The sequence below is a fragment of the Suncus etruscus genome, chromosome 3 (genome assembly GCF_024139225.1).
Source record: "Suncus etruscus isolate mSunEtr1 chromosome 3, mSunEtr1.pri.cur, whole genome shotgun sequence".
Lineage (NCBI taxonomy): Eukaryota > Metazoa > Chordata > Mammalia > Eulipotyphla > Soricidae > Suncus > Suncus etruscus.
The window spans coordinates 125078346-125222524 of NC_064850.1; the positions used below are offsets into that span (position 1 = coordinate 125078346).

At 38.1% G+C, this 144179-nt stretch overlaps 1 protein-coding gene across 3 annotated transcripts; it reads right to left on the bottom strand.

Moving 5' to 3' along the window:
* Nucleotides 1–24520: 24520 nt before the first annotated feature.
* Nucleotides 24521–86608, bottom strand: PCDH10 (protocadherin 10). Of its 3 annotated transcripts, none has more exons than XM_049769988.1 (5): nt 82798–86608; nt 80980–81038; nt 80286–80392; nt 70728–71033; nt 24521–25086 (listed from the first exon to the last, which is right to left on the bottom strand). In XM_049769988.1, the coding sequence occupies exons 1-5, from the start codon at nt 85549–85551 to the stop codon at nt 24971–24973; spliced, it is 3342 nt and encodes a 1113-aa protein (XP_049625945.1). In that variant the 5' UTR covers nt 85552–86608; the 3' UTR covers nt 24521–24970. The 3 variants fall into 3 exon arrangements, with proteins under 3 accessions (XP_049625945.1, XP_049625947.1, XP_049625946.1); XM_049769990.1 differs by lacking the exon at nt 24521–25086 and adding an exon at nt 38873–39501; XM_049769989.1 differs by lacking the exon at nt 24521–25086 and adding an exon at nt 69284–70630.
* Nucleotides 86609–144179: the final 57571 nt, after the last annotated feature.

Below are 144179 nucleotides of genomic sequence, written 5' to 3' on the forward strand. Positions count from 1 at the left end.
ATTGAGTAACATCATAAAAGAAGAATATTTTCCCTCACAGTGTTACTGAGACAGACTCTAAAAACTTGTTTTCCCAATGAAGTGTTTTCAAAGTAAGTATATATTTCAAAAATTAAATTAATGTAACAAGCATGTTACAGGCATTAGAAGACAGAAAAACCATGAAGAGTAGCTTCCCAAAGTTTTTTTGCCCATTCTGAAACTTAAATCAGTGTCTTGCAAAAATAGACATCAGAGACAGGCTCTTCAAGGTTACTGCCAGATACAATTGCATTCCATGTGGCTGTAATGTGCTAAAAGGCACTCAGTAGTGTCATTAAGTACAAGTTTATTTTTCAAGAGCTTTTAATCTCCTTAGAACCCAGGAATAGGACATAGAAAACTTAATGTTCAGAACTAACCACTAAGTAAAGTTGCCAAACTTAAGGTAAGTGCTAATTACCAGCATAATTGATGCATTAAAATAAAGAAACTATTTGTCCACTTTGTGGTAAAAATCTTAAAAGACAGAGTATTGAAGACTCAGAAACAGCTGTGATCTATGAACTTCCAAGGGGAAATTTGTTATTGATCACTACAGAAGTTAAAAATAATATAATATGTATTTGCTTTTCATTTAAAAAAACACACTTAATGGCTTATTATGGAAGTTATTTAATAAACTTTTCTGTAGAATTGCAGAAATTGAATTAAAACATAAAACCATGTTTTATTATCTTTTTCATATCGTCTCAGTTTTACACCTTCTGGACAAATGAAAGAAATGAAAATTTCTCAAGGGTAATATTTAAGTGGTTTGATTTAATTTATGAAATCTCCATTAGAAGCAAAGTTATAATCTGTATAAATTATGATATATTTGGTGGCAAAAAATGCCTACAAATTTATGTATGATTGAAAAATTCATGGATTCTATAGTTCAAATAAAATAAAGAGTATCACATTTCTTTCTTCTTGAGTTATTTTGTTTTTATATGGTTTTCCTAGCTTCTGAGTCTCACTGCTTTCTTATGCAAATAGCAGCATTTATTTGTTTAGAAAGAGAGAACTTCCTACAATATCTATCCTGACTTCCTTATGAGAAATAATCTAAAACAGAAAAAAATACGGCCTACTCGCAGTTAAAAAAAAATCATGATACGGTTCACTTGTCCTAGCTTTGAACACAAAGTCTACATCTAACTTCAGAGTCCAGGAATAATAATCCTATCAATATCACAGGAAGTGGGGGAAAAGCACTAAAATATATTATTCAAATATTTTTTCAAAGATAATGCCTGGGATGATGAGACAAAGGCCAAAAAGACCAGACCATGTTGGGAAGCTTGTCACAGAGATTGGGAGAGTGCAGTAAGGGTAGATATGAGATGACAACAATAGCTGTAAATGATTACTCTGTATAAGAACTGAATGCTGAATAGAAGTAAAGAGATATGCTTGATACCTCTTCAGTAGCAGTAGTGAAAACTGGTATCACAAAAGAAAAAATAGAGAGAGAAGAACAATGAGAGAAAAAGAGAGAGAGGAGGAAAAGGAAAGTGTCTGCCAAAGAAGCAGGCAGGGAGAGGACAAAAGTGAGGGGCTGGACAGAAATTTGGGATATTTTTGCTGGGAAATGTGCACTGATAAAGGATGTTGAATATAGAATGACTCAAATTGAAACATAAACAGCTTTGTAACTATCTCATGGTAATTCAATAAAATAATATATTTATTAAAACTATGTAATGTGGGCCTGAGTGATAGCACAGCACTAGGGCATTTGCCTTGCATGTGGCCAACCTACTGACCCAGGATTGGTTCCCCACATCCCATATGGTCCCCTGAGCCTGCCTGTAAAGATTTCTGAGCACAGAGCCAGGAGTAACCCCTGAATCTCACCACATGTTGCCCAAATCCAAAACCAAAAAATGTAATGAGTTAAGAAGGTACTTGCGAGGGAGTATGAGCAAATGCAGGATGAAGAGAATTGGGTAGTAGTGAAGCTTAAGACTGACACTAAGGACGCCTGCCCAGTGGGGCCTGACTGTGAAAAATTGTGAGTGCTGCCTGTGTGTGTCTGTCTACTATCCTGTTGCATGAACCACTTGGGAGTGGGCCGAAAAGAGGCTCCAGAAAACTCGCTCTCCCAGAGGCCAATTCTGGGCAGAACACCAAGGAACTGCTCCATAATGTGAAAACCGGCTATGCTTTGCAGAAGCCAGGTCCCCTGTTTGTGACGTCAGGCTGGGAAAATCCATGAAACTATGCCTGCCCAGTGGGGCCCGACTGTGAAAAATTGTGAGTGCTGCCTGTGTGGGTCTGTCTACTATCCTGTTGCGTGAACCTCTTGGGAGTGGGCCGAAAAGAGGCTCCAGCAGAGCACGGCCATGTAGTGAAGCGGAGCAGCTGTGTGTTCTTTCTAAGAAAAGAACACAATCACAATAAGAAGAAAAAATCACACTAAGAACTGTGCTGGATCACAGAAGCAAGCATTTCTCTCTGGACTGTCTTCTCTGCTGCGTGCTTGGGCCTAAGATTTGATCCTGTGTGAGGCTTCATCCACAAAGGACTCCCCTCCCTTGGAGGCAAGTCAACCCATTCAGAAAGGGCGGAGCCAGAGGAGCGTGGCTCCTGCATCATTTAGCCAATGAATACCACCACAACACGTAAAAAAAACCCACAATACAAAATGGCAATACTTCCCAAGGCATTATACAGATTTAATGTGATCCCTCTAAAGATACACATGACATTCTTCAAAGAAGTAGATCAGGCACTTTTGAAATTTGTTTGGAACAATAAACACCCTAGAATAGCTAAAGAAATCATTGGGAAAAAGAATATGGGAGGAATTACTTTCCCCATCTTTAAACTTTACTATAAAGCAATAGTTATCAAAAGAGCATGGTATTGGAATAAGGACAGGCCCTTAGATCAGTGGAATAGGCTTGAATACTCAGAAAATGCTCCCCACACATACAATCACCTAATTTTTGATAAAGGGCAGGAAATCCTAAATGGAGCAGGGAAAGCCTCTTCAACAAGTGGTGTTGGCACAACTGGATAGCCACTTGCAAAAAATTGAACTTAGACCCCAGCTAACATCATGTAAGAAGGTAAAATCCAAATGGATTAAAGACCTCGATATCAGACCCAAAACCATAAGATATATAGAACAACACATAGGCAAAACACTCCAGGACATTGAGACTACAGGCATCTTCAAAGAGGAAACTGCACTCTCCAAGCAAGTGAAAGCAGAGATTAACAGATTGGAATATATTAAGCTCAGAAGCTTCTGCACCTCAAAGATAATAGAGCCCAGGATACAAAACACTGAGTGGGAAAAACTATTCACCCAATACCCATCAGATAAGGGGCTAATCTCCAAAATATACAAGGCACTGACAGAACTTTACAAGAAAAAAACATCTAATTCCATCAAAAAATGGGGAGAAGAAATGAACAGACACTTTGACAAAGAAGAAATACAAATGGCCAAAAGACACATGAAAAAATGTTCCACATCACTAATCATCAGGGAGTTGCAAATCAAAACAACGATGAGATACCACCTCACACCACAGAGAATGGCACACATCACAAAGAATGAGAATAAACAGTGTTGGCGGGGATGTGGAGAGAAAGGAACACTTATCCACTGCTAGTGGGAATGCCGTCTAGTTCAACCTTTATGGAAAGCGATATGGAGATTCCTCCAAAAACTGGAAATCAAGCTCCCATAAGATCCAGCTATACCACTCCTAGGAATATACCCTAGGAACACAAAAATACAATACAAAATCCCTTCCTTACACCTATATTCATTGCAGCACTATTTACAATAGCAAGACTCTGGAAACAGCCATTCAACAGATGAATGGCTAAAGAAACTGTGGTATATAACACAATGAAATATTATGCAGCTGTCAGGAGAGATGAAGTCATGAAATTTTCCTATACATGGATGTACACAGTATCTATTATGCTGAGTGAAATAAGTGAGAGAGAGAGAGAGAGAGAGAGAGAGAGAGAGAGAGAGAGAGAGAGAGAGAGAGAAACACAGAATGGTCTCACTCATCTATGGGTTTTAAGAAAAATGGAAGATATTCTTGCAATAATAATTTTCAGACACAAAAGAGAAAAGAGCTGGAAGTTCCAGCTCACCTCAGGAAGCTCACCACAAAGAGTGATGAGTTTAGTGAGAGAAATAACTACATTTTAAACTGTCCTAATAATGAGAATGTATGAGGGAAATGAAAAGCCTGTCTAGAGTACAGGCGGGGTTAGGATGGGGAGGAGGGAGATTTGGGACATTGGTAATGAGAATTTTGCACTGGTGATGGGTGGTGTTTTTTACATGACTGAAACCCAAACACAATCATGTATGTAATCAAGGAGTTTAAATAAAATATATATAAAAAAAAGACTGACACTAAGGAGTAACTAATGCAGTTGTTAATATAGAGGCTAAATAATAACAAAGCCATAAAAATATAGCTTTGGGAGGTAATTTGTTTTCTGCACAACATTAGAAAAAAGAATCAGGAGATTCAAGTCATAAATATCTCTAGCAACCACAGTGGGAACTAAAGCTTGGTTATTTGACCCCTCTGAGACATTTCAGAAAATTTCTTTTTCCATGAGATACAGCTTAGATGCTCAACATGTTGAATATTTATCCTTAGAAGGCAAGTCTCATTTGAACGAAAGGAGAAAATGTAGGTCAGCAGGAATTCTAACAGCACCTACCTGTCCCACCTAAAAGTAATTCTGATTCTCTGGTCTGACTCCATGACATAAATAGGATAAAATACAAGACTAGGTCTTTGCTCAGAGACACTTTGCAGAGGCATAAATTAATATTCCTTACTTCTCTGTAGGCACCCTCTTTCATTGTAAATGATGTTCTATCCATTTCACAAACCTGCACAATTTAACTCATGTCTTGAAATGAGAACAAGAGAGACAGTACAGGGGTTAAAGTGGTTTTCTTGCTGTCTTTATCCCTAGTACCACCTGGTGGCCTTTCTCTACTATGGGAACTATTATTGCCCACTGTGTTGTTCCCAAGACATTTCTTTTCTTTTCTTTTCTTTTCTTTTCTTTTCTTTTCTTTTTTTTTTTTTTTTTTTTTTTTTGATTTTTGGGTCACACCCAGCAATGCTCAGGGGTTACTCCTGGCTCTATGCTCAGGAATCACTCTGGCAGGCTCGGGGGACCTTATGGGATGCTGGGATTCGAACCAATGACCTTTTGCATGAAAGGCAGAAGCCTTACCTCCATGCTATCTCTCCAGTTCCCCAAAGACATTTCTAAGCCCTAATGTTTATGTTTATCTTCTTCTTGACACACCTGACTTCCATAGGCTATCCTTCTGCTATGTCCCTGGCCCTGCCACCTTGCACATATCTCAGTTTATCTTGCCCAATATGAACATTATTAGAATGGAATGGTGTTTTTGTTCGTCAGCCTCAGACCTGTTCTCTTCTGATCATCAGCTGGGGGGAAAGTCTTTGGTCCAAACACACTGGGACGACAAAAGTTGACAGTCTCTGGCCCACTGAGCCAACACACCAACCAGGAGAAAAAATGTGAGGGAGGTCAATGATAATTTCCCTGACATGATTATTGTCTGAGACTTTATTACAAAAAGCAACTGGTCATGCCCAGATTAATAGAAAAAGCTAAAAGAACAGCTAGAGTAGAAGCTGTGAACAGGACAAGCTGGACTGTTCCAAGTTCAGTGTGGCTGGTATCCAGGGGTTCAAGTTCATTGTGGCTGGTATACAGGAGATAAAGAGAATGTCAAAAAATACAGTTGACTGAACACAGGATGATTTTACTGCTTAAAAGATATATTTGATTTTAATTTGAATGAACATCAGGATAGATACAAGGTTGTTTTAAGTGGGGCTTAGAAAAAGCTTTTGAAATCAGTCGTGTGGCCCAAATTAAATTTCTCAAAGACTTCTGGGGCTTTGTGTGATGGATAGAATGTGAAGAAAAACAGGAAAAGTATGAGAAAATTTAGACAACTGCAACAGTCTTGAAGTGAAATGGGGTGACAAAGAAATCATCCAAGAGGAGATATTTTGAAAGTAAAAATGACAGATTGATGGTGATTGGATTTGGATTATGAAGAAAAATTAATAAAGAATGACTTGAAGGTATTTAACCTGAGAAAACATGTAGATGATGGTTTCATTATCTGAAATGAAAAAGACTAAAGCAAATAAAAAATTGTCAAGACCTTCACATTGGACATATTAAATATGAGTTGTGTGTTAGACATCTGAGATAAATGTTGAGTAGGATATTTTATAGGCAAGTACGTATGCTGAAAGGAAGCTTCATCTCATCTCTCTGTATCTGCCATTTAGCCGAGGCTTGATGATAAAATACTCTTAGGATATTTTCTAAGAAATGAATGACCACTCTGCTTCTCTTGGTCTTAAATCTTACCTTACATGTAGTATTCTCTTTGAATCCTTGTTTATGAAATTTTCCTTAAGCTAATTTCATATGAGGGAGATTGGACACTCTTTGGGGATGAGAATGTGATACCTTCTCAGCACAAACATGCAATTCTTACACTCCAGTGCTGTTGGAGAATTAAGCTAAATTTTTACACTATCAATCTCTGGTTAGCATCAGACTTCATAAATGAAGAGTTCAAGCTTCAAAGACTGCCACCACTTCAGATGCCAGTCCTAGATTTTTACCATTGCCTAATTTCTATCTAACTAGCTATGAATGCAGTGGTCCTCAAACTATGGCCCCCAGACCACATATTGTATTTGTATCTGTTTTGTTTCTTCATTGCAAAATGAGATATATGCAGTGAGCATAAGAGTTCGTTCATAAGTTTTGTTTTTACTATAGTCAGACCCTCCAATTGTCTGAGGGACATTGAACTGGCCCCCTGTTTGAAAAGTTTGAGGATCCCTGAATTAGAGGTTTCCAAAACTCCTTTTAAGATTACGTAATTTGCTAACATGGTTCACTGAGGTCAAGTAACCAATTTATTCTCTAGATCATCAATTTATTATGAAAGGTTTAATGTTGGGTTACAACTTATTTTACCCAAAACAAAGATTATCCCTGATTTCTTTGTATGTTTATTTACAACTTGGAGTTACCGCAAACAGAGATTGTCTTACTTGTAAACCTGTGTGAGTTTACTGCCCCACCCAGGGGTCCCTGTACTCAATAAAAACGGTAGTTCTGACAGACAGGAGGAGCTTCCTACTAGGTAGAAGACTGCCAGACTACACGTGTTTCACCATCAGCCTGGTCTGGAATATTTCTTATGGGACTCTGATTCAGACTCGTTCACCTGGACTTGGAGATACAGTGCGTGGGGGTGATTTTACAGTTTAACTCAAAAGGGTTAGATGAAAGATTAAGAGGAGAGGCAGAAGCATGCTTCAATATGCTCCAAGAATGATTTTTTTCCCCCCATGATCTCTACATATTCACCAACCTGAAAGCTATCTTGAAATCACCTCTTCTTGGGTATTTATGGAAGTCTCATTTCATAGCAATGACTGATAGACTCACTGACCGCTGCTAATTAATATTACCCATTAGCACTTCCTCATCCCTTGAAAATATAGGGTCAGACATGGAAGTCTCAGTTGGTTTTTCTCTCAGCTAGTCCCCATCCTTAGATGATTTATAAAATTTGGCTTCAATAACCATCAATATGCTCCCAGTGATATAACCTTGAAGGTCTGGTTCTACTGCTATTTAAGGGACCATTCACAAACCACAATGGATCAGAATAAAGCTTTATTGGGAAAAGTCAAAAAGTTGGACGACAGGGGCCAGAGAGATAGCATGGAGGTAAGGAGTTTGTCTTGCATGCAGAAGGACGGTGGTTCGAATCCCAGCATCCCATATGGTCCCTAGAGCCTGCCAGGAGTGATTTCTGAGTGCTGCCGGTGTGACCCAAAAAATAAAAATAAAAAATAAATAAAAAATAAAGTTGGAAAACAGCAGACTCTTGTCTTAGACAACCATCTCATCTACATTGAGTTGTTATTTATTTGTTTCTGGGTCATACCCAGAGATGATCAAGGATCCCTCCTGATAGACACAAGGGACCAATGGCATGCTGGAGATAGAACAAAGTCTGGCCTTATGCAAGACAAATGCCCTACCTGCTATACTATTGTTCTGGCTTCAAAATTTGGCTTTTATAGTAAGAAAGAACAAGGGAGCTCATATTTTAAGTGTAATTCAAGGTATGCACTTCGGAGAAGCTTTGAAAGGGTGAAAATGCTTGACGAGTCAGTATTACTAAAGAAGATTATAAGAATGTGGTATCTGAGCTATAGAAAGAATGATTTAATATGGCTAATCAAGGAGTTCTCTCTAACATGAAGCACCCTTCACAGAGATTCTTTGGAATACACCTTTGGGAGTGAAGTAGTTCAGGCCAGAGAGCATCGCACAGGATGATGCCATCTTCTAATTTCAAAAACCATAACAGTTTGAGGAAGAATGACATGGAATAGGTTTTTAATTTGTTGGATTTGAAAGAGGCAAGGAGCAGTTATAAAATAGTGATAATAGATCCTCACTGAACACCAGCCACTAGTCAAGGAAAATTATGTCTGTGAAGTATTTTTAGAGGTTTATTTTCCAAGTAATGAACATACAGGATTATTTCATTAGAAAACTACCTGTGTGTACCATTATGAAAAGACTAAATAGATTTTTTTCTAGTTACTATGAGCCAGCATTCCTCTTTTAGAATTCTTTTAAATTTCAACAGTTGATTCACATTCCTTGGCCTAGAATGAATATGGCAACAAGTATAGTGAAATCTTTTTACCTTTGATTGGATCTATACCTCGGAGTACCATAAGTATTAGTCACAATTTTATATGGTATTAGGTCTTATAACTCACATATTTAGTACACCGTGTAACTCACATAGCCTAGGAGCATGTAAAGACAAAAAAATCTACTTTAGTAAAATAATTAGTTTTATTAACCTTCTGAGTTACTTTTGTGGACCAAGGGGGGGGGGGTTGTTAATATAAGCAAGCTGAAAAGTTCAATTTTTATTATACAAATTTTTATTACATTCTTAGTTTAGGAAATGGCACATAAAAATAGTCTGCTTGATGTATATGAAAGTTATCTAGACCTGACCTTATGAAATAGTGTATTTTAGGAACAGATCATTGACCTTTCATGACTAAGAGCTGATGATTTATTATTTTTCCCCTTTTCCATCAAAATAGACTGGGGGAGAATGACAGTTACTTAAAAGAAATTGAGGGACTTCTTCCTGGCCACATTTATGAAAGACTCTGATGTTTCCAACAAGGAAAGGTTATCTTCCAAGATGGGTGCTCTGGACAAGAAGTTAGCCATTATTGATTAGAGTGCCTCTAGTTGAAGTAATTATTCTTTCAACTGATGGAAAATAGAATGAAAAAGGGTCTGATTATTTCACTTTGAATTTTAAAAGGCACACAGTCAAGTTTAAACTTAGCTGGCTAAAAATAAAATAATGGAAAAAGGTGTTGTCAGCTAACTCAACAAAAATAGAAATGTTTTCATTACTTCAAAAGTAAAGAAAATATATTTTTGTGAAAAAATAAATCAACACTCCAATTTCCAGCATTATTTTGGAAACAGATCATGGAAATATAAAGCAATAAGACCAGATGGAAATCACAAGTAATAAAAATTAGACCCAGAATAATTTAGTATCAGGTGCAAAGATGTATGAGAACCAGCAAAACTACTCCATGCTTTAAAATATTTAAATTAATTATACACCAAAAAATAGACGAGGCATTTTTCACTATGGTGTACATGTAAAAATCACATGTATATATGATATATAAGTGATTAATTATATTTGGGTCTTAATGAAATGAAACAGAAGATGGAAACCGTTCAGTAGTTTTGTAGATATTTTAAAAATAAATCTCAAAACCTTCTGGATGTTATAACACATAGTATGGTTCTGAATTTAATCAACTTGCATATTATAAACTTTTCAAAAATAGCTTTCTATTATGATGATTAGGGAAATCACTGCTAATATTTTCCTCATTGGAACTTGGCTTTTGTAGTTAAAAATAATTCCAAAGAAAAATACATACTAGTTGATGTGAAGTGTAATACGAGCTACAATTTAGCATTTTGCTTTTTGAAAATAATAGGGTCAATCACTTCAGTTCTTATGATAAAAATTGCATGCCACCTAAATTAAGGCCAAGGCTTCACATGTTAAATAGGTCATTTACCCAAATGTCAATGCCCAACTTCAATCAAATACCATTGAAAAAATATTTATGAGTTTTCATAGCTGTGAAGTTTTAAATATTTAACCTCATAGTTAAAAACAGAAAATTTATGAAATTATTTTGAAAACTGAGATCAATGTTCCAATATCCTTTGTATATGATTTTATTTTTATGAAGAGAAATGAAACAAAGCATCATATGTCAGGAGGAACTATGGACATTGAGGTAGTTCACAATTAAATGTAGGCCTTCGTGATCTCAGATAACAGAAAGAACTCTGTAAAATCCATGCTATAATAGAGTTCTAGTTTAAAGATTTTAATCTATTAAGATTTGTTTTTTTGTGAGTACTTGCCAGGGCATACCTAAACTTTTAGCGGGGCTCAGCCCACCAGATGTATCCTCAGATTTTTCTGGTGGGGAGAACTAAATTAACCCCCATGGGGTTCCTCAAAAGGTCCGATGTGGATACCTTTTCCCCTGCATAGATGGTTGAGGAATTTCCAAAAAGATGCTTGGCGTTACATTTTCAGTCAGTATTTGACTATCTCTCCTTTGTAAACATCAGGCAAAATTATGGCCTCTATCAAATAATTTGACTCAGAAATTCCAGCAACAAAGATTATTTGAGAAGCCCTTTTCTGGTTAATAACCAGCCCTAAAAGCAAAAACAATACTTTCTCTCTCTTTTTCAAATATGTCCTTGCAGCTGCATTTTCTGGTAATCAAGGGCGTAACCAGAACGCAGATCCTGGCTATTGACTATTGACCCTCCTTTAGAAATAGGGAAACTCATTTTTGGGGATTTGGCTCCTCCCTTTACTTAACCTCTAAAACAATAGAGTCCATCCAGTAAAGATCAAGTTCCTAGATATTTTCTACTCCTCCTAACCCTAATTTTGCATTTAAAGTAAGCTTGCAAAGAGTTGCCTTGAGTTGTAACCTTCTCCTTTGTAACCTAGAATTTTTACAATCACACCCACAGTTTAGGTATTGTTACTGTTGTACTCTGCTTTGTGATTATAATTATTCTTCACCTATGGCTAATTTTACCCCTATAAATTCCCCTGCTCAAAAATTTAAACTTGTCTCACTCCTGCCAGAAGATGTGTTGACCCCACATACTCTCTGTGTGGTTTCATTATTTTATATTTCATATTCGACCACTTATGTTACCCGTTTTTCTCTCATTGAAGGATTTGCTCCCTACTAGAGATGCTGAGATGCAAGATGCCTGCAGCAAGTACCATTTGAGTTTTTTATTAAAGGAAAATTATATATTTCTTTATATACTTATATAAAGTGCTGCACAATCATTCCTTTATTTATTTCCCCAAAACACTTTTCTTGTTCAAAGAACTAGAATTGTACATGGTTCTTAGAATAAAGATTTGCAGACTCAACTCAAGGGGCTGAGAATTCTATATAAAGATGCTCAGGCTAGAAGTTAGTGATTGTTCTAGAAGTCATTGTGTGTGGCACACAATTTCTCTCACTCCAAGCTGCCTTAATTGACTATTATTATTCCTCTGAGAGACCAAAGTCATCATATCTCTTCATGGGTGTTTGGAACAAAGTTACCCTGGATTAGATTACTAAACATGCCAACTGAATCTCATCTTAAGTTCACTGGCATCTCTGCTGGTAGTTCGTAGGGGTGCCTCTCTCTTGTCTTTTGATTTAAGATGGCATGTTGCGAAGCCGGAGCAGTGGCACAGGTAGTAGGGCATCTGCCTTGCATGCGCTAACCTAGAACAGACCGCGGTTCAATCCCCCTAGTGTCCCATATGGTCCCCCAAGCCAGGAGCAATTTCTGAGTTCATAGTGAGGAGTAACCCCTGCACATCACCAGGTGTGGCCCAAAAACAAAAAAAATGGCATGTTGCAGAAGTGATGTCTGTAACATGCCATTGACCACACAATGGTTGATGTTACAATGCCTTTAAAGTTCTTAACTACCAGGACACACAGATTTTCCAATTGTGAGAACAATCAAGGCAATGCAGATTGAAATCTGAGTCTTCTGGGAAAAAGGATCCTTCATTGCAAACAGATATTTAAATAAAATATGTATTTTAACTTATTTATTTTCTACTGAGATCAAGGCACATGCATACATTTCTGTTCTTGTCCAAACAACAGCAATGAGAGATCAGAAAACAGCATGCGATTGGGCATATTTCAACACAAGTTCATGTAAAAGTAAATATAAATGTAAATGCCCCATACTTTAGAAGAAATGCCCATGTGTTGCTCTGGGAAAGATGAATCTGGAAACTGTGAAAACCACAACATATGAGTGAACTCAATAGCACAGTTGAATGAGACAAGCCAGTACAGAATCAGCAGAATCTGGCTTGCCAAAAGCCATGTCATGGTCAAGAGCAACCTGTCAAAGCTTAACACACCAATCCCAGTTAGCTAGAAAGTCTACCCTGAAAACTAGAAGTTGAGAATTTCTGATTTCTCTCATCCTTCAACTGGAGGAGAGGATATTCCCCTGCCTGATGAGGAATATTTGTAGAACAGAGCTTCATGGAACAGCTATCCCTAGACCACTCTATTCTAAGGTATTTCATGAATAAATGTTGGTTTTACAATTCTGCTTCCCCTGAACTCTCTTAGTCCTCTTCTGTTTGTGAGTACCATGAAATTCACCCAAGGAAATTGGTCAGTTCTTCTGCTCATTCCAGGTTATTTTGTGCAAAATTTCTTGTCTCTGTAATTGAGTTTTTTTTTTATCATTTTATGCTTTATAAAATTTTCTTGGCACGTTTTTGACCATGTATCTAACTTGCATGATGGCAATTTTGTGGTAAAAAAATAAATAACTCAATAAAAGGTCAAGAGCTAAACACCTCAAAGTGGAAAGAAGATGTCTTTGTTCTTGCTAAGCTTCTTCCATAAATATGAAGATGTGTGTTCACCATGAATTTCTGGGTTATGTTCTAAATTTCTCTGCTAACAGTAAATTGCTAACTGTTGCAATTTCTGATCAACATGGTGATGAATCCAACTGCCCTAACACTTCTCTGGGTCCCTCTCGTCCACCAAATCATTAAAGCCAGATTCTGTTCCGAATTCCAAATTCTTTCCACATCTTAATCTGCATTCTCAAAATGCACATTTTTGTTTTTCACCATTGTCTAGAAAATGATACTAGCAGGTCTCATGCATTTATTGCTATTTGGAGAAGTAAGAGGAATTAGATCATTCTTTTAATATTTAATTTTATTAAGGAATAAGTTGCTAAGAGGGCCTTAAGGAATAGGATGCTGGAGCTGAATTTGTTCAATATAATGATGACTCTCAAAGAAAGTCATGAATGACTAGCTGCCTCTTTGATACTTGCGGTAAAATTTTGGTTTTGCCTGTAGAAGGTGAGACTCTCAGTGGTGGATGTACAAACTGATAAGCTCTATTTCCTCCTATAGGACATACTCTGACTTTACATTTCCAATTTCACACTTCCAGTAAGTTTTTTCACCTTATTTTTTATGATATAAAACTTGAATATTGTGACCGCTAAAACCAAACTGTCACACCACACTGCCAACCACTACTTTTCTCTTTTGTGGTAAAATTGCCTTATGACCAATTATGTATGCGGTGCAAATGATTGCAGCGAAAATGCTCACATCAAAGGGTGTATGAAGAAGTGAGTATACATGCTTATTTTTGTATGCCTATTGAATAACTGTTCTTTGAAGTTCTTAACATTTTTCTTCAATTTAATCTTTCTTTAAAGACAGTTTAAAAATTTGCTCATGCATTTTTGAAAAATGCATTCCAGGGGCCAGAGAGATAGCACAGCAGTAGGGCATTTGATTTGCACATTGCTGACCCTGATTCCATCCCAACTTCCCACATGCTTGCTTGAGCCAGCCAGGAGCAATTTTTGAGCACAGAGCCAGCAGTAACCTCTGAGTGAAGCAAGGTGTGTCCCCCCACCCCCCAAAAATTTACAAAGTTTTTCAGAAACTCTGATGAATAATCAGCACAGGAATTAAGCTACAAAATTATACCAATAATTTGCAAGACCTCTCTGTCTTTTTTGAGATATTACTAAGCAAAGGATAATCATTATCCAGAATTCTAATACCAATAACACCATTTATTCTTCTGTATCTGTGCTTTATGTAAAGCCAGAAATGTTCTTCACATGGTCTTTGTATCTCATTATGTTAACTCAGCATTATGCTTGTGAAAGTCACTGTGAGAATCTTTGTGCAGAACTCAAGACAACTCACTTCACTGACATATAATATTCCATGTGCATTTATTACAAAAATGTGTTTATGCATCATTTGCTAGCCATTTTTGTAATTTTTTGTTTGTCTCTGTATTATGAGGATGAGGAATTTGGTTAGTTGAGGTTTTTCTTTTAAGTTTTTTGGATTTTAGGCCAAACCCAGTGATGCTCAGGGGTTACTCCTGTTCTCTGCTCAGAAATCATTCCTGGCAGGCTCATAGTGTTATATGAGATGCTGGGGATTGAACCTGGGTCAGATGTGTGCAAGGCAAATGCCCCACCTTTTGTGCTATCTCTCTGGCTCCTGGTTTGAGTTTTGATTTTGGTTGTTTTGTTTTGTCTTTCAGCCACACCTGTTTGTGCTCAGGATTGAGTCTTGGCTTCATGCTCAGGACTACTTTTATAGGACTAAGAGGTCTATATGAAGTGCCAGGGATTACATTTGTGTCAGCCAGGTGAAAGCAAATGCCCTTTCCACTGTACTGTGTGGCCCCTGTTTGAGATTTTTAGCCATTTGACTTATACGTGTAAAGATATGTTTACTATAAATGTTTTTAACTTATTCTCAAACATATCTTGGTGAATTTGTGTAAATAATTATTTGGAATATTTTTCCTTCTTTCCTCTGCTTTTTCAATTCTGGTTATAGTTTTATAAAGTGGTAGTCCTTTGAACATATTCCAAATGGTTATTTCTACTTATCATTAATCCTATATAAAGAATCTTAGGTATTCTAAAATCACAAAGGCAATGCATCATATTTTCATCCAGAACAGGCCAGCAATCTTTAATTGATTTTTGTGTATTATATGGGACAGAAAGATATATTTATATAAGAGAAATAATTATCTTCGTCTACATGTATATCTTTATATTGCATTTAGTAATTTCAGTTTTTATTTGTATAGCACATGGGGAAAACTTTGCATTTATACAACTCATTAGTTTTAAATGTCAACCTTAAACTTTTAAAGTTTCACTATTTTACAACCTTAGCAAGAAAGTGATGCTGGAGTTAAAGAAATGCCATCTTGAAAGCATCCACACAGCATCTGTTACAATGGGATAAACTACATCAATGTCTATGGGTTAAATATTGGGGATAATGATAGACAATTACAGAGCACAGCATCCCAAAAGGAAGCAGTGAACAGACACAGAGCTGGAAGGCAGAGGAGAAATACCTTTAAAGGCATGCAAAGTGGGGTCTTGGAGAGAAATATTCAGGGAATGGAATGAGATGCACATTCTACTAATTCTTTTGAAAATGTGTTTGTGAAGTTGCTAAGGCTGCCTTTTGAAGAGAGACCATTAAGTTCAAAAGGGCATCAGTTTTCCCTCTTTGTATGGAACCTCTCTTCTATATATATAGATAAGCCATGATCAGAGGTGTGACCCATGGTATCCTGTCCCATACCTGTTTGTTAAGGACATGAAGCAGAGATAATATTGGGACACTTAAAGGAATTGTAGAATGGGAAAGGAATAACAATACATGGAATAGATGTGGAACTTATCAGATCCATAATCCAACACAGAATTTGGTTTCAATTCATAGATGGTCCAGGATGTTACCATAGCAAATAATAATAATAATAATAATAATAATAATAATAAAGTCAAGGTCATGTTGATTAATAAGTGAGTCAAATGGCAATGATGGTTTGAGTTATCTGAGAAATTCATTTTCAAACACATAAATATATCTCTAAGCATCATAGTGTACTATGAAAGGAATCAGAGAGTATATCTTTGTCAGAGGTCCCCTTAATTACCTAATATTTGTGCTAATTGTCTCTAATTGCTTAGCTAACTTTGATGAGAAAATAAAGTCAGCAATGTTGAATATCTAACTTAATAAAACTTCATGAGGCAACTTGTATTTTTCTCTATTTTATGGTTTCTCACTTAAAAATCAACAATTGTTTTAGGCCAGAGAGATTGGGGGTGGGTTGAGGGGTCACACTTGGCAGCTCTCAGGGGTTACTCCTGGCTCTGCATTCAGAAATCATTCCTGGCAGGCACGAGGGACCATATGGGATGCCAGGATTCAAATCATCTGTTCGAAACGGCTATGTGCAAGGCAAATGCCCGATTGCTGTTCTCTCCGGCCCCAGGCCAGAGAGATTATAAGGAGTTAAAACACTTGGTTTTCATGAGGCTGACCCTAATTCAAATCCTTGGAACCTCATAAGGTCCCCAGAGCACTGCCAGGAGTCATTGCTGAGCACAGAGCTAGGAATAACACTGAGAACCATTGATTATGAACCAAAACAGTATCCCCTTCATTGCAAACAAAAAAAACGATAATATTTGGGACATATTGTGTTAAATGAAAAGTATTGACATAAAGTGTTATTAAAGTGTTATTGGACCACATTTTGATGGGATTTAGGCTAATGGCATTGTTTGATTTTTTTCCAATTGTGACTTCTATCTGCTGGACACAATGGGACTTACTGATCTTTCAACTTCTTAGTCTGTTTCAATTCCTTTTCTAAAAACAAAAGACACAAAAACCATCCATAGAAATTTCCTAGTTGAAGCCAATTTTCTCTATGCTATTAAGTTAAAATAAATGTATTTAACAAAGTCTATTCTAATAAGAAGCAGTAAAAACCTAAGAGAATTAATTACTTTTAAATTGTTAAAGCTGTATCAGTGGAGAGAGAGGGAAAGAGAGAAAGCAAGTAGTTCATGTTTTATGTACTTTGTGCTTTTTAAATATCAAAGTATAACACAAAGTAAAATATTATAGACAGGGCCCTAAAAGTTATTAAGGGATAGAATTCATACATTACTGGTCCAAGGCACTAGGCTTGTTCTGGTCCCATGTGCCAACCTATATTCCTAAATGTGGCTCCTAAAACAACCAGAATTATAAAAAATTAGGGGGAAAGTAGCTCATTTATGAGATATGTAATCTAGGCTAGAGTACAGTGGATAAAGTGCTTGTTTAACCACAGCTGTTGTGAGATAGATTCCTGGCACCCCATATGGTCACATATTGACCTATAAGGTGTGATCCCTGAGCAGAGAACAGGAGTAATCCCTGAACATAGATGGCTTGCCCATTCCCCAAAAAACCAACAAACCATAAAAGGTATGCAATTTTTCCTATCAGATACTTGTCAGAGAGTCAAAGAACTTACACCATTGAATTGAGAGCAGTAAAATCATACAATGAAGATAAAATCACAAAGAGATGGAGAGGTCACATGATAGCACCGTGCTCAGGAGTCTTGGACATCCCATTTTGATCTTATTTCAAGTGAGGAAATCATATCACTTCTCAAATGAATGTAGGTCAGCAACCGGAATTGATCCTCTTCATTCATGAATCCTTTCAAGTAATCAGCTAGAGGCTTATCCAAGAATATTAGGAGAGCCACAGATCAGTGGCCAGAACTAAGATGACAAATAGTAGAAATAAGTAGGTGTGCTAAGAAAAATCTTGGAAAAAAATGGAATGTAATAAATATAATAAAATATATTAAAATATAATAAACTATACTTCATTCAATTAACAACATAAGAATATGATGCCTGGATTCATCTCAGAAAAAAAATAGTGCAGCAACCATGCATAATGTTCCCATGTCTGTGATAATGAAAAAATAAAAGTATCATTTTATCTTGAGCATTCATGCTTATGTTTTATTAGCTGACACCCAGAGGTATCAAGCTTCCTTGAGTAGTCAAAAATGGGTCCTGGGAAGATTTCCGATGAGAAGAGAAAGATGTTTTAGAAGAGCTTATGCTAGGTTAGTCTTGCTTGACAGGGAAGCAAAGTTCCATGTGATTTAACCCTAAGAGAAAAGGGATGCTCAGAAATTAGAAAAAAAAAATTGCAAAGTGTATGCACTGTGATGTGATTTTTTTTTAAATGTAACCAACTATAAAAGACAATGTCAGTAGATTATTCAATTTACAGGACACAATTTCCCAGAACAAAGTGTCTTTGAAATTTAATTTCATATTATTTTCCACATGTCTGGTCCCAGATCTGAAATGTAGATATACTTATCCTGTTTGAACTTCTCAAATTTGAAATGCAGTTTCAGGATCTACTATTACTGATAATTGTCCATTATCACATATTAATCAGGTTAATCATGCCAGAAGAGCTTCCTGTTAGAAAGGAAAATAATCATCATTTTCTCCAACGCCCACATTAATTCCCTTCTCTCTCTTTTTAATTAAGAATAAGTAATGAGTACAATCTATCAGTGTCTTTATTGGTCTTGATTTCATGTGAATCAATTACTAATAATCTGTTTAAATAAGAACATTTTTAATGAAATTTCAGGAGGTGGCAGATAATAACATTTAGATTATTAAGTGAAATGTCTATTAAATACATCTATACTTCAAATATTAATACACATACATTGTCACTATATATAAAAATATAACATTTTGTTTTACATACATAAATAGAAGCATTTGTATTATGTGGATATGTAAGTCCTAAACACTGCTGTTCGAAATGTGTTTATTTTTCATTTCACTTACCAATATTATAAATGAAGAAACTAAGAACATTCCAAAATAGAAATATAAATGAATTCCACACTGTGTTCACTGGACTTCCATGTAAAAAAAAAAATTACTCCATAAAACACTAAGTTTAGGATGACCAAATCAATAAAAAAAAAGTGTTTCTTCCACTTAAAAGGTAATTATTAAGCTTTTTTTTTTGTTTCTTACAATAAAAGACATTATTGAAGACATTATTGTTCAACAATCCTCCACTTGCAAATTCTTTCCTAAAGATTAATTTGTTAGAGGAATTTTTAGAGCGCGGCATTTAGTTTTTAGACACAGAATGTTAAGTCCGCATTTCAGAGTCCCTGACAACCACATGCAAATCATTTATTCTTAAAGTGGTGGAAATGATTCTTGTTGATACTAGAAAGTAATTTTCCCCATCTCAGTATTGTTGCATCTAGTTAAAATACTTAGCTAACTTCCCTTTGATTTAGTATTCACAGCATAGTGAGGAAGCATTAAATGTGCTACTTATTCGTAGCATGGATTCATAATTAATATAAAATCTGTACTGTACTTCCTTTCCTTTGATATAAGGAACAGAGAGAATGAGTTATGACAGGCTGTGTTTTCCTTAAAAAATAAGGGATATGTGTAAAACTTCAGATTTTAAATTTTCATACAATTATGCTCAAATTATTTTCACTTCTGTCAGCATTTTTTAACAGATGAAACACTTGTGTGGGTTCCACTTTGTTTGGATTCAAAAGTCTATCTCCTCATCTTCAATATCTTTCTCTAAAACTGTCTTCAAATAGCAATTATAAAAAAAAAGCACATCTTGTCTTATAGTCTGATCAATTTTTATTTCTGGAAGGAAAGTCATCGGGAAGAGTGTGGTGACAGGGACCAGGATATATGTTTCTTAGTATCTTTTAAAGATTCTAATTTGCAGATGGACAAAATATTCTTTCAACCAACAGCTTTCACTCCATTGATAACCAAGGGCACAGCCAGGGCTGGCCCACAAATCCATATGGATTTCAAAACTCATGTCATTATCTTAATTATTTATTAAGAAATGGCAATTTTATACAGTGCCTAAAGGTTTGGTTTCCTGTAGGCAAAATCTCAATGGGGTTGAGTTATTTCCCAGGGGTATATGAATGAGATCGTAAAGTTCCATGTACAAATTTTGAGGGATGGAGGTAGATTGAATCTTAGCACAAGGTGTTTTGTAAAGTTTGTGTTCACTTTCTTTCTAAAAACCATTCAAGTGGGCTGGTGAGATAGTGTGCCTTGCAAGCAGCTGATCCAGGACCTAAGTTGGTTGGTTCGAATCCAGGAGTCCCATGTGTTCCCCCCCCCCCCCCGTGCCTGCCAGGAGCTATTTCTGAGCAGATAGACAAGAGTAACCCCTGAGTACTGCCGGGTGTGCCCCCCCCCCGAAAAAAAAAAGGAAATCATTAAAGCACAGATTATGACTGGAAATAGAAAATTTCCTATCTGACACTCATTGTATTGTGAATTTGAGACAATATCTTTTCTGTGAGTTACAGCTTGGACAGTACCAGCAGTGCAAAGGGGGTGGGGTGGGGTGATCTCTCCTCCATCATAAATTACTCTGGACACAATGCTTGGTTGAGGGTTTTTCTCAAAGTAACCATTTACATGTTAACTTATTATTTTTTTTGTTTGTTTGTTTGAGCACATTCCCAAATCCTGATTTACTGCAAGATTCCAAGTCCTGCTCTTTGGGGTCTAAGTTTCCTTTTCTGCAAAATATGTGAAAAGGTGAATCAACCTTCTGCAAATCAGGTGCCTCAAAACTCTCATTTTTCAAGTACTAATTTTGTAGGCAAAAGGATATTTATGGTCAGTTGTATAAACACTATGTGAAAAAGCCTTCAATTGAATTTTTTCCCGTTTTGGGGGTCACACCTGGATGTGCTCAGGGATTACTCTTGGTTCTGTGCTCAGAAATCCATCCTGGCAGGAGTGAGGGAACACATGGGATGCCAGGATTCTAACCACCATCTGTCCTGGATCAGCTGTGTGCAAGGCAAATGCCCTACCACTGTGCTATCTCTCCAGTCTGGGATTTGTTTGTTTGTTTGTTTTTGGATTTTTTTTTAATTCAATAACTCCACAGAGACTCATGTTAAGGTGAATAGCAAATCTTTCAGAAATGAAAGTAGCAGGAAACACTAATTTGGAAATAAAAATTCCTGGATTCAAGCAATAGCTCAATGGCTTAAAGTGGTTACCTGGCTAAAGAAAGGGCCTGAATTCAAATTCTGGTGAAAATAAAAAGGAGCACCACTGGCTCATACCCAGAGCATGCAACAGTTCTTTGTGTGGGTCCCTGCAGACAAAGGTCCAGAAGATAGCTCTGTTGTGTAGAAGGCATATGGGGCATATGCCTAGTCTTGAGATTAATTAGACCACCATGTCAGATCTTCACAGATGAGATTCTGGACATCCTAATATATGGAGGAAGAGAGAGGAGAGAGAATGGGAAATGAGAAGCAAAAGAAGGGGAGGGAGGAGAGGAGAAGGAAGAAAGAAACAAGGGAAGAAAAAAGGGAGTTTGGAAAAGGGAGAATGGAGGGGAAGAAAGGAGAGAGAAGAGAAAAGAGAAGTCTTAAACTTCTCTCATGTCGGAAAACTATACTTTTATTGAAAAAGTTTGGGGAAAGTTTACACAAAAATAATGGTAAATATTGTTTTGCAGCAATGCCATCGCTTGCCATCTATTCTGTTCTATTTTGTAATCTCTAATAATTTGACTAGCAACTATCTGTCTCCTCTTACACACATGCACGTGCATACACACACACAAACACACACACTCAGGTCTACTGTTGCAACTTATTGTTGAAGACATGAAACCTATAATTAAGATCTTAAAACTTACTTCTCACACTTGGGCAGGAAAATATGTTTCCTACACATGCCTTGGGGATTTCAATGTGAGAGGAATTTATGCACCTAAATGTGCTTTGCTTTGACAATGTAGGATGCACCATATCTGCGGTGTAGCTTTCCTCCACTTACCTGTGTCTGCACATTCCATTCTTCCATAGTTGTTTGGTGCAGTAGCCACAGGATCACCCCCTGAGTCAGAATTTACCTGTTCTGGCTAGTAGATAGTTGCTTTGAAATGAAGAAATATTTATAGGTGATTTCTCTCCACTGCTTTGTCAACTGTAAATGCCTGAAAAACAGTCACCTTTTTTATGCCAGGGCTGTGACAACTAGCACTCCTTGTCCATGAAGTATTCTGCTATCACTCTGGCCCCTCCTTATCATGTAGCAGTTACTTTTGTTTGGATTGTGAAGTGAGCCCTACTCTAGAGCTTGTTCTGGTCCGAGCCATAGTGGGAGATCTAAAAAATCCTCCCCGTAGAGATGTTCAATTTGTAAATTCACCAACATGATCTGAAATAATGTTCTACCACTGCTAGTTAGAATTATGCCAGTAGAACATTAAAGGAGAAAATTTAGGACATGAGTGATTTTAACCTCCACTAGACATGCAGTTCCAATGGATGTAAGGGGTAATCATGCCTTTTCTCCAACAGAATAAAGGGATCAAAATTGTTTCTTTAGCCAGGTAGGAAGCTCAGAGAATATCATAGTACCTTGTTTGTGTAATGCTCTTAATTCTATCCCTGGAGAAGAAAAATTAAAAAAAAAATTGTTGGAAATAAATTTTGGCCTCACTTTATTCCCAACTGAAATGCAACCCAGGCCCAGGATTTCAATATTAGAACAGACCTTAGTTTCAAAATCAGTCACAGATATTTTGCAAGGTCAAATCAAGTTAAATAGTAAAGAAAATAGTCTAGTTAGGAACAATTTCAGAGTTTCTCATGTGGCTCATTAAACAACATCTGGGTATTTCCTGTAATATAAACAGTAACACAAAGCACTATTAAAGAAATGCTTACCGTCTTTGACTGTTTTCAAATTCTTGTCAACTGTTTCAGAACAAAGGACTTTTTGCAAGAGTGTATATTGTACCTTAAAATGAGGGCTTAATTAACATTATGTTTCTCTAAAGTGCTCCTTGAGTTGTAATTTCCTTCCATATATACTTTGCAGATTAATAAGTGATAAAGGTTGTGAAACACTAAGCAGGGTTCAATTTCCTAGCTCGGGTTGGTGCATAAACACCACATGCATCCCCTCTTCAACTGTGAGTGAAAGAGCACTAGTTGAGAACCATATATTTTATTTTAAAAGCAGGTTTCCACTTTATGCTGAATTCAATTGTATTTACTACCTGTTCTTTTGTGAACCACCACCATTCAAGGTATTGTGGGCTTTTATTTTAAGACATACATCTTTTTACTAGAAAATCAGCATGGGATGGACTTTCCATTCTTTTGTGTGTTGGGTGATTTTGGAAGAACATGGCCTTTAAGTTAAAAAAAAAAAAAAACAACTTTATCATGGTCAATACAAAAGCACAATTCTATGCTATACTTTGAGCTAAAGATTTTGGGATGGTGAACATTAAAAACGCATACACTCTCCAAATCAAGTTTGGTATTTAATAATTTTTTAAAATAAATGCCTTCATGATTTCAGCATATGGGTATTTGAAAACCACTCTGCTTATTATCTTCCTGCTAGTGGCAGGAATGTGGGGACTGGAGATACTCAGATAAGTCTGTCACTTGGAACCAGAAGCTTCAGGCCTCTGAAAGGCCCTTGTCTGCCTCTGGGTTTCTTCAGCACTGGCTTCCATATTTGTGTCTTGGATTCCCTACAACAGGGGTGAGGAAACATTTCTCTGCCAAGGGCCATTTTTATGTTTCTAATAACATCCATCATATGAAACAGGCAGAGGGGGTCTGGGTAGCTGACATAAAACATCTGTGTTAAGTCCTGTCAGCACCAGGCCCAGACTAAAGTCATTATGGACCTTCTGGGTCTTCAAACCAGTCATTTCCCAGCCCTGTCCTATGTAGAGGGTCACTTCAGCCCTGGGTACCCATCTTGGCCTGACTGCCATGGGGAGAAAATTCCCATTTCTCTCACTCTGGGTATCATCATTGGACATATGTCATCATTGAGCAAGGCTGTGAAAGCTCCTGTCACAGTGGAATTCATGTTTCACTTAACATCTACTCACCTTTTGGTATTAAAAGAAGAAAAAATACAACCTGCTCAGATTCTCCCCAGGCAGTTTTCCTGCTACCTAGGATAGCTAGAAAGATCCTTCAATAATCAGTCACAAAGTGACATCAGTGGTGGAAAGAGCTGCTGGTTTCTCTATCTTGTTTCAGATTGATGTGTGTGAGATTCCATACCCTTCAAATCCATGTCACATTTGGCCTTTCATGTTCTCTGCTGAAGCTATGAGGATTTCAAAGCTATTTCAAAGCATAATTATAGCAATCTGCATATAAAAGCCTCTATGTCCTACAGAGGGTTCTGGGCAAATGAAAACTCTTTCAAAAAAGAAAATTGGAAGTAATTCCCACAACTGAAATTCAAGAAAGATCATACATTTTTTTATCCACCCGATGAGAAGAGTTTTATTATTATTAATTTTTTTTAAGTCAATAGATGATTAAATCAGAAAAGTGGGGAAGGCATTTTTGTGAAGTTTGGAGGAGATGAGGAGCAAAACAGAAGTGGAGGCTGAAGAGGGAGGCAAAGGAAGGATATCAGCGGACGAGTCATGAGTCATGAGGAGTCATGGATGTGGCCAGAGCTAACTGGGGGACACCAGGATTTCCCATGGCCACCATGGACGGGGTGCCTCACTTACACATGGTCTTTGTTTCCATGGCTGCAGGACCACAGGCCCAAGGGTCAAGAACATCCATCCACACACTCTGATGTCCATCTTGACACCCATGTAGTCCAAGCTCTTCTTTGGGAAGCCTTTTGGAGGCATCTCTGTGCCTTTAGTCTTGAAGCAGTCATTGAGGGGCCAAGGGCAGGAGTTGTCTTCTCATTTGAAAACACAGCTGAGCTGGAGTCTGCTGCCCAACTCACGCCTAGGGGTTGCAGGTTCACTTCCTTCTCTGGCCACGACAGTGTCTCCACAAAGGTGTCGCCAGGACATCTCTGAAAAGGATTCAAAAGGCAATAAGAGAGTTGAGAAGGATGCTCTCACTGCTGTCACTTTTGTGGACCTCGAAGGCACAGGGGTTGGTAACCTCCTTCCTCTACAACAATCCAGCTTTCAAGAAAATGCATCTGGGAAAGCATCTTGGACACATGCCAAGTTGCGTTGAGCATGTTTTGGGGTGGAGTGTTGAATGGTGGGGTTGTGCATTCACAATCCCCGGAGAGGGAGGGGGTTCCCATGCCCCCTGTCCTGATTGGACAAGAGACACAGGTCTGGAAACAACTCCGACACGAGAAATAATCCACACAGAATTGGGAATATATAGCAGGCCAGAAAACTAACTGCAAGCTGTTCACCCACAAGCAACTCGCTCCGCTAGGTAGAACCACTAGCCAAGATGTCAGCAGTTCCTCCAGAGCGCCTGAGTAGCCTTTATTTGGGAAAAACATAGCCCAAGGGGAGGGGAAAAAGCCAGATGAGGAGGCAATGAGGATGCATCTTTTTTGTTTGTTTTTTGGTCACACCCGGCAGTGCTCAGGGGTTACTCCTGGCTCCATTTTCAGAAATTGCTCCTGGCAGGGACAGGGCAGGGGACCATGTGGGATGCCGGGATTTGAACCAATAACCTTCTGTATGAAAGGCAAACGCCTTACCTCCATGCTATCTCTTCGGCCCCTGAGGAAGCATCTTTTAACAGAAAAACCAAATTGAGAGACATCTAATTAGAAGGCAGTATGAGGACCAATCCAAAGGCCTCTACCAACAGCTCCTTGTTTGGTTTTTGTTTGCTTGGGTTTTGTTTGGAGCCATGCCTAGTGATATTCAGAGCTGACTCCAGGCTCTGGGTTCCAGAATCACTCCTGATAATTCAGTGGATCATATGGAATGCCGTAGATTGAATTTGGGTCAGTTGTCTGCAATACAAACTCCCTACTGCTGGACTAATTTTCTGCTCCTTGGACACTTTTTTAATTTTACATATGACAAAAGGCTTTTCAAAATATAAGTCCTATACATGTACTTTTAAGCAAAAAGAATCTGCTACCGCACGGATTTTGCCTTCTTTCTCCCGAATATATTACTCTCCAAATATAATCTTGCTAGATTTAGAATGGTGTCCTAGGTTGAATAAATTAAGTATTTTAAATATTCAAATCAACAATTTTTAACCCAGGGAAAAATCAAGATTAAAAAAATTTTTTTTACAAAAATGATTGTGTGAATCCTGGAGCTAACAAAATACTTATCACTAAAGTGATGCAGCATATGTTTATCCTAGTCCCAAACAGTAACACGTGTGTGTATGTGCCAGCTCTTAATTACCAGCTCATTAAGACTCAGGTGTCAGTTCTGGTGGTAGAGGCAATACCCAAATGGCACACTTTCTGTCATGCACTGTGTAATTAACTTGACCCCAGGAACTGAAGCTTGCAAGTTGCCTGATAGTATTTGGACACTAATTTCAGACACTGTGCAAAGGGGAGTGATATGGTGACTAGACCAAATACAGTGCTTGAAATGGTCTATTGAGTTTGAACTCATGTTGCCATATGTAATTATAACTTTATAAGGCAGTTAGTTAAAAAATGCTTCTTCTAATATATATTGCCTATAACAATACACGTCACCTTTTTACTCTAAAACGACTGACCCAGAATAGTTAGAGCTCATGATAAAATTGCTATTTTTACAAAGTGAAAAGTTAGACGGTAATAGTCACATTTAGGGAAAATGGAGATTTATGTTTATACATTCCACATGTGTGAAGCTATTTATTCATATTTAATAAGAGGAATGAATTTAATGAGAGGAATGTGGCTCAATAGCATATCCCATGTAATAATGCTTTCTGTACAGCCCTTTGGGAGACTATCATATCCAAGCTTTCAACCACAACAGGGCACATTCTTCTTGTGATACTCAAGGATTGGTTCTTTCTATCAAAACTCCTTTTTGACTTTCCCGTTGAAGAGAGAGAAGGTCAATTAATGAGTTTTTCTGCAATGTTCACTAAAAAAAGTTCAAAGGAAAATCCTATAAGAACCAATTAGACAAATAAACAAGGAAACAATTGTGACAGCATTTCCAAAGTTTGAAAGTAAATCAACAAAGCGTAGAAGCTGGAGAGATAGTCTAGCAGGAAGAGTACCTGCATTGACATCTGCTGACTAGGGGTATAATTCCTTATAAAGTCCTATAAGGACTCTAAGTCCTGCCAGGAGTGACTCCTGAGAGCAGATCTGATCTGAGCACTGCAGGGTGTAGCCCCCAAACAAATAACAACAGCAGCAGCAACAACAACAAATCTGTTAAGAACTGTAAAGATCCAGTAGTTTAGAAATGTGTAATCCTTATTTGTAAATTAAGAGCATAAAGAAAAAGACATGATCACTCTCATCATACACACACAAATTGCAGAAACAATAAGACAGATTAGTTCTGGGGTAAAGTATAATAGTGTAATAGAATAAAAGAGAATCAGAAGTGCCATTAAGACTCAAATAGACTGGGAGCTGCCTAGATCTACTCAGTTGGTCCTACTGCAGAGAAGACAGTTTATTTATTCTCTAAGGAGACTGAAGCAGGGACCTTTAGATTGTTCCATTGAAGATAGTGTAATGTATAGCTAATATACCAGGAAAATTTTGGATATTGTCTCCTAAATAATATTTACCAAATTATCTTATAGATAAATATAGCCAGTATTGTATCTTCAGAATATATTGGAAAAGTTCCTTGAATAAATAATGACTCCCCCAATTATGCTTAATATGTTGACATTTAGGGTTCCCTATTTTCATGATCCAGCCACGATTATCCTCAAGGTGAATGTACTTAATTACCCCACTCCCCATACAGTTTAACATAATTTTAGTGTATCCATTTTGATTATGAGCAAATAGACAACCCCTTCCCTCTTTTTGCTTTCTAGCCAAGAAATCCCAATGCTAAAGCATTGAAACCATTTTACAGACCTTTAGTCCAGGATGGTCACAAAAGGCCCAGCCTCAGCCCTCTATTCTTAAAAATAAGGTTCCTTGGGACCAGTTCTCCTGCCCTGGCCACTGGCCACATTTTCTTCCTAAGAAGTATCAAATTTTTTATTTGTTTGTTTGTTTTCGGCCACACCTGTTTGATGCTCAGGGGTTACACCTGGCTAATCGCTCAGATATTGCCCCTGGCTTGGCGGGACCATATGGGACGAGGGGGGATCGAACCCCGGTCCTTCCTTGGCTAGTGCTTGCAAGGCAGACGCCTTACCTCTAGCACCACCTCACCAGCCCCAGAAGTACCAAATTTTACTTCCTAAACCCACTGCAAGATCCCCACTTAGAAGCCTGTTTTTCCTTTGTTTGTCAGAGATTGCATTTCACTGGAGGACCATGAAGACTAGAGGATGCCATATGAGATATTTTCATGGAAAAGACATTTAAAGGTGAGTCCTACACTGATCCCACACTAAACTCTTGATCTCTCCCCTCTGGCTGCAGCTGCCCAGTCATTCCCTGTTTACTTCTGCCATCCTGTTCCTTCCCTTGATCCTTCCCATAGCCTCCTTCATAACTGGGATTATATAAAATGCATCTCAAGCCTAATCAAGTTAGTGAGTTACTAAGTTTTATGTGGCCTCCCCCACATATTCAGGAATGATCCACATGATTATTTAACTTCTCTCTTGGCCTTTTCCCTCTTCAATCTGTCTGATGCTGATTTGATTACTTGCTAGCCTAGAAGCTCCCGGAGGCCAGTGATATGTTTTCTATGTGTGCAAACCCCAACAGTGCCATTGATTTTTGACTAGTCAATCCCCAACCTCCAGGGAAACCCTTCATCTTAGTATAAGAAAATCAGGAGTCTCATTGTTCCTGGTTGTCACTGTCTCCTCCCCAAGTGTGAACCCAGTAGAGGCCTCAAACAGACTTGAAGCATATGTGACTCATTAAATGTTGTTAGCCTATCTGAACAGAGTCAGATATGGGGGTCCTCATTCCCAACACCCTTAGGATGGAAGAAGAGTTAGTCATTGAAACAATCCTTTGTTTCCATTCGCCCCTTTTCTTTTTCTTTCAACTCACTAAAGGAAGTGAAACTATATTGAGTGAATGTGTTGATGTGAGGCTATGGTTGTGAAAGAGGAGATCCTTCTGCCCCATTCCTTGAAGCAACTATGTGCTATCCTAGATCTCCTGGGGAGAAAGCTTCTACTCGTTTTTGCATATCTACTGTCAATATAACATGTTGTTCAAAGAGTAAAATTGCATATATTAAAATAGATTTTCCTTCCTAATATAAATCATAAAAGGACAGTCTGAACAATCTTTAGCTTCTGAGGCCAAATCACACGTTGCCTTCTACGTGAGAATCATCCTTACACAAGAACATGTGGCTGGGAGGGAGAGCACTGAGATTTAAAAATATATTGGTAAGGTTTTTAAAAAGAGAAACTCCCAAGGTTTCAAGTTAAAATGAGGCAGGGAAGTGGGAGCCCTGACTCTGCCTAGGTGGTAAAACATATTCCCAAGGGCTGGTGTGTTGTCTACTTAGGGCCATGTTCTGGCAAGTATGCATTTAGTATGCTGTCTACTTAGGGTCATGTTCTGGTATCTGTTGGTTTGGTAGATTGTCTGTGTAGGGCCATTTTCAGGCATCTGTTGGTCCAGTTTATCTTAAATTTTCAGGAATCACCAGGACCAAAACATTGTCAAGAGCCTGGACTATACTTCATCAGTGGTGTCCATTTCAAAAAGTCAAAAGCAAATTCAAGGTTTAAGAAAACATGTATGGTAGTAGAGGCCAAGACCTGGCAAAAAAAAAAAAACACAAAAAAAAACCCACAAATGTACTAGGACCATAGGGAGAAAATGATGGAAACTTAAATTGAATTTAGGTGGAAAGGAGAGATGAAGAGGTATATATTTCAATGGTTATGTCTTTATTTTTATTGATCTATTTTCCTCATCCTTACATAATGCCTTGTAGCTGTCACAAAAAGCATGAATGTTTGACTCTAAAACTAGCCATGCCCAGTATTGACATATGGCCTCTGCAAAAAAGTCAAAAAAAGAACACTTATGATATATATGTATGACTATATTGATTACACATTACATATATAATTATTCAAAATAAACATAATAAGAATTAATTTAAGAGATATGGTTTAATATTAATCATTGTAAGCAACTATTATACAGAGAACAAAGCAGAATACAATAGAGCCCAGCACCTGATAGAAAGAGGCAAATTGACAATTTTCTAGCAATAGTTAAACCCTAATGCAATTCAGAGCTCACTGAAGACAGCAGGTAATACCTACCCTGAAAGGGGAAGAGAATGTTGGCAAGACCTTTGTGCCATGATCTCCTGCCCTTTCTTTCATTTTTTGTTTTGAATAGATTTAGCACAGTCCACTCAGGTGAAGGAAAGCTCTCAGTTATCAACATTTCTGCCTCAACACCAACAGAGGTATCTTCCAGAAAGTCTCAAAATTTAGTCCCCCCCCCTTTTTCTATTTTCACTGGTTTTCTCTATAAGCTCCAGGGGCTCATTCATTGCCTAGAGACCAATTTACAGAGCATTGGGCTCTTCTTCCCACCAAGGTCTTTGTTCTTTTTTGTTGTTGCTGTTGCTAATGGTATCAGTTTACTAAATCTAATTGAATTAGTGGTGGGTTATTTGCAACATTTATTTTTATCTTCTAATTATTCTTATGCCTAATATGGTAGCAGACTGCAAAAGGAAATGTCAATAGGGATCTGTGAGAAAATGCAGCACTATTATATAACCTAAAATTATCAGCTACTCCCTGCCCCTGCCATCCAACTGACTCAATCAGAAACTGGCTTCCTCCTTCAGTAACAATTCCTGATCCTGTGAATAGCATTGCCTGTCAAGATGTTCCTGTTCTTTCTCATGTGAGGACAGTGCCTTAGGTCACTGATGCTATCAGGAACTGAGGGAATTATTGCAGGCGGGTCCAGACAATTTTGTAAAAGAAGCAACAATAATGGTATTTGCCTTTGTGAGGAGCCCAGTGGGTAGTTGGCTGTTACTATATCCTCTGAAAATGGAGAATATTATAGATCTATAAAAATAGGACCACAGTTCTTATGTTTTCCTCATTTCTGTGGTATATTATTTCACTTCATTCTTTGACACATTCCACCTCAAATTACCCAACAATCACTTTCTTTTATTTGTTTCACCTAATTTTAATGTGTAAGTACATGGCCTTCACGAATCAGCACTGCTTCTCCATGCGAGGTGGCGCCAGAGGTAAGGTGTCTGCCTTGCAAGTGCTAGCCAAGGAAAGACCGAGGTTCAATCCCCCAGCGTCCCAGATGGACCCCCCAAGCCAGGGACAATTTCTGAGCACTTAGACAGTAATAACCCCTGAGCATCAAATGGGTGTGGCCCGAAAAAAAATGGATGAATGAAGAAGGTATTAATAATTTGGGACCGGGAAGGTGGTGCTAGAGGTAAGGGTCTGCCTTGCAAGCGCTAGCGTCAGACCGTGGTTCGATCCCCCGGGGTCCCATATGTTCCCCATAAGCCAGGGGAGATTTCTGAGCTCATCACAGCCAGAAGTAACCTCTGAGCGTCAAATGGGTGTGGCCCCCCCAAAAAAAATTAGAGGACAATTTTCTCTCCTTCTGTACATTCACCTGAGTTCAGCCTTATCAGTGTCTATTAGTAGATAACTGTTGCTTTGTTTCTTCTAAGTCTGTGGAACCCGCTCATAAATGAGGGTGGTTTTCACACATTGTCAGAAAGAAATGAGTCATTCATTGTGAGGGTATGGAAATAGCCAAGCTACTTTTTGATGATTGAGTTAGATGGCATTTGCATGAGGGGGTCTCACATGCTAAATATGAATGGAAGAACACACAGACCATCAAGAGTTACTTATAAAATTAGTATATTCTTTGAAGTCACCTGCCATGAGTCTCTCTTGTATAGGAAAAAATCTCTCTTGAACCCCCACACATATACAAGCACAGAAGTACTTACACATACATACATACATACACCTGTCCACAAATGCCTGCAACTACCATCCACACCACAAATATGAATTTGGAGAGCAATGTATTGGCATAAGATTTTTTAAATCAGTCATTCACAATTAATAAGGAAACATACCTGAGAATAAGGAAGTGCTCACACATACTAAAATAAAGATTCTGGCTTCTCTAAGTCATTGTCCCAATATATTTTCTTTCCCCTTTTCATATCACAGATCAATGTCCTTATTATGTTAAAGAGAAGGGGATAAAGACTGTCTTCTAGATGAGGTGATTAAAATAGGAACGAAAAGTCCTTTATTCTCAGGCACCTTGTTGAGGCATTTCCCAATGATTACCAAATGTCCTCCAAGAACAGTGCATATGAGTTCAAGGAAGACAAGACAATTTCATTCCTACATTCCTATCAACAGAACTTTTCACATGGATTAATTTCCTTGACAAGAGAAAAACCTCTGAGAAGCACGACCCTAGTCACAGATCAGTGTACACTGTCAATGATACCTGGTAAATTCAAATTCTAACTTTCAATGTAAAGAAACATAACTTTTTACTTCGAAAAGAGAAAGCAGTACATGAAAAATCTCTTGTTTGAACAGCTAGAGGACAGCTCTTGAGAGAACAAGCTGCCAAGCAAAGCAATGACAGTTTCAAGACATTTGCAATTAGAGCCATAAAAAAATTTCAATTTTCTCCAGCAGATATCGAGCAGTAACCATTCCCCATTCATTTCTTTTTTTTTTCTTTTATTTTTTTTTGTTTTTAGGCCACACCCAGCAGTGCTCAGGGGTTACTCCTGGCTGTCTGCTCAGAAATAGCTCCTGGCAGGCATGGGGAACCATATGGGACACCGGGATTCGAACCAACCACCTTAGGTCCTGCTTGCAAGGCTAATACCGCTGTGCTATCTCTCCGGATCCCCATTCATTTCTACGATATAAATCATGTGCAAAAAATTATGATTCTTTCAACTATGCATTAGTTTCAATAAATGTTTATTTTCATGGAAATAGAAAGATATTCAAAAAGCACAGTAGAATCTGGAGGGGGGGTCAGATGATAAGAGGGGCAAGTAAATCTTAGAGCAGGACTGGTACAGGTCCTAGGTTTTCAGTGGTAGGAGAGAAACTGTCAGAGAGCTGCCAAATATTGGGGAACCATGACCTTGAGCTGAACTCCCTGGACTCCATTTCACTAATCAATGGAGGTGCTAAGTAAATCACACTGGCAGGGGTTATCAAAGGCAGGTTGGGTGTTTTCTTTTGAGGTTTTGACATTAGCACTGTGGAAAGAGAAATTAAAAGCACTCGAGAATATTGAGCAAGGAAGTTTTTCCAAATGTAAACCCTACCCCATCCTTTTTTTTGATAAACAGTAAGATTGATGAAGATTTGGAAAAGAACATAATCAGAAAACATGCCACAATGTTCTAACCTCATCTCCACACCTCACACATGATCTCACCTACATCTCATAATTCTATCCCTAAGATGTTCTCTAGAGTTTACAAAGTTGACAGCTAAAATGTAGACGCAAACGAGGTTTTAGAAAAGAACTTCCCTGACTTTTCACAGCACAAGATACATTGAATTCTGAAATAGAAAACATATGGTGCAGTGCTTTTCAAATATTGGGAGCAATGATTCACAATGAGAAATATAGTTCACATCCTGACCTAGTTCACACACGTGTCTGAGAAAATGTTTCACAAGGAGCAATTTGCTGTTACCATGGATGAAGTATCTCAATACATTTCTACTCTACCGTTTCCTATGACATTTACTTATATTTATTGTATAATCATCATAACACAATGAATTGTTTTCCAACGTGACTCTTGTTGAGTTTTTGATAAATAATTTTTATTATTTCATATTTTGATTATGCCATCAGCATCATCCTATTATTTCTTTGGTACCTAAAGCACCCTAGAATTTTGTTGAAGGCAGATATTCTAAACCCCCTTCTTGTCAGAGCTAAATCTAAGTTTGGAGTGTATCAGTTGTGATTTTATCTCTAAAATCAGTGACCTTGGTTAACTAGAAGAATCTGTGATATGACTCCCAGGAAAGCTAAAAGTGATAGAGGATAGTTCTGCAGAGAACCAAAACAACATAATCATTGTTCTTAACATTTCATTGTGAACTATCCTTTCTGTACATTTTATTCATACTTTCCCAGACATGGATTGGATTTATTAGATGTTTAGAGATAGAGAAATAATATTTCTCTCTATTGTTGCATCATAAATGGATCCAATGATTAGAAATGTGTAGTTTGAACACAATAAAATTAGTTACATAGCCACATGGATTAAGAATCATATTTTTTCTATTACTTCTTAGATATCTGGAAATGTAAATTTCTGTCAGCCTCATTCATATTAGTTTTAAATTATAAAAAAATCTTTATCTGGAATAATATTTTTCTTAAAAATAATACCATATGATTTTTATCTTTTCTTGGGTTTCCATCAAATTTTGGTAGAAAAAAAATTGTTTTGATTCTTTTAAATAAAATGTTTTTCTTTTATTGCTTGAAGGCACTCAGGTCCTATGTACAACCTCAAAATCAATCCTTACAGATCCTATGTAATACTTACAAAGGAGCAACATTAAAATTAAAATATATTATCAGGTGAAAAGAAAAATATATTTAAAATGTTCATTGCGGGTATCATGAGAACTATAGAAAACAAAATCCTACTTTAAAAACTAAAAATATAGTGAAATCCTTTACACCTAACATATGTTGCTTCCAATGAGACTCAGTTTTGAACAGATATTCTTTTAGATCTGTTATATTAAGAGTAAAATTACTAAATCAGCATTAGTTCTTTTAAAACTTAGGGCCCTATTTTACCACAGATTTTTATTAAAAGCTCCCACACCCGTTAGTGGAAGATTATGTATGGAAAGAGGGCATGATATGTATCCTAGATTTATTGATTTCATATGTATACAGCAGTAGAAAAGAATATATTACATTTACACTCATTTTACTTATGGAGGATTATAGCATTCACAGTAACAACACTATAGTTAAGATTAAAACTCATCTTTTATTATAATACCCTGTTTTCACTCACAGATAACTGTCTTGAAAATACTGAGAGCCAAATGCCCTGCTTTGTTTTCAACTCAGCGACGGATAGACAGAGGTTCTGTCTGAGGAGTCCTACAGTCAGATATTTTTGAGTCTCATGTGAACATGCTTGATTCTCTGAATTATTTGTGTTGCATTGTCACAGAACCCAAAAACATCTGCAGTGTTTCAAATTAAGCATGTGACACTTTTTTTTTAAGAAATAAAAGCTTTTTTTTTCCTGATTTTTACAAATACTTAAAAAATAACAGTGGTTAGAAATACATGCATTCACACTAAAAGTATTAGAATCTAGTCAAATTATTGCCTGCAATACTCTGGTAGAACCTACCCATCTGTATTCTTGGGAATGCTATATGCTAAATCTATGTCCAGGCTTCCCAGAAAAAAATACTCTAGGGAATAATAGTTTCACAAGTTCCTAGAGGAGAGTTTTTGTTGGACACTAGTAAAGGACTATTCTTGAAGGGATAACAATATATAAAATAATTTTGCTACTTCATGACATAAAAAATATGGAATTTTGTTATTTTCTGTTTTTCCTTGTTAAAAAGGAACATAAAAAGAATGTTAAGTGCAAAGACTGTCGCACTACAAAATTAGAAGTTGAAAAAGATAAATAACCCAAGAAATTGCAATATGAAAAATATAAGATTTTTCTGAAAAAATTATCAAGTATTCTAATGTCATAACTATATTTTAGTTCCTCGGGTATTAAAAACATGCCTAGAAAGATGAGGGAGAGAGAGGGAAAAAAAAATAAACAGGAGGCCAAAAAGGGAGAGATTGTCGGTCAGTAAAATGAATGATTTTCCTTTGCCTGCTTGTTTACCACTTTCTGATTGTGTCATTTTTATTAAAGATAAATTTAACTGCATTCATTTTAGGAAAGCAAAGGGTATAGTTAATACATATTTATGGAAGTGCATGTGAGCAACGTGAGATTTTTTTTCTTGTTGAAGAACAAGAAAATATCGGAGAACAAAAATATATATTTTTATTTTTATATAATAAAAAATCTGAGAGCAAATTATAACACTGATAAGTGAAATAGAAATTAAAATATTAAATCTTTCAGTTACTGATTTGCAATGTTTTTGAAAAAGGCATTGCAGTTAGTATCTTCATAAGTTAAAGATACACATTTCTTTCATATTTCTCAACAAACACAATATATTCATTCAGCATATCTGTAAAGTAATTTAGAAATGATATTTAGGTATTAGATTTTAAATGATTTCATAAAATTGTTTGAAATTTAAAATTAGAATTTTCCAGATAGGTGAATTGCTTTTAAAATTTGTCATTTGACATACATTTGAGACATTAGACACAGTGTTTCCACAGGAAAATATTTTGACTTCTTACTATTCTAAAACTAACCATGTTCACTAGGAGCCAATGATCTGACTTTTAATTTATGAAATAATTAAATGGTGTAATATGACATTATATATTTTGGACATTATTTGTCTTTCAATATAAAATCGTGAAAGTTGGATGCTTAGATAAATAGATAAGACAGAAAACCTATTATAAAATGTCTTTGCATCATAGCCTAACAAATATTTATTTTGGGATCTTTATTATTGGTCAGTTGTAATTTTCCATTTTATAGTTTTCCTCACACTTAGAAAACAATTTTAACACTTATTAAAATCATATTCTTACTCTGTTGTGATTTCTGATTTCTTCCGGATGCAATTGTTACTTTACAAATAACCTAGTCAGTAGTATTTTATGTTTAAAAAAAAAAATCTATTTTTTTTTACAAAATAAATTTAAGTTTTGCTCCCTTTTTCTGTAGGTTGATGACAGAATTTAAAAGTAAAACTCAAGTTTTTATAACTGGTTACTTCACTGTATGAACAAACAGTACATAAATATATGATACAAGTTTTCCAAAGGTTTTATGTAATCCTTCATGTACAATGATACTGTAAATAATTCAATAAAATATCTTTAGACCAAATGAATGTATAACTCATCTCAAATATTATATATATATAAAGTAAATTAGTTTTACTTTGAGTGCATGTGATAAGCAGATGGATGAATGATTTTTTTCTCCTAGCTGAAAAATAATGAATGAAAGGTTTTAATTAAATCAGGGTGATTCAACAAGAAAACTGTTTTCTTGTTTAAAAAGCAATGATAGCAGATTCCCCCACCCCCGTTTAATTACATAGAAACATTTCCTTACTAAATTTGTCTAGCATCAAAATATCAATGTAGTAATGCCAAAAGTTGAAAATAAATGTTACTGCTGCACTGAATGAATGTGCTTTTGTGTGTAAAAGATGATGGCTTGATTTGAGCTATGTTCAGAGGGTCCAGAAAGAGAGGAGTACTGAGCACATGATTTTGCTATATAAAATGTTTTGGAATAGGGTATATTAATATGAGGGGTGTAAAAAAAATCCCTTCAATATGTGCACTGAGGAACTGTAAAAATATATGTCTATATCTGAATGCTAAGACTAATTGAAAAATTTCCACTAAATGAGAGAAAATTTGTGGAACATGTTTCCTGCATCACATATTAGTCTCTATTAATTTAGCACTGCAAACTTATGAATGTAAAGGAGATCAGTTTCCAAGGAAGAAAACAATTAAAAATATTTGAGATTGGACAACATCTACATAACAGTGTTCATGGTTGTGAGGGACAAATCACAGCAATTCTGTCTTGGAATATTTTTGTTCAGATGCTTTCACATTCCCTGACTGCTTCCTCTCTGCATTGTTTTTCAACAAATAATAAACAAGAGTAAATAAAGGTAAAAGAAAGAAAAATGCATCCTGCTGTATTTGATAATTAACCTTGTGGACATTAAAATAATTTTCAGACTTCACTTTTGAAGGCTGACTCATGAAGAATTTTCTTGTTAATAGAAAGCTGACTACATTTCATTTAAACTATAAAGTTTCACTTGAAAGATATTACTGGAAATATAATCTACCAAGTTTCTATTTCCAAATTTGTTCCATCTTTTAAATTTTGAGTTCATTTCTATCTTAACACTATTCTTTACCACTACAAATATTTATATACCTCTATAATTTCAGAGTTTGAAAGATTGTATATCCACATGTCATTAATAAGATTCACAAAACTATGAGCACTATGTAAAATAAAATTCTCTGTTGAATTTTATGATCGAGTACTCCTTAAAATAGTCATCTTCAATTACATGTTTTACACCACAGACTATACAGACACCCAATTTGTTGCATTTTTTCCTAGCAACAAATACATATGAATTTATAGATTCTTTATAAAAAGCTTTAAATGATTCTAAATTCAAAGCCATAGAAATCGAATTGAAATAATGTATAGTGTTAGCTATTTTGAGAGGATATATTCAGTGCTTTTCTGATAACATCAACAGCTATATCTTTGGCATTGAAAATTCACTATGAGTTCTTGACAAAATTGGTTAGCTTAGAGCTTCTTTTCTTTTAAACAAGGAAAAACAGGGCTGAATGACATAGGAATGAGGAAACTATAAATGCTTCTTTTTCTTATTTTTCTTTAGTAAGTTTATCTTCGGACCCTGAATTACCATTTACTTTATTGTATGGTGAGGACTGTATGAATCCATTTAAAAACCGACTGAGTTGTACCACATTTTAGGAAAATTATATAATATAAGATATATATTTTATATTTATTTAGAAGCTTTGAAATAGTACAGTAAACACTTTGCAACACGGTGTATAAACTACAGAATGTCTTTGATATCGTGTGGGTCCTTAGAATACAACATACTTTATAGCCCACCGGTGAAAGGAACAGATCACAATCTCTCTTGTCAAGTCGGAATAGTTTGGGGAACACTGGATCACACAAAAAGAATAGAAAACAGTCAAGTTTCAAACAGTGATATTGCATTTAGAATGCACAAATTTCCTTGATCTTTATGACTGGCTTCTCGTGGTGAATATAAACATCTAAAAGGGCTCAGTGACATTTGGAGAGAGAGAAAGATATAATAGAGTGCTGTAAACAGGCACACACTGATCTAAGAGGCAAAATCCGCCGCCTCCCAAGTCTACAGTTCTGCACATTTCAACTCATTTCTCAGGCCTGCTGAGAGCAATTAGGTCCTATCATTGGCCACGATGATCCCGCCGGAAATCTAAGACTCAGTTACACGCAACTAACTGGAGGGCCAAGATAATGAAGTTGAAAAGTTGATGCTTTTGTTGGTCGACTTTGTGCAAATCATGCTGCTGCAGGTAAGTCCTGTAGAATTGACTAGCATATCCTTTTCCGTGCTGCGAAAAAGAAAGAAAAATACTCTAAGCACAAGAGCCTGACTTTGGGAGTTCAGAATTGCACAATATGGTACAAGAAGCAAATGCAATGGGAGACACAAGTCGTTCCCCACGCCAGCCCCAAGAAATGCCTGCACAGATATTTAGGATTTCTATCCATCACAGTCATCCTCTCATGCCATTTGGGACCAATGGTTAGGGCTGGAAAACATGTGTCTGATGGACAGACCAAGGTATAAGATCTACTTTATAGAGTCCCCTACAGAACAATCCCTGTTTCCTTTATTTATGCACGTTTAAAATGTCAGCAAAGAGGTCCAGTTCTTTCTAGAACAAGTCCTTAGGAAGTCTGTATGTCATCCTATGTTTGATTTCATAGACTAAATGATGTCAACCATATCAATATAGGATAGAGAAAACTGGACAAATATGTAAAGAATTAGTCTTGAAAATTTGAAAGGTGATTCAGCTCTTCAATATTTACTTAATTTGATAGCTTAAATGTCATCAAGCCCAAATAATTTTACCAAATCATTTATCACTGAGGTAAATTTGTTCCCAAATAAAGTAGTGTGTTTTTGCAATGAATGAGTAAAAGTGAAGGGGAGAAAAGGTTAAATATTCTAGTTTTTGTTTGTTTGTTTGTTTTTTGTTTTTGTTTTTGGGCCACTCCCAGCGGTGCTCAGGGGTTACTCCTGGCTGTCTGCTCAGAAATAGCTCCTGGCAGGCATGGGGGACCATATGGGACACCGGGATTCGAACCAACCACCTTTGGTCCTGGATCGGCTGCTTGCAAGGCAAACGCCGCTGTGCTATCTCTCCGGGCCCAAATATTCTAGTTTTTTATTGAATCTTTTAAACAGAAATGTAGGGAGTTCAAATTCAATAATTCTCATAATTTTAAATAATTGTGATTTTATTATTAAATTTGAATTGCTTTAAGTTACAATGTTCTTCCCATATCATATTCATATACTATGCACAATGAAAGCAGAAGAAGCTATAATTTTTTGATTCACATAAGGACATAATAAAAAATCATAAAATGTTCTGGAAATCAAGAAAGCTCAAATGAGATTTGACACAAAATTAAAATTAAAATATTCATTACAGAGCATAACTGAAATTTTCCAAGCTAGGCACTGGTTGATTTTATTTATTTTAGTTAAATAAATATAAGACTATTTTGCTCAATTAAATTATTTTCCTGTGATATCACTGCTTATTTCAAGTAGATAATCTAGTTATATACATTTCCTATTTTTTTCAGCTAATTTTCTTATTTAGTTTTCCTCACAAATTCAGTTTCTGTTTACCAGACCACCACATGGTTCCTTACTATTTTAATGTATAGCAGTTACGAATATGTCTCCACTAATAGAAAATAAGGTAAAAGAGTATATGCATATACTATGCAGTAACCATTATTAAAAATAGAAACATATTTTGTTTCCCGATAAAATATTACAGCATGAATTTTAAGTGTGCTAGCAAAACACAGGACTATATAGTAGCTAATATTACTTACCTGGATAAAGATACAGGTAAGGATTTATAAGCAAATAAAGAGATTGCTTTTTAGTAAAAAAAAAAAATAACTCTTTCCTTTTTCTGTTCTTGGATTTAATTTTCCTGTTTTATGACAAACTAGAGTACGAAGACTAAAAAGTGATTAATCCATACTAATCCAAATTTAAGCTTCTTCAGTCAGAATATTAACTACCACAGAAATATCTGTTTATAAAAATGAATGAGAATATATGATTGTACTGATCAAATGTAAGTATAAGTGAAAGTATATGAATGTATCAATAATTATATCATTAAAATGATTACTACTTAGTAACTATAATAATTATCCACGATGGATTTTCTTCCTTTCTTCAAAAACCCAGGAAAGACTGCACAAATAGTATTCATTTTTTTTGAAAACAAAACCAAAAAAAAAATCCATGGGAATTATATGTATGTTATGCTTTCATTTTGTTTTAATAACATGAATAAGCACAGGCTTAGGAAGCATTGTTCACTTAGATCAGACAAAAGAAACTCAAGAGTGATCAATAAATTCATTCAGTGGAAAAAAATAGTCTAGGAAGTCTCATTTGACACGTTTAAATTAGTATAATATTTCTAATTAGGTTACATAGACCTTATAAGAAAAAGTAATTAACATACATTTTATATGTTCATTTAATTTCACCACAATATAAAAGGAAATTGTACTTCTAAAATGGATTACTGTTATACAAGCACAGAAACTCGCACACTTTATACTAAATAGCTTAGTATTTTTAGGCCACATCCAGGTACTCTTGACTTTGTGCTCAGGGATCACTCCTGGCAGTTCACAGGGCACTTTAAGGGAAGGCAGGAATCAAATTCAGGTTAGCCAGGTGCAAGACAAATGAGAGAGAGAGAGAGAGAGAGAGAGAGAGAGAGAGAGAGAGAGAGAGAGAGAAGAGAGAGGGAGAGAGACAGAGAGGGGAGAGAGGAGAGGAGAGAAGAGAGAAAAGAGAGATGATAGAGAAAAGAGAGAGGAGAGAGAAGAGAGAAAAGAGAGGAGAGAGATAAGAGAGAGAAGGGAGAGGGAGAGAGACAGGTAGAGAGAGGGAAAGAGAGGGAGAGAGAGGGAGAGAGAGGGAGAGAGAGGGAGAGAGGGGGAAAGAGAGAGGGAGAGAGAGAAGAGAGAAGGAGAGAAAGGGAGAGAGAAAAGGAATAGAAAGAGGTAGAGAGAGAGGGAGATGAGAGAGGTAGAGAGAGAGGAGAGAAAAAAGAGAGAGGAGAGAGGGAGAGAGACAGGTAGAGAGAGGAAGAGAGAAGGAGAGAGAGGGAGAGAGAGGGAAGAGAGAGAAGGAGATAGAGAGGTGGAGAGAGAGGAAGATAGAGAGAGGGAGAGAGAGAGGGAGAGAGAGAGGGAGAGAGAGAGGGAGAGAGAGGGAGTGAGAGGGAGAGAAAGAGAGGGAGAGAGAGATTGATTCACTAAATGCAGCTCCTGCCATCTGTTTCTGCAGGAATGTGAATCCTGAACAGGCAGCATATCAGAGGTGTTCGGTCTAGCAGATGGGCTTGGTCTGGGTCCTGTCAGCTATTTCAGAAGCTCAAATCTGGCCAAGCATAAAGAATGAAAGATGCAATGTTTCTAAAGGCACAGTCACATGCATTTAATTTCAAGGCTTTGAAAAGGTGAGCTTGAGTTCTGAGTCATGATTCTGTGTGGGCTGCATTGGTTAACATTGTACAGGGAGCAGACAAATAATTTTAAAGACATGTTTCAAAGTGTCCGTGAGTCCTGTCATGACTTTGCCAGAACATCTCAAGGTCCACAGAGGCTTCTGCACCATCCAATCTCTGCCTTTGCGAATGGCATCCATGTTATGTATTAACCAAGTCCAATTGTGCAATATCTGCTGTTTCATTTTTCTTTTATACAAAGGTTTTGCTGTCTTTCCCCTCCATTCACAAATAAACAGTTTGGGAACCTGTGATTTAATATGGTTGAAAATTTTTCTTCTAAAACTCAGAAAAACAAATCAGAAATTAAAAGGAAGAGGCAATATGCATTCTTTTTTAAAACTTCTATTTAGTTAATGCATTTTGTCTTTACAGTGAGCTATGGCAATGCTACATTTAGAACATTTATATTAATGTCTAAACTATAATGTTAAAATGAAAATATTTGAATGAAAAAATTCAAATATTTACTTTTTAATTTAGCAAATATTATGTTTCTATATAACCTATAGATGTTCAGCATATAGGTATATACATTTTTTTCTTTTGGGAGGATATTATGGGTTTTGAGGTTCACCCAGCGGAGTTTAGGGCTTACTTTGACACTGTGCTCAGAGGATTATTCCTGGTGATGACTGGGAAACCATGTAGTGCCAGGTATTGAACTAGAGCTGCCCACAAAAAGGCAAGAACTCTAATCCTAGACTACCTCTCCAGTCCTCTGTAGATGCTAACAAAGTTCCCTGATGAATATTTTTCTGAGATTGTGGAAACCTTAAACTTTTATTATTTCAAAAGTATAATAGTAAAATTTGAGGGCCTTAAAACAGGCTGCTAATGACTTGGAGAAGAATAAATGTTAACATGTATATTACAAAAGTAATTGTGAAATTATCAGTATCATTAATCTGTTCAGACCACATATGACAGATCAGTAGTAGTCTGCTGAAGAACAATTTTGTATATAAAAATAAGAATTTGAGGGGCCAGAGAAATAGCATGGAGGTAAGGTGTTTGCCTTTCATGCAGAAGGTCAATGGTTTGAATCCCGGCATCCCATATGGTCCCCTGAGCCTGCAGGAGCAATTTCTGAGCATAGAGCCAGGAGTAACCCCTGAGCGCTGCCGGGTGTGACCCCCCCCCCAAAATAAGAATTTGAGTGCACACATTTCTATCTTTGTAAAGAAAGATATAAAATCCTTATTAATAATAATGACTGAATAAACTGCAGTATTTTTGAAAAAATAAAATTTCACAATTTTTGTGAAAAGACCTACACAACTATTTCTGGGACAGAGAGAAGAGACAACAAGGTTCTGACAAAGCTGATGGTGGAGACTGTCCAGAACAGCAAGAAGAGGTTGAGGTCAGGCCTGGAGATGGTTTTGCAGTGAGTCACTTCTGCAGCTCACGGCTTGCACACTCGCACAAAACGTGAGCCCTGAGTCAGTGAACAAACCCTTCCTCACCGCGAAAATCAATGGCGCCAGATCTCAGGTCCTGCTCCTTGTGTATCTTAGCAAATGCATCACTTGAAAGCAAAGAAGCCTCCATTAGAAATATGCTCAGTTGGATAATCATTTCTGTGAACTTCTCTGTCTTATTTATTCCTAAATCAATTTTAATGACATTCTTTCAATTTTTAGTGAAGCATCTTCTCTCTCTTTAAACCTAAACTCCAGAAATTAAGTACTAACAACGAATAATTCCTTGCATTGCCTTGTGTCTTTCCATATATTTTTTCCTTGAAAAAATTAAAATACATATAAGGGAAAACTGGTGACATGTGATGATTTATTATGAATTTAAAAATGAAAGTCTTTTGTCAGACTAAAATATAATGCCTTTCTGTCCAGTAATAACAGTGTATCATACATGCTGATTCTTATTTTATTTCAAACATTTACCACAGTAGATTACAGTCATTTTATATTGCTTAGATTATCTTTATGCTAAATCGCCCTTACCCCCACTTCATCAACTAGATTTTTTTAGTTTAGTTTGACAGAAATCTAAAAGAAAAAAAGCCAAAAATCTGTTTGGAGGAGGTGGTATCCTTATATAAACCTGATTAATTTTTATACATTTGAGAAATAATGACTCAAGCAATCCTTCAGCCAATCCATGTCACAAATATGTAAGCAGCATTTTGTTTCATTTATATGTGAATAAACTATTATTATTTGCAAGTAACAAATTTTTACTAAATTAAAGATGAATCCATGGGTATCTTAAAAAACATGAATGTGATGAGTGCAGTTCTTTAAAATGAAAATGCATATGACTTAAACAGCAACATAAAAAATTTTTAAGCGAGATAACAAACATATTAAGTATAATATTTTCTTCACAGGACACTTACATGGTCAATATCATACTTAAGAAATTAATGTTAATGAATTGTGTTTTATTAGTTACAGTGGAGAAAATAAAGCAATTTGAGGATACAGATTTAAGAATAAAACTTTTCTCAGTTAAGATGAAAGAAGGAATTCTGTTATTCTGAAAAGTACCCTCAAGGTCAAGTAGAGTTGATGGTCAAAAAAGCATTCTAAGGGTCGGAGTGATAGCACAGTGGTGCTATATACCCCCATATGGTCTACCATATGGTCCACCGAACCTGCCAGGAGAGATTTCTGAGCAAAGAACCAGGAGTGACCCCTGTGTGCCACCAGGTGTAGCCCACAAAACCAAAAACCAGAAATAAAAAAAAAGAAAAAAAGCATCCTATATTTTCCAATTATAGGGATTTGCAGAATTTAGTTTTGCTTAATATTAATTTTTAAACCACACTTGATTTTAGCTGAAGCCTCAAACAATCTTGAAAATCGGGGCTTCTACATTTCCATAGTTGGCAAGAGGTTACAATAGTGCAACATTATAGAAGTCAGGAAGAGAATCTTCTAGAACAGTGTTTCTCCAACTTTTCGAACAATGTTCCCCTCATTGCCTTGCTTCTTTCTGTGGGTCACTTCTCATTTTTCTTACCACTGAGCTCTCTGGTCTTCTACTGTGGACCCTTAGTAACCTCTTTTTGTGACCTCTGTATAAGGAAACCTAGTCTAGAGATGATGGCAACGTGAGGGCACTAGGTTCAAAAAGCGTTTGGTTGCCTGTACCCACAATTGCCATGAGATGCTTAGGGTGAAGGGGATATAGATAGAGGTCATGGTATAAAATTGCCCCTCATTTGGGAGATAGTTATACTAGCATCCTGAGAACATCTCTCTGAGTCCCTCTAAAGACCACCAAGACTTCTGTAAATCAAAAATATTTCCTAGTTACCAAGCAAATGTGCTGAGGCCCGGTTATTCCAGGCCTTCCTAATCAGTACAGGAATGCCATAGGAAATAAAAATGTAAAATTACTGAAGAATCAGGCCACTTGGTTTTAAAGATAATCTTTTAAAGATAATCAAAACAAAACCCAATTTAGGCATGCAGTGAACAGCCACACAAAAGACACCACCCCCCACCCCCCAAAACAAAGAGGAACTGGGCATTCAAGCCACAAAGCTGATTCAACAGACTTAGGATAGACTTTGGGAAATTAGGGTATTATTAAATCCTAGGCCAAAAATAAGTGATGTCTCTGGTAAATATCAATAAGTATTATAATCATTGTATTAAAGAAGATGTCAATGAATTCTATAGAATGTTTTGATGATTATCTATACCCTATAGAAGCCACATGTTTCCTGCTATGTAAACTATTGATCACCCCCTTCTTCCTTAATAACTCAGAATGACTTGCTAAAGTACCTATATACTTGAGTATAAGCCGAGTTCTTTAGGTTTAGAATTTGTGCTAAAAAGCCTGAACTTGGCTTATACTCAGGTCATACAGGGTATTTTATTTGGTGCTTCTGCACATAGTTTCCTGTAGTCTTCTGCCTTCTGCTAGCGGGAGCAGTGCTTCAGTTCAGTCCATGAGTCATGGCTGAGCTGAAGAGACAGGCGGCTGAACTGAACTGTATGCCACTGAATTATTTAACCTACAATATTCTGCGCTTTGTATGAGATAGACAGCAGTGATGATGATATCTGCGAACTCAGTGATGATGACAATATCTATGCTGATACCCTCACATCAGATACAGCTGAAGCTCTGGTTGGATATACAGATCATGAGGAGGAGGAATCCAGTTTTGAAGGATTTTAATCTTTGTAATTTAGCTTAATTACCTGTTAAGATAAGGTTTTCTGTACTTTATTTAAAGTTTAAAGGTTTTTGTTGCTAGTTTACAGTTTTTTTTTGTTTTTTTTTGTTTTTTTTTGTTTTGTTTTGTTTTTTTTTTGGTTTTTGGGCCACACCCGGCAGTGCTCAGGGGTTACTCCTGGCTGTCTGCTCAGAAATAGCTCCTGGCAGGCACGGGGGACCATATGGGACACCGGGATTCGAACCAACCACCTTTGGTCCTGGATCGGCTGCTTGCAAGGCAAACACCGCTGTGCTATCTCTCCGGGCCCGTTTACAGTTTTTTTTAAGCAACAAATATTGAAAAACATTTAACCTACTGATTCCTCAATTATTGTAATTATTATGGATATATATATTTTTATTTTTGAAATTTCCCAGTGGCTGCTACATTTTCCACCTCAGCTTATACTCGAGTCACTAAGTTTCCCCAGTTTTCCAGTTTTTAGGGTAAAATTTGGGTGGGGGGGATTCCTGCTTATACTCGAGTATATAAGGTAAATGTACAAAACTTTGCTCTTTGAGTGAATAAAAGGACTAGATCCAAACTACTCTCCTGGTGTGTGCTGTAGTCACAGTTTGCCCACTCATGTGTCAACTCTCCTAGAGGACCCCACTGTTGTTCCTTTGTCCAGCTACTCCTGCCCAGCCCCGAGCAGCTCTTGACAACCTGTGACCTAACGACATCAAAGGAGCCCACAGGTGATGCACATTTTACTAGAACAGTCCAGTTCCTTCTAAGTTAGAAAATCCAGGGGCTCTTAGAAATCTCCATATTTGGGCTAGATAGCTAGTATAGCAAGCAGGTAAGGCATGTGCCTCATATTCTTCTATCCCAGATTCAATCGCCAGCAGCACCTTTATTTCCCTCTCAGTACTGTCAAGTGATTACTGAGCTCATCCAGGTAAATGTCACCCCCAAACAAACAAACAAACAAACATAAAATGAACAAATCTGGTTCTTCTATAATATAGGTGTTTGTGAATATGTATAACTTAATGCTACTGTATCTACTCTAGCCATATCTACTCTGAGGGTTACTATAACCATGTCATGTGCCACTAACATAATTTTTTGGTTTTGGGTCACACCCAGTGATGCTCAGGAGTTATTCCTGGCTGTGAGCTCAGAAATCACTCCGGGCTTGGGGGACTATATGGGACCCCGGGGAGGGTTGAGTGGAGCTGCGGTCAGTTCCAGGTCAGCTGCATGCAAGGCAAATGCCCTACCACTGTGCCCCAACACTATTATTTTTAATAGAGTAGATATAAATATAGCAACTTAATTTTGTTCCATTTAAAACAATCTCATTTCTAATTAGTTACATTAATTATGAGTGCTTTGGATCTACAACAAAAACCAGTGCGAGTATGTCAGTGTCTCTAATGAGACAATGCACTTTGAATATGAGCATTATCTAGATTGATTTGAGCAAGATATATAACAATACCTATGAGAGAAGTACAACTTTTACTCCTCTATCTAAAACCTGCTAATTTTCTACATACCTATTTTAAAGATGAAAACAATGAAACATTTAAATTAAAATATTTATTAAAAATTCTAAGTCAGCAAGAATGAATAAACATTTACAAATTGAAGTGAGCAGTCTCAAATTAATCTTAAAATTTCTAAAACAAAGCCTTGGAAGCTTATAACATTTCCCCCAAGGAAAATGATCATCTGACAAAACCCTTCATGATAACCTAACTTCTATTTCTAGGTTTCTTTCATAAGCAAGATCCTACTGCCTCAGTGTCATCTTAAAATCAAGTTTGGATGTTGGCTTGCTTTTCAATGTTCTGACCCTGTAATTCTAGAGTATGCTAAGAAATGGAGTGTTAACACATTTGCTTCTCCAAATTTACAATAACATTAGGTTTTCTAAAATATTTTTTTAAATCCACTAGAATAGGGACACTGTGATTAGTCCCTGAATGATTTGAAAATGACCTCATTTTAATAAAGAATTATTAAAATTCTCTTTGCATCTTCTTTTGCATTTTTTGAAATTTATTTTCTTTAATCAAATCCATTATAATATTATTTAATCATAATACTTTCCATCATGCTATGTGAATACTGTGATTATGTATAGTTAACATTTCAAGAACATATGTATACTTGTTTAGAGCATATATGATTTTTTTTTGGAACTATATGGACATGTTAGTATTTACTGACATTTGGATACTTGTATGTCAAGTAAATCTTAGACACAATCTTTTAAGAAGATTAAATTAATAATATCTCTGTAAAGCTGCAACTGGCAGTAATTTTCATAACTGAAAATGCCTAACAGTGTAGGTCATTCCCATAAATGGAAGCCTATATATAACAAAAACTGCAAAATTATATCACATTAGACCAAATGCTGAGAAAACCAAGCACAAAACCAGCAACAAAATATGAAACCTAAAAATAATTAGAGTGGGCCTGCATTTAAAAAGTATACACCCATGCATCAAATTGATTAACCACTTAATAGTTGACTTAGACAGGCAAGATTTCAAAATAATTGAACTACAACCTTAGATAATTATGCCATGAAAATAAGGGAAAAACCTCAGGGATAGCAAATAAAATACCTGTAACACAATTTAAACTGTCTTGTTCTTCAAACAGACATAAAACTCATGATTTATAAGCACTGGGAAAGCCTGGCTATTTATTTAATGTGCTTGATTATCTGATTTCTCCTAACATAATTCAGTTTTATGTCAAAGCAAATAGTAGATTAAAAAACTGGAATCGCCAATTCAGAGCGAGATTGAAATGCTTACACATTGAAAATTAAATCTTGTGGTAGTTAATCTCAAATTCCACAAAACACAACCACACTCAAGGAGGTTCAGAATTCACCACCCCACAACATCTCAGACTTCATAGTCCTAAGGAAGTAGGGGCTTCCAGGATTAAGAGGATTCATATGAATTTCAGATAAGCAACAGACACCTTGTTATCATACAAACAGTCTTGGCAGCACCAGAGCTCAAATCTTTTCTTTTGCTAAACCAGGAGAAACCCTCCCCTCAAGGCATTTGCTTCCAGATCTCAAGGGTGGGACAAGTAACCTGCTAAGTACTCTGTGTGGGTTTTCTGGAGAAAATGTTGCTTGAAGGTTTTCTAACTTTGTAACATTGCTGTTGATGGAATGAATTTTACCTGTGTGTTTCTCTAATATGGTAGAAACTGTGATGCCAGAATTCAGAATGTGATAGTTAGAACTCAGTTATCCACAGTTTATATTTAATTTAAGAGACGGACAATCACTTACAGCTGGTGGCATGATTGCTTGATAAAGCATGTCTTTTGTTTTACAATTTGATTTTAACTCAGATTTGAGGAAAAATGGTTCTCGATATTTGTGTGTTCATATGTGTATGTGTGTGTATTTTAAAGAAATACTTAGCATTTTAAAGAAAATGTGCTTCTTGGCAGCCAAATATACTTCATTATTGATTCTAAAATGCAAGTCTAGGCATACATTCTAACTTCAGTTTTAACCTTGGAATTTATGTAATCACCTTCCTTCTGCCCTTTTCATATGATCTAGCATAAGGTAATTAGTAATCTGAAAAAATAGTCAAGCAATCCAACTTGCAAAAGTATACATATATAGAAATCCTTGAAAGTTGAAATAAGATTACATCATGCTTGCTCAAAGTTAAAAGTCATTCTAGCCTTGTGTTAATTAAGTACATTATCAGCTTTTGGACCTTTTAAGAATTCTATTGCATTTTTTAAATTGTGTTTATAAGTTTATGCTTGGTGTTTGGGATGCCTTTGATCATACAAATAATTAGCCACAATAAAAAAAAAGTACAGTCAAGACAAGTCACATGCTTACTATCTTACAATAAATCTAAAATAGTTGAAATTTTCAATATTTAACCTTTGTTGGAACTAGCAAAGATTTGTTTAATTAAACGTTTTGTAAGCAGTCTGGTAGAACAAAGTACTTTTATATATGTAAAGTGTTTGTTTCATTAAACACATACAAATCTACCTATGTACCTCTTAGGAAATATAACTTCAAGTTTAAACTGTCATTTGTACAGAAAACACAACATATTCATTCATTATCACATTCAATAATGCATTTTAAAAAAGCCTGAAAATAGCTTATATAACAATGTTCATAAGCCAGAATACCTAGATGTAAGCAAACTGTTATATAAAAACTCCAGAAATAGAAGTCACATAAATTGCCTCTCTCTGTAGTTATCTGACATTATCAACAGAAACTTGCTTAAAATTAATTCTAGATTCAATCCCTCTTTATGTTCCTGTTTCTGATGTACTTATATTTATTTTGTATGTGGGTATAAGTTGACCACTTAGTGGTGATAGGGCAGTGAAACAATGTAGATGAGAGTAATGAGCAATTAGGTAGAGTGAGAATAAGCCCTAGAGATTGCTGGATCATAGGCAAAGAATTAAAAGCCAGTAAACCAAGAACAGGGCAAATAGAAAAATATGCGAATGAAATCCAGGGGGCAGAAAGCTCAGAGTTGGGCTATTTAGGCTTCATGCTTTGTTTCTTTGTTCTGACCTTAAGAAATTGCTATAATCCTAATTTATATGTGTCAAGGTGAATAGTTTGATAATTAAAGAGGAAAAAATGCATTTGTATTCTTGGTTTCAGCTCTTTTAAATATTGATTGATTCTAGAAGCATTCTGGCAAGGTGGGTGGGGCATATTTTGTTTTGTTTCCAGAAACATTCATTTAGGAGCATAAGATTATAGAATTCAGATATGCTGAAAGATGTTAAAGGTCCCAAGCAGGCAAAAGCAACAAAAATAACAACAGCAACAAAAATTCTGCCAAACAAATTATTTAAACAACAATCACATGTAAGAATCTATTTATAAGTCTGTCAGTACCTTGTATATCTTAGATGTTAGCCCCTTAACAGCTAACCCCATCAAAGAACCTGAAGAAGAAATGAACAGACATTTCCTCAAAGAAGAAATACAATGGCCAAAAGACACATGAAAAAATGCTCCAAATCACTAATCATCAGGGAGATGCAAATCAAAACAATGAGATACCATCTCATGCACAGAGACTGGCACACATCACAAAGAATAATAACAATCAGTGCTGACTGGGATGCAGGGAGAAAACTTTCATTCACTGCTGGTGGGAACGTCCTCAAAATGGAAAACAATATGGATATTCCTAAAAAAAAAATTGGAAATTCAGCTCCCATATGATCCAGCAGTACCACTCCTAGGATATACCCTAGGAACACAAAAACACAATACAAAAAAAGTGCTATGCACACCTTCATTGTAGCACTCTTGACAATAACTAGAATCTGAAAATGACCCAGATGTCTTACAACAGATGAGTGGCTAAAGAAACTGTGATATATGTATACACACACACACACAAACACAATATACACACAAACACACACACACAACGGAATACTATACAGCTATCAGAAAAATAATCTCATGAAATTTTCCTATACATGGATGGACATGAGGACTATTATGCTGAGTTAAATGAGTCAGAGGGAGAGAGATAGAAACAGAATAGTTTCACACATCTGTGGGATTTAAGAAAATAAAAGAGAGGGTCCAGAGAGATAGCATGGAGGTAAGGTGTTTGCCTTGCATAGAGAAGGATGAAGGTTCAAATCCCGGCACCTCATACGCTCTCCCGAGCCTGCCATGAGCGATTTCTGAGCATAGAGCCAGGAGTAACCCCGAAGCACTGCCGGGTGTGACCCAAAAACAAAACAAAAAACACCAACAACAAAACAAGAAAATAAAAGACAGTATGGTAATAATATCCAGAAACAAAAGAGATGAAGACTGGAAAGAAAAGTCCATAATATGAGCTTACAACAAAGATTGGTGAGCGCAGTTAGAGAAATAATAACTATACCAACATCTATCATGACAATGGTAGTGAGTGAGAGAACTAGAATGCCTGTCTTGAATACAGGCAGGAGGTGAGGGAGAGGGAGATGGAGGGTATTGGTAGCAGTAAGATTGCTGGTGAAGGGATGGTGGTGGTGTACTTTTTATGGATGAAACCTAACTACAAACATGTTTATAACTATGGTGCTTAAAGATTTAATTGATTTAAAAAAGAATCTAGTTTTTAAAAATATGCAGAAATAATTAATCTATCTTTGTTCAGGGTAAAAAAAAAAACCTTTTATGGTAAAATGAGTTGAATCTTGATTGACAAGTAAGTAATTGTTGCCAGGAAGTTGTGGTGGGATTTTGGACAGAGAATCAAGCCACAAGGTACAATAGTCCAGGGGAAATGGGAAGTCAAGAAACTGACACTGATTTAAATCTCTTTAGAGATGCCAGGAGTGATAATAGCACAGTAGGTAGCCCATTTGCCTTGCTCACCTCGAACCAGGTTTTGATCCCTGGATTCCCATATGGTCCCATGAGCACTTCGAGGAGTGATTTCTTTTTATTTCTTTTTTTTATAATTTCTTTATTTAAACACCGTGATTACAAAAATAATTGTAGTTGGGTTTTAGTAATAACAAGAACATCCCTCTTCACAGTGAAACCTTCCCATCACCAATGTCCCATCTCGTCCCCTGAACACAGCCACATGTGACCTCAAAATCAAAATCAAATATATATATATAAATCAAGCCAGAAATGAAGGCAGGGTATAAAGATAGAAAACTATTACAAATGCACTTGCAAAAGTGGTTGCAATAAAGAGAACTTGAAATTTTTTGTTCTGTTTTGTTATGGGGCCACACCCACTGGTGCTCCAGACTCTGAGTTCAAGGGTCACCATGGCAGGGATCAGGAGGCCAGATGGGGTACCAGAACATGTGTAACCCATTGTCTAATATTCTGAGTCCTCCAACCTTTTAAAGAAGAAGGAAAGGAAGTGAAAGGAAGTAAAATGTCTTAGATCATTATTTGACAGTAACACACCAAAAATAAAAGCAAAAAAAAAAGTCTTCCTTAAATTGGGGGAATGAAGCAGAAAGGTCTGGCCTTAGGGAACCCCTAGGAAAGCAGAAATGGTCTGATTTCTCATAGAATGGAGCGGAGCCCAGGTTTTAACTTTTGATCTGCTCACAATTGTCCCTGAACCTTCCAAATGTAATAAAGCATTTTTCACTCAAAACAAAGCTGACTTGAGTGTTTAATGGGTGATAACTTGATTCTAAGGATGGTTGTTAAAGGGGAAAAAGGTGAAACCTTTGTTCAGAGATAAACTTGGAGGCCACAGTGTCCATATTAAAGGTGAGAATGTGACAATACTTGAGAACTTACTGCAAAAACTAGGCGTTGCCCACACATTTTAACAAAAAAAAATAATACAGATAAATATTTCAAGTGAATGTTAAGTGTACTTTATGACTACAAGATACATTAAAAATATTCCTTGGAGATTTATTCTTTCACAGGGAGATCTTCCCAAGGAACTCTCACTCTAGGAACATTTGGTCTATTACTCAGGGAAATAGAGAAAATACAGGGCAATTTTAATGAGAATATTAAAAAACATACTTTATGTGATTAAGAACCTAATTGATCTAATTTTTCTAATCTATAAATAACCCTTCTCCCTCTGAATTACTGTTTTTAGTGAACATCTTCCTTGCATCTAATTTTCACTTCCAAAATTCACCTTACAAAAGGAAAGTCCACTTGTTTCTTTTCATCCTTTCTTATTATAAATAGGGTATTCTTACTGAGTCTCATAGATAGGTTCTTGGGAACAGAAAGTTAAGCAAGATGATGTATATTGAAACAGGTCCTCAGATAACAGTGCTTTAGATATAAACTACAATTTCTTTTGCATTGACATCCTAAAGTGAAGGTATTGAGCAGAATAACGTTATTTGAGAAGCTGCTAAAAGTAGCTGGATTATCTATTCCTGTATATTATACATTACTTTTCATGTGCTGGGTCTTTTCTATTCCTAAAGAATGCATTTCCCAGGTATTCTAATTGTTTATCATCTTTTCAATCCTAAATCAGTTCTTCCAGGCCCAGGGGTAAGCTTTGGTGATTGGATAGGTGGTGGTTATTAATAGACAATCAGAACCCAACTCTGCAATCTGAGGATTTTAGGACCATCTCTTTACACTTAGGGTTACACTCTGAATTTAAAACTCGACATGCTTTTTCCCCCTCCCAAACATTACTTAAAATAATCCCTTCATTTTCATCCACCCTTTGACCCCAGTGTCACAATATTTGACAACTGCCAAAACACTCGGCCAGTGAACCCAAGCATAAATACTGTAGCACTCAGTAGACCCTTGCTTACTTTTTTCTTAAGTAGCACCCAGTTCTGCAAGCCTGCAGGTCCACTTTAGGATTGGATAGTCTCTCATGAAAAAGCAAGGTTCCCTCTCACTAGCATGACATCATGAGTAAGAAGTGGAAATTACCCCTACATTTTATAATTTAGAAACTGTGCAAGAATGAGACCTATTTCAATTGGTAAGGGGATGGTTTAAATGAAAACCTTTTTTTAAAAAATAAAGGACAAAAGATTCACAATGGACTAATATTAATAGTTAATATTGATGCTGTTATTAAAATCATGCCTTCATTGGTAAAAAATAACTATTGTTTGTTTTGTTTTTTACCACATCTTGCAATGCTTATTAGGACTCACTCCAAGTAGGATGGGATGTTAAGCAACCATATGTGGTTTCTAGATAAAACCTGGACTGGTCACATGTAAGGTGAGCATCCTACCCTCTCCAGCCACGTCAAAACTAATTTTACATTTGAACATTTACTATCATCCCACTCTCAAATTTATTTGAATGATTTGGTAATTTAGATATTCTTTAGAGTGGGTGTGCAGCCCAGAGAAAGTTTTATACGTCCTTCTTTGATTCTACTCTGGATCTTTCCCAAGAATTACAGATCTCTCAAGCTAATAAGCATTTTGTTCATCTCTAAATGAAAAGAGAAATGTAAAGCAACCTAGAACCAGTATATGATAACAAGAAAAGCGGTTTACATAAAGTTATTGGATTTTCACTCATAATGAAGTTAAAGAACTGTCAAATCTGTCTTAATATTTAATTTTTTCCCTCATATTTGTGAAACAGCCTTTTAAAATAAGGAAGTTTCACAAGCTATTAAAACAAAGATTCACGTGTTTGTTTTTCTATGAAACATAAAACTATGTAAGCATCTACAGTGTCTAAATATCACTGGCCAGAAGAAGGGAGACCTTGGGATGCAGGGAATATAGAGACATTTATGCAAAAACAAAATTTACATGATCATAAAATCAGACAGACTTCACAGAGGCTGGAGCATTGACAACAGAGTAAAGTTTTAGCATTTTTCAGACATTTTTCAAATAGACCTGTTACATCGTTTGCTAACTGACTTTGAAAGTCAAAAGTACAAAATGCTTTTGAAGACTAACAGAGAAAATAGGTTTAGCAGATATTCAGGTTTTAGAGAAAAAGACATGAGGCAAGAGCACATTTGGACTTGAGTGTGCCCAAATACTGATTTTTGAGAGATTTCGATATCTTTAGGAAATCTGAAAGAAACCCCAATTTTTCCAAATAACAGGCTGTCTTCTCTTTAGAAGACAATTGTAGGGATTTGTGTTTATCACACAAGGATTATCAGTACACTTTAGAGTAACATTAGACTGTCTAAAGGCATTAATTTATATGCACAAGCTAGTAAAGATAGTCAAAGATAGAATAATTAAAATGTAGATGGGCATCAACATAAGTATATATCACACACACACACACACACACACACACACACACACACACACACATATATATATATATATATATATGGCACTCCATCCCAAGAAAGCTGGATACACTTTCTTCTCCAAAGCACATGGATTATTCTCCGGGACAGATCATATGCTGGCCCATAAAACATATCTCCATAAAGTCAAGAGGATAGAAATTGCACAGACTAACTTCTCAGATTCAAAACACTGAAATTAGAGGTGAACTACAAAGAGTTTCAGAAGAAAAACTTTAATACCTGGAAATTAAACAGCTCACTACTGAACAACTAGTGGGTCAGAGATAAAATCAAAGAGGAAATTAAAATATTCGTGGAAACAAATTACAATGAAGACACAAATTACCAGAATTTATTGGACATAGTAAAAGCAGTATTAAGAGGAAATTTATTGCTTTGCAAGCACACATCACAATGGAAGAAAGGGCCTACATAAAAAGCTTAATGACACAACTTATAAAATTAAAAAAGATCAACAAAAGGAACTAAAAATAGGTAGGCAGAAGGATATAACAAAGCTGAGAGCTGAAATCAACAAAGTGGAAATCAATGAAACAATCTGAAAGATCAATGAAACCAAAAGTTGGTTCTTTGAATAAAATGAACAAGATTGATAAACCACTAGAAACTTAATAAGTGAAAAGGTGGAAATACTACAGATACTGCAGAGATTCGAAAGGTAATCAGACTACTTTGAGAAACTCTATGCCAAGAAACATGAGAATCTGGAAGAAATAGATAAATTCTTGGATTCATAATCTTAATCAAGGTTAAACCAAGATCTAGCATATCTAAAGAGACTCATCGCTGCAGAGGAAATTAAAATGGTAATAAAAAATCTTCACCAAAACAAAAGCCCAGTCCCAGTTGGATTTACTAACAAATTCTTTCAAACCTTTCAAGAGGAACTACTACCAATCCTTTTCAGGCTCTTTTTTAAAATTGTACAATTAGGAACACTGCCAAATAGTTTTTTATGAAGCTAACATCACCTTGATACCAAAACCAGAGATGCTGCAAGAAAACTACAGACCAATATTCCTGATAAAAAACAAATGTCAAGATTATCAACAAGATTATCAACAAAATTCTAGCAATAGGATCCAGAGTCTCATCAAGAGGGTCAGGCACAGGTCCCTTCAGCAGCCTTAGTTGTGGGACCTCAGAATTGATGAGGTGGTCCCCACTGATTTGGGTGGTCTAGAGAGACACAAAAATGAAAAGAATAGTTTGCCTTATGTTCATTAAATAGAATATGTTGCTTCATAGGCTGAGATAAAACAATAGTTGGTTGCAAGAAAAGTATTTTTTAAAATCAGGTTACTTCATTTAAAATCAAGTATCTAATTGAAAAGTGAATGAAAATTATAGAATAAGAAATGTTGCAAGTTATCATCATGTTTTGCATCTAAAATGATCATAATGTGGATAAAACTTGCTCTTTGCTGTGTATGCATTTGGCTCAAATCTCTCCATTTCATTGGTCACAGAGGAATAGAAAAAATGGAAATACTGTACTTTTCAAATGTACACATTTTGCAGATGCAAACAGTCATGTATAAATGAAACAAGTCTTTGGATTTTATTTTTTTTCTGGGAGTAAAAGAGTATAATTAGTTCTATTTAAACCCAGAATTTTAATTTTCTCCATACCCGAGCTGATGTCATTGTTCCAATTTTAACTGAATATATGGTTGCCTTGAGCACTTAATGATACTTCCTCTACGCTAGGCACAAATACTGCTTTAAAGACTTTAAATAATGTAATCTCCCCCAATGAGCTTTGGAGGATCTACATCACAGATGAGGAGAATAAGTTCCAGGAAGGTGGAAGAAATGAGAGAGGTCACCCAGTTTTGTTTGGACTGGATGAAAATGTGAGACCTAGGGACACTGGACCCAGAGATCTGAACACCACATCCCTACTCTGTTGGAAGGAGGGGTTTCTGGCAAGGGGGCAGCAGGCTGAAAGCAGAAATGAAAAAAGGCAGACACCTCTTTGGAGAACACAATCTGTAAGAATTTTCCATCCTGAAGGTAAAGTTTTCATGTTACCTCACAGTCCTGATAGATTCAACGAGGGCTACTCTGAAGCCAGAATGTCCTGAGATGTTCTTGGTACATGGCCCTCCAAATATGCGAATATGTTTAGCTCTATTGCTAAACAAGTTGAGCCTTTGTAATAGAATTAACACATCAAAGATAAGTTCAGTATTGGTTGTTTCTATTTGTTGTAATGCGCTCTGAGCAGGTCAGTGGTTTGCTTGAGATTAAGCACATTAGGATGGAAAACATTGCAATTTATTGCACGAGTCCAGAGTAGGTGATAAAAAATGCCTATGTAGGGGTCGACGAGGTGGTGCTAGAGGTAAGGTGTTTGCCTTACAAGCGCTAGCCAAGGAATAACCACGGTTCGATCCCCCAGCGTCCATATGGTCCCCCCAAGCCAGGGGCAATTTCTGAGTGCTTAGCCAGGAGTAACCCCTGAGCATCAAACGGGTGTGGCCCCCCCAAAAAATGCCTTTGTGGACATTAGAGATAAAACAGAGGTCAAGGTGCTTGCCTTGCACCCCACCTACATTTGTTTTCCCCAAGCACTGTCCGGGGTTACCCCTGAGTTAAGAATACCCCCGAGCTCCACCAGGAATGGTTCACAAACCAACCAATCAACCAAAAGTAATGCTTCTGTGTGTTTCTGGAAAAATTCAGAGCAGGTGCCCTGAGATGATCTCACCCATGACTCCAAAATCATGCCCATATGCCCCAGACTTTTCATCAGAGATCCTGTAGTTTCCTTGTGAAAGTTTCCCTGGAGTATGTCTGTGGATTAAGTGATCATATTTGTACTTCCAATGAAGATATTGATCTGACTTTTCTTTGTGTGCGAGGAGTTCATGAGCCATAATCATTTTTTCTATACCTTTGAGGACATCATAGCACCTCGTTCTGAGACAGTCACATGGCTGAGCAAAGTTCTTGCCTCTGAATTGTCATGGCACCACTCGACAATGACAAACACCACCCATTGACACCATAAGGAATTAGAAAGTACTTTGAGTGTGAAAAACTTCAAAAGACTAAATGAAGGGCATGGATTGAAAATCAACTTCAAAGCAATATATTCGATTTGTCAGCTGGGCAGCTAAATGATTTTAGGTAAAGGGCAGGTAATAGGCTTTCATATTAGCTATAAATTATCACACTTTTTGCCAGACTTTAGAACACAGCATTCCTACGAAGAATTCCTAAAAAGTGAGGTTTAAGTTTTGAGAGTTACATTCTTTGATCTAACTCAAGCTCCATGTCCTGTGAGACACACAGTTTAAGTCTCATAGAAGTTGGCATTTAAAACCTAACATTATCAATAATTTCTTGAAATTATTTTTTTCTTGGGGTGGAGTTAGGGATGCTCAGGGGCTACTTCTGGCTCAGAAATCTCTTCTGGTGAAGCCTTGGAACAATAGAGTGCCTAGGATCAAGCCAAATATATACTACATTATAGCTTTTATCCATCTCAAATATACTTCATCGTGGTGTTTTTTCCACATTCTATCAATCTTATAACTCAGAAAAATATAACCTTTGGTTTAAAGCGAAGGCAGTGATAATGTAGAGAGTGTGCATGGAAATACTTGCAAGAGGATGAGAATTGGAATTTTAATTTTGATTTCTTTCTGCAGTGCCTGGTTTTAGACTGAGGTTTTCACACACCAACAGCATGTGCTCTATCACTGAGCCACATTTTGGATGCAATATGGAACATCTTGCACTTTTTCTTGGGGCAAAGAGCTCATAGGGCAGTGCTTAAGGACCATGCGATGTTAGGGTTCAAATAAAATCAGGATTTATTCATGTGGAGTAAGCTTCAGCCTTTAGAGCCATCTCCCAACCCCCCCAAGCCTATCATATTGTTGATCTTGGAAATGGCTGTCAGGGTTGGGCTCTGGGATTTGGTACCTAGTTAATGTGATGTTAACTAATTTCTTAAGTGCGCTCATTTTAGAGAAAGCATGTCTTAAGCTGCATACTTATGATTTTTGTGAATTTCTATGGGAACATTATGCTTTACTAAAATGATAAAAATATCAAGTAGTAATGAGATGCTTTCTTGAAGCTTATTTAAACCATGAAGTAATAAACGTGTTTACAAGATAATATAGAAATGACTATTCATTAAACAAGTAATGATAAAAGTTTTTCTCAGAAAGTCTTTCCAGTTATGTTATAAATAATAATTTAATGTTTAATAAATACATTTTAAAATATTAATGTATTAAAAAGTAGAATCTCTGAATTTGCTATAAAATCAGAATTAAGTTGTATTAACATTTGTATAAAACAAACTTGTCCAATGAAGGCTCATTTGATATTAGAGAAGATGGTTAGTTCAGACACTATTTTCTAAATTCCTATATATGACTGAAATTCTCTAGACTTTAAAATTGCTTTAAAAATTATTCCATAAAACCCTATGGATTCTTATGTTTCCTATCACTGTTTTTCCATGTAAAAAAAACAGGTTAACATATGGAAATCAACATAATAAATGGGGATATCAAGCATTTATAAGATTCAATAAATCATGGGGTGAATATTTCTCTTTTTTTTTTTGGTTTTTGGGCCACACCTGGTGACATTTAGGGGTTTAGGGGTTTCTCTTGTCTATGCCCTCATACATTTCTCCTAGCTTGGGGGAACCATATGGGACACCGGCGAAACAAACCACGGTCCATCCTAATCTAGCACGGGCAAGGCAGATGCCTTACCGCTTAAGCCACTGCTCCGGCCCCTGGTGAATATTTCTATAAAAAAAGACCCTTTAAGCCATGTTATTATTGATTTATAGGCTTCCTTCCAGATATCCTAGATATTTTTAAAGGGAAAAAAGTGATAGTGATTGTCAAACTGTAATAATAACTCTCCTGTTTCTGCAATTTCCCTCCCTTCTCCACATTTTCTCTCCCTCCCTTTATTTCTTCTTTCCTTCCTCTGAATTCAGGGATCATTCTTGCTAGTGCAAGAATAATTATATGTATTACTACTGATACAAACAGGGTTGGCTGCATGCAAGACAAGTACCTTAATCCATTTGCTATTTTTTGACTCCAGAACTTTCTACTAAGTCTGCATGTTGAGTCACTAACAACCATATATTTAATTGACTATGTGAAAACCTTTTGTGCATTTAACCAAGGTGATTCAAAATGTAATTCTGTAAATATACCTTTGATATAAAATGTATTTAGTACCTGAATAAACATAAGACATTTTAGTTTTTAGAACACATAACACATTTGAAAAAGGAATTTACAAATAGTCTTTTAAAGAAAAATATATTTACTGTTTAAATGTTGGCTGATATATACGAAACATAACTCTTTTTTTTTACTATTTGTAAAATATGCAATTAAATTTCCTAAACAGGAAATATTGAAATCTAGAGAAAAATCTTGCTAAAGCCAACATTAAAGGTGAACATATGCTATTGATTATTTTTGTACAAGTAGCACAAATTCTTTTCTTCATATTACATAAACACCAGGAACCAGATATTTATTTTTCTCTAAAGCTTCGTGGTTGAATTTTTTCTATTTTATATTATGAGCTGTTCCTAAAAAATTACTACTCGTGCCTCAAAAAAAAAAAAAAAAAGAATAGATCAAAATTGATTACCCTGCTTATATATTTCTAAGCAAGGACAACATTGTCATGCCAACAGCACTGATAATGAAGAAGCTAGTAGCTACACACAAGCATTTTGTTAGGCACAATCACTGTCTCTTATTCTCTGGAATTAATGTATTCAATTAAAATAGAATAAAATAAAAAATATAATGCTTCCCAAGCATGTCTAGATGTATAAGGGATTTCATGTAATAATATTATACAAATAGAACATAGAAAATCCTTTTATATTAATTTATTGAATTCAATGCCTTAAAAGCTGTCGTTTGGAAATTTAGATAGCATTATTTTTTTCAAATAGATCTTCTTTATATTCTACTTAGAAAACTCTTGTGTGTCCTTTTCAATCTTTTCCATGTTAAAATTATCCCTGTGAAAGAATAGTGCCAAACATCTTGCTAAACTTAACATGTAGTTTGCATAGTCCATCAATTATGACATTAAAAATAGAGTTCTGATTTTTATCTGTAAACAGGTCCTTTTATATGTAGCTACATTTGAAGAATCTGAGTTTTTCATATCTCCACTTTTCCCACCTACCCTGACATAGGTTATTAGAGATTACCAGCTTAGCAGTTAAAAAATGGAGACAATGTATGAACATCCAAAGATACTTGTAATTCTTTGGTAAATAGTAAATTGACATATTATATTGAGTTCAGTTGTGATTCACTAAAATTATTTAATCATGATTTATGAACCTCACAGTTCAAAATAATTTTCAGTTTTATTATCTTAACAACTCTACCTAATTCCTACTAAAAGGCGCATTCACCCCCCAAAAAAAGTCTGAACATTTTATATTGAATATTATTTAATAAATTTTATAAGCAGTTGAATCTTTATATTCCAGACTTATTTACAATATCTTTATAACTTAATGCATTTCAGTTTTAATCCACAGATCTTTGAAAAGATGAGGCAGAAAATATTCCCAAGTAGATATTCCTTTTTAATGAATAATCTATTTATAATTAACTGATATTCCTCCTTTGATAGGCTCACATGATGGATAAATGCTTATGTGAATTTACTTCCAGTGTACTAAATAAGAAAGAGAATAGCAATAATCTATAATATAAAATTAGGTATATAAATAATATTATCATGCTAAGTGTTAACAAAATACAAAGTATTCATGAAATAAATTGCTACAAAAATAAAGTTCACCTATGAAAAAGTATAAGATGACTAAGTAGGAAATCACTTTTAAATGTACAATCTTGTACTTAGCCATATATTGTGAAATTAAAACTAATTCATATTATTTCAATAAATAAATTTCACTTGGAAATTAAGTAATAAACTGTTCCTAACTCAGAAGCAAGTGGATACCTCTTAGCTTGGTAAAAAATAAAAATGAAAGTTAAGAGTTAGACTATAATCTCTGCTAGCAACTACAATCTGTAAATGAAAGAAGGTCTCTCTGTAAGAAAAGGAGGAATTGGAATTATGATAATTGAGAGACAAAAATATTTAACTCCTCAACATATGAAAAAAATTTCAGAACCAATCAAAAGTTATTAAAAAATCTTTAAAATATGCAAGAATTGAAGAATAATCACATTTTTTAAAACTACCTAAATGGAATGCATTGTAATATTTCGAGTGAGTTCAAAATCAATTTCTTCTAGAGCAGACTACAGAGAAACTAACTTAACTATATCACTTATAGATATCAAAACATGTGTGAATGGACATTTGTGTAAATCAGAGGATGATACAAAACGACAGAAAAATTGGACAGCAGAGGGTTATCCACCCATTCATTTTAATCACATAAATACTCAGCATTTCTAATATGCACGCCTAGGTAATGAATCAGATACCTAGAGAGCATTATATAATAACTAGTTTCAATGGATTCAGAAGCCAACATTACAGGTGATTGTGATAAGTTGCAGATAAACAATGACATCTGAACTAGTAAAACCTGTCTATAGAAACTTCCAGATTTGTAGATGCAAGAGGAATAGCCACTTGTTGGAAGGATTTGCCTTTGTCATGTGTTACCCCACAGCTAAGGAAGAAAGGCAATCATGTTTCAAGATCTCATTTACAGAGAATTATGGGGTATCAGTCAATTATGCCATCAGCTAGGTACAATGATGTCAATTGAATAGATGATGAACTTGGAGGAAAATTGAGTGGAATAAACTTTAATGAACAGATAATAGCAATAATTAACTAAAAAATCTGAACTGCTTGTTTTTTATATCAATTTTATATCAGTATTAGTGATAATACTGTTAAATTTCTTTCCCTTTTATCATTTGCTTGCAGTTTGAGGTGAGTCATATGTTATTATTATTAGGTTTTTTTGGTGTCTGGGGTCATACCCAACAGTTTCCAGGGAAACATGAGGTTTTGGGGACTAAATTTTGGTTTTTGGATTAATGTGTTTGAGGTTTTTGGACTACTGTGCGCAAAGCATGACTTCTAACTCTTATGACCATCTCAACTTGATTAAAATCTTTTGACTATGAGACATTAATCATTAATTTCTAAATAAAGGAACTGATAAAAATTGAGAAAGACTGGAAGGAACTTAAAAGACCAATCTGTTTCAAAGTGTTGGACTAAAAAAATAAGAAAAAGAATTAAAACTAACCTCACTTACCTAGATGTAACTCTTTTAGTGGGGGAGTGGGCACACAAAGCTAGATATTGACTGACTCTGCGTTCATGGTTCACTTCTGGTGAGTCTCAGGTACCATTTACAGTGCCAGGGATCAAACCAGGATGGGCTGTGATGCAAATCTCTTCCCCAACGTGCTCTTCGACTAAACTCCCAGACTTAATTTCATAGTAAGAGAACAAAACACTGCCAAGGAGGGTGTTTTAAAAAGTAACACAATTTTGAGGAAAAGCAAATAAAAGTGAACCTATTTCCTAGATAAAAATATTATGAAAAAAAGTATTTATTCATTCACTTAGCTATGCATGGAAGATTCTAAGAGAGAGAAAGGCAAACTATAACACCATTTATCTAGGGACTTTAAGAACTGATGACATGGTGCTAGATTGGCAATATTAAAAATTAGACAAATCCCAGAGAAAATACTTGGCAGCTTTATCTAAATATAAGGAAATTGCGTACCAAGAAGAAAAGGCATTTCAGTTTACATTCTATATATGCTCTTATCACGTTACTGAATTAAACAAATTGCAACTCCAGAAGGCTGTCTGAGCTCAGCAAGAGGATTAGAAGACATGTGACAAAACATAAGATGTTGAGTTTCAATCAAATAAAGGCTTGTCGTGTTCTGCAGAAATCATAGAGATGCAAAATCTCTCCCCGAAGAAGGTCATGGGAAGAAGGGTCTGTGATCACTGTGTTCTGACTCTCTGAGGGATGGGGCAGTTGGGTTAAAATTGAAAAAGGGTATGGTGTGCTAATCTATTTGAGAGAGGCAGAAAATTGAACTTTTAAACACAGAGAGACAAGCACACCAATGGTATTGCAATCAAAATGAAATCTTCAAAAGTTCTCGAAAGTTGACCAAATAAAGTAAGGTCAGAGTGATTTCTTCTGTGAGTAGAATGAATGTATGAATATTGTAGGTACTGAAGCAGGAGGAAACTATAATACTTTTTTTTTTGGTTTTTGGGTCACACCTGGCAGTGCTCAAGAGTTATTCCTGGCTCTATGTTCAGAAATCGTTCCTGGCAAGCTCAAGGGACCATATGGGATGCCGGGATTCGAACCACCGTCCTTCTACATGCAAGGCAAATGCCTTACCTCCACGCTATCTCTCTGGCCCCAAAACATAATACTTCTAATTCAAGGGTTTACTGTAAACTTATCTATTAGAAAACAGTTTGAATGGATTTAATATATAAAAATCACTGTCAGGGCCCTGTGAGATAGTACAGCAGATAAGCCAATTCCCTTGCATATGGCCAAGCTGGGTTTGTTCTTTGGCTCCCCATATGGTCTTCCAAGCCTCAGCAGAAGTAAACCCTAACGATAAGTGAGTATAGTCCAACTGCCTTCCAGAAAATCACTGACAATAGTCTTACCACACTATTCAATACAACTAATTTTATAGCAAGGCATTTTAAATCAATAAAAGAAATCTTTAAATGAGTACATTTAGGATGAAATTCTATTGCTTACTTATTGATAATTTTCATTTCATTAGGGATAATTACGTTACTAACAAGAAATCAATACATTTTCAAATAATCCTTGCCCTTTAGTACTGCAATGTTTTAGTTGATTTCTACTTGCTATCTAAAGTCTTGAGAAATGGGGCTAGAGAGAACCTACAGGGAAGATGGCACTTTCTTTCCATGTACTTAAACCAGTTTTGACTCCCCAACATTGTAAATGGTCTCCTGAGCACCACCAGGAGTGAGTCCTGAGCACAGAGCAAGGAGTAAGACTATTAGGTATGCCCTGCATACAAATAAATGAAAGTAACTTAAAAGATGATGTGCAAAATTGAAGCCAACATCAAAGGCAAATATATTCTAAAAATGTTTTAACTGTTGGATATTACTAAATTAGGGAACTATCAACTTTGATCAACTGTTCTCAAATTGACATTATTTTTATATTCCTTATTGGCTGGGACTATTCAAATAGTTTTAAATACATACCTCATCATGTAATTTTGCAGCTATATTTAAATTTTGAAACAGGGACAAGAGATAATACAGTAGACAGGGCACTTGCTTTGCACTTGGCTGACCCAGTTTTGATCCTAGACAGATAAGGTTCCCTAAGCACCACCAGGCATGATCCCTGAGGCAGAGACAGGAATAAGCCCTGAGCACTGCTGGGGGTGGCCCCCAACTGAAAATAAAATTAAAAATCAAACATAAGTGAAAAAATAAAATTCAAAAAATTTTCTTGGTACTGTCATGATAAAAAATTCTATGTCATAAAACTGTTTTATCTATGTTAAAATCTCATAGAGCATCTGTTCTTCATTTAAAGAAGTGTTGAACGTAACTACTTTTTTAATCAACTACTTAAGTTACTAGTTACTGCTCGAAGAAAAATTAAAGGTAAAATGCTTAGTTGGCAGTCCTTACCACTTTAGAATGAATCTAAACAATTTTGACATTTTTTTTTAACCTGATAGCAATATTCTCTACATTTTAATTGATCTTTTCAGGGTAGCATCTTTATTTGATACTCTATCCACACTCACAACTATATTAGAACAAGTTAAGAGAGGGTATACTTTGAAATATTCAGCACAGGCTAGTAAGTAATAACAGGGAAGCTCAACATTACTGCTGACACACACAATAAAATTCTTCTCAAAAGTTGTATAACATATACTTTGATTTTTTATATTTATCCTTTAGATATCCTTTTATGCATTACATAAAAAGGGAATATAGATTTTTTTTCTAAAAAATAAAATTTCATTTTTGTGGGCCTATAAATCTACTGTGGGTAAAAGTAGATTTCTTTTTGAAATTTAGCAGTCAGTGGTACAGAAATGGATAAAGATGACAATCTAAGTGTGTCATCATTTCCCTAGCATTATGAATTATAATTGTACCAGACTCCTTAGTATTTTCAAATTTTATTAAGAAAAGTAATGACATAAATATACGGCACAAATATACCCTCTAAGCAAAAAAAAGGACATTTGTAAAAAAACAAAACATGTTTAGAAAAGGAAAAAATGCTACCTGAGTAATTATTTTAAAATTCTGATTAATAGCAAGAAATTTGTGTCAATTTTTAGCTTCTTTAAGTACATAAGGGAAATCTTTTTTTGCTTGTTTGTTTTTTGTTTTTGTTTTTGGGCCATACCTAGTGGCACTCAGGCTTTACTCCCAGCTCTGCACTCAGAAATTGCTCCTGGCAGGCTCAGGGGACTACAGGGATGCTGGGGATCAAACCCAGATTCATGCTCAGTCATCTGCATGCAAGGCAAATGCCCTACCACTGTGCTATCACTCTGGTCCAAGGACATGTTTTTTAATTTAGAGGATTAACTCTTAGAAATTTGGGGAGCAAAATGATCTGGATAGTTTCAGTTTTCAATTTTCACTTTACCAGCGAGATAGTCCATAATATTGACTGTGTCTTTAAATTAAGGCCATGATGTCATTTGAAAGATAATTATATGAGTTTAAGATGTTAACCACTAGATATCTCAATAATTTCAGACATAATTAAAATTGTATGAAGATTTAAAGAGAATAAGAATCAAAAGTTCCTTTTTATAACATTTTTTTCCATTCAGGTCACAGTTTGGTCCAAACCCTTAATTTTTATTTGTAAGTTAACTAACACTGAAGAACACATAGTGATATTAATAAAACAATATATACTAAGTAATATATAGATAATATATAATAAAATAATTTTAGCCCTAATGCTTTTATTAATAAAATTATAATTGTGATTTTTTTCATTAAAAATTACCAGGGAAAAAGACATTTCTCACACATTAATCTGTGGTAGCAGCAAGTGCATGTTTGATTTAGAAATACAAATTTTAGTGGTACTGAATCAAAAGCTCTTAGATGTTATTGAAGTTTTGAAAATATTTCTTCAATATGTATTCACAGTTCAAGTGGAATGACAGTGAAAACATGTGAAAATTTGGAAAAAATTGATACTCAGCAATAAATAAAATGGAAACTCCTGGTTTCATGTTGAGGGCCCCAGAGTCTCTCATAGCTCCATTTATGCAAACTTGATTTTAGGGAATTCAATTTGCTAGTGTGTGTCAAAGTGTGAATTTGATATTAGAACTTCACCATCCAAATTGCTCCTTGGTTAGATTTACACATTCATATACTTTCTCCTTAAGTGTTCAATTTCTCTTTTTATTTGATGCTTTTAATATACAAATATCAGTAATTCCAAGAGATACAATTACGGGGTTCTATAAGGCTAACACTAAACACTAGTAGTGAAATACAAAAATGCTATGCATCATATTAAAATAAGATTATTTTAAAATTATGTTGAAAAACAAATCACAACCTCTTATCCAACATCATTGAAATATTAATCTCTTATCAGAATGCCCATCTCAGATGACGGCTTCACTCCTATAAGCAGATCTGTTCTTAGGATCAAAGCCCAGTGAAAATCTCCAATACATTCAACCCAGGGCCTTTCATAGTTGCATTCATTCATTTTAGGTCAAATACAAGTTCCTCTAGCACTTTTCAAACTCCTATAAATCTAAATTTTCTTTTTCTTTTTGGGCCACACCTGGTGACACTCAGTGGTTACTCCTAGCTATGCGCTCAGAAAACGCTCCTGACTTGGGGGACCATATGGGACACCAGGAGATCAAACCTGGGTCAAGTCGTGGGTCAGTGAGTGCAAGGCAAAGCCCTACCACTTATGCCACTGCTCAGGCCCCAAATCTATATTTTCTAAATCAACGATGACCATTATCTATCTGCAAGCTCTCTTTTATTTCTGGTTTATGATACCAGATTGTTTTGCACCAGAAAACGTAGACCAAGGACAATGATAGACAATGATAGATAATCTTTATCTGATAGACCAGCTAGAACCATCTTTGACTCGATGGTAGGACTACCCTTCTCTCCTGCTAGTTTAACATGGTTGCAGCACCAAAATATTAAATTGTCTGTGCGGTCTGTCCATCAATTCACAGGAAAGGCAATTGATACAGCCTCGAATAACCAGGATAATCCTTTCTACCATCCACAGCACCTTGCTACAAGCATCTACTCAGAGACTATGGTACCAGTACTGCAAGAGCTGAGTGGGACTGTTGGAGTCTCAGAGTTCCAGGAAATTTGGGTAGTCACTGGCAATCAATGAAGAAGAATGAAATGTCCTCTCCCATTCTCCTCCATGATCTGACCACTAGCCCCCAACCACCAAACCACCTTGCAAGGGCAATACCAGAACTGCCAAGATTTATGAGATGAGCCTGATGCCTCAATGCCAAGATGAGGCAAGATCATCAGCTGAGGGCGTAGGCAACAGCCAAGGGAAACACTCTAGTCCAGAGAGCGAGAGAAGTGTGCCCTCCGACAGCCAGTCCCTCAGAGTGCATGAGAGTCTAGAACTGTCAGAGTAGACTGCAAGCCCACCGGCCAGTGTCTCCCACATAGCATCCAACGCTGCATATGGCCCTTCCCACCAGCGTCCTATCCCCCAGGCCTCCGTCTGTCTGTCTCTCTGTCTTCCTCAGGAGAACCACTCATTTTCCCACCGTCGAGTTCTGCCTGCAGCCCACCGTCTCTTTGGTCCTGCTTTCTGAAAACCACCTCAACGCTACCTTCCCTAAAAAACAAAAACAAAACACAACACAAAGAGCCTGTTGTGGGGACCCTCAGCCCCACCCGTGGTCACCCCAGGCAGCCTTGGGAGGGATACTTACTCAAGTAGGGCGGTTTGTAAGGCGCACGGGCGCTGCTAAGCAGCCCGTCCAGCTCCTTCCTCTCCAGCGTGCTGTGCAGCGCCTTCTCTTTGCCGAAGGTGGAGAAGGACCTCTCAGGCCCTGGCTGCGCTTCGGGAGCCTCGAACACCTCGGTGTCTGGCACAGAGTCCATGCCTGGCACGTGCAGGTTGCTGCGGTAGTCGGCAGCTTGGCGGCCGTCGGAGGGCACGAAGGAGGGCATCCAGCAACGGTCCGAGTGGCCCAGCGCCTTGCATTCCTCCGTGCAGTTGGAGAAGAGGTCCATGCCTGAGAAGGGACACGGGGCGAGGACACGGGTTGGCAGACTTGCCCAGGGTGAAGGGCAAGTTGCAGGGGTCCCTGCTACAGGAGTAGGGATCCTCATAGGCAGCCTGATCTAGTCTCTCCGGGAGGCACCCCAAAATCTCAACAGCATTGAATTGGAAAGGGGAAAGAAGGAGATAAGATGCTTCTGTGGGAAGGGGAGGCTGGATCTAAATTAGATAAGAAACTAGGAAGGAAAAATCTTGATTTTAAAAAAATTTAAATATTTGTCATTTTTTTCTTGGAAAAAATTCTCTTGGGCAAAATCCCGAGTGTTTTTAAATCTCTTGTGTTTGTTAAATATCTACTATGGAGGAATGCTGGCTGGCACTGGCACTTTTGTTTTAGACTCAGAGAAGGAAGCATTTTAGTTTTGAGTTACTGGTCCTGCTTGGGTGAGGAGAGCTGAGGTTAGAGGAGAAGGAGGGAATTCACAGACTGCAGGAATGTTGTGGCACAGGAAAGAATCCTGAGCAAGTGTGATCCCATCAGGAACCAAATGTCACACATTTTGGGTTTCTCACAAAATGTTTCCTAAATACTATTTCCGTCCAGTAGCTTCTGTTACTAGCAACTCCTCAGCACTCCACATCTTTTCCACCTTGCAGAAGACCAGGATAAATGGCTGTAACGAGGGTAGACACCACAGAACCAGGTGCCCTGTGAGTGGGCCACAGGCACTATTGGCATATCAATGTTTTACTGCTCACTCTGGCTCCATGGACACTAACCTGCCTGTCCCCAACCCAGCCCAGGTCACCTGCATTCCCAAGGTTGATAGGGTTCCACTGTCTCCCAGACTGCACACGCAGTGAAATAATAATATGACTCTGACTCAAAAAGCACCATTCAGTCTCTCAAACAAAGCATAACAGTTTTGCACACAGGAAAGTACTATTTCCTACTCAATTGGATCATTAGTACATTGAGGTAATGTACATAAATATCAAAATCCAGAATGTAGTTGAATTAAGGGAGGGTGGACCACACCCAGCAGTGCTCCAGGCTTCTGCCTGGCAGGGCTCAGGGAAGCTTAAGTGATATAGGAGATGAAACCAGGGTCAGCAGCAAACAAGTTGAATGCCTTAAAATCTGTGCTGTCGCTTTGGCCCACATTTGAATTCTTTTACAGGGTGGTGTATTTATGGATCCTATTTTAAAAGCAGGATCGTTTTAAAGAACCAAAGCATGATTTTTCTGTATGAAAGACTGGGATGTGAGCTAGTCAGGAGAGACTAGAGATGCTTTCTTAACTGCCTGAGGAATATTTACGTAATGAACATACCTAACTCATCTATAAGTATCAGGAGACATCTAAGCTCTTGGGTGAGTTTCTTTTAAAAATTCCTGATGGCATTTTGTCTGATACCAACCCACCTATTTGTGAAACTATATCAAGTTTGTTTTAGTGCAGATTAATACATTAAAGAAAATACTCTTTCTAAGTTATAAATGCCTAAATTACTCTCTAGTACTCTGGCGTTAGAAGTAGTTATGTGGGTGAGTTTGAACAAAATATCCCCAAGCACCTTATTCTATGTAAATCTCACATTCGAATGACATTTTAAAAAATTTGAAATTAAGTGGTGGAATGGCAAGTCTGACATCTACTATGTTAATATTTCATTGATAATTTTCAAGGAAATAAATTACTGATGAGTGGAAGTGTTGAGAAGAATCAGTGTCTGGGATGAAGGGACCACCTGGAAACAGCATAGGGACTTTTGTCACTGTTTTTTCTCTCCTCCAAGGAAACTGAGCGCTTTAAAGTAAATCCACAGGAAGGAATGTAGGAAGGCATAAAAAAACGCCTGGAGAAGAGCCTTGAAACACAAATATAGCAGGGAGGTCCCGGCTATAGAAGCACGTCTACCATGAGAGAAAAAGGTGTTTGAAAGTGTGAAACTTTCAAAGAAAATGTTAAAAACTGAGTGCTGTTTAAAATAAAACATATTTTAAATAAAACATATTTTAAAATGTTTTAAAATATTTTAAAATAGAACCATTCAATTACATTTGAAGTTGATGCAATTACGTTCAATATTAAATACAATTCTGTTCCTGAAATCTCATCCTTATCCTATGTGAATGGACAGAGATGGGCACATTTGCAATCCCTCACTGGACTGATAAATAAAAGTTTCAACAGATCACAGAGGGCCTCATAATAGCCATCCCCATTTTTTTATTTGACCACTTGCATACAAGTAGTCTGCTAGTTTGTAATAGGATAGTCTCACACAGAAATGTTTTAATGAACTTGTTTCTTAACCTTCAGTAGTAAGATGTTTGATCAGGTGGAGAAGTTACTTTAGCAGAACTTGTTTTGATGGGCAGGTTATACTCAGTTGCATCTGAATTCTTCTCTTAAAGAAATCAGGTTTGTCATATTTGTAATCATAATAAAAGATATTAAAAGAAAGAAATCAGGTCTGTTCAACTTTTGATTATTAGAGCAATTAAAATTCCATCCTAAAATGTAGGAAAGTTCCTATAAGTTGAGAATCTGTAATATATATAATTTTTTTTGTAACCCCGGCAGCTCTCAGGGATTACTCCTGACTCTACACTCAGAAATCACTCCTGGCAGGCTCGGGGAACCATATGGGATGCTAAGATTCTAACCACTGTCCTTCTGCATGCAAGGCAAACATCCTACCTCCATGCTATCTCTCCAGTCCCCAATATCTATATATAATTTTTGAAAAACGTATATCAGATAGGAGCAATTGTGCAGCAGGAGGGCACCGGCTTGCAAGGCACTGATCTGAGGCACCACATATGGTCCCCTGGGTACTCCCAGGAATAAATCCTGAGCATAGAGCCAGGTGTAACCCCTGATGAACTGTTAGGTGTGACCCTCAAAACAAACAAACAATATATGTTACGTAAAAGTGAGATGATGTTTTTATCTTAAGAATATTGATAAATCAGAAACAAGCACTTTAAGTAATATACTTAATATATTTATGAACTGATCATTGTGAGGTGGAAATCCCAGAGCAATAATACAGTTTCTTTGAAATAGACTATAAGATAAACTTTGTTTGCACCTGCTTTTACTGGTAAAACAGGGTTGCCACTTCTCCTGAGGGAAGAGAGCCAAGAGGCAAAACTAAAAAATAAGGTAATAGATTGACACATTGAAAAAAAGCAGTACTTCCGCTGGTTGAAAATGGATTTTCCATTTGTCTTGTAGATAATTGTTTTGAGAACAAAATAGATGTTACTTCCCCATTACAGATCCTTACTTCAGGGTACAATTGGCAGGCTACTACTATTTCATTTATACAATGATTGTATGGTTCCACTAAATATATTATTTTAATAAGCATCATGGCCAGGTAAAGTAAACCTTAAAAGTCATGAGAAATCTATGTTTTTTCATAAGTCTAGGAATTTGACTTTTATTTTATTATTATTATTTTTTTGGTTGTTGTTCTGGGACCACGGACCCTGCAAAGCTAAGGGCTCCTTTCTGGTTCTGTCAACTAGTATCACACTCTCAGCGCGATGTTTGGGCACCCAAAGGTTGGACTGCCTAAAACCCAGATCACCTGAACACTAGCTATCTCTCTGGCCTGCAAAGAATTTTTCAATGACCCCTAACTGAAGTCTTCCAAGAGAGTAAGTTTAACGTGATTTTGATATTTTTTCCATCAAATGTCCTTACTGTAGAAATTTTATGATTTTTTGCATCCACAAAACAGCAGGCCAAATCTTAGCTCTGAAATTTGGGCAATTCGGAGAATTTTTTCAATATATATGTTTAACTTGCAAATTCTTTTTCAAGTTATTTATTTTTTTTTTATTTCTCAGAAATAATCTGTGCTGTAAGGCTTGACAGCTGATGTGATAGACTGCCTATTATGCAAAGATATATTTAGACACATTTTAAAATGTATCCCTTTTTAAAGGCAAGTAGATTGTCCCTTATAGTAAGAAGCAGATCTATAGCCCTCAGCACAAATTGTGGAATCAGAAATAAACTTGCATTCAGTCTAGGCTTTTTTTTTTTCTCTCTGGAAAATGTCAGACTATAGCATCATGTATACATTTCAATTGTACTAACAAAAACTCTTATTTAAAAATAACTATGATTTATAAATTTCAAAGAAAACCAACACTGGGGGCCAGAGCAGTGGTGCAAGTGGTAGGGCATTTTCTTTTCACGCGGCTGACCTAGGACAGACCGCGGTTCGATCTCCCAGCATCCCAAATGGTCCCCCAAGCCCTGAGCGATTTTTGAGCACATAGCCAGGAGTATCCCCTGACTGTCACCGAGTGTGGCCCCAAAACTAAACAACAACAAAAAAGAAAAGAAAACAAAACCAACACTCAATGTTTGAAAAAATTTCCTTTCTTCTTTTAGACACTTAACACTGCACAGCTAAGTGATACCGATTAAAATCCCAGAAAGTGAAATAATTTTTAGTAAAATAAGCTTAGAGTGTTCCTTCATTATAAGTCATTAAAAATCAAAATATTTACATCAAAAATGCTTCTCCCATCATCTTTCAAATTGTTTATAAATTTTCCAATTTATGTTCATATTTTGTCTTATATGACTTTTCTTATTCTAAATCTCTCAAAATTGTAAAAGATTTCTCTTTTAATCAGAAACCCACATCAGTTTTGCAAATATGGTGTACATTAACTTTATTCTTTTATTTCGTTTGTTTGTTTGTTTGTTTTGATTTTTGGGCCACACCCGGCGGCGCTCAGGGGTTACTCCTGGCTATCTGCTCAGAAATAGCTCCTGGCAGGCACGAGGAACCATATGGGACGGAATTAGAACCAACCACTTTAGGTCCTGGATAGACTGCTTGCAAGGCAAACACCGCTGTGCTATCTCTCCGTCCCCTCATTAATTTTATTCTTAAATATCAAAAGCTAATTCACCCCAATTAAAAACATCTTAATGGAGTTAGGAAGGGAAAAGACTTATTTGGAAAAGTCTTATAATGGAGTTAGAAAGGAAAAGTCCTTCATGCTTTGGAATTGTAGTAATGGCCTAGTGACTTGATATAGTCTATGAGTATTTGTTTGAAATTGTGGTAATTCAAAACATTTTAAAATTTACAGCTGCAATTTGACCTTGTTTCATGTATAGATCTCATAACCATTTGTTAAAAAAGATGAAATCCCAAACTAACTCCCTTACAACAGAAAGAAAAATCAATTACAGGAAGAGAAACTAGACTATATTCAGGGAAACCAGTTAACCAGGAATGATCGGATGAGAATTAGTGGTTCTCTGTCAATTCATCTTTGAAGGGGCAAACTTTGAAGCATGTGATAATTCATCTTAGCTCTCTATGCACATAGTATGAATGTAATGAATGGGGGAAAAGCATCTTCTATCTACATAGGTCTCCTTTAATACAACCCTGGCAATATTAATATGTTTAAGAATGGGCACCTAAATGTGCCACAGTATTATTCTGGGCTAGCAAAGGAGTCCATTTGTAATCTGAGGCGATACATAAGCATGGTAATAATATTTCATTTAAGTCCCCTTTGAATGTTTTTGGGCAATTTCCGTGATGATTAATCCATTTTCCTTCTTGTGATGGCTGATGCCTGCACTGACCACATGGTCTTGGCCTTTTGCCATATTTAACCAGTATGTCAATAGAGCCCCAAGAAACATAGAAAGCACCTTGGCAAGGAGAGAGAGAGAGAGTGCCCAGTGCAGTGGGCAAGGCCCAGGCCTTGTGTGTGGGGGTGGGGGGAGACTGAAACACTGAAGCAGCTCATGTGGGGTATCCTGCCCTGTAGCTGCCAGGCTTAAAGCCTTTCTATGAACAATATTGGGCTTCAAAAGGCTCATGAGGCAGTGAGGCAGGGCTGGGCACAGAAAGGAAAAGGAAGAAAACTGTCCATGGGGCAATGGAAGAAAGGGAAGGATCATGAGCAGGCACAGGAGAGGGACAGAGGTAGAGAGGAGGTGAAGCTGAGCAGTCTGGGATGTAGTATAAGGTGGAATAAAGTAAAAGAGAAAAGAAAAGAGAGAAGGGGAAAGAAGAGAAGGAATGAGAGAGGAAAAGAGGAAGAGAGAGAAAGAACAGAGGAGGGAAGAAAGAGAAAGTGGGAGAGAGAGACAGAAAAGAGAGAAGAGAGGGGAAAAGGAGAGAAGTAGGGAATAAGAAAATAAGAGAGATGGAAGAAAGAAAAGAGTGAAAAGAGAGAAAGAGAAGATGGAGAAAAAAGAGGGAGAGAAAGGAAAATGAAAAGAGGAAGAGAGGGGGAGGAGAAACAAAAAAAGGAAGTGAGAGGAAAATAGAGAAGGGTAGAAATAAAAAGGGAGATAAAAAGGAAGAAAGAGACTTTGAGAGGAAGACAAAGATAGATGTTTTTCCTTGATTCTTTGAACTTTCCCTCAATTTTATTTAAGCAGTAGTGTCTTTTCTGTTAGTGAGACACTTTCTTTCCTCCCTCTGAAAAACAATATCCCAGACCAGACAGTATTTCTTACATTTTTTAACACTAGAAGAGCACCAGGACTAGGCTCTTGGTTTGGAGGAAATAAAGCAGGTGCAAAGATCTTAATGATGAGAAAATAGCCCAGAACTTGTGTGAGGTTTATTATTGCTGTAGTGGAAAGTTTATGATGTCTGTAGTGGAAAGAATCATTAGTTAAATAAGTTTTAGAATTCTCTGTTTTCTGCCTGCAGAAAGAAACGCACTCAGGTTGCTCCTGCCAGTAAAATCCAACACAATGGCCCTACTGGTTATGCAGAGAGGGGCGAGGACTCAGGGCAGAGTGTGCGCTTAGCATCCCCAAATAGCCATGATTGTCCCCAGTAGAGAGAGGGGATGCTGCCTGCTAATGAAGCACATGATGAGGCCAGTGATTTTGGTCCACATTCCAGAAGGCTACATGTGAAATCGGTGCCACTTTGATTAAAGCTGCAACTTGCCCTGCTTCTTAGGTGGGGTCCCTCCAGGGCAGCATGGCATTTGAAAGTGCTGGATGCTTTGACACCTCCGTCCAGGGGAGAGAAGAAACATCACTCTAGGGGGCACTATGCCTGTCTGCAAAGGACCCCAACTAAGGACATTCATCTTCTCCACTTGGAACATTTTTTTTTCCAGAGGTTTCTCAGTTTTCCTTTCTTCACTGGTTTGATATGGCTCATTATGTCTGAGGGACTAAACTAATTGAAATGTTCACAGTCACAGAGATGGGGATGCTTCAGGGTGGGGGTGGCAGGAAGAACAGAGAGCGGGCAGAGTGGGAAAAGAACAGAATCCTCCAGAGAAACCTGCCATGAAGTCTTTGCAAATATTCCCCATTTTGTTTGCAAAGTTTTCCAAGGCCGGTGTGTGTCCATTAGAGACGCAGAGCAAAGAACAGAAAGGGACGATTCTCTCGACTCTAGTGTGTTAAAAGATAACAATAAATCATACGCCATATATAGGCCAAAACTGAAAGGGACTTTGTCCTCCAATAGAAACTTCTGGCAAGCTCTGGTTTGTTGTCAGGTTCCCAGACACTAAATAGATGCTCTGTTCACTGAGCGTGATGGCTTGTGAGGGGCAGGGAAGGGGGGTGGTATTCTTGGCAGCCCGGACTCTCATTAGGTTCGCATATTAATGACACACAGAAAGATAAAGAGAGCCTTGAGCTGGCCCTCCACAGCCTCTGCTTCCCAAGGCCTGAGCAGAACCACAGCTCACCCTCTCCCCTGCCTAGGGAGAGGCTGGCTGCACCCCAGGGTGCAAGGCTCTGGGTCCTACCATTCTAGTCCCTTTTACAGTTAGCCTCACCCTTGGTGTAAGCCAGCCAGGGATGTGGGGTGATCACAGAATCAACGCTGCTTCCATCATGGGGACCCTGGTCCCTCACCATAATCACACCGAAATTTCTAGTGATAGGAAACTGTGACCAAGTGGTACAGGGTGAAGGGGCATTCGGGGAAGTGACAGGACGTGGCTTCCTTTGCCACTTTTGCAGGGCCTTCAAATATAAAATGTGGTGGGGAGGTGGAGGGCAGAAAAGGAAACAGTCACCTAGGACCCATCAGAGATGAGAGTACCAAGAAAGGCAGGAAAGCCAAACTTGATAAAAAGATTTGTCTTGGGGCTAGAGAGATAGCATGGAGATAAGGTGTTTGCCTTGCAAGCAGAAGGTCAGTGCTTTGAATCCTGGCATCCTATATGGTCCCCTGAGCCTGCCAGGAGTGATTTCTGAGCATACAGCCAGGAGTAACCCCTGAGCGCTGCCAGGTGTGACCCAAAAACCAAATATATATATATATATATATAATAATAAAAAAGAAGATTTGTCTTATGTTGAACGGTTCATATTTGAGAATGTTAAATACCAAGAGAGTGTTCTCAATCTCTGAGACAACTGAAGGAGTCAGTTTCTAAAGAAAAATGTAAAATGAGTAAAATGAAATTAGAGGTCGCTATGCCTTTAGAAAGGCATCAGTAACTACCCTGGAACCCAGAGAACAAGCACTGTGAGCAGAGCTGAGCTTTCAATAGGCCATGAGCTCTGCTGAGACTCTCAGAAAACTAAGGACTTAGAAGAAACATAGGTGGGGACTCAAGATATCAGTATCTGTCTGATACTGATACCCAGTATCAGTCAGGGCAAGAGGAGGAAACCTTGCTTTCCCTCCTGAGGGCTCTCTTTCCTCTGACTATCATTATCTCTCTTTCTATCACTCTCTATATATTCTCTCTCTATCTTTCTCTCAGACAACTCCTGGTAACCAGCAAAAGTAATTGCTCCACAGAACCAGAAACCAAGATTCTAGAGCCAAAACATAGACCTGCCTGGAGACTTGTGCAGAGTAAAGGTGTCATTCATCTCTGGTGACCACATCCTCAACCAAAGTCTAACAGCACTTTAATGGACCAAAGACTGGGGGCTGAACTAGCTCATTAAAACAACAACAACAACAACAACAACAACAGCAACAGCAACAAACACATCTGCATTACATTCCAAAGGACTCTCTCATAGTTTCACGCAGTCCATGCAGAGTTTCTGACTTGAACCCTCCCAAATCACATCTATGACTACAACCCTCTTCAATGCCGTAAGATCTTCCCCAAGCATGACCCCCATTCTTTCTCCCTAGAAGTGTCAGGCCTCAGAACTTTACTCTTTCTAGGTCTTTCCATTCAAACAAAAAGAAGCAGCACTGAGCCAAATGGAACTTTCAAGGTCAGCCTTCTGAGAGCTCTTGGTACACTTACCAGCCGACTGGCCGCGGTTGGTGGCATCGTGGTCACTATCTCCCTGCTCACTGTCCCCATGACCACTGTCCTTAGAGCTTACTATGTCGGCTTCCTGGAATGCAGAACTAGAAGCAGGGAAAAAAAATGTGGATATTAGAAGAAAATAAAACAAAAAGAGGTGAAGAAACAGGAAACATTCATGTGCCACCACATGGTCACTGACTGTAGCTGCAGATTAGCAGAGAGCTCATGGGGTGAGCACTGAGGAGGGAAACTAGTTGGAGCCATTTGAGGTGCAACTCTCTGGACCTGCACCTCAGCACTCTGAGGGAGGCCTCAGTAGGGGAAGTTTAGGAACCAAGTTAGGGCATGCTAACAATGCATGCTGCTCTTTTCACAGAGCAGATGTAGACCTTCCTCAGGAATTGTGACTTAGACTTTGTCCAATACTCAGCTGTTCCCAGGTGGGAAACCAGAGCCCCATCTAGCTCAGATATTTTATAGGACAAAGGGTTTCCCTGAATTCATGGGTAAAGGCTCTGAATTTATGCACCGTCTGTCTGCAAACTCTAGAGACATTTTCCTTATGCAGGAATAAGTGTGATGCATCACTCCTGCTCTGAATAGCCTACAATGCCTCGCACCTATTCTAGAGCCTGCAAGTTGTGCAGAGACCATGCAGAGAAGTGAGGTGGTGGGCAAGGTTGCATACCTGTTTACTCGGCGGGGTCTGTCAACTAGATAGCTGAGTTCTGCTCGCTGGTGCTTAGTCTAGGAGAAAAATAAATAAATCAAGAGCATTTGAATGCTAAGGACTTCACTCAGTCTGCATTTGAAGTTAGAAACTAAATGGAGCTTAAATAATTGTGTGTGTGCATGTGTGTGTGTGTGTGTGCGCGCGCGCACGCGTATGTGTGCATGTGTGTATATTTTTTGTTTTCTTCTGAATTTCCCAATGGTCCTAAGACCTCAGATCAGGAATTACTGAATCAGAGCCACAGGGACTGCAGCCATCCTACATATCACCATTTTCAGATATGGAGAGAAACATGCAGAGAACCCAGGCTAATTTAATGTGTGTGAGATTCACCCTTCTTTTCCCATAGGTGATGCCCATAATCTCATGCAAGGCCTCTTAACTATCTTCTGTAACAGACTCAGCCAGCTTCTCCTTTACAGTCTTGTTTTCAGTGGCCTCAAAAAGTGTTTAGGTGCAAATGAATTGACAAAAGAGAAAAAGAAGCAAAAAAGGGGGGGGGGCTCTTTTGTGAAATTATTTTGCTGTTTATTTTCCAACTGTGTGAAGATACAAATGCGCTGTACAAATAAATAGGCATGAAAGTGAGTCCATACAATCTACGGATTATAACCTAAATAAATATCCTTCCCAAAGTGGAGTTGATAAGATTTCTTCCATCTGCCCTTACACCCATCCCACCCTGCCTCTAGTGACATCTTCATGCCATGCCTTTGACTGCCCAAATTCTTGTACAGAAATCAAAGTCCCTGCACACCTCCCGCCTTCCAATTGTGCCACGTTTACCCCCAAATGGACAAGGCACATTCTTTGATGAAGAAAAGCAGGGAAGGTTTCAAACACAGCAGCCAGAAGGTGATTCTTAGCCAAAGGATAGATTCAATACAACCATCCTTTAAGCCTTCCTGGGATGAGGTTTAAACAGGGGTGTGTGCCAAAGCAACTTCATTCAAATTCACACTGTGTGGTCGCTGAGCTTCCAGAGAGGCTGTAAAAGGCTGTCCAGAAGCAGAAACTGGACCGAAGGCTTTTGTGCACCCCACCATGAGCTAGGAGCACAGGAATCTCACAAACTCATGCTCTCAAACATGCAGTGGAGTTTCCACAACTGTGTGCAAAGTTCAACACAAGCTAGAGCTTGCTTTTACAAGAGACTAAAAACATGAAGAAAGTAAACAAAGAAAAGCAGAATAAAATAAAACAAACCAGAATGAACTTTATTCACGCCTGGGGACAAACACAAAGAGGAGGTAAATAAATAAATAAATAAATAAATAAGTAAAAGACCTTGCTTTGCCAAGTGTGCCCAAGAGACCCTGTGGCCTCTCCCTCCCCCCTCCCGCCTGCCTAGGGTGCCCTGAGGATTATCCCTCTCCACCTAGGTTGAGGTGCAGGGAAAAGGCCACTGGAGAGGGGCTGGAAAAGTGGTGCAAACGGCAGGGCGGGGCTTAGAGCTGGAGTTTAGGAAAGAAAAAGGGTGTCAGTGGTGGGAGGGAGGAGGAGGCCAAAAACCAGGGAGGAGAGTGTTGCAGGTGAAGGCTGGAGGGTGGGGGGAAGGAAGAAAAAACAATTCAAGAAGCAGAGAAAGTCTCAGGTCCACACCCAGGGTGGGGTAAGGCGTGCGTCCTGCAATCTCCCATCCCTGGCTCTTCCCACTGAGACCCAGACGCCCTCCTCAGCTGCTTAAACCCTGGCCTGGGCCCCGGACCGGCCTTACAGGAGGCTCTCGGAGGGTGGAGACGCCAGGCGGCCGGCCCGGCCAAGCAGCCTTACCTCGGTGGCCAGGATGCTGCCGTTGGCCAGGATGTCCGGCTGCTGGTCGCTGTAGCCGGTGACCAGGGCCCCGCACGGGTTGTGCTCAGCGTCCGTGCTGCGCGCGGGGCTGCAGGGCTTCAGGAACATCAGGTCTGTCTTGGCCGACTCAGGCGTCAGGCAGACCTGGTAGCAGTAATTCTGGCTGTGATGGTGCGAGCCGAAGCCACCCGCCTCCTCAACAGGCACCTGCGCCGGGTTGCTGGGCGCGCTGGAGCTGGGCACCAGCATGATGTCCGACTTGCTGAGCTTCTTCTTGCGGGCGCGGGCCTGGCGCCCGCAGCATCCCGCGCTCCCGGACCCGGGGCCGCCTCCGCCGCCGCCACCCCCCGGGCCACCACCGCAGCAGCAGCAGCACCAACAGCAGTCGCCGGCCAGGCACGTGTAGATGTTGAGCTTCTTCTCCTTCTGGCAGCGCACCGCCAGCACGATCATGGCCAGCAGGAAGACGAAGGACACCGAGCCCAGCGCGATGATGAGAATGAGCGTGAGGTCCAGCGAGGTCTCGGCGCCGCCGCCGCTGCCGCCGCCGCCCAGGCCCCCCAGGCCGCCCAGGCCACCGCTCCCCGCGCCCCCCGCGCGTCCCGGGCGCTGCGCCTCCCCGGGCCCCCCGAGCCCGCCCGCCCCCGCCGGCTCCACGGCGCCGTCCACCAGCGGCACCAGCAGCGTGGCGGTGGACGACAGCGGCGGCTGCCCGTGGTCGCGCACCTCCACCACCAGCTCGTAGGGCCGCTGCGGGTCGCGCCCCGCCGGCACCCGGCGCGCGGTGCGCAGTTCCCCGGAGCGCCAGTCGAGGCGGAACAGGTTGAGCTCATTGCCGCGCACCAGGCTGTAGGTGAGGCGCGCGTTGTCGCCGTCGTCGGCGTCCACGGCGGCCACGCGGGTCACCAGGTAGCCCGGCTCGGCGGCGCGCGGTAGCGGCTCCCGCGCCGGGGTGCCGTTGCGGCCGGGCAGGGGCGCGACGAGCGCGGGCGCGTTGTCGTTCTGGTCCACCACCACGATGTGCACCGTGGCGTTGGCCGCCAGCGCCTGCGGGCTGCCCGCGTCGCGCGCCTCCACCTGGAAGCTGAAGTCCTTGAGCTGCTCGTAGTCGAAGGAGCGCAGCGCGTACAGGTAGCCGTTCTCCGAGTTGATGGACACGTAGGTGTAGACGCTCATGCCCTGGATCTGGCACTCGAGGATGGAGTAGGAGAGCTGCGCGTTGGCCCCCTCGTCGCGGTCCGTGGCGCTCACGGCGTAGATGTAGGCGCCCGGCACGTTGTTCTCGGTCACGTACACGTCGTAGACGGGCTGGCTGAAGCGCGGCGCGTTGTCGTTCACGTCGGCCACCTGCACCCGGATCGACTTGCTGGTGGCCAGCGAGGGCTCGCCGCCGTCGCGGGCCACCACGGTCAGCGTGTAGGCGTCGCCCGCCTCGCGGTCCAGGGGCGCCTCGGTGACGATGGTGTAGTAGTTCTTGAAGGACGACTTGAGTCGGAACGGCACGTCGCCCAGCAGCTCGCACTGCACCTGCCCGTTGTCGTCCGAGTCGCGGTCTGTGACGCTGAACAGGGCCACCACGGTGCCCGGCGCCGCGCCCTCGCTCACGGCCTCCTTGACGGTGCTGAAGCTGATTTCGGGCGCGTTGTCGTTGGCGTCCAACACGCGCACCAGCACCTTGCAGTGCGCGGGCACGGCGTTGGGGCCCAGATCTTTGGCCTGCACGTACACCTGGTGCACGGGGCTCTCTTCGTAGTCCAGCTCCCCGCTCACCTCCAGCCGCCCGCTGCGCGGAGACAGCCCGAAGAGCTCGCGCGCGCGGGGGGACAGGTGGCTGCTGAAGGCGTACACCACCTCGCCGTTGGCGCCCTCGTCGGGGTCGCTGGCGTTGAGCTGGATCACCAGCGTGCCGGGGGGCGAGTTCTCGGGCAGCGACACGGTGTAGACGGGCTGGTCGAAGGCGGGCACGTTGTCGTTGGAGTCGAGCACGCGGATGGTGAGCAGGGCCGTGCCGGTGCGCTGCTGCTGCGGGGGGAGCCCCGCGCTCGCGCCCGCGCCCTCCCCGCCGCCGCCGCCGCCGCCGCCGCCTCCTCCTCCACCTCCTCCTCCTCCGCCACCGCCGTCCACCGCCGTCAGCACGTAGCGGTGCACCGCCTGCTGCTCACGGTCCAGTGGCTTCTCCAGCACCAGCTCGGCGAAGCGGTTGCCATCGCCCTGCGTCTGCACGTCCAGGGAGAAGTAGCTGTTGGGGGTGATCTGGTAGTCGCGCAGCGCATTGGTGCCCACGTCCGGGTCGAAGGCGCTCTCCAAGGGGAAGCGGGTGCCCGGCGTGGCGCTCTCGGAGATCTCCACGGTGAGGTCGGGCTCCGGGAAGGCGGGCGGGTTGTCGTTGATGTCCAGCACCTCGATCTCCACGCGGAACAGCTCCAGCGGGTTCTCCAAAAAGACCTCCAGGTGCAGCACGCACGACGGGCTCTGCTTGCAGATCTGCTCGCGGTCGATCTTCTCGTTCACGTACAGCACCCCTGTCTCTAGGTTGAGGTCCAGGTAAGGGGTCCGAGAGTTGGGCACCGTCTGGAAGCGGCGGGCCGAAAGTTTTGTAATGTCCAAGCCCAGGTCCTCGGCGATATTCCCCACGAACGTGCCATGTTCCTGCTCTTCCTCCACCGTGTAGTGAAGCTGGCAGTCGGCTCCCTCCACCATCCAGAGCAAAGCAAAGGATAATAGCACAATCATTTCCAGATGGGGGGAACGAAGCAGCTCCCCCCCACCAGCAGCCCGTCAGCCACCCGACCACTTACTTCCTCCCCCAACCGGCACAGGAAGGGAAGAAAAAAATAAAATTAAATTAAAATGGCAAAAAATAAAAAAATAAAAATAAAGGCAACACCAAAACACAACAAGCAAATCAAAGTGTGCGCTATGGGGAGGGACGGGGGCTGTCTGTGGTGGCTTTCTGTCCTTTAAGGGGGAAAAATTAAAAAAAATATTCTTATTCTCGCTGCCTCATTTGAGGGTTTCCCCCCGCCCCATCCAGCCTCATTTTTCAATCTTTAGCGCAGGAAGGGTGACAGGCGTCCCCCTGCCCGCATCTGGAATCTTCCCACTGACAAATTCATGCAAGAATAATACAATAGTCAGCGTCCTTTATTCCCACAGTCTTGGCGCAACGCGGCGCTGGCAAATCCCAAGGAGGAGATTTCGGTATTTCAAGACTGTCCTCGGTGTGTCTTCTTGCTGATGGTGGGTGGAGGAAAAGGAGAAGGAGGAGGAGGAAGAGGAGGAGGAAGATGAAGAGGAAGAGGAGAAGGAAGAAGAGATGCGGCCGGCACCGCCGAACATGCCTCTGAATGTCAACGCCAGGCAAAGGCAAAAAGGGGCTTAAGGACTGCCCGAGAATTGGGTGCCAGAAAAGCACACAAGGGCTCTGCAGCAAAAAACTTTCATTCTCTTCATTTCTCCGGATGCATGATCCTCGTGGGCAATTTCTCTCTCTGCCCTCTCTCTTCTTTTTCTCTCTGTCTCTCCCTTCTTTCTATTTATGTTTTGGCTTTCAGGGTCTCATCTCGCTCCGTCTCCATCGCCGCCATCCCTGGAGTGCGATGGATGGGCAGGTTCTCTCTCCCGGTGGATGTTTCCTCACCGAGCCTTTTTCCCCTTCTTCTAGCCCGGCTGCTTCTCTTTCTCTCTCTCTCTCACCGCTTTCCAGCTTTGCCCGCCTCCCTCCCGCCTCGGCCCAGGAAGAAGCTGCCGCAGCTGCCGCCCTCACCGCCGCCACTAGTCCAGTGGATGCTCTCGGCGGCCCGTTTCTGAGCTCCGAGCGCTCCGCGCGTCTGTTTTTGCTCAGCGCCCTCATTGTGTTCCCCAATGGGAGGCGAGCACCGCCCCTTCTGCCCACTCCCATTGGCTGAGGCCACCGTCCCGCAGGCGCGTCACGCAGCTGTGGGGGTGGAGCTTCGGGGGAGAGAGTTGGGGGGAGCCGGGAGGCGCCCGCGGCCGCGGTGAGTGTGAGTGTAAGAAGCGAGGAGCGCCCGCGGCTCCCCGAGCGCTGGCTGGCTGGGGTTGCGCGCGCGCGCCGCGGAAAGTTCCCGGTCCCCAGCCACAGGTAAATGAATGCCCTGGGAATGGCGAGGTTCCCCCAGTTTGCATCAGCCAAGAACCAAAAACAGAATAGCAGCCGCTCTCCTCCCCCAGGAGCGGGGTTTCCAATGACGCCAACGTTTAGGATCCTGATTATTTTCTTGGAGGTATTTCCTTGCAGTTGATGATAGAAATAAATCACCGCGGATGGCTCTGGCTGGTTGGGAGAAAGTTGAAGAATGGCCACCCGTGGGTTTTTTTGGTGGAGACGTGTTGTGAGTGTGTGTGTGTGTGTGTGTGTGTGTGTGTGTGTGTGTGTGTGTGTGTGGTGGGGGGGATCTTCCAAATGGTGCACGGGGGCGCCTATTCAACGCTGAGCTGAGAGGGTCTGAGTGGCCTCCGGGGATGCAAAGGGTCCTGGATAGCCCAAGGGGGACGGCCGCGCTTGCAGATGCGGAGCCCTATGCCTGGCTCCTACCGCACCCCGCAATCGCCACATTTGATGCACGATTCCCCCTCGGTCCTCATTTGCACTGGGAGCTCTTTGGTGAGTCTCTCGAGAGGCGCGGGAGTTTCTGCCTAGACTCCCCTAGCCTCGGGCATGCAGGCGCGCCCCCGGGCTTTGCCAAGGAACCTCACCTCGAGGTCTCTGTGTCTCCTGGCTTCCCAAGGCTGAGCTTGGGGCCATTGTCGTTTTATATCTCCCCCCCACCCCAGATTGTTTGGGATGCACCCAGCACATTACACCCCATGCAAGATTGAGGCCAATTCCTGCCCAGTTTGGAGCCAGCCTGCAGGAACAGCAGAACGGTCTGGCGGCCGCTTACACTGGCTCGCTGCGCCGCTTGTGTGTGTGTGTGTGTGTGTGTGTGTGTGTGTGTGTGTGTGATTTGCGTGCGCGCCCCCGCGTGTGTGCGCGTGTGTGTATGCGTGTGCTTGCATGTGCACGCGCACCAGAGAAGTGCCCACGCGGAATCCGAGTGTGTGTCGTTGCGGGCTTCTGTGGCCCCGCTGGCACGTTCTCTACTCTCACCTCCACCCTCCCGGGCGGGGCTCCACCGCTCGAGCTACCGATAGATCCCCTCCCTAGGACCCCCGCTTTCTCCAGAAGCCCCCCCCCCACAACGAGGTTTTGCGCGCGCCCGAGAATGCCCACTCGCGGGGTCCAGAGCAGCGGCGCTTGCACGCGCCGGGGTCCTGGGCAAGTGCAAACGCGGCGCCAACTCTGCACACAGGCACGATCGATGGAGCGCGTGGGCCCCAGACCTCCCCGCCCTGGAGCCAAGCGCGAATTCTCTCCCTAAGCCCGAGCTGCAGCGGGCAGTTGATCTGTCTGCCCCAGCCCCTTGGCTCCCTCTGTGCGGCCAGTCGGGCTGGGCTGGAGGGTCCCTGGCGGCGTCCTGATCAGGAAGGGCCGGCCGGGGAGTCGCACCTCGCTAACCGCGGGAACACGAGGTACGTGGCGCATCGCTCCCCGCCCGAGGGAATAGAGTGCAACGAGTGTGCTTGAGCTGCGAGTGTAGACAGACAAGCGGCTTGTCCGGGCGAGTCTGATTCCCCCCCCCCCCCCCCATCCCGCGCCTCTTTGCTGGATGGAGGTGGGTCCTTGCTTCCGAGTCGCTGGGAAGCCAAAGGACGCCTGCAGAACAGTTGATCCTCCGCAGCTGCAGTAAAATCGCCGCCGGTGCTACCCGCTTGCAGTTCCAGGCTTTCCGCTGTCGGGAGCGGCGGGCGTGAAAAAGGAACCTGTAGCTGAACCGGGCTGGAGACGGGGCTGCTACCCCGGAGCGGGTGGTGGCGGCGACGCAGCACCACTATCTTCCTCTTGTGCGCTCTTGCCCGGCGCGCTGCGGGTAGGCCTGAATCGGTCCTAAACGTTTCCTTCCCCTGAACCTTCCCACCCCAGCCCAGGTTCCTGGAGCCTTTGGGAATTGGCGAGTGTTCTCGTGTGCACACTCAGAAGAGATCGTGCACACGCTCGCGGGCCCGTGTTCATGGGTGTGCACGCGCGTGTATATCTGGGCACGCGAGTGCGTGTGTATTTGTGTGTGCACAAGCGTGCCCGTGTATATGTGTGTATATTCGTGTGTGTGCGCGGGATCTGACCATGCAGATCTCCAAACTGTTGGAGCAGGGTTTATGCTCCCCCAAATGCGGCTGAACTTTGAGCTCCGTGTGTGTGCGTGTGGTGGGGGGTCTGGGGGAGGTGCTGCCGAGCGCCCAGGAGCTCCTCGGGTGGAGATGGGAAGGTGGCAGAAGGCCAGATTTCCCTGTAAATAATCACTACATCCACTGCACACTTGAGCTGCCTTTTTTTCTTTTTTTCTTTCTTTCTTTTTTTTTTTTTTTTTTGGAGGCGCCGGAGGAGTCTCTCTCTGCAAACGTGGGTCACCAGCGGCTCCTAGCGGCCGAAGCGGCTCAGATCAGGCCAGAATGACACTTTGGCGCGCTAGGCCTGATTTGCCGGCTGGGGGCTCTGCAGAAATTCTTGGGGGCGCCCAGACCGGCGTCAACGCAGTCAGGCTCCATTGGGCTCGCCTTTGATTCCAGGGCTCTACGGCGCCGTAGGAGGATATGTGATGGGGCGAGGATAGGGAGCCAGGCCCAGCCCTTCTGTGCGCCCCGGGCAGGGTCGCTGCCGCCAAGGACACTTGGCCCAGCTTTTCCTTGCAGGCGAGACTGTCTTGGCTTGGAACCTTCTCGGCCTCCCTGGCCTGGAACCAAGAACTGTTCCTGCTTTTCCACCTTTTTCCACAAAACCCTTTCGATGTGTTCCCCAAAATGCCTTTTAAGGGCAATGGATTTGTGGGTCTATTTGCCCCTTAGTTCTGTCGACAAGACAGTATCCACCTGTTTCTTGTTGTTTGTCTTTTTGCATTCTCTCTTGGATGCACTCCTGGATTGAGTGAACCCTTGATTTTATATCTGACAGTCTCCTTGTGGGTCCATGGCTTCTCTGAAGCTCAATAGTACCACATCTGCTTGACTCCATAAACAGGGAGCTGAAGAGAGAAGCTTTCACCCCACCCATGCATCTTTGCTACTGCCAATTCATGTTTAAACATAACAGTGCGTCTGTGTGTGCATGCGTGTGTGTGTGTGTGTGTGTGTTTGGGGGAGATTAATAGTTATAGGAACGTGAGAGATTACAAGGTCAATGTTTTCTAAATCAAAATCCTGGTTGTTGGGTTGGCATAGTGGGCACTGTATAAATAAGGGGGGTGCTAATGAGGTCACCATTGCATTTACTGTTTTACCTAGTTAGAGCCTCTGAAACTAAGGAGGTTCCTTCTATTCTACTCTCCCCCCCAGCCCGGGGAACTTTGGATAAAGGAATGTTTGCAGTGATTAAACGTGACTTGAAAGCAATTTGTTTTTAAAGCCTCTTATTATTGTAGTGTGCCCAATGCTTTGAGGGAAGGATGAATTTTTTTTTAATGGAGGAAAAAAGAATTTTAAAAAGTCAATAAGGAGTCTTTTAAATACCATATGCAGCTAGAATGGAGCTCAATGATTTCTTTCACTTGTCATTCCCCAGTACAAAAAGAGCAAACCAAGAGCCGCCCAGAGTTGCCCTTTCTTGGGAAACCGAGAAATAACGTTTATCTGTAGTCGTGTAGCCCGACTTAGCCAGTAAAGGGCAAAGCTTTAAGGCCAGTGAGTGACACAGACAGAAGCTATCTATGCCACTTTTTGGTTACCCACAGTGAGGATGGATGTTGATGAGAGTTCTGGAAAAGAGTTATAGATTACGTTTAAAATAGATACATAGAGAAATAAATAAATAAATAAGCATCCAAGTGACACTTTAGTTACTATGTTCTAAGATTGGGATCTCCATAGGAACATATTCATCCCTAGAGTTTGCGGGATGCAGATTACCAGGTGCTCTGGTAAGCAGCAGCATCCTGTTATTCAAGGCAGACACATTCTTTCCTGGTTCGTTCTTTTCCTTCGTTGGCTCTGGTTCATACTGGCACTGCTTCTTATGTCACTATCGTTTGCTTTACCAAATGCGGTCAGCGTTTTGTTAAACTCTAAACAGTGAATTAAAAGCACTGATGAGCTGAAGGAGCTCTCGACTACACAATGACAAATTGCACTTAAGCACTGCATGAATGCGAACGTGATTTATGGATTTTTACAATGGTCTTAGTAAACGAAACGGCATGAATTATACATCCTTATGCCCCCAATATCATTTTCTAATAATACTGTTTCAATTCAGATGCATTGCTCTCATCCTTTCTATAAGAGATATTGATCAAGCAGAGGCCTAGGGATATTTTAAAACTAGGCCCTGACTGGGACACTATTCCCACATATATCTGTAGTTGTGTGTGCGTGTATCTATCTATATCTATCTACCTATATCTATATGAGTTCACAAATATATATATTTATATTCCTGGTGCTGGGGTAATTAACTAACCACAGTAACTTCTTTCAGATCAGCTTTAGACATACTATGTTTTTCAATGATCCATAAAATTGTCCTTTGGAAAGTTAAGCGTGTTTCTTTTTTTCAGCTTGCAGGTAAAATGTTCTGATTTAGAATGAGAGTTTTTATTACATCATGTACTCTTTTAATTAATGGCATTATTCTATCATCCTTTAATTCCAATCATTTTGCATATTGAAAAACTGAATTTTCGGGGCCAGTGAGGTGGCGCTAGAGGTAAGGTGTCTGCCTTTCAAGCGCTAGCCAAGGAAGGACCACGGTTCTTTCCCCCTGCGTCCCATATGGTCCCCTCAAGCCAGGGGCGATTTCTGAGCGCTTAGCCAGGAGTAACCCCTGACCATCAAACAGGTGTGGCCCAAAAAAACAACAAAAAAAAAATCTGAATTTTCTAAGAATGATATATTCTCTTGTTTTTTTCTCTTTTTTTTGAGTAGGGTTTAATTGCTAATATATAAAGCATCCATTAGTTAAAAATAAAGAGGAAAATAAAAAAAGTCATTTATTGTAATATTTTGAATATATAGTAAACCAAAAGCTCGTATGACTCATATTATTGTAAAAAGCAAATAAAATGTAAGTAATATTTGATTGGGTGGAGGTCTGAAAAAAGATCTAGTTATTTTGTTTTAGGATAAGTAAATGTTATAAGTAGTTATGTCGCAAATTGTTCTGCCATCCTATGTGTCTTGTGTCTTTACTGTGCTACATTCTCAACCACTGGAAACTCCTCTTTACCCAAAGACCTCTACAGAAACACTCTTGGACTTAATTTAAATTATTAAGTTTTTATTTATTTTTTTTAAGGAATAGGAAGTTAATCTCATGTTTTCCTTTTGACAGCATTAATAACCACTCTACTGAAAGATTCCAGAAATCATTGATGTGATTCGAATTGTAAATAGGAGCACCAAGGCATCACAGGGTAAAACCAATTTCTTTGCTCACAGAGAGATGTGTGGGTACCACTGGTGGAATCAAGGGGTAACAATGAAGTTTTAAACGTTTATGTGGATATAGAAGAGTCTCCAGACTTGATTGTAAGCCCTGCTTAAAAGGGTATGGGTTAGAGAAAAGATGCCTAGGATTTTTTCTCCTTCTCCAACTGATGTTTGTCTGATGCGCACCCCCACATATTTATAATGGGAAACTCCTTAATTTAAAAAGATACAATCAGCCTCCCCAAGTTTTCATGAGGTTTACAGCTCATGGAGTAACTTTCTTAAGAGTTAGGAAATGTTATTGTAGGCGCATCAGAGAAAATATCAAGCAGTTATTTTTTCATTATTAGAATTGTATTAGAATCCTATAGTAAATCAGAATGAACTGTAAAACTTTAATAAAAACTCTTGAAATTAGTATCACTAACTGATTAATATAAATTTGAGTATAAAACATTTGATTTTCATAAGGTCTTATTTAAATGGAGGAGACACTTTAATTATGGAGAATGCTGTATTACTATTTTTCAGGTGAAAATAATGAATGATTTTTAAGCGGCTAGTGCATGTTAAGCACTCTTACATTCCTTATAGAAGCTACAATGTTATTTTCCCATATCTACACTATTATTAGAGACTTTTAGAATGTATGAACCTCAACAAAGTAATGCAAATTAAAAAACCAGGACTTTTGATACTCAGAGGTGAGGCCCATTTTATTAGACCATGAGATTCACCAGTATTTTTGAATTGATCTTAGAAGAGAAAACAAAAAGGAAAATAAGTTAACAGAGGTGGAGTTCATTCGGATTTATCCAGACCCAGCAAGAGTACTGGTTTAATCACGGTCAAAACAGATCTTATATTGTTGAGTTGAGCCATGGAGTTTATAGATATAAAGTCTATATTATTGGGTTTAGTTTTTCAGGAAACATAATCTTAAATATGATTTCTATAGGAGAATGAGATTATTGGCAGTCTTCTCTTCCTGATAAGAAAATATTGGACACAGGGATCATAGATTTAGGTGATGAAAAATGGAACTTGATGACAACAATAAATATTTTGTGATGTTCCCTCCCCCCCCCCAACACGGTATCTTTATCCCCTCCTGAGAGACATCACACAGAAAGAAAATCCAGAAATAAATAAGAAGAAACACACAAGGAGTGAAAAATGTGCCCATTTTAGCACAATATGGACACCAGTGTTTATTTTGGAACTGGCCTTTACAAGAGAAATCATTCTGTGAAGCCACATTTCAACTAGCCTTTTATGTGACTGTCTCAGCCTGCTGCTCAAAAGATTGTTTTCAGTTGGAAATTCTGAAAATAAAATAATCACATGATTGGGTGATCTTTTACTGGCAGTAAAATGGAAGGAAACAATTGAAACATCACTTTAAACATGGAAAATAAAGGAGGATTATAATGTCTTACTTATATAAAATATATGTTATACTTTTGGGAGGAGGTATGGACAAAGAAAAATGGTTTTCTTTCTAGAAATTTATCCAGTAATTTTGAGTATTTGAAAAATGAAATATGATGCAGATTCTATATTTTACTCATTACTGAAACATCCCACTGGTGGATAATGACTTGGTAAATCAGAAAGATTATATACTTGATAACTAAACAAAATTAAACTCAAATTCTTGTTTCAACACATACTTGAACTTGGTCAAAGCACCGACCCCATTGAGTCATTGCCAGATTATCACGAAAATGACTTACTGAATTCTTCTAGACTCGGTAAATGTTTATTATTGTTCTAGTAGGATATTTGGAATGAAGTCATTCATAAAGAAATTACTGATCTATAGTAATTGGCATTTATTTTCCATTTATTTACTTTATGAAACACAAAGAAACATTTTCTACTTGATGCAAAACCTTTCTCACCCCTGCCTCTGTGTTCAGGATCCCTCCTGGTAGTGCTCAGGGAACCGTATATTGTGCCCAGGATTGAATCAGTGTCTTTGGCATGTGAGGCAAGTGACCTAACCCTTAGTTTCTCCTCTCATCTTTATTTCTTCTTTTGTGATGTGGTGTCAGATCAGTCATCGATACCAGGACCTCACATAGTTGAGACAAATGCTTAACTGCTGAGATACCTCACAACTCCATCATCATTGCTGTTTTCCAGGAAACTATAGGTAATATTGAAGAATAAGCCATCTACAGAATGACACTTTTTTGTTTGTTTGTTTGTTTGTTTGTTTTGGGGGCTACACCTGGTGACACTCAAGGGTCACTCTTGCTACACCCTCAGAAATCACTCCTGGCTTGGGGGACCATATGGGATGCTGGGGATCGACCCAGGTCTGTCCTGGGTCAGCAGTGTGCAAAGCAAACACCCTACTGCTGCATCATCGCTCCAGTCCCTCTTTTTTTAATTAAAAAAAAAATTATTTAGGGACCATGATTACAAACATGTTTGTAGTTGGGTTTCAGTCGTAAAAAAAGTACACCAGCCCTTTTACCAGTGCAAACTTCCCGCCATCAATTTCCCCCATCTTCCTCCTCCCCCACTCCCTGCCTGACTTTGAGACAGGCAGAATGGTCCATTCCTGATAGATTTGTGGGCAACAAAACCAATACTTAAGAATATTGTGTTCAGTGAGTGATTTTAGTGTTCTACTCTCATTTATCTTATCCCACTATCTCTGATTATAATAGTTTGCATTAGAGTAAGATCTTTTTAAATAGGTTATTTCAAAGCAGCTATCTGAGAACTGAAATCCTCGATTATTGAAAGTGTGTTGGAAACACTTGGTCTTTCTCTTGCAACTAATAAGATGTATATGCCTATTCTGCCCAAGCATCTGCTGCTCCTCAAAGGTGATCTATCTTATAATTTCTTTCGTTTTTTGATTTTCATCTTAAATTTTAATGCTGTTGGCTGTATAAAATGTGAGAAAAATGGCAAAGTCTAGTGTTTCAAATGTTTATTTTATGGTGGTGAGCTAAGAAATCTGATTACCTTGTTGGGCATTCTGAATCAATAGGACTGGGGCTGGCAGCTATTGGTCGAATCAAACAATCCTCAGTTTGAAGTACCGGTATGTTGGAGGGTTAAGTACTTCATAAGTGTTGAGTGACTTATATCCCAAAGTCCTTCATTTGAGAGCAAAGAGACTCGGTGTTTATTCTGGCTCCTCTTCCCAGCATTTTCCCATAATGCAGGATCATCTCCAAAAAGCACTGCTGGTCATCCACCCAATTTTATTTTCTTGGTTCTTATTCCCCAGCTTTATTGAAAATTATTGAAGGACCCACAATGGTTATTTTTTGGCTTTGTTTTGGTATTGGGATCGCTCCTGGTGGCAATCAGGGGTTACTCTTGGCTTTGTGCTCACAAATTATTCCTGGCAGTCGTAGGGGACCATATGGCACACCAGGGATCAGACCATTGGTATGTGCAAGGCAAAAACCCTACCCTCTGTATTATCTCTCTGGCCTCCCGACCCCCAATGTTTGTCATTTACCTGTAAAGGAATCTGAAGCTACTAAGTTCTGGATTTAGGCTAGGAATTATTTTATACATTATGAGTGGTATCTCTGAGAGTAAAAAAAAAAATAACCCAAGTTACTTAAGGGCAGCCAAAAGAGATTATGTAAGTATAAATGTCAGGTGTGCACGTCCACACACATACATGTCTACATACTCACAATGTGCATCTGTGCACTGAACATGCACATGCACTTATACACATATAACACACATACTCTACGGAAGCACACTTATTCGTATGAACTATGATCACAACACACATGTATACTCAAAGCACACATCACAACCATAATTATACTCACAACAGATAGAACCCTATATACATGTATACAACACATATACATCCATGGATTCACTCATAGCACACATACACCCATGCATATACTCTACTGACAACACAAAAAACTCACACAGCCATATGTGCACACACATATGCACATCTTTGCATACACACACACAACCGCATGCATATATTCAACACAAATTCATAACACACTCATAGCAAGCAGACACAGCCAGGAATGTGCATAAATACACTGGCAGCATACATCTATACAAATGACATACAATGCAGAAGGAAACAAGATATTTTGTTAAAGTCGATGTTTTTGGTCTAAGGACATAAGCAAATGTGGGAGTTATTTCCCATATTTGATGCAGGAGTGGAACTGGAGACAGTCACATAGTCACAGGACAATTTGTGTAAAGGCTACCAAGTGGTCCACAAGGAGAAACATGTTTGATGTCTGCAATTTGAGGAACCATTTGATTTTTCTTTATAGACAAGCCAAAACTTGAATTTCAGGAACGCTAGTTAAAAATTTATTTCTAGTGGAAAGAAAGCAAAGGGAGAAAACAAAAGGTCCATGATAATATCTAGTATTTCATGGCTCCAGAGCAAAATCTTTCCTCAAACAGGCTGATCCATGTGCTGCTCTGATCCCTCCCTAGTCAGCCATTGTGTATGGGAGCCTGAGACCCAGGCACTCAGAAAGAGCCATTTCCAGGTCCTGCAGCTTCTCAAGTGGACAGGAAAACCTTATCCTCAGGGTAGAGCAGAATGGATTTCCCAGGGAGCCTTCACCTGGGGACCTGCTACAGCATCCCCTAATCCCCCTCAGATGATAATGCTGGAAGGCAGGCTGTGGGGGAGCCTCAGGCTCCTGGAATCCATACCCTTCATTTCACAGCTCCCTTTGCTCCCCTCCGGGTGCCTGCACTCTCCTGTGCCTTCTCTCTCTCTGCCCAAAGCCCCTAAAGAGTCTCTGTTCTTCTGCAAGACCTGACAGGACAGTCTGGGAGCTGCTGTCTGCACTCTCAGGGAGAGGCCACCCCATTCTTCCCAAGCTGGTGCTCATAACAGCATCCTTGGCCCTGTTGCAGAGCCTGGAGGTTCAGGGCTGCATTCTCGGGAGGGCTGCACATGCTCATCCTTTCACCCAAAGTTTTACTTTATTTCAACTTATCAAGCATTTCTTAAAATGCTGCTTCAGAGAAAGGGGGAGGACCTGCTTAGCAAAGTGCCCCCCTTTGTCCTGGGCAGATGGCACTTGGATTGTTAGTCTGAATAGTGCCTGCAAACAGACTACTGTTGGGAACTGCAGAGAGGGAGCTTGCCTTGCTCAGGGATGAACTGGGTTCTATCCCCAGCACACCTAATCTCTGAGTACCTCCAGGAGTGACCCCTGAGTGCAGTCAAGTGTAGCCCCAACCTATAAACAAATAAGCACATAAATAAACTAGCATACAAATACATATATACAGATACAACAATTTGTTTTTCAGATTTCAAATGTACTGTTTTTGGGATACTGAGTTGTTTTCCTTTGTTTTGGGGCTACACTCCTGGCAACACGGGTGGACCATATGGGATGCTCAGGATCTAATCAGGGTCTGCCATGTGCAAGGCAAACACCCTCCCCACCATGCTCTGAATACCAAGATTTTTTTTTTTTTTATCTAACAGCACAAATAACTGGAAATCTCTTCTGATTAGAAAACGAAGACACTGACTGTTCTGAAAAGACTTTTTTTTTCTGGCAGTATAGGAAGGATTTTCTGAAATACTTCTTGCTTATTCATCTATTTATGTGTTAGGTAGATTTTTTTTCCCTGATTAGTTCTTTGTCTAGAATTAAAATGTGCAAGATTACACTTATCTCTGTAAAGCAAAGCATCAATGGGCATATATCAATCAAAACTGCGATTTATTCTTTTGAAAGTGCTACTGATTTTTGTCACTGTATATTTTATTTAATTTTCTGAAGTTCTTTAAAATTTGTAATTTACTTCATTTTAATTGTACTTTAGTCACCTTAATTTACAATCCTGTTAATGCACTTTCTCTGTACATTTTAGTACTATATTAGAAGTAAAGTGAGAATACGTATTTGCAATTTAAATAAGTGTTCCCACTCACTACTATTGTCATGATAGTTGTTAGTGTAGTTATCTGTCTCTCTTTTTTTAAAACTGTACTCACCCCTCTCTGTGGTAAGAGTGACCAGTCCTCCTAGCCTTCATCTCTATTGTCTCTGGGTGTTATTACAATATTGTCATTACAATATTGTCCTTTTTTTTAATTCCATAGATGAGTGAGATTATTCTGTGTCTGTTTCTCTCCCTCTGACATATTTCACTCAGCATAATATGAGAGAAGTAAAATGCCAGTTTTGAATACAGGCAGGGGTGGAGAAGGAGGGTAATGGGGGCATTGGTAGTGGGAAGATTGCATTGGTGCAGAGGGTGTTATATTTTTTTATAACTGAAATCAGCTACAAAGATGTTTGTAGTCATAATAAAGATATTATAAAAATAAATAAGTACTCTTTTCAAAATGTTCTCCCCCTACTTAAATTTAGTGGTTTGAGTTTAACTGGCATTTTTATAATTCATATAATGTTCTTTACATTTAGGGGTCCTCAAACTTTTTAAACAGGGGGCCAGTTCACTGTCCTTCAGACTGTTGGAAGGCCAGATTATAGTAAAAACAAAAATTATGAACAAATTTTTATGCACACTGCATATATCTTATTTAGAAGTGAAGAAACAAAATGGGAATAAATACAATATGTGGCCCGTGGGCCGTAGTTTGAAGACCTCTGAAAAAGAAGCACATACATTGGAACATGAGATGTGAATTGAACAGGGAAAGCAAGCCTTCCTTATTTTTTTCCTTTTAATTCTGATTCATAGAGGAAGAAGAATTTTCAATGGGAAGATAGAAACATTTATTTCAGCATTTTTTATTGTGAAGAAATCAAATACATAAAGAAAAGTAATGCACATGGCATTAAAGAATATATTATTATTGTTGTTGTTCTATAATTTTTTGGTCACACTTGGTATTGCTCAGGGTTTACTCCTGGCTCTTCAATCAGGGATAACAATCAGGGATAACTCCTGACAGGATGCAGGGGTCTCAAACTCAATTTACCTGGGGGCCGCAGGAGGCAAAGTCGGGGTGATCCTTGAGTGCAAAGTCAGTAGTAAACCTTGAACATTGGGGGGTGTAACCCAAACAACTAAAACAAAACAAAACAAAAAAAGATTCCTCTAGGGCAGAGCCACAAAATTTTGTACGAAGAGCCTGCCATTTGCGGCCCATGGGCCGGGAGTTTGAGACCCCTGATTAGAGGATGATTCTAATGGAGGATCAAACCTGGGTCAGCTGGGAGTAAGGCAAGTGTCTTCCCCACTCTCCCTAGCCCCCAAGGGACAGGTTTTAAATAAGTAGTTGTCTTCATTGCCAATTGCCATCTCTGGAGAGTTTTTATGTTGAGTTTCTTGCTTTTATCTGAGAAGAAATGTATTGCATTTCAGTGAGTTCTAGGTGGCAGTATACATAGCCAGATTCTGTGTTTTATTGAAAATTTTTTAGTTTCTTAACAATGTTGTATTTTAGCTTATTGTCATTCTGGCTTCTGTTCTCTACCTCTTCCCTTTTGGTTCTGATAGAAAAATAACCAATAAACTCCTGGAGATAGAAGTGAACTGGGAAGTGCTTTAAATCTCAGGCTCATTCTGAAACATCATTAAGAAGTGTTAAAAATATTATTAGGGCATATTTGCATGAACAGAATATTCATTGTTTAGCTGACTTCATATTCAGATCAGAATATTAAAACAAGTTTTCTTAACATTATAGTTCAAACCAGTAACAAAGACTGTTTCATACCATCTCTTTGCAACCTCTGTTTTCCAAGTTACACATAAATATTCTTTTTGGTTGTGAAATGGGGAAAATGGAATACTTTTTTGATGTTTGCTATTCTAAACTGTGTTATGTCATTTCCTTCACTTTCAGGAATTCAATTTAGTGGCATGGCCATAATAAACATAATTCCACTCTAGGCTACATACATTCTACATCTTGATATTTCTTTGGCCACCATGTTGATATTTTCTACTCATACTATGCAGAAGAATGGCAATAAAATTAAACATAGGGCTGGAGATATAATAGACAATAGAAGACTTCCATACTGCTAATCCAAATTCAATCCCAGACACCCTATATGGTTCCCTTAGTACACCAGGAGTAGAGAGTCAGGAGTAAATTCTGAGCAATGTTGGTTGTGACCCCAAAACAACAAAACAATTAAACATAATGTCAAGATGCAGAATATACCCTAATTCTAATTGACAGTTGAGTGCCAGTGGCCTCTCGGGAAGAATTAAATGGTTAAGCATAAGAGAAGCCTATTGAGCCCATTATGTACCTGCAGAAGGTTCATGAAGGTTGGACTAGAATTCCTGGGTCTGGAAATGAGAACCAGAGACAAACGATGAAGGCCTTTGGCACAAGTGTCCTGCTTTATGACCTTTGACTTCTCAAATATTGTGAAATGCCACTTCCTTTTCCGAAATCCTTGAAACAAAACTCCATTTATTAATTCATATTCCTCAAGTGTTGAGGAGAGAAGGGAGAAGGTCTAGATTTATACTGTGTTTCAGGGTCAAATCCAGCATCATCTTTGGTGGATAATTTCTATCCTAAATAAGAGAACAACACTCTTTCTGTTCAGGGATTTTTCACCAATGTGGTCTTCTTTCTTTCTTTTCTTTCTTTCTTTCTTTCTTTCTTTCTTTCTTTCTTTCTTTCTTTCTTTCTTTCTTTCTTTCTTTCTTTCTTTCTTTCTTTCTTTCTTTCTTTCTTTCTTTCTTTCTTTCTTTCTTTCTTTCTTTCTTTCTTTCTTTCTTTCTTTCTCTTTCTTTCTTTCTCTTTCTTTCTTTCTTTCTTTCTTTCTTTCTTTCTTTCTTTCTTTCTTTCTTTCTTTCTTTCTTTCTTTCTTTCTTTCTTTCTTTCTTTCTTTCTTTCTTTCTTTCTTCCTTCCTTCCTTCCTTCCTTCCTTCCTTCCTTCCTTCCTTCCTTCCTTCCTTCCTTCCTTCCTTCCTTCCTTCCTTCCTTCCTTCCTTCCTTCCTTCCTTCCTTCCTTCCTTCCTTTTTTTTTTTTTGTAGTTTTTGGGTCATACCCGACAGTGCTCAGGGGAAACTCCTGGCTCCATGCTCAGAAATTGCTCCTGGCTGGCATGGGGGACCATATGGGATGCCGGGATTCGAACCGATGACCTTCTGCATGAAAGGCAAATGCCTTCCGTCCATGCTATCTCTCTGGCCCCGGTCTTTTTTCTTAATGTTTGTTTGCTTTATTTGTTTTCTTGCCCACCAACATTGTTCATTCATTGTAACACACACAATTCCCTATTATCTCTTGGCCAACAAGTAGCTTATAATTTCCAGCTAGCTCTACTTGCTTATCCATGCTGGTAAATTGTTTTAGAATCATCAGTTCTTCAAGATAAACTCGCATTATTATTTTATTATTGACAGGCTTAACTTCAGATAGAGCCAGTTTCATGAGATGCGATCTGGCTTTTTTTCTTTCTTTTTTTTTTGTTTTGTTTTGTTTTGTTTTTTTCGGACCACACCCATTTGATGCTCAGGGGTTACTCCTGGCTAAGCGCTCAGAAATTGCCCTGGGCTTGCAGGGACCACATGGAACACCGGGGGATTGAACCATGGTCCTTCCTTAGCTAGCGCTTGCAAGGCAGGCACCTTACCTCTGCCACCTCGCCGGCCCCGATCTGGCTTTTTCAAGGTCAGTGACATATGTCTTCTCTCTTCCACTCAATGCTGCTTCACTAGTTTCAAATGCATTTTCTTCTGTTTTAATAAGATGTCATTTTCTGGCATTTGCAAGTCTCAACACCCTTTAGCACTAGGAGTTTAAATAGACATATGCCTCTAGAACCCCAGGGAGGCAGTTGCTAAAGATAGTGAGAGAAATTTATTTTAAAGGTAAAGTCATGAAAATCTGTTAAAGTAAGAGACCAGCCCAATGTTTCCTGCTTGGATTGGAGAAATGCAGTTTTATCTGCGTTATTCTTAATTAATTCACTCCTAGATAGATCCTGAATCCACTAGCATTTTCAGAGTGGTTATTTCAGACAAGGGATAACATGAGGCCAGTGGTACAGATTTTGGGGAACTTTGTTGGTGGTGGTATGAGGTATCTTTGTACATTAGTACCATGAACTTTAGTAGTACTATTGTGGCCACAGCACCTTCACTGTAACAATAAGTATATAAATAATAGCATCAGTGTTCAAAGATAGATATTCTTGTGTTTATAGATTTTACTTTCCCTTTCTCTGAATTATCAATAAAAATGAATATTTTAAATACATTAGTAATCCAAAAGCTAAAAAATAAAAGTACTATGGCAAAAAAGAAAAATAGGATAGGTAAAGAGACACTTGAACTGAGTTAAGTACTTCTTTTCATCAAAGAAGCTTCTAGAATCCATACTCAAAGTAGATGAGCTTTATAGTTACTATGATTACTTGGCTGTGGGAAGAGAAAACTGATAGGAATTTGAGCTGTTCTCTTTGCAAGTTTGCTCCAGAAATACTTTCAAAGTAGATTCCTCATCAACCACTATTAAATTGAATGTTTTCCCACTAGACAGTTTTCCCCAAATGCTAAGTTAGTGGGAGAACCACAAACATACCTTGTCATTCTGAGGGCAAGAAGGCTATTAAGAGATTTTTTTGGTGGTAAAGTAGGTATCCATTCTTTGGTGCTTGCTGCTCCTCTTCTGGTAGATACATCACATAGCTTTAAAAAATGTGTCACTGGAAAGACAAGTTAGGATTAAGATGAAAAGGCCCAGAAGGAGAAGTTGAAGCTATGTCTTGGCTGACCTAGCAACACCATCACCTTCCACAAGGCATCGCTCCACAATAATCAGCAGAAAGAAAACCAAAGCACAGACAAATCTCATTTTACATGAGGAGGTCTTTTAAAAAAGCTAGTCCCACATAGCAGTTACTGTCAAAAATGGTGTTTAGCTTGAGTACTCTGTGAACTATAGAAAATGCTATTCCTAGTTCAGTATAAGGAAAGTCTTGTTGATGTGAAGTATAAATACAGTGCTTCTAGAATGTGCCATCTCAGTTGTAGAAGTCCTTTGCCTCCATATCCTTTATACATGTTTTTTCACCTGCTCCAGTTATTCACTGAGACCTGCAGTTATTTTTAAACAAGGCAGTCCCGGTGCGCATGTAGAGCTGGGATTGTGCAGAGCTCACTCTGGGAGCACTAGGGATTTTCTTCTGCTAAAATGTCACCGAGAAAAAGGTGAACTGTTGTCTCTTTTCCTCCTTGTAAGGAGGAAATGTCTAGCATACAGTTTGCAATCACACAAAGTTTTTTCCCAATTATGTAGATCATAATAATACTTTATATTTACATGTGACAGTAGTTAGTAAGGTTCATGAATAGCTTTATTTTGAAAAGTATGTAAACCAGTGGTCTCAAACTCAATTTATCTGGGAGCCGCAGGAGGCAAAGTTGGGGTGTGGCAGGGCTGCATAAGGGATTTTGCTTACCAAATATACACAATAAAAAATAGCATTAGTAAGAAAAAAAATCGCAAAAAATCACATTAAACATTTGCATACCCCAAACAGAACTGCTTGGGGTATGCGAACTAATGCGATTTTTTTTTGTTTGTTTTTTGTTTTTGGGCCACACCCGCTTGACGCTCAGGGGTTACTCCTGGCTATGTGCTCAGAAATCGCCCCTGGCTTGGGGGGACCATATGGGACGCCGGGGGATCGAACCGCGGTCCTTCCTTGGCTAGCGCTTGCAAGGCAGACACCTTACCTCCAGCGCCACCTACCCGGCCCCACTAATGCGATTTTTATTGTGATTATTTGGTAAGCAAATAATCGCGAATACTGCGATATTTGAAGGCCAGCCGTGGGCCACAAAATGTTGTACGGAGGGCTGCAAATTGCCCTCGGGCCACAAGTTTGAGACCCCTGATGTAAACAAAATATTTCTATTTGAATTATTTACTTTTAGACTTTGATAAATTATTTTATTGCTGATGATCTCCAATCTACTTTTTTAAAATGGCTCTGTATATATTTAGCTTTCAGATTTTATTTGCTTTGCTGCAAATTAATTTTTCTATAAAGAATTTTCCATGCTTTATAGATCTATAGTGGGATTACAACCAATTAATGTATTGGGGATCCTTCTAAATCTTTAAGGGGTCTTATTTATTAATTGATTGGTTGGTTTTTGGACTGTACACAGAAGTATAAGGGATCATTTAGAGCAGGTTCAAGGGACCATTTCAGGTGATACAACTCAAACCCAGATCAGCCAAAACACTCTCCCCACTGTACTTTTCTCTGACCCCATAAAAGGTCATAGTCAAATCAGTTGTTTTTCTACAGTCTCTGAGTTCCACTTTAGCTTTATCACCCAGATAAAATGATCACAGACCTATTTGCCTGTGGGTGTCCTATTTCTTACATTCCTTTATCACATAAAGCTGGAACCATATGCTTCCGTTTCTGTGGGATGGCTGTTAAATTTCATATATTCTCTTTCTGGGCTACAGGAGAATAATTAAGACACATGCACACTGATTTCATTAGCCTACTTGGATCCTCAGCTAAACCTTTAGCTATGCAAAGTCTGAGAAGTTTGTCCTTAGGTGATTGAATCAAAGGAATTCCCACCTATGTGTGATTTTCCCTGCTTCTTTGGGCTCTCTCTCTCTCTCTCTCTCTCTCTCTCTCTCTCTCTCTCTCTCTCTCTCTCTCTCTCTCTCTCTCTCTCTCTCTCTCTCCTCTCTCTTACTCTCTTTCTCCCACTTTCTCTCTTTTTTAAACTAATGGGAAGTAACTGAAACAACTCAGAGATAAATTTACAACCATAAACTCTTATATGGCAAAAGAATAACTACATTACTATTTATGAAATCTTAATTTGTGGGTTGTTCCTAGTTTATACCTTTTCATTAGTTTCCTAGTAACCTTTTTTCTTTTTTAAATATCTTTATTTAAACACCTTGATTACAAATTTGATTATGGTTGGGTTTCATTCATGTGAAGTACACCCCCTTTCACCAGTGTAACATTCCTGTCCCCAATGTCCCAAATCTCCCTCCTCCCCACCCCATCCCACCCTCACCTGTATTCTAGACAGGCTTTCTACTTCCTTCATTCATTCTCATTGTTAGGAGAGTTCTCAATGTAGTTATTTCTCTAACTACACTCATCACTCTTTGTGTTGAGCTTCATTAAGTGAGCTGGAACTTCCAGCCCTCCTCTCTTTTGTCTGAAAATTATTGCAAGAATGTCTTTCATTTTTCTTAAAATGAGGGAGAAAATTCTGCATCTTTCTCTATCCCTCTGACTTATTTCACTCAGCATAATAGATTCCATGTACATCCATGTATAGGAAAATTTCATGACTTCATCTCTCTTGAGGGCTGCATAATATTCCATTGTGTATATGTACCACAGTTTCTTTAGCCATTCATCTGTTGAAGGGCATCTTTGTTGTTTCCAGAGTCTGGCTATGGTAAATAGTGCTGCAATGAGTATAGATGTAAGGAAGGGGTTTTTGTATTGTAATTTTCTGTTCCTAGGATATATCCCTAGGAGTGTTATTGCTGGATCGTATGGAAGCTCAATTTCCAGTTTCTGGAGGAATCTACATATTGCTTTTCATAAAGATTGGACTAAACGGCATTCTCACCAGCAGTGGATAAGAGTTCCTTTCTCTCCACATCCCCGCCAACACTGCTTGTTCTCATTCTTTGTGATGTGTGCCAATCTCTGTGGTGTAAGGTGGTACCTCATAGTTGTTTTGATTTGCATCTCCCTGATGATTAGTGATGTGGAGCATTTTTTCATGTGCCTTTTGGCCATTTGTATTTATTTTTTGTCAAATTGTCCATTTCTTCTCCCCATTTTTTGATGGGATTAGATGTTTTTTTCTTGTAAAGTTCTGTCTGTGCCTTGTATATTTTAGAGATTAGCCCCTTATCTGATGGGTATTGAGTGAATAGTTTCTCTCATTCAGTGAGTGGCTCTTGTATCCTGGGCACTGTTTCCTTTGAGGTGCAGAAGCTTCTCAGCTTAATATATTCCCATCTGTTATTCTCTGTTTTCACTTGTTTGGAGTGCAGTTTCCTCCTTGAACAAGTTTCCTCCTTTAGTCTCAATATCATGGAGTGTTTTACCTGCGTGTTGTTCTATATACCTTATGGTATCAGGTCTGATATCAATATCTTTAAATCCATTTGGATTTACCTTCGTACATGATGTTAGCTGGGGGTCTAAGTTCAATTTTTTGCAAGTGGCTAGCATCATTTGTAAGGAGTCAGAGCCATACTTCAGCAAGTAAGGTCATTATATCACCTTGGACTTTTCCAACCTGGGTTTGATCCCCAATACCCTATATAGTGCTCCCAATCCTACCTGAAGTAATCCCTGAGTGCAAAGCCATGTGCCCTGCCAAGTATGATCCCCAAATCAAAACAAAACTGAGTTACTAAATAGATTGAATCAAATTAAATAAAATGACTCACTAAAGAATTCCTGACTAAAGTTCTTCATTAATCAGAATAAAATGTTGGTAATGTCAGAGAATCTCTTTGAGGTCTAGGGCCAATATCAGTACTGTCTGGTAACCAGAAAAAACACCAACTAGGTTGCTGTGATAAAGTAGTTTTCCCATTTGAAGAAATCTCTCATTGATCTTTGAGAGGAAGGGATTAGATATGCTGACATTCATTGAACATTTCAAAGTGCACTTGGAGAGCTGTTGAATCTTCCTTTTCTGTGGCCATTGCTCACTCTCAGGTATGGAGAGTCTGGCTTATAGAGAAATCTCTCCTTCCCTGCATCATTATAGTATTCACGCAGAGGAATTTCATCTACTTCTGGTTTGTATTTCATTGAAAGGGTATACTGTTTTAGAAACAAATGAATAAAAGGGCTAGTATTGTTAATGAATTTTGTAAAAGTGAACCACATTTTTTTCTGTTTTGACTACACTAAATTAGATTAATTTTTTGTTGTTGTTGACACTATTTTTTTAGGGAGAAACAAAACAGAAGGTAGTTGCCATTGAGAAAGTGGTTTGAATTCAAATGCTTGTTACCTTACTAAGGAAATGAAGAAAAACAGGAGCAGCAATTTGGGCTCAATAACTAAACGAAACTAGTGAAATCATTTGGAGATTGCTGAGGGGGAAAGAATTTAAAGGTCTATTGTAAAAAAGGACAAGCATTTTATTCATTAATTAGACTCATCATGGACTGCTTTCATGTCGAAAAAAAAGAATAACCTTTGATTTCCTGGTTATAGTTAAATTCTTAAGCTAATTTGGCTACTTGAGCCCATTCCATTTTACTGGAAAGGTTCACTTTTATAAATGCTTGGTATCAGGCCAGACCCAGAAATGTTTTCCTTTTTTTCTCCCATGGCAGCACTCCTCAATATTGCATGTGTGAAAAGAGTAACCTAACCTTAACCTTCTCTCTACCTCTATGCAGAGTAATTATGGGGAACTTTTAATGCCTAATAGTTTATTATTATTTTATTGTTCTTGTAAATATTGTAAATGTTGTAATATATTGACATTTTAGATGATAATTTTCAATTTTGCCACTTTGAAAAGTTCAAACTGAATCCAAGGCAGAATTTTTGCTGGCCTTTTTTTGTCTATCATCTATCACATTTGATGAACTTAAAAATTTGAGAAATTGAATTTGGCTTGGAATGTTTTGAACACAGTGGAAAAGAAAACATATCAAGCAGATACGAAATTACATAGGAAACATGCACATACAAAGAGACCACATTATTGTCTCAGGTTTAAATATAGTTAAGACTGTTTGGCACATTATTTTTATTTAGATCTGATAGTTTTAACTCATTAATTATAGTATTATTAACCTGAAAAATACTTGGTAATTTTAGATCATAATCGATTCCAATTTCTTAAAAACAATTTAAGTGGTTTGAACAAATTAGCAAATATTTTACCAAATATAACATTCCACAAACCAGAAAGATTTCTGTTTCCTACCTAATTTTTAGTCCCTTTGAAGGTACCCAGGAGTACTTGCACTTGGTAAGTATTTTCTTGGGAAGTTGAAGCTCTAAATCTGACCAGAATGCTGAAGTTTTTCTTTCTTAAATTCTCAGCAGTAGATATTTCTCTTAAAGGCTTCCTTCTCATCTGAGTGTCTCCTAGTGAGGTATTTTAGCCATCTGTTGAGATGCCTATTCACACATTCCCTTATCTCCATTTCTCCACTGGAGTTCCAGTCTAATTTTTGGTTACCACATTATTCTCTAACTATATGTTATTATCCTAACTATATAACTAGGTTATATCACAACCAAGTACTACATGTTATGAATATAATTGCCATATATGCAAATTGATTTTTGTTTATTTAATTTTTCAAATCATGTATCTCATTTATACATTCTCATTACTTCAGTTTCTTTTAAAGTTCATAAAAGTTCTCTCATTCAGGACTCTATGAGATAACATCTAGGTTCTTCTTTTTCTTCCTTTACTTTTCACTGCAGGTTTCTTAGTCCACTTGGTAGCAGTTGATCTTTGTAATCATACCATCATCTTCAGAGCTTCCTGCCTTTTGTGGGTACCATTGAATATCTGATATGATGGGATGGTAATTTAGAGAATGATATTCTTCCCACTGTTAATCCTATTCCATATTCCCCTGACTCCTAGTTATGCTCTTGAAAAATCTTGTGACTTCCTGATCTTCAATCTATATTTGACATTGAATCCTGTTGTACTTGTTTAGATGGTTTTTGAATATTTTACTTATCCTTGGTGTTCTGAATTCTGAAATTTCCAGATGAAATACTTGTATATCATTTTGTACAAAATTAAAACATATTTATTGGGCTGAGTACTAACTAGACTATTTTGCATTCCAAAAACACATTGTCAATTTTTAGGTGCTGCTGGATAACTAATAACATACTTTGTTCTTGTTTTTCTGTGTTCTATTTTTTCATGGAACTTAATAGAACCAGCATCTTTCAAAATATGTTCATATCTATCTTCCACATATTTATGAATATATTCCTGCTGGCTAAACTTTTTCTTATGTTGGCCTTCCAATGTTTCTACTAAGTCTTTCATTTCTAAAAGCTATTTCTACATTGAATGTTTTATCTAATGCATTTCTGAAAATATATTTTTTAGATATTACCTTCTGTGTCTCTTTAATATTTCTCCTCAGATTCTTATTTCTGTTTGAGTTTGTTCAATATTTTGGGAAGAGAATTTTTTCATCATGTGTGGTGCTCATTTGCTAGTCTGTAAATTTGATGCACAGAGAAATCTAGTTGGAAAATGATATGTATTTCTTCCACTGTGGAGAAGTCTTTAAAAAATCTCTGTATAGAGTTAAACTACTCTGGACTAATTCTATTTTGGGAGGGCAGTTTGGGCCACATTCAGCGATGTTCAGGGGTCACTCTTGGCAAGCTAGTTTGACCATATTGGATTTGAGAGATCAAACCTGGGTTGGCCAAATTCAAGGCAAAGAGTCCACCTACTGTGCTAGAGCTTTGGACACCCTGGACTAATTCTTATGTAAAGCAGATCTCCTCTTTTCTTGTAGTTAAACAGATGAAACGGTTTAGGAAATTTTAGATTTGAATGTGTGGAATTCTCGGTTACTGTCTCTTCTTATTTTGACATCTGACACTGATTGCCAGCTGCATCAAGTGGGCCAAAGTTTTAAGCTTCATGTTTATTGGATCAATAGAGTTAAAGGTAGAGGAGGGGAATTTCCGATTGATCAGAAGGTTCCCAATAATCAAGAAGTTTTATGTCCCTGTTTTCAACAAATAGCCCTTTTTCCCTATGAGGATCTTCTGCTTGCACCTGCAATTTCTGAGCACTTGGGATCCTCTGAAGACATGTGGCTTGCTTTACTCCCTGCAGTGGTTGTTCCTAGAGTGTAGACACTGACTTCTTCACTCTGACACATTTCTTCCATTTAATCTGACATGTTTCTTTGGCATCAACAGGTCCAGATATCTTTCATGAGGAGATGTCTGCTGTGCTTCTCTGGTGTGCTGAAACCAAGTCTATTTACTTCTCTCTTCAATTCGTTTGTTGAAGCAGTAGAGAAAAACATATCCAACAGGAAGTTAAGTAGTTTACTTTCAAAATACAAAAACAATTCTTGCATTTTGATGAGTTGACATTAATAACTGTGCTATCAGAGATCGCACCATGTTCTTAGAAGTCTAGTGTCTCTTTCTAACTCTGGGATTCAAATCTGATCTTTCCTCCAGTGGCATAAATTTATGACTTTTAAATTCATGTATCTATATTAATGGATTGCATTTATGAGTAAATAACTATCACCAAGGAGAATAGAGTGCTTCATTGATTTTCTGTATTGTTCAATTGTAACTATTAAAAATATGTATGGATGGCATGGACTCTTAGTAGCACTGCCATCTCTGTTAGACTTGAATAATTGGTATTGTGAATACTCATGGTTTGCACATCACTAATGCAACAGAATATTAGCGTGATTGTCCAGCGTTCTGTAACATGAAATTTTTGTCATTGATAAAGAGATTATAAAAGAACACAGCACTTAAGTGGGAATTGGAAAGAGATGAAATCTAGTTAGTTACTTAGGGGCGTCATTGTTGCTTTATTGCATGACAAATGAGAGTGGAAGCAGGAGATAGTAGGTTTTTGATGTGTGGGTAGATTCCTTTATATCCAGAAGATAAATGAAACTCAAGAAGAAAGAAATGTGAAGACTTGTTGAATTTGGCTTCAAGTATGTAAACTTTGAGTTCTTTTCTAGACAACACTAAGTTCTTGACGGTAGCTCATTTGAGAAATATCATTCAGAGACATGGATATAATTTGATTTGCTTAGATAATACACAGTTACAAAATATTCCTATACATGGTGCTTATCCAAGATAAGAGTTAACTTCACTGCTGTGGAAGAAAACTAAGGCTGACGTGAGCATCTGAAGTTTGCTACTTCCTCACAGATCTCTGTTCCTCTCCTAATGGATCAAACTCTTCCCAGAAATTTGGAAAACATTTCTGGTGTTAGTGACCTATCAAACTGGAGTTCTCATTAAGAATGAAAGAAGATATTTATTTATTTAGTTAGTTAGTTAGTTAGCTTTTTTGGGTCACACCTGGCAGAGCTCAGGGGTTCCTCCTGACTCTATGCTCAGAAATCGCTTCTGGCAGGCTTGGGGATGCTAGGATTCAAACCACCGTCCTTCCACATGCAAGGCAAATGTCCTTGCCTTTATGCAATGTCTCCAGCAGCCGAAAAAAGATATTTAAATGAACTCACAGCCCAGGTCGTGGTAAGGATTTAATTTTTCTCACTCCCCTAAATAGCTGACTTAGGGGAATGAAATGTTGTTTAATTCTGTCTGGTATTCTAAGCTAAAAAGGCCTTTACCTATCCTAAAGATGAAGGCATAGAGGACAATTTGCATCCTGGGTTTACTTTGGATCCTAGGAGTGGACCACAGCATGCATGTTTAAAGCCTCATTTTAATTTATGATACAAAGTGTGAGGATTAATTGTAAAATGTTTTCAGCATTCAAGAAGGGCACTGTGGATTAAAAAGTGTTTTTGTAAATAAGTGTTTTAATTGTAATTGAGGTAATAGTTTACAATAGTGTTAATGCATGCTCTTGTCTAAAGTTTCTGCATTTCCACCACCAGCCAATGCAAGAAAACTGTCAGATTTCTCAGTCATTTTTGTTCTGCCTCTTCTTACTCACTCATCACCACAGTTTGGGAGCCACAGTTCTGTCATCAAAGTTATCATCAAATACTTTATGTTTCCTTGTTTTGTTTCATTTTATACAGCATAAAATAAGTTAGGCCATCTGATATTTGTTCTTCTCTCTCTAATATATTTCCCTTAACATACCTGAACTAATTCTATACATGTTGTAAGAAAATATAATATTTTATCTTTTTCTATTTGAGTAGTATTGCACAATGTATATACTTATAATTTCTTTATATATGTATCTGGAATTGGATAATTTACATATTTACAGATCTTGAACTCTGCAACTACCATAACAATGAAGATGTGTGTATTTCTTTTTAACATTAGTGATTGTGTGTGGAACCTAAACAATTCTGAAAAAAAAAAAAGAAGATGGTATTTTAATCTATGCTATAAAGGCATAATAATCAAAACCATATGGAACTGGAATCAAGCCTGACTTCCAACACTACAATTTAGAATGAGAGGCCAGGAGGATTTTTCATATACCAGATATAAGGAAAATCCTTGACAAAGGATCTAAGTGCATTTCTTGGAGGAGCAAAAGTCTTTTTAACAAGTAGAGCTAGGAAAACTGGATAATATGTGCAAACAAATATTGGATCTATATCTCATCCTATATGAAAAGATTAAAGTTATCTAAATTTCTTGATAATATTACTGATTCCATAGGCTATAGAGAGAAACTATAACTCAACTTTTCTTGATAACAACATTGTCATATCTTCAGTGATTTGACAGCATTGATAAGGATAAAAAGCAAAATAAGTAAGACTGTAATAAACTAACATGGTTTTGCAAATAAAAATATAGCTAAAATAAAAATATACCATATTACAAGGAAAAAGTGTTCATACACCATCAGATAAATGACTAATAAACAAGATGTAGAAAATACTTATAAAATTTTGTAACAACAAACTAACAACCACATTAAAAAATGGAGTGAGGAGAATAGCTCCTTAAAGAAGGTATACAGGTAGTCCTTACATATATAAGAAAAAGTGTTCATTATCACTATAAAGAAAATGCAAATCAAAATGAAGGGAATTCATCAAAAACTCTTGGAAACAAACAGTGCTGATGAGGAGGCAGTGAGACATAATTCCTTGTTCACTCATAGTGGGAATGTCACCATTTCAAGCCCTGAGAAAAACTATATAGACACTGCTGAATCACCTAAAAAGCAAATTCCCACATTACCCTGGGATTCATCTCTTGAGCATCATCCACTGGACCTTATTTTATGTCACATTTGTGGATTGAGAAAGAGATGTCAGAGCAAAAACTAAAAAGAATGAGAGACAACTCATTCATGAACTTGGATGAAGATGAGACTAAAAGTTTAGCCACAATGTAAACCACAGTTGAAGGAATCAAAAATGGAAGACATGAGATGTTCAACTGATATTGACATTAGTTGATGTCATTGTGATCTTCTTAAAAGGCATTTATATACACTAACCCTTTGCTATCGATTTGATGAGCATCTTATTTTGTAACTGAATTAGCCTTGCTCTAGAAGATTAAATTATGCAGATGGTTCATATTGCAAAGTAGTAGAATTGAGCTTTTACTTTAAAACTGTAGTTCAGCATCTCACCTCTAGGTAGGTGAATAAGTAGTTCAAGTTGGAATGAACAATATATGATATACTTTCAACTGAAAAAGATAGTTTTTAATGATGACAGATTTCATAGCAATTTTATTAGATAATTAGATATGGTATCAAAGGTTTATATTTTAATTATGATTCCTAGACAGCAATTGCTCACACCATTTAGGCATTATTATTGTTATCATAACTCACTTGCTTTGAACTTTTACTGTTCCCTTAAAAATGGGAATTAGTACTATGGTTTTACATTTCATTTCTTCTGTTTTGCCTCTCATTACTAAGAACATTGAAGGGGAGGTGGGGCTGAAAAGATAGTATAGTGGGTAAGAAACCTGTCTTGCATTTGCCTCTCCCAGTCTGATAAATGAGCCCTCTATGATCTGAGGAGAGATCACCAGGAGTGATCTCTGAGCACAGAGCCAGGAATAAGCCCTTAGTGTCTCCAGATATAGCTCAAAAGCTAAAATGATTCTTCAAAAAATAAAGTGGCTGGAGATATAGTACAATGTGTGTGGAACAAATTTCAACCTAATATCAAAGAAATTATTTTTAAAACAAATGATTTCAAGTCCTTGTCTAGAGTCACAGTCTTAAAGGAAACCATAAATTTGAAATGGTGAGGTTGCTAGGGGAAGTGGGAATCTTCACTTTTCATGAAGAAATGAAGACATAGACATTATCTTGTTACTTTTTAAAAAGCTATTCAAAATGTTGCCTGGATGAATACAATAGCCAGATAAAAATGCTGCCCATTAGAAGAATTTTCAAACGCCATCCGATTACTGACTATCACCAATTAATTACTTCTTAGAAATGACAATAAATTTTAAAATTAAGTCAGAAGCTGAAGCTATTAGACTTGTGCTAGTTGGTGTAGTAGCAAGTTGCTACTCTTGGGTCCTTTTATGCCTGCTTGCTTATATGGTGTTGGTATTTATTTTGTTTCAGCAGATCCTAGTTTTGAAACCCTAGTTATTGTCCATGGCTTCAAAGTCATTTCTTCATAACATGGTAATTATGAATGTTTCAGAACAATGGCAATGGGATCTTCCATATACCAAACTTACCGATGTTTTGTGTCTCTTTTATTCCAAAGCCATGCCCTACTTGTTGACATGGGTTACAATATTAGTAAATCTTTGTTATTCTACAGGATTTGGGGTGTCCCATAACATTATGTATTTTCATTTACTCCGAGTCTCATTGGCTTCATCTTCTGCTGTTACTGTCCTTAAAAGTACATGTGTTTTCTTAACATCTAGACAGTGTTATTTCAGAAATGAGCCTTGCAGGTATTTTCATTTGGATTGAGTTGGGGATGTCTGGATTCATCTTTGACTCAGATTGGCTTGTTCCACAGCCTGCGCCCAAAGCCAGTTTCCTTTTTCTCTGAGATACCGGTAGCCAAAATGCTTCACTTGCCAACAAACTTTATTTCTAGATTCTGACTGTTCCATTATAGGACTTGATCAGATGGAGATTTTAATAGTGCAAATAAGGGTCAAGGCTGTGCCGTGTGTGAAATATTAAATCTCTCTTTGGCTTTTTTACATCTCACATTGATTTTCTATTTATTTTACCTTTAAAAGCAGAAGTTCACGAGCTTTTCATCCTGTGCAGTGGTCATCTGTATTCTTGTCCAGAATCATTGAAACCTGCTAACCACATAAAAACCACTGCCAGTATGGGAAAAATCTTCCTTGTGTTAGGCATAAAGAGTTTCACTGTCTGGATGTGCTCTTACAATAAAATTGTGTTTCTCTGTTAAAATAGAACACACAGATTGAATTTCCTCAGGTTGCTTTCTCAAGGAAGAAGGAACAGGATGTATTTGTTGAAGGCACCTTTAAGTTCCTAATTACTAACCATGTGTGTGAGTGTGTGGTGATTACTAACATTTACTTATGTATGTGGATAAGTATGCAAATTTATCACAGAAATACAGACATTTATTTGGATGCTTGAACTAGTTTCAAAATGTCTATTTTCAATTGGAGCAAACTTACTTTAGATTTACATTGTGGCTACACAGAAAAGTCACTATGTGCCTGAAATACAACTGTGAAAGACTTGTAATTCACATTGGTCTCAATAAAAAAAAAATCTGGTTTTATCCCCATTTGAGAATCTCAACTTGAGAAGTACAATTCTTTTGACTTGATGGGTTACCCACAGCAATTTCTACTCTGCAGAAAGCTATACATCTTTCTACTCTTTCCCCTTCACTCTCTACCCTTTTATTCTCTCTCTCTCTCTCTCTCTCTCTCTCTCTCTCTCTCTCTCTCTCTCTCTCTCTAACTCACACACACACACACAGACACATACACGTCTTGAAAAGTTTTTGAAAGGATCTTAGTCTCAGTCCTTGCACTTCTCTTGAGACACCTTTATATTTCTCCTCTTTCTGGGAATTTCTTGGCGATGCTGTTAATGTTCAGCTACTAGAGACCCAGATTTGAGTTAAGTACTGTTTCATCAAAGACCTATATCTTCAGCCTTTGCAAACTTGCCTAAATATTACCCTTTTATTTGGACCATCCCTGCCCCCATCTGAAACTCACAGAAGCTTCTACCTGGCCATTCTTTGTTCCAGTTTTTCTCTCTTCTAGATCAATCCAAATGCCAGCATTTGGCTGTTTTGCTTGTGTACCATTTTTTTGCCTGCTGTTTTAAATTCAGTCTCTGGTTCCTTGAAAGCTTCTCACTTCTCCCAAGAACCACAGACTATGTGTGGCTATTTACATTAAAATACACACTAATTAAAAGTAAATAAAAGAAGTTGAGTTGTACCATGATTGGCTCATTTCAAGTCTTCTGTTGCTGGTGACTCACATTGGACAACACCAATCTGGAATATTCCATCATCACAGGGAACTCTGTTAAACAACTTGGCCTCAGAATAGAGGCAGTTTTTCTGTACTTGAGTTTCTTTTTTCTTTTTCTTTTTGGCCTTCTTAATATCTTTATTTAAACACTTTGATTAAAATATGATTGTAGTTGGGTTTCAGTCATGTAAAGAATACCCCCCTTCACCAGTGCAACATTTCCATCACCAATGTCCAAATCTCCCTCCTCCCCACCTCACCCCCACCTGTACTCTAGACAAGCTTCCTGTTTTCTCATTCATTCACATTTTTTTTTTTTTTTTGGTTTTTGGGCCACACCCGGTAATGCTCAGGGGTTACTCCTGGCTATGTGCTCAGAAGTTGCTCCTGGCTTGGGGGACCATATGGGACACCGGGGGATCGAACCGCGGTCCGTCCAAGACTAGCGCAGGCAAGGCAGGCACCTTACCTTTAGCGCCACCGCCAGGGCCCTCATTCACATTTTAATGATAGTTCTCAGTGTAGTTATTTCTCGAACTGCACTCACCACTGTTTGTGGTGAGCTTCATTTCATGAGCTGAACCTTCCAGGCCTCCTTTCTTTGTCTCTGAGAAATATTACAAGAATGTCTTTTATTTTTCTTAAAATCCATAAATAAGGGAGAGTATTCTGTGTCTATCTCTCTCCCTCTGACTTATTTCCATATATAGGAAAATTTCAAGACTTCATTTCTTCTGACGATTGTATAATATTCCATTGTGTATATGTACCACAGTTTCTTTTGCCATTCATCTGTTGAAGGCCATCTTGGTTGTTTCCAGAATCTGGCTATTGTAAATAGCACTGCAATGAATATAGGTATGAGGAAGGGATTTTTGAATAGTATTTTTTTTGTTTGTTTTTGGGACACACCCATTTGACATTCAGGGGTTGCTCCTGGTTATGCACTCAGAAATTGCCCCTGGCTTGGGGGAACCATATGGGACACCGGGGGATCAAACCGTGGTCCGTCCTACACTAGCGCTTGCAAGGCAGACACCTTACCTCTAGCACCACCTTCCCAGCCCCTGAATAGTATTTTTGAATAGTATTCCTAGGGTATATCCCTAGGAATGGTATAGCTGGATCATATGCGAGCTCAATTTCTAGTTTTTGGAGGAATCTCCATATTGCTTTCCTTAAAGGTTGGACTAGACAGCATTCCTACCAGCAGTGAAAAAGAGTTTCTTTCTCTCCACATCCCCACCAGCACTGCTTATTGCCATTCTTTGTGATGTGCGCCAATCTCTGTGGTATGAGATGGTACCTCATAGTTGTTTTGATTTGCATCTCCCTGATGATTAGTGATGTAGAGCATTTTTTCATGGCCTTTTGGCCATTTATATTTCTTCTTTATCAAAGTGTCTGTTCATCTCCCAATTTTTGATGGAATTAGATGTGTTTTTTTTTTTCGTAAAGTTCTGTCAGTGCCTTGTAAATTTTGAATATTAGCCCCTTATCTGATGGGTATTGGGCAAATAGTTTATCCCACTCAATGGCTCATGTATCCTGGGCAATATTTCCTTTGAGGTGCAGAAGCTTCTCAGCTTAATATATTCCCATCTGTTATTCTCTGCTTTCACTTGTTTGGAGAGTGCTGTTTCCTCCTTAAAGATGCCTTTAGCCTCAATGTCATGGAGTGTTTTACCTGCGTGTTGTTCTTTATACTTTATGTTTTCAAGGTCTTTAATCCATTTGGAATTTACCTTCTTTCATGGTGTTAGCTGGGGCTCTGAGTTTGCTTTTTTGCAAGTGGCTAACCAGTTGTGCCAACACCACTTGTTGAAGAGGCTTTCCTTGCTCCATTTAGGATTTCTTTCTACTTTATCAAAAATTACGTGATTGTATGTCTGGGGAACATTCTCTGAGTACTCATGCCTACTTCACTGATCTGAGGGTCTGTCTTTATTCCAATACCATGCTGTTTTGATAACTATTGCTTTGTAATACAGTTTAATGTTGGGGAAAGTAATGCCTCCCATATTCCTTTTTTCTAGGATTGCTTTAGTTATTCAAGGCTGTTTATTGTTCCAAATGAATTTCTGAAGTGTTTGATTCACTTCTTCAAAGAATGTCATGAGCATCTTTAGAGGGATCGTATTAAATCTGTACAATGCTTTGAGGAGTATTGTCATTTTAATAATGTTAATCTTGCCAATCCATGAGCAGGGTAAGTGTTTCCATTTCCATGTGTCTTCTCTTATTTCTTTGAGCAGGGTTTTATAATTTTCTTTGTATAGATCCTTCACGTCTTTAGTCAAGTTGATTCCAAGATATTTGAGGTTGTGTGGCACTAATGTGAATGGGGTTGTTTTCTTAATGTCTATTTCTTCCATATCATTATTGGTGTATAAAAAGGCCATTGATTTTTGTGTGTTAATTGTGTTAATTTTGTAGCCTGCCACATTGCTATATATACCTATTGTTTCTAGAAGCTTTTTGGTAGAATCTTATGGTTTTCTAAGTAAAGTATCATGTCATCTGCAAACAGCGAGAGCTTGAATTCTTCTTTTTCTATCTGGATTCCCTTGATATCTTTTTCTTGCCTAATTGCTATAGCAAGTACTTCCAGTACTATGTTGAATAGGAGTGGTGAGAGCAGATAGCCTTGTCTTGTACCAGAATTTAGAGGAAAGGCTGCTAGTTTTTCTCCATTGAGGATAATATTTGCCATTGGCTTTTGACCTTAACTATATTCATTCCTGTTTTGCTGAGATTTTTTTTAATCTATATGTGAGGTTCTAACTTTTTTTTTTAACCTTAAATACCCTCCCCCTCCACTTTTATCAACACGCCTCAGTCATCCAGTCATCTAGGCATTTTTTTTTTTTTTTGCCCAAACTCAGCTTTGCACAGGACTTACTCCTGGCTCTTTGCTCTCAGGAATCACCTATATGGGGTGCTGATGAATGAACTGAGGTTCATCACTTGCAAGGCAAATGCCCTACCTGTTTGACTAACTCTTTAGAAGTTGTTGAAAGCATCTATCATTCCATCAATTAACCTGAGCAACATGAGTATGTGAAACCACAATTTAATTCCAACAGTCTCTCAAACAAAACTCCTGGATGCTAAGCTAGTGGCAATATTGCTGAAGTACATCATATTCAAAATGTTCATTTGATTATGGCATGTAATGTGAGGCAGCTACATATAATAATTGACAGAGGAGTTGAAGAATATGTTTTGAAAAAGAGTTTTCAGCAAAAGCCTGTATGAAGTTGTGAAGAAGTAATGTGACTATTGCAGGCATTCAGTCAGCCACCAAGGCTGTTAACTAAAATGTTATAATCTAATTCTAGAATTGCATCATCCCTGATGCTCTTTCTTCTCAAACTATCAAAACTTCAGACTCATAGGCTTGCTAGAGCCAAAAGCAAGCAAATAATTCACCTGATCTACTGGCAGTTAAGACTTCCAGAGGTAAAATGATTTTGGTGACAAAGTGAAACCATGGTCAACTGGCAGTTAGAACCCAGGTTGTCTATTTCTCAGAGATGTGTTTAAATTCAGTTTTCCAAGTAATGCGATCTTAAGGTGGAGGGCTTCTGGAATTTTTGAAGACTTAGAAATAGCTGGATTGTCTTTGAAGAAGACAAAAACAATAGCTGGATTGAAGTCTTTTATTAGGTCTTTCTTAGTAGCTTGTTAATATTGATGTTTCTAATGAGCTCTTTGCCTTTTTCTTGACCCAGAAGTGTCTGATAGTTCAAAGGCATATTTACCATGATTTTCACAGGTGGTAGTCTTTCCTATCTGTTTTTATTTTTTAGTAATGTGGAGCAGAGTTTGATGATGGACCTATATAGTAGGCATGCCTGCAGCTTGTATATTGCTACATCTCTGTCTTCTAGACTACCTTTCTGTTCTGAGTGTATTTTTAAAGAAACATGATCACTCCCTTGTCTGAAGTTCCAATATGAGAAAGTCATCAACTAAAAATAGCTTTATGCTCTCAGTGACGTGATGAGGGATTGCTCCAAAAATTTGGATGGCAGCAGGCCTAATAGTCAATTTCATAGATCATAAACATCTTCACATCTTTTTTGGTACAATGTAAGATGATGTTCTCTGCTGAATGGAAAGTATCCTGTTGGGCTACTTTGATCACAATGATTGAATTGTCAATGTATAGTTAGCTCATTTGGGTGTATGTTTGCTCAGTGATTCTGGAGCTGGAGAGTTAGTGCAGGGGTGAAAGTATGTCCTGAATGTGTTTTGAATGTCACCCATACTGGGTTGGTCCTCAGAAACAGATGTCTAGTAACAGGCTCCTATATTACTGATGTGATTTAAAAATATAAACTCTCTCACTCTGTGTGTGTGTGTGTGTGTATTTGAAATAGTACATCTGTACACTGAAACTCAGCAATTGAGAAGGAAAATCAAATTTTATGTTTTTGTTTATTGTTAGAAAAATAGATTTTTTTTTTGGTGGATGTGAGATTTTGGGCCATAGCTGGTAATATAGAGACTACTCATGGCTATGCCCTCAGGAATTACTCCTGGCAGACTTGGAAGAACATATGGGATGATGGGGATCAAACACCAGTCAGCCACATGCAATGCACATGCCCTTCTCTCTGCACCATTTCTCTAGCCCAAGATGTTACTTTATTAATATTTTAAAAAGTCATTCTTTAAGAAAAATTCTCTCTGTATTCCTATGTTCATAGTAGCACTATTTACAATAACCAGAATCTGGAAGCAACCCAGCTGCCTGAAAACAGATGAGTGGTTAAAGAAACCATGGTATGTCTATACAATGAAATACTATGAAGCCATTAGAAAAAATTAAGTCATAAAATTTGCTTATACAGGTGAACAAGGAGAGTAATATACTGAGAGAAATGAGTCAGATGGAGATGGGATGCATATAGAATAATCTCACTCATCTGTGGGATATAAGGAAAATAAAAAACAGTGTGGGAAAGATATCCAGAGATCTTAGAGATGAGAATCAGGAGAACCATGGTTGGAAACTGCCTTGGTAGGAAACTGCCATAAAGAGTGGAGAGTGCAGTTACAGTAGACAAGGGGCTATTGTGAAAGACATAGTTGGAACTGATTACTTTGGAAAAAAAAACTGGGTGCTTAAAGGGGACAACGTGACATGCATACCTCTTCATTAACAGTAGTGCAAACCATATTGCCAGAGAAAGAGACAGGGAGAGACAGGGAGAGAAAGACAGGGGAGAGAGAGAAAGAGAGAGAGACAGAGACAGAGACAGAGAGACAGACAGAGACCAATTGAGTACCTGCCCCAGAAGCAGGAGGGGAGGTTGGTGGGAGGGCTGGGGGGAAGGTGGGAGGGCAACTATGGACATTGGTTGTGGGAAATGCACACTGGTGAAGGTTGTATTTAATATGACTGTAACTCAATCATGAACAACTTTATCTGTGCAACAAAACAATTATGAAAAATCTCATAACTTGTTAAAAAACAAACAGCAACAACAAAAATATTTATTGTATAGGTATTTTTTGTTTTCTTGTTTGTTTGTTTGTTTGTTTGTTTTTTGGCCAGGGGTTACTCTTGGCTATATGCTCAGAAATTACCCCTGGTTTGGTGGAACTGCTGTCTCCTAGGCTAGCCCATGTAAGGCAGATGCCTTACGCCCTGTGCCATCGCTCCAGCCTTAGGTATCCTTTTCTTAAAAAAGACAACCATTGTTCTTTAATATGCCCATGCTTAAATATCTTAAGGGGTTAGAATATTTTTTAAAATTTATTATTATTATTATTATTATTATTAATACTACTACTACTGCTGCTGTTGCTGCTGCTGCTGCTGCTGCTACTACTACTACTACTACTACTACTACTACTACTACTACTACTATTAGGGACGTTCTTCCAACTGTTCTCAGGATTTAGGGGAAAACATTCCAGCGATTTTCAGCCATACATATAGCATGGTTAACTGCCAGATCCCAGTGATTCTCAGCCAATCATTCTGTGCAGTCCAATACAGATTCTGAGAATGTGGTGACTTTGGGGCTCTGCATCGTAGGTGGTGCCAGAGTCACATCGGCCAGTTGGTGCTCAGGTGTATAATTCACTTGAGAATATGCTGTTTGTCAGCATGTTTTCAATGCAGTGAGTTATCTCAAAATATGTCTTCTCTGGCTTTCTTTGGAAAGTAAATTATGTTGGATTAGTTTTGTCTGTGGCTTAATTTCAGTATAACCTTAATCATATTGAAATTATTCATAGGAATTTATTTATAGGTATTTCTATAATGGAAAATTATATATTATATTATTATAAGTATATATCATATAAAATTAAATAACTTATACATTTATTTATATATAAATCACATTATATAATTATACATTTATATATAAATATGTACATGTATGTAACATGTAATATATCATATGCATCATATATTTATATTATATATCATATACGTATATGTGCATATAAGAATGTATGGCGGCCCGGAGAGATAGAACAGCGGTGTTTGCCTTGCAAGCAGCCGATCCAGGACCAAAGGTGGTTGGTTCGAATCCTGGTGTCCCATATGGTCCCCCGTGCCTGCCAGGAGCAATTTCTGAGCAGACAGCCAGGAGTAACCCCTGAGCACTGCCGGGTGTGGCCCAAAAACCAAACCAAAAAAAAAAAAGAATGTATGGCATCTAAATACATATTTATATTATTATAATTGAAGATACAGTATGATCTCTCTCTCTGCTCAGGATTTACTCCTGGTGGTACTCAGAAGACTGTATGTGATGCCAGAGATTGAACCATACAAAGCAAAATCCTAAACTCCTATACTATATTAAATCTTCAGCTCCAATAAATCACTTATTTATATTTTGTTTTCTTTCCATGCCAGGGTTCAAACCCAGATCCTCACACATACAAGCAATTTTTTCTACCACTGAGATTTTTTTCCTGATTCTTTCAGTATTTTTATTAATTAATTAATTAATTTTAGTTTTTGGGCCATACCTGGTTATGCTCAGGGGTTACCCATAGCTCTGCATTTAAAAATCACTCCTGACTTGGGGGACCATATGGGACACAGGGGATCAAACCGAGGTCCGTCCTGGGTTAACCATGTGCAAGGCAAATGTCCTACTGCTGCACTATCACTAAGGCCCCCTTTTCAGTATTTTTAAAGAAAACATGCACGAGTAAATATATATATATACACACACAATGCCAATTCTTTAGTAAAGAAAGTCTGTGGCATTTGTATCAGGAAAAAATATTCTACACAATTTTGCCTACTGGTGAAATGTGTTTACCTTACTCTAAATTTTGTATCATGCCTCCTTCCTGCCATTCTGAAGCTAATATCACTCTTCATGGCAACTCTCACTACACTTTTAAGCTTCTGAAAGAAAAAAAGTGGCTACAGAGTGTATTAAAATACATGCAATTGAACCAACAGGAAACTGTTCATTTCTGCAGGCATAAAATTACTAACAAAGTATGAAAATGAAAGGTCAGAGGGAATGAGCTCTCCTGAAGCGAAGTTTATGAATAAGCATATATTACATCAGGAGGGGAAAATCAATTGTGTATCAAAGTAGTGCTTTTAAAAACGCTTCATTTGGCTTGCAAAATCTGAAACAGGAGAAATATAGAAACAGTTTGGAGTCTTAAATTCTGGCTTATCAGATATTTTTCCCAAACATCACTGTGATATAAAGAGGAAAGTAAAATTTAAAAACAACAACAAAAAAAGCTTTTTAAAGAAATCTAAATTGGGGATACCTATGGAAATGTCAGATATCAAGGATTCCAAATAGATAACAATTAATAGTTACCTTCAAGGACTTTCTCTTTGGGTCTTTGAGCTTTATTCTTGATGGCTGATAAATTCCTATAGGATATTAAACTCCTTGAAACAAAATCTAAAAGTCAAATTGATTCAAAATTCATGCAGGTATGAATCATCTTATTGTAGGTTAGGATTTTTGGTATATTTGCTTTCCTAAAATATATACAAACCCAAACATATGGGCTAAGTAATTCTCAAAGTATCACATAAAGTTTCAGGCATTTCCTTTCTCAAAAATCAGAAGAAACAAAATATTTTTTCGCTTTAGTGATACATTTTATCATGAAATTTTACAGGAGAGAGAGAGAGAGAGAGGGAGAGAGAGAAAGAGAGAGAGAGAGAGAGAGAGAGAGAGAGAGAGAGAGAGAGAGAGAGAGAGAGAGAGAGAGAGAGAGAGAGAGAGAGAAAGGAGAAGAGAGAGAGAAGAACCCCCCCTGAGAGTTCTGCTTTTTTAGCTCACAAAAATCCAGCTATACTTTGAGTCATTTCTCTATCTGGGCTGTGTTTATTTTGTATCTGATCAGACCTAGAGCCAGGGCAGAGAGAAATCCATTCTGTTTTCTTCAACTAAAAGAACGCTTGGAAGTGCATTTACAAGATGATCACCAGGTTACTTTTTAATTCCTTGTCTTTTTTCTTGTGTGGGGAAGGGTTTTGCTTGCAGATGATAAATCTGAGACCCCAGAAACATGGACTGGACCAATCCCAGCCTCAGCCTGCAGGCCGGGCAGCTGATGCGGTTAGGGACCATGGTAGAACAGGTGTCTAATGAGTCTGGGTCCCACACACCTGCCTCTGTTTCTGTGTGTGCTGCCTTGAAGATTGATGGGTTCGACTTCAGGAGAAGCTGGAGGGAAGCAGCCTAGTGGCAGCAAGGAGAGCATGTGCTCCCTGAGACAAGTCCCAGTTTTCAAGGTAGTGAACTCAGATTTTACAGGCAAAGGAAAAACAGGGACAGCAAATACAGGAGTTGACATAAAAGAAGTTCAAAGGCAGCTGTCTAATCAACTGACACATGCCAACTGGCCACTTCAGAGTATTGATTTTTCCTGCCCATAGAAATATTATATATAAATTGTCAACTGGTCTTACTGTTTATATGTATCAATCAAATTTTTAAAAAGAATTGTACTATTTTTGTATTCATTACTAGGAATTGATTTTATATTCTCATATTAATGACATTAAAATGATAATTTTGACTTTAAATTTTGCCAATACTATAATTTTAGATATTTTATTGAATATCATAATATAATCTATCATATAGTGTTTATGCATCATGTTCCATCTTCTTGATTTAATGCAGTGAAGGCAGATTCAGATACAATGTTTATTAAATTCCATGTTATTCTCTCTATCATGTTCTTTATCCCAAAAGGAAAGTGTTCTCAATTAGTTATGATATATATAATAAAGAGTTTTAGATTGGTTCTAGATTTAAGAAGTTTCCTTCTTAAAATGTGCTTATATTTTTATTATGAATTATTTTATTCCCAAGCATATATATATTATTTTAATAATCTCAAAAAGGTTAAATACAAAATGGTATTATAGAGTTATATAATAACTATAACTATTTAAGATAAGACTTGTTTATTTATTTTGGCTTATTTGTTTATTTAGTACTTTAACCATATTCATCTGCAGTCAGGGCTTACACTTAGTGTTCACTCCTGGGGTTTGGGCATAAAAGGAGATGCAAAGGATGGAGCTTGGTTTAGCTGTGTGTAAGGCAAGTGTTTTTCCTATTATTTTATCTCTCTGGACTAAATTTGTTTTTCTTCTTTTTTTTTTTTTTTGTTTTTTTGTTTTTGGGTCACACCCGGCAGTGCTCAGGGGTTACTCCTGGCTGTCTGCTCAGAAATAGCTCCTGGCAGGCACGGGGGACCATATGGGACACCGGGATTCGAACCAACCACCTTTGGTCCTGGATCCGCTGCGTGCAAGGCAAACACCACTGTGCTCTCTCTCCGGACCCCTAAATTTGTTTTTCACTTAAGAACAAAAATTTACTCAAACCTCTAGCCATGGCTAAGCGTATATATTAGTAGTAAAATGCACATCTTGCATGAGGCAGACCTGGTTTTTCATCAGCACTGAAAAAATAAGGACAATAAATAAGAGAGAAAAAGGAAAAGAAAATGAAACATCTAATTCTATTATACTCTTTCTGGAAATATTAATAGTTATTATTATGCTAATATTAATCAATAAGATAAATAATATTTATATTCGTATATTCTGTCTCCACTAAATAACAATATAGATTAATTATTCACAATCTGAGAAATGTGGCTACAAGGTTTTCATATGTCAGGCTCAAGTAATACTATTCCAGAAAATTGACCATTATTTCTACAGTTTCAAATACATTTGATTGTTTTATGCATAAAACCTATATTTTAATGTCTACAATTTTCTATTTCTAAGGGAAAATATTCTGCAAACACATCTCACTATAGTTGATTAAATTTTATGTATTAGGGGCCAGCGCGATAGCACAGCTTTAGGGAGTTTACCTTGCACAGGGCTGATCCAGGACCAACCTGGGTTCAATCCCTGGCATCCCATATGGTCCCCCAAGCCAGGAGTGATTTCTGAGCGCATAGCCAGGAGTAACCCCTGAACATAACCGGGTGTGGTCCCCCCAAAAAACTAAAAAATTAAATTTTTTGTATTGTTTGTTAAATTACTCTTTCCTAAGCCTAAACAAAACACTATGAAAGGCAACTGAATGCTACAATGAGTCTGAACTAATGGAGACTTTTCCTTCCCCAAGAGTTTCTGATTTAGCCCTGGGATATGATCTTATAAAGAGCTCCACTAGCAGAACAGAATCAATGTTGACTAACAGGACCAGGGCTTCTTAATGTTTTTCACTTCTGACCCTTTTTCACCCTAAAAATGCAAGATGGGTGAACACTGCAGGTATCTAGGATTCATTATTGTGATCCATTTTTTTTTTTTAGTGTGGGCACACCCAGCCATGCTCAGAGGTTACTCCTGCCTCTACACTCAGGAATTACTCCTGGCAGTGTACGAAGGTCAATATGGGATGCTGGAGATCAAACCTGGGTCATCTGCATGAAAGGCAAGCACCCTACCCACTCACTCTATTATCATCTGGCCTTACAGCAATTGATCTTGAATTACATTTTTGTTCATTGCAGTTCCAGAAAACTTTTACTGTTACCAAATATTTACTGATCCCTCTTTGTTACCTGGATCTCTATTAAGCTATAGTCCATATTTTATAAAGCTAGAAACTAGACAACCCGTATTAACTAGGGTAGAAATTTACACTTCTGGAAAGAGAAAGAAAAGAAAAGATAGGAAAGGGTGGGGAAGAGAGTGAGAGTGAGTGAGAAAGAGAGGAGAAAGAGTATGAGAAAATATATGAGAATTTATTTTTTCTTGAACTGATCTGTGTTAGGTTTTCAGTTTAAAAGTAGTAAAAAGTAGTAAAATTCTAACCACTGTGTAAGAGTGGAGACTGTTCATTTCTTTTTTTTTTTTTTTTTTTTTGGTTTTTGGGCCACACCCGTTTGACACTCAGGGGTTACTCCTGGCTATGCGCTCAGAAATCGCCCCTGGCTTGGGGGGACCACATGGGACGCTGGGGGATCGAACCACAGTCCGTCCTACGCTAGCGCTTGCAAGGCAGACACCTTACCTCTAGCGCCACCTTCCCGGCCCCGAGACTGTTCATTTCTGAAGTTTAATTTTTCTTTAACCATATACTATAACTTCAAATCAGATTTTAGAGTCCACGTCTAGTTGAGATATTCTGGAATCGAAGGAGACATTTAAGGGAAGATGTCTGGTCTTCCTTTAGTGATAAAACGTGTGGGACTCAGATGAGCTATTTACTTCTCTATATTTTATATTATGTTCAGAGGGTGGCTCATGGCTATAACAAAGAGGCCAGAACTACAGCTGCTAAGAGACTAATTTATCTCTCCAAGTGTGAGCAGGAAAACTGGTGCTCAGTATCACAGGGAGGTGAAAAATAACCAGGCCAGGGAAATGAAGACATGGCTTTTGTTTGCATCTCATTGAAATAATTCAGTGGTTTGGCTGCATTTAAATGCATGGCAGACTGGTGCCACCTTGTTAGGAAACTGTCCATGCAAAAGGCTGCCTTTAGTGCTAAAAGAATCTCAAATTTGGTAGAGATTTGGTTGATTCTCCTTCCTCCAATCATTGTTTCATGTCAGTTCATATATCAGGAGAAATACAGTACATCTTGAGAAAAAAATTATCTAGCCTTTCTCACAGTTTCTCTGGCACCAAAGGATTAAAAATTTAAGATACAAGGGAGATTTTGGAGTTATATATTTTTAAATCCTTGTAACACTTTTATAACCATAGTAAAACAAAATCACATTATTTTGTATTGCATTCAAGCTTTGATAATTCAAAGTTAATTTGAGATCTGGAATGCTCTCTCAACTTTGATGTCCACAACAGTCATTCCACCAGTGGGGGGCTCTGATTTCTGTGTTGACAGTAGTGCTGCTCTTTAATCCAGAGAAGTTTTGCTATTTATCAACCAAACAATTCTTCGCAAATGCCAAGGCAGTGGAGAGCTAGTGAGGTTGTTTATTTTTTTCTAATATCCTTTTTCAAGGATAGATGATTTTGTTCTGATGGGTTTAGAACTATTTGGAAAAAGTATATAGAAAAAGTGGATCTCAAGAAAAAGGCATGTTAAGATAAAGATCTATCATAAAGAAAAACCTTGGAACTTAATAGGTGCATTTGTGGCCTGTGAATTATAGCTGAAGAAATTATTCTCTGAGAACTCTGTGGATTTTGTTGCATGTGATACTTCCTGCCCAAATAACACTCAGGCTGTTGGGGTTGGAAAAAAACAAATTTAGGTGATGATGCTATTTAGTGTTATCAAACTATCAGACACTGATTTTAATATGTCATTTTTTATGCACACCTATTTATTGCTAAATCAAATCATCTTTGGAGGAATATTAAGCTATGAAGAGATGCATTCAATTTATTTTACATGACATTAATAAATATGGTCCTTAAAAGGCATTTGCTTTAATAAATTGCAATACTATTCCTCTCTACCAATTCCACCCTCTCTTAAATGATTTGATTCTATATGACACTCTGTTTTCATCTCATTTCCTCATGAGTTGGAGAACAAGATTATAACTGGATATTCACTTTATTCTTTATACTTAGTAAATTTTAGAACAGTATAACATAATTTTATCAATAAAACATCAATAAAATATTTATTTTGAATATTGTGTAGGATTACTTACAAATATATCTATATTACAAAAATCAAATTAGCCAAAATAGTAAATTCTATATACTCATCTCTGTTTTTATTTTTTTATTTAGCTCTGTGTTGCTAACTTGCTGAATAAAACATATTTATTCTCAATCAACTTAACTTTCATGTTTTCTGGTGATTCATTACATGACAAAGGTCGCTGAAGGACAGAATCTAGTCAAGGTAGTAAGAGGTGTGCCTTAATGCAGTTGACACTGGTTTGGTTTCTGGAATGGTATACGGCTCCTTGAGCACTGCCAGGAGTGAACCATGAGCACAGGACCATGAGTAAACTGAATACTGCCAGGTGTGTTTCCCAAACAAAGAGTCCCTTAAATTATGGTCAATATAAAGGATAAATTCTGTTAGGAATGAGCTAAAATGATATACTACTAATAATACTTTTTAAATAAGATTGACTATAAGTTAACTTTACATTGGTATATTGTATTCAAACCACATCCTTGTTTTGGCAGGGCTGATACTGTTGTCATGAAGGTGGTTTTTCCAGGGTGAGGCTGATCCATTGCACTTCAGATATGCTGAGCCCTGTGACTTCCCCAAACCTTGTAAACCTAATGGCATATTTGCGGTAGGGGGGGCTGCATTTGAGATTTTTCCTGGTGGGGGGAATTCAAGCATTTCTTGTATCCTCACATAAGATTTTCTAAAATGAAAAGTTGGGACACATTTTTTACATTTGCAATTTATCTTTAAAAATACTTATTTTGGATACAGAAAGGGAATGTTTACTTTCTGTATAACACTCAGCTGCTAACTTATGCATCAATTTCTAAAGGACCTGCAAAAAGAGAACTTGCGTACACCCCGTCGTAATTAGTAAAAATAATGATATCAAGAAAGGATGCAGAATCATAATAATGCTCAGGGCCTCATTTTAATGATGTGTCTGCTTATTCCTTAATTTCTTATATTGTTTTAAAGCAATCTTTAAAATGTTATTTAGGGGCCCTTTAGCCCCATTGTAAACCAATATACCTTTATAAGACCCTCTTACTGTCATGTACCAATTTTTTGGTCATTCTATCTGTTATGGTTAATAACCATACTAAATACTCATGTTTTCCATTATATGTTAAAGTTATCTTTGGGTGAAAAAATATGATGCTTTTAAGTTTAGTCTATTTTAGAGGGTCTTGGCAACTTTGTGTTTTAAATAAATTTCTTTCTATTATTGAATACTATGGAAATCAACCATCCATTTTTTTTACTCATTGAATGGTAATTACCAACATAGAAATACAACTCAATAATCTTAGAATTTAAACAATATTTAATTGCATGCAAAGTTGATGTATCACCTTGGAACATGCTGTTCATTTTAGAACAAAAAAAAGTTGGGAATAACATAACATAAATCTCTTGAATGTCTGACTTAATGGGAAAGAAATCGATTTTCCCATCTGTTTCTGCAATCCGATCTGTTATGATATCATACGTTTTGTAGCTCCTGGAAGCTTCCAGTGCATCTCTCTTGAGAGGAAAAAGTGAAAAAGACAGTCTTATTCACTTTTTTTTTTTTTTTTATTTTGGACCACACCTGGTGATGCTCAGGGATTACACCTGGCTATGTGCTCAGAAATTGCTCCTGGCTTGGGGACCATATGGGATGGAACTGCAGTCTGTCCTGGGTCAGCCACGTGCAAGAGAAATGTCCTACTGCTGCACCATCTCTCTGGCCCCAAGTCTTGTTCACTTTTTTTTTTTTTATTTTTAGAAAAAGGATGTTTTACTCTGGAAGCATGAAATTGTTGGAAATCCTAGGAGTCCTTCTACTTAATCTTGTTGTGAACTGTGTTGCAGAAACATCAACCTTTGCTAATGGTCTTATCCAGTAGTCCTGCACTAATGAGTGATTCATGGTGCCTGGTATGGTCTGGCTATTAAGCAAGCACCAGTCCCTTCTCCTCCCATTGCTTGGACTCTTACCTCTTTCCTTTGGCTCTGATATCACAGTCTCTGTGACTTATGATGTGCCCACTGTCTCAATCTTCATACCTACTTTCTTTATTTTCCAACAAAACTGATACTAGCTCAGTCTGAGATCCCACACATCAATAATCCAATATATATATAATGAAAATCCACCTTGTTATTTCTTATAAAACTCATTTTATTACTGTTACATCCTTTTATGTTACAGGAAATTCCCCCTTGGTGTGTCAGGGTATTTCCTTTGAGTCAGTGACCCTCCAAGTCAGAGATACCTGATGAACAGGCAGGGAGTGGGCAGGAGATTCTAGTGCTAACCAAAATTTACTATGTGCCCTGGTTCCCTGGCAGAACAACTGGTCTTCTACTTACTAGCTCCTGACTTCCCCAAAGAGTGTCTATAATAAAAGAGGAATAATCCCTTTAAATTAATGTTTTATAAAGAATGATTCAAAGCAAATTTCTGATATGCAATAAAACATACATACACTCTTGATTGATTTTTATAGTGATAATGCATCTGAGTAATTTGTTTTATCAAAACAAATATTCAATAAAGTTAAAATTTTAGCATGAATTTTTTTTGTGTTTTTTTGGGTCACACCCGGCAGTGCTCAGGGGTTATTCCTGGCTCTAGGCTCAGAAATTGCTCCTGGCAGGCACGGGGGACCATATGGGACGCCGGGATTCAAACAGATGACCTCCTGCATGAAAGACAAATGCCTTACCTCCATGCTATCTCTCCGGGTCCATGAATGTTTTTCTTAACCTGGTACTTAAGACTATGGAACTTGTTTGTCTTTGGATTTTGAGACCATACCCGGGTGTGCTCAGGGATTACTTCTGGCTCTGAGGTAATAAATTATTTCTGGCCAGCTCAGGAGACCATATAGGATGCTGAGGCTCAAACTCAGGTTGGCCACTTGCAAGACAAATGTGCTACCCACTGTGTTATCACTCTGATACCAAGAATGTGGAGTTTGGAACCAGTGAGATAGTGCAGAGGGTAAGGAACTTATTATACAACCAACCAATTAAAAATCCATTCTCAGCACCTGAAATAAACCCCTGAATTCTTTCAAGTACGATGCCTGATTTGGTAGTCAGAAGTAAGCCCTGAATACAGTTAGGTGCAGCACAAAAGAACAAAACAAACAAACAAAAAACCCTGTGATATTTAACATGAGTTTTGATCTTCACTGTCTTTTGCCTATGTGGGAAAATTACTTACATTTTTTGATTCTTGGTTTTCACAGAAATATATGAAACTAGAAATATACCTCTTAAAGTTGATTGTGATTAAAAACAGAATCATTCATGTAAGAGAAAAAAGGTGCCTCACATATTTTGTATCCATTGAATTTTAAACCTATCAATCAATTAAATCCTCTACCTGCCTTGGAAAGTATTATATAAAACACACATTTTACTTAAGTGTAAAGTAAGTTTGAATCTTCTTGCATTTTGAAAAGTGCTGAGCAATTATCACTCACCTGAGTGGTTCAGATCTCATGGAGCCATTTCTGTATTTTAGGAATTAAAGTTTGAAGTTAGAAAATAAAGTAATTTTCCTAATTTTCAGTGCCATCTTCATAATTATATTTTAATAAAGACATTTATCTGCAGTTCTTATTGACAGATAAACAAAAGTACATCCCACTGTGTTTATATACATAGTCACAATAACTTTGTGGTAAAAATCACTTCTTAACTGAGCATGAATATACTTTTTTTTTCAATTATACAGAAATAAACTCACATTTCTTTTAATTTTTTTCTCTTTCTACTCATTTCCAGGATTTCCCAATGAAATGCATTGCTAGAATTGTACAATTTATCTCACATTCGCACTCACTGTTAGCTTGCCTAACTTAGTTCATCTAAGCTTGTGTTCAGGTCAACTCTGACAAGTAATTTAGAATGTTGTCCTATTTGACCAGAAAAATTTCATAATCATGGTTTTCCACTCCATTAAGACTGTCAACTGAACTGTTTTCTGATATTGAAAAATAAATGTGAGCTGTATTTACTATTATTCAAAAGATGGATCACACAACTCTGAATGAAATATATTCAGTAGGTGCTGAGACTCTTTCAGTACCTTAATGTTTTATTTAAAAAATTATACAGAGAAAAATATTATACAGAGATTCATTATCTTTCTGTCTTAATTCTAATCCAAACATTCAGGTAACTCATTCAACTGTTGGCTCTCTAAAATAATATTCAAAAATATCCATTATTGGATTGTCTGTTATTTATTTTGCATTTTATTATGTATAAATAAAATTATAAACTTAAAGTATTACTCACAAAAGCAAAGATAATTTTGTGAAATTCATTAGCTTAATGTAATTGATAATAATTTGTTATTTGGTAATAGTAACATTATGTTATATAATTTTTTGGATAATAGTTAAATAACAAAATATTAATTAAATATGCAAGGTGAAATTTACACCTCTTCATCGTGACTGGAATTTCTATGCATCTACTTAAATGGACCCCATGATTCTTTAATTAAATGAAAAGGTCTGTGTTTGTTGTCACCTTTAAACTTACAAGTTAACTTGATATGTTATTACTTTAGATGAGAACATGTTACTGTGTGGAGATGGCCTTTCTGTATCCTCTCTAACTAGACCATCTGAAATGTGTTTAGACTGAACGAATTGAAAGCACATTCTTGTTGAAAGAAGAGACTCTATATAAGGCATTCTGGGAGATGAGCCCAGAGTTAAGACAATGAGAATCACACTTGGTTCATTCCATCTGCAAACAGTATCTTGATTCTGATGAAATAGGTTCTTGTTCTTCCTTGAGATTGTCTTCACTATTTAGCATCTTTATGCCATGGATATATTTTAGAAATAGCTTTGAATTTCTTCACACATGTACAAGTGCATAAACAGGCACTATCTTGGATCATAACTGGAACACTACTGAAAGCACAATGAATTTGGCAAAATGTATATTATTTGAATTGTGCCCTTTTCAACTCATGAGTATGCTATTTTCTTTTCTTTTTAAGAAGATTCCCACAAAGAAGTAGTATTGGCATTGTGGTGATTTTAGTCTATATTTTGTGCCTATTGAATTAACTTTGCTTTTAGGTATTTGATTTTTTAAGGTTTTTGAAAATAAACTTATAAATTTCATCTTTCATAATTATATAATTGTTATGTGTTAAGATGTTTTAAGTTTTATAGCCTATTGACACAGGTGTCCAGAAACTAGGCATGTTAGATCCACCTAAAATATTTTTGGATATTTTGTATAGATGTTGTTAGAGTCAGGTTTGGCTGCTGTGTCTGTCCTTACTTGGAAGACTCAATCTAACACTGACATAAGGTGCAGTCTGGTTGGCTCAGAACAGCTCCCACAGTACATTTCTTGATCTTCTTGAAGATGAGAATATTATCTACCCACCTGCCTAATCTCCAAAGTTCATACATGGTGGTATCTGTTCAGTCATATAGACAATCTGGGCATCTCAACAATCCATAAAATATCACATTCTTTCAGGAGTGTATCACTGGAGCATCTTCATGCACATTCTGAAAGGAGGGGTGAGAGTTTGAGGGAGACATTTCCATTCCTTGGGTTAAGTCCTGGATAGCCAGAGGGTCTCATTTTCCATTGATTGAGTATTGACTAACTATACCTTTAATTGCCCAAAGATTACCTACTTTATTGGTTGAACAATTATTTCCTAACCCTTTGATTGAGCATTTAATACCTAGCCCATTGATTGAATATTGATTACCTACACATTGAGCATTTATTATCTAGCCATACATTGAGTATTGATTATCTAGCCCATTAATTAGGCATTGGTTACCTACTCCATTGATCGTGCACTGATTACTTACCCCATTTATTATGCACTGAATATTTACCCCATTGATTTAGCATTGGTTATCTATCACATTGGATATTCCACAGAATGCCTGGGAGGTGTTCTGTGGCATCCATAGCTACCTGTGGGTTTGTGTGCGCTTATATTTCATCCTAACTCTGATAAACTAATTTGTATCAGTATGAAATCAAAGTCAAGGCTTTTTTAAATTTAGATTCTGAATGATAGAAAATGAATATATAAATACTGCCCTGTTCGTGTTTATCTCTTTTGAGAGACCAACACATAATTACATATTTATGTAGTAAACCTTTTAAAATAATTCTGGCATTTTTAGGCTCATTTTTTTTTTTCTACCAAAACCTGCCTATTATTTCTTTTGAAATATGTGGTTCTGTCTCTGGCTCTCATTTAGTAAGATCTTTAGGAGAACTTGGGTATGGGCCATGGCCTTTGTAGATTTTTGTGGAGGGCATTCATCACTTACATTATTTTGATGAAGTCTGTGTCTAGAGAAGAGAAACAAAAGATATTCTTTATTATTTCTAATGCATCCATTCCCCCGGATGTGGTTTACAATGGTATCATTTTTATTTTCTCTTTAAAGAAGAAAAACACATTTGTAATATGATTATTCTAATTCTCTTTGTAAAATATCATGTTTTTAGCTAATTATGCCCAAATGAACACACGCCTCTCTTATTTGTCTTTTCAATTAGTTGCCCACTCAACAATCTCTTTGGTTCTGGCTGTGACTCAGAAGCTATGTCCTGCCTGGCCTGAATTATCATTGCTGATTGGTTAAGGGTGAGCTCTGGCTTTTTGGATGCTACTGTGATCACTTGCTCCCTTTTATGATGGTTTACTCAATGAGAGATAGGAGAGTCATCTCTTGAATTCTCTGAATACAGATATTCAAACCATGACCTTCAGTAGGATAATGCAGATGGAAAATAGTACCACTAAGTTATAACTTAAGTTTTCTGTTTATGGATATAGAAAAATTTTCTTCTGATTTAAGAGAAGAACATCTATTTTGTCCCCTGAAAATATAGTTTATTCTTTATTTTTAAAGATCAGAGTAGAAAATAGCTACTAACTTGTCTTTAAGTGAATTTATAATTTAGAGCCTGGCTTAAGTAAAGAGAAAGAGGCATTATGGTTAATGATCAATCAAAAAAAGGAAAACATTACTTACCATTGCTCTCCCATTGTGCATTGTAAAAATTTTATTATTATTACTATGGATTATTTTGGGGTTTTTTCACATTAAAATACTTAGACTATTTATCATATTAAAACCAATAAACGTTTGGATTAAATCTCAATTTCCATTCTATCCAGCTGTATTAAGTAGTGTTCTGAAAATCTTTATATTTTCTCTCCAAATAAAACTTTAGTTTTATCTACCAAATACCAATTAGTACATAATGCTTTCAGTACTCTAGAAATTTTATAGTCATGTCATTTATTTTATTTTGTGATTAAATAATTGAAGTAAATTGTAGTGCATTGCAATTTATGTAAATTTGTTATTAATTATATTTTCATTAGCCATAAAACATTCGCAGAATTTCATTTTGCTGTGAAACACAAATATCTATACATGGATATTTATATGTTAGAAATGAGTGCATTTTTCTTTTCCAGTTGATACAGTATGGAAGTCATAATGTATTTCTCAGTCAACAAAATATAACATCTTTATATGAAGAGGCAAATTATATTATATTTTCTTGTTATTCCTCTATTACAAATAATTCCAGTTACCTTTATAGTTATATTGATAAAAGTATCTGTTAGATCATGGAATTTAAGATAAGGTAAGCTGTTGCAAGTCAGTCCCTGAAGAGGTTGACTGATGGAGGGATGGAGGATGAGACCTTTCTCCTCCAGCTTGGACCACACGTCTATTACCCTGTTCAGTCGGCGGTTCTGAAGTGAATGCAGTGGGAAGAAAGCCAACAGGCAGTCAGGCTTCCGAAGAAAACAGCTCTTTATTCCTTGAAGAGGCCGAAGCCAAATGGCCTAAGAATAGGTCCAGGACAAAAAGCCTCTTGCCTTCCACAGACCCTTTTTTTTTTATCACCGAGAATCAGGTGGGAGCAGAATCAGGTACCATCCTAGGGTGGGAGCAGAATGCCAGGTCACACCCTAGGATAGGGCACAATCACAGATCAGGGTAGAGTCAGTAACATAATAATCCCATTAAAATGTTTAAATACACAACAGTAAGCAATAGAACTAAACTTGAATTATGATCCAAAGCAGTAGACCAACTTAGAGAAATCAGTACAGTCATGACCTCTGATTCTAGTTTCTGTTGACTCAAATAGATCCTGTTAAAGTATATTAGACTCAATGACTCAAATTGTGTTGCTTTTCATGTTCCTAAAATTGCTTCAACCACAGTTGACACAGATACTTTCTGTCTTGACTCTGGGCCTTTGTATGAATTTTTAAGCCATCCCATTTCCTAGTGAATCCAATAATGTTACTTGCCTAGATCCAGATCCTTGAGATCCAGATCCTTGACACTTTTGGTTTCAGAATTGGCCATTGGATTTCTTGACATTTTTCCTACTGGCAGGTTTGTCCATTTTCCTTCCACATCATCTGACTGTGCTAGTACTAAAGTGGTGGTTTACATCTGAATGGTGCCAAAATGTGGAATCTCTAAACTAGCCTTCTAATCAGGGCCTTGTTCAATTGTAATTCTGACAGGAAGCAATAATTCTGATGGTAACCGCCCCATTGCACTTGAACTGTGCCTATGGATACCTTCTGGTTTCTGGCTCACATAAACCGATCTACTTGGTGTTGAAGTAGTGTTGACCATGTGTGGCTGGGTGCTAGTGCTTCTGATGACCCTAAGTGGATGGTGAATTGTTTAGCTCCTATGGTCCTAAACTGAGTTTCTACTCATCAAGTAAGCCAATGATTGTTCACTCAAGTGATTTGCCACCAGACTAAGAAGAAAGCCCCATGTCCTGAGTGTCTGGTTCCATATCTGGATGCAGTTGGACTCTAACATGAGAACTCATGGATGAACACCTCATCTTAAAAGCAAAACACAACAGAACTACGTGCTGAATCTTTCTACATGATGGTCATAGTTTTCCTCTGATGTTTAAATTATATTGACTAAGTTTTCTTGCATATCAAGTTTTGGACTTTTCTGCAGTGCAATTATTACCAAGTAATGTGGATTAAGTGTGTCCTCAATTCCAATATAGCCTGACAGCAAAGGAAACTATGCTTTACATGTGATATATAACTTAGGTTACCTTAATTATTTCTGAAACTTTTAGTGGGCATACTTGATAGTATGCAGGGATTGCTCCCAGATATAACATGTCACCACTGGTGAGTATTTTAAGACCCTATGAGCTGATGGAGATGGAACCTAGGTTAGATGCATGTAAAGCAAGTGCCCTATCTAGTACTATCATTTTGGAACCTTTATGTTATTTTATTACCATTTAATTTTTTTAATATTAGTTCAGGGATAGAAAAATTTAAAAGCAATCATCATAGTTATTTGTCATTAGTTTTGACTTTGCTAGTTGACATTGGCCAACTATTCCTATATTCTTATCATTCTAGTAATTTTCTCATATTTCTTTTGGTGCTTCCCTGTTAGCTTTTATAATCACTGACAAATGTAAGGTAAGTCCTATTTCTTTACAATCAGTTTTAACTGTTGGTACAAATAATTAGAAAATTCAGAGATCTCAATATGACTTTATATCCATGGAGACATTTCTGAGTAAGACAGTTCTAATTAAAGCACATTTAAAACCTTTGCCTGACTTAATTTGAGCAAGTTTCTTAGATATGCCTTCAATAAAATGGAGGTTTGAGACTATCTGGGTGATTTTAAATATGTGTTGTCCCTTTATTCTATTTCATAAATAAAATTATATACTTTTCATAACTATAGTTCACATACTTTGGTTATTTTTTATGACTCCTATGTTATGTTATAACTGCTCTAGATATATTTCAATGTCATGAACTCTGTAAAAAATGATCACATACAAAAGAACTCTAATCTGAAGAGGATGGACATAAGGGTGATGCCCCATGGGGCTCAATGGACAGATTAGAAGAGAGGGAACATTAGATGAGTGTCATAACCCAGACCAGAATGACTTCCCTTCTCTGTTGGGTAAATTGGGTTTATAATGGAGGCTTGGGAGAAGAGACAGGTCCTGCTGAGATGGAAAAGGTCAAATGCAGAGGAAATTAAGAGTTTGACTCTCTGCAAGTGAAATTAGTGGTTTACCATGTGCAGTTGGTCAAACATAAAGATAAAAATACTTGTTGTTTGACTAACACAAATAGATACTAGTTATTAGTATCAATCTAATGTTTGTTTTCTCTTAAGGACAAAAAAATAGCCATTCAAATTGTGAAGTCAGATTTTAGAGCTAATTAGAGAATACCACTGGGGAATTTTAAACACAAATAAGAGGGAAAGGGATTTTCTGAATGCCCCATGTAAATAAGAATTCTTGTCAGATAGTAAAATTTAATCAAATAAATGAGGAACAAAATGAGGCATGTAGTAAAATATTATTGAGACATGTATATGCCATACTTCAGGGATGGGTAACTTCAAATTTGTGTCAAGTGGCCAAGTCAATTTTTTATTAGTTAGGCAATAACATTAAGTCTGTAATTATGCCAAAAGATAGCTAGCATGCCAACTAGATTCTGAAGCATTTATGCTTCAAAATAACATTATAAAGTACATCATTGTAATGGTTCCAGAGAAACAAAGGGTAATGTGCTTTGTCTAAAACAATAGTTTATGAAAGAAGCTATGGATTTACTTACTCAATATCTGGAATATCTTTTTTTTTAATAAGGAAGTATTACCATTCTAAACTCAAACACATTCAATGCTTAATATAGTACATCAATATCTGGAATACCTTTTAAGGAAAATATTATGTTATTTAAAGGAAGAACTCATGAAAATGCATATTCTTTTTTTTTGAAGTACTTAAAGTGAACAGAAGATAACTCTAAATTTTACATATTTTTTCCATTCCCTGGCAAAGGTAACACACATTTTTTGACAGAAAGAAATGGCGCACAGATTTTCAGAGCTTCATCAGTAGCAACAACAGAACAATCTTCAACACTTACTGAATTTTTAGTAAGGGCTAGTGGTGGTATATAGGCTTGTCTCTACTCACTATCAAACCATGCTATTGAAATAGAGTCAAAGGACAGAGAGTATGGTGAGGATGAGGAGGGTGGAGAGAATGGGGAGAATGGAGAGATGAGTATGGCCATCCACCTGCTATCAGAACAGGGATGAAGAGAAGAATATCTCAAGTCTGCTAATTTTTTATCTCAGTTCAACTTGTCCTTCTGTTTCAGTTTCTGCTTCTGCATAGAAATTATGTCTCAATTTAGTAATTCTAAAGAACAATATATGTATGCCATTTCTCTTAATCACCTGGGTTGATTGGTGCTATAGAATGAGACTTGGGGTTTCACTGAAATGCATGCCTAGATACCCAATGCTCAATGCACTTGCATAGATGGTGGGGTTCCTTGAAGATATTTAATTTTTCCAGAGCAGTATTCTTTTTTTTTTTTTTTTTGGTTTTTGGGTCACACCCGGCAGTGCTCAGGGGTTATTCCTGGCTCCAGGCTCAGAAATTGCTCCTGGCAGGCACGGGGGACCATATGGGATGCCGGGATTCGAACCGATGACCTCCTGCATGAAAGGCAAATGCCTTACCTCCATGCTATCTCTCCGGCCCCAAAGGTATTTAATTTTTAAGGTGCTAAATTTGACTCCATGATGTGGAAAATCTCAAATTTAATTCCTTACACCAAAGCACAACATAACAAACCCCAATTAACAAGTGCGAAAAGAAATAGAATTCTTTTTGTTTGTTTTTTTGTTTTGGGGCCACAACCGGTAATGCTCAGGGGTTACTCCTGGCTCTGCACTCAGAAATCTCTCCTGACTTGAGGGACCATATGGATACTGGGGGTCAAACCGTTGTCTATCCCAATTCAGACGCATGCAAGGCAAAAGCCCTACCCATGCGCCACAGCGCCGGCCCCAGAAATAGAACTTTTATAAGGCTCTTCTTTGGACATGTCAGGACAAGCAAGATATTTACTAACAAACAATGGGGCATGCTTGTCAGAACCCAAGTTGTGTCAATGGTTTAATCTAGGATTTTTTATTTTTTGGTGGAAGTTTGGGTTTTTTGGCCGCACCCAGCAGTGCTAAGATGTGACTCTTGGCTCTGCTCTCAGAAATTGCTGACAAGGTTGGGGGACCATTTGGAATGCCAGAATCAAACTGCAGTCAGTCCCAGGTTGGATACCTCCAAGGAAAATGCCTTACCCACTTTACTATCACTCTGGCCCCTAACTAATCTCTGATTATTTTTTTTAGCCTCCATGGTCACTGGATTCAAGGAAGAAATCTTCTTTGATTATAATCCTATTGTTTATAACACTATGGACAGATTAAGATAGCAGGATTTAACAATCCATTTTCTTTCCATTTGGATAGATGACTGAGACTCTAGTTATCTAGTTATCTGGTGGCTGGTCTGCCCTGGGGCATCTATGATATCTTTCTACATCTGATTGTGTGGAAGAACTTCAACTCTCTCTCCATTCAGACTTCTAAGTTAGTGTCACTTCTGTTGTGTTCTAGTGGGCAAGAGAGGAGGTGTGAGCACAGCCCAGAACCAGCAGGAGATGGACTCCATCTCTCATTAGAGAAAACATGCAGCCACTGCAATCTATCTTGCTGCTAAGCATTTTTTCTTTGACACATGTAAAATTCAAAAAGAAAAAAAAGAAAACAAACAACCCCCTCAAAACAAAAACTACAATGACAAAAATCCAAAAAAACACCACTGCAATACAGGCAACAACCAACAATAATCATGAGCCTCCCCAAACCCCCCCCCAAATAAACAATTTGTGCTTCCTTTCCCCACCCTCTTTTGCAAAGGCACAATAATTAATTATTGGGGAGAGTAGAAAGGGAATTCTCTTGGCCTAATTCCCTTGTTTGTTTGTTCTTTTTTTTTCTTAACTTTTTTTTGTCCCTTTGTGATGTTTTCCTTCCTTATCCCCTCTCTTCTCTTAAATTGATATTTATAATCCTCCAGATAGACCCCTGCTAGATTTTTTTGTTTGTTTTTTGTTTATTGGTGTTTTTCTTGTTTGTTTGGTAGTTTTTTTTTCTTTTTCTTTTTTGTTCCCTTCAAACAGAACCACATAACTTGAATCATCTTGTTCTGCCTCATAAATTGAGGGAAAAAATGGATGGTACCGAGACCAAACAGTTATATGAACATTGAGTAGAAAGAAAAAAAATCAGTCTTAAACACCAAACCCAAAACCAATAACAATAGAATTATACCCATTCTTTTATATATATTTTTTTTATTTAAACACCTTGATTGTATACATGATTGTGTTAGGGTTTCAGTCATGTAAAGAATACCACCATCACCAGTGCAACATTCCCATCACCAATGTCCCAAATCTCCCTCCTCCCCACCCAACCCCCACCTATACTCTAGACAGGCTTTTTATTTCCCTCATACATTCTCATTAATAAGATAGTTCAAAATGCAGTTATTTCTCTAACTAAAATCATCACTCTTTGTGGTGAGCTTCCTGAGGTGAGCTGTAACTTCCAGTCCTTCTCTCCTTTGTGTCTGAAAATTATTATTGCAAGAAATTCTTTCATTTTTCTTGAAACCCATAGATGAGTGAGACCACTCTGTGTCTTTCTCTCTCTCTGACTTCACTCAGCATAATAGACTCCATGTACATCCATGTATAGGTAAATTTCATTACTTCATCTCTCCTGACAGCTGCATAATATTCCATTGTGTATATGTACCACAGTTTCTTTAGCCATTCATCTCTTGAAGGGTATCTTGTTTGTTTCCAGAGTCTTGCTGTGGTAAATAGTGCTGCAATGAATATAGGTGTAAGGAAGGGATTTTTGTATTGTATTTTTGTGTTCCTACGGTATATTCCTAGGAGTGGTATAGCTGGATCACATGGAAGCTCGATTTCCAGTTTTTGGAGGAATCTCCATATCGCTTTCCATAAAGGTTGAACTAGACGGCATTCCCACCAGCAGTGGATAAGAGTTCCTTTCTCTCCACATCCCCACCAACACTGCTTGTTCTCATTCTTTGTGATGTGTGCAATCTCAGTGGTGTGAGGTGGTACCTCATAGTTGTTTTGATTTGCATCTCCCTGATGATTAGTGATGTGGAACATATTTTCATGTGTCTTTTGGCCATTTGTATTTCTTCTTTGTTAAAGCGTCTGTTCATTTCTTCTCCCATTTTTTGATGGGATTAGATGTTTTTTTCTTGTAAAGTTCTGTCAGTGCCTTGTATATTTTGGAGATTAGCCCCTTATCTGATGGAGATTGGGTGAATAGTTTCCTCCATTCAGTGGGTGGCACTTGTATCCTGGGTGTTATTTCCTTTGAGGTGCAGAAGCTTCTCATCTTTATATATGCCCATCTGTTAATCTCTGATTTCACTTGCTTGGAGAGTGCAGTTTTCTCCTTGAAGATGTCTGTAGTCTCAATGTCCTGAAGTGTTTTGCCTACATGCTGTTCTAATATATCTTATGGTTTCAGGTTTGATATCGAGGTCTTTCATCCATTTGGATTTTACCTTCGTACATGATGCTAACTGGGGGTATAAGTTCAATTTTTTGCAAGTGGCTAGCCAGTTGTGCCAATAACACTTGTTGCTCCATTTAGGATATCT

Coding starts and splice junctions, on each gene's coding strand:
- PCDH10 (XM_049769988.1), bottom strand. CDS start 85,551: ATGATTGTGCTATTATCCTTTGCTTTGCTCTGGATGGTGGAGGGAGCC. Junction 71,034..80,285: donor CAACCGCGGCCAGTCGGCTG/GTAAGTGTACCA, acceptor GTCCCTTCTCAG/GCATGGACCTCTTCTCCAAC. Junction 25,087..70,727: donor TTACAAACCGCCCTACTTGA/GTAAGTATCCCT, acceptor AATCCTTTTCAG/AGATGTCCTGGCGACACCTT.